General features: G+C 39.3%; 11 protein-coding genes across 16 annotated transcripts; 7 read left to right on the top strand and 4 right to left on the bottom strand.

The window, feature by feature from the left end:
- Positions 1-39,921: 39,921 nt before the first annotated feature.
- On the bottom strand, positions 39,922-43,144 carry RB195_017143 (uncharacterized protein; the record flags this gene model as incomplete). 2 transcript variants are annotated; one of them, XM_064184002.1, is made up of 3 exons in its annotated part: positions 39,922-40,025; positions 41,740-41,830; positions 43,037-43,144. In XM_064184002.1, 3 exons carry the CDS (start codon positions 43,142-43,144, stop codon positions 39,922-39,924), a joined length of 303 nt encoding a protein of 100 aa, XP_064039883.1. The 2 variants fall into 2 exon arrangements, with proteins under 2 accessions (XP_064039883.1, XP_064039884.1); XM_064184003.1 differs by lacking the exon at positions 39,922-40,025 and adding an exon at positions 40,866-40,990.
- A 5,427-nt stretch (positions 43,145-48,571) lies between these two features.
- RB195_017142 (uncharacterized protein) lies at positions 48,572-49,444 on the top strand (the record flags this gene model as incomplete). Its single annotated transcript, XM_064184001.1, has 1 exon — positions 48,572-49,444. The coding sequence occupies one exon, from the start codon at positions 48,572-48,574 to the stop codon at positions 49,442-49,444; it is 873 nt and encodes a 290-aa protein (XP_064039882.1).
- A 69-nt stretch (positions 49,445-49,513) lies between these two features.
- On the top strand, positions 49,514-50,395 carry RB195_017141 (uncharacterized protein; the record flags this gene model as incomplete). The annotated part of the gene is made up of 1 exon (XM_064184000.1): positions 49,514-50,395. The coding sequence occupies one exon, from the start codon at positions 49,514-49,516 to the stop codon at positions 50,393-50,395; it is 882 nt and encodes a 293-aa protein (XP_064039881.1).
- Positions 50,396-51,000: 605 nt separating this feature from the next.
- On the top strand, positions 51,001-51,597 carry RB195_017140 (uncharacterized protein; the record flags this gene model as incomplete). The annotated part of the gene is made up of 1 exon (XM_064183999.1): positions 51,001-51,597. One exon carries the CDS (start codon positions 51,001-51,003, stop codon positions 51,595-51,597), a length of 597 nt encoding a protein of 198 aa, XP_064039880.1.
- A 31,988-nt stretch (positions 51,598-83,585) lies between these two features.
- RB195_017139 (uncharacterized protein) lies at positions 83,586-92,392 on the top strand (the record flags this gene model as incomplete). Of its 3 annotated transcripts, XM_064183997.1 has the most annotated exons (16): positions 83,586-83,659; positions 83,837-83,886; positions 84,699-84,708; positions 84,781-84,931; positions 85,189-85,304; positions 85,442-85,545; positions 85,611-85,711; positions 89,623-89,722; positions 89,783-89,946; positions 90,060-90,176; positions 90,358-90,454; positions 90,992-91,123; positions 91,179-91,237; positions 91,573-91,730; positions 91,790-91,950; positions 92,256-92,392. In XM_064183997.1, 16 exons carry the CDS (start codon positions 83,586-83,588, stop codon positions 92,390-92,392), a joined length of 1,731 nt encoding a protein of 576 aa, XP_064039877.1. The 3 variants fall into 3 exon arrangements, with proteins under 3 accessions (XP_064039877.1, XP_064039879.1, XP_064039878.1); XM_064183998.1 differs by lacking the exon at positions 92,256-92,392 and having other exon boundaries at positions 91,803-91,932; XM_064183996.1 differs by lacking the exons at positions 83,586-83,659; positions 83,837-83,886; positions 84,699-84,708; positions 92,256-92,392 and having other exon boundaries at positions 84,782-84,931; positions 91,790-92,066.
- Positions 92,393-93,463: 1,071 nt separating this feature from the next.
- RB195_017138 (uncharacterized protein) lies at positions 93,464-97,752 on the bottom strand (the record flags this gene model as incomplete). Its single annotated transcript, XM_013437816.2, has 5 exons — positions 93,464-93,529; positions 96,035-96,172; positions 96,564-96,716; positions 96,814-96,948; positions 97,684-97,752. 5 exons carry the CDS (start codon positions 97,750-97,752, stop codon positions 93,464-93,466), a joined length of 561 nt encoding a protein of 186 aa, XP_013293270.2.
- A 6,954-nt stretch (positions 97,753-104,706) lies between these two features.
- RB195_017137 (uncharacterized protein) lies at positions 104,707-110,035 on the top strand (the record flags this gene model as incomplete). Of its 2 annotated transcripts, none has more annotated exons than XM_064183995.1 (6): positions 104,707-104,799; positions 104,872-104,997; positions 105,423-105,518; positions 107,037-107,166; positions 108,734-108,813; positions 109,877-110,035. In XM_064183995.1, the coding sequence occupies 6 exons, from the start codon at positions 104,707-104,709 to the stop codon at positions 110,033-110,035; spliced, it is 684 nt and encodes a 227-aa protein (XP_064039875.1). The 2 variants fall into 2 exon arrangements, with proteins under 2 accessions (XP_064039875.1, XP_064039876.1); XM_064183994.1 differs by lacking the exon at positions 109,877-110,035 and adding an exon at positions 108,906-108,974.
- On the bottom strand, positions 108,992-111,143 carry RB195_017136 (uncharacterized protein; the record flags this gene model as incomplete). Its single annotated transcript, XM_064183993.1, has 3 exons — positions 108,992-109,090; positions 110,929-111,038; positions 111,122-111,143. The coding sequence occupies 3 exons, from the start codon at positions 111,141-111,143 to the stop codon at positions 108,992-108,994; spliced, it is 231 nt and encodes a 76-aa protein (XP_064039874.1).
- Positions 111,144-116,923: 5,780 nt separating this feature from the next.
- Positions 116,924-121,258, top strand: RB195_017135 (uncharacterized protein; the record flags this gene model as incomplete). 2 transcript variants are annotated; one of them, XM_064183992.1, is made up of 8 exons in its annotated part: positions 116,924-117,020; positions 117,273-117,416; positions 117,490-117,552; positions 117,607-117,656; positions 117,723-117,842; positions 118,226-119,457; positions 120,700-121,054; positions 121,112-121,258. In XM_064183992.1, 8 exons carry the CDS (start codon positions 116,924-116,926, stop codon positions 121,256-121,258), a joined length of 2,208 nt encoding a protein of 735 aa, XP_064039872.1. The 2 variants fall into 2 exon arrangements, with proteins under 2 accessions (XP_064039872.1, XP_064039873.1); XM_064183991.1 differs by having other exon boundaries at positions 117,607-117,788.
- A 2,912-nt stretch (positions 121,259-124,170) lies between these two features.
- RB195_017133 (uncharacterized protein) lies at positions 124,171-143,873 on the top strand (the record flags this gene model as incomplete). Its single annotated transcript, XM_064183989.1, has 9 exons — positions 124,171-124,281; positions 136,735-136,812; positions 137,129-137,222; positions 138,744-138,845; positions 139,872-139,921; positions 140,084-140,246; positions 140,332-140,506; positions 140,686-140,800; positions 143,727-143,873. 9 exons carry the CDS (start codon positions 124,171-124,173, stop codon positions 143,871-143,873), a joined length of 1,035 nt encoding a protein of 344 aa, XP_064039870.1.
- Positions 128,572-128,832, bottom strand: RB195_017134 (uncharacterized protein; the record flags this gene model as incomplete). Its single annotated transcript, XM_064183990.1, has 1 exon — positions 128,572-128,832. The coding sequence occupies one exon, from the start codon at positions 128,830-128,832 to the stop codon at positions 128,572-128,574; it is 261 nt and encodes an 86-aa protein (XP_064039871.1).
- Positions 143,874-144,179: the final 306 nt, after the last annotated feature.

Below are 144,179 nucleotides of genomic sequence, written 5' to 3'. Positions count from 1 at the left end.
AAGACACAAGAAGGAAATGGAATGAGGAGGGAAGTCAGGAAGGAACCCATTATTATTCCATCTCTCCTGCCCAACTATTATGACTATAGAAGCAACATATTAGTGTACATAGCTACCGTATCCGAATGAAACCAAATGTGTTGGAACTGTGTGGAAATTGCCGAATTCAATTTCAACACCAGAAAAAAAAGTAGTTTCCGGCTTCGCACATACATGCAGGCACACGCATAGCCGTTTCGTATAACAAATAGAATAATATGAAAATATGAAAATATGAGAAATGAGATGAAAATTCAAGGAGAAGAAAGAACAAAGAAAGATCAGTTATCGAGCTTAGGAGAAAAGAAGGTAGTGTGCAATCACGACCAAAACAACAACTAGCAGTGAATTCTACGTGAATTTACCGTGGAAAAGAATTAATTTACTACTTACTTTAGAACTTTACTTTAGAATTTACTGCGTGTGAATTTTCTGCGTTCTTAAAATTGTGTTTATGTTAGCAATAAATGAATAAATAGCAAAAAGTATGAGAAAATTAAGTTCACGCGAGAAATGTAAAATTTAATCACGGATACAAAATGCACAAATCTGACAGCAATTGCGTTATTTTGCCCGAAAAGGACTAAAATGGAATCGCACAGCCTTTCCAGGGTTAATTTTCTTTTATTCTACTTCTACAGTGATAACGTTTTATTTTTATTTTTATTTTTCCACATCAAAAAAATCTGATATAAAAAGTTTTTTCACTGAAAAAAAAACAGCATCCGAGTCTGTTTTCTGGATCATTTCTCCTCGGAAATTGCTGCAACAAGATATTAATTCAGTTTTTCAAGAGGTTGATCATTTATACTTTTCCAAATGAAATCCTTAATCCTAGCAATCATTGTTCTTCCCGATTATCCAGAAACTTCCACGGTTTTCCTGTGATCTACAGCAAAAGAAAATAATTACCGATAATTTTTCGATGATTGCAGTAACTCTGACATTCGTATTTGGTTACATAAAAGTGTATGCAATAAAATAATGTTAAATAATTTACTAAATAGTATAATAAATAACAAATATCTGGGGCAATATGAAAATAGAGATTCACTTATAGAAGATTCCAGTCATTGAAATCCACCCATTTACAACGAAAATCAGATTAAATTCCAGACAAGAGATCAAAAGAAACGAGTTTTTCGAAGAAACCTTAGCCTCAGCTGCAGAATTATTTTAAAAAAAAAGTTGTATGCAATTAAAATAATGTTAAATAATTTATTAAATATCAAATAATGTTAAAATAGTTTAGGTTATTAATAGGTTGCTAAATAATTTATTAAATACTATATATAAATAATATTTATTAAATTCCAGACTAGAGATATCCAGATTTAATATGTTTAATATAGAAATCAACCTGGAAAACGTCGGGATTGACTATAATTGAAGAGAACACCTTCAGATCTCACATTCTTCCTATTCCGTATCCAAATTCCCTACGTATTTTCCCACAGAGTATTTTTTGTTCTCCATCTGTGGAAATATCTGCAGGAAATTTAGACACGGAGGAGAAAAAATGCGTAAAAAAGATAAAAATGATGAAATGATGATGGATTACTACAATTTTATCTCAAATAATGAATGACTATAGCCGATCACTCTTTGGAGTCACCGGTGTTTGTGTGGTTCCGACCTGAGTAGGTGAAAAACAAATGTGTTTTGAGTGGTGGCTGAAGGGTTTGTTAGACAAAGATGACCAGAAGAATAATGCGGATGCGACTGCGTCCAAGGGCAGCTGCCACTTCGGGGCCTCTAATATTTTAAAACTTTGTAAATAAATTAATAAAACTTTGGAAATGTCTGCATATGAGAAGAAGAACAACTCGAAATTCCCCTTCTTTAGAAATCGCACAAGAAAACCAAAGAGAACAAAATGCGAAGAGTGGGAAAAAAAAGAAATTGAAAACGGAGGTATTGCGAAGGATTGCGAAGAAGTTATCGAATATATGAAATCGGGAAAAAAAAAACATGAAATTGGCAGAATTTTCCACAAACATCTACACTTCCTGGATGCTACTATGTACTATTTTAGAGAAAATTCTCGAATCCATGCATCGAAAACAATCGTTTGTTTCACGTGTAGAGATGATACGTCCTAGGAAAGAAATTCCAGAAACAACTAAGGTCAACTAAGGAATTTTAGAATAGAATTGTTATGGATTCCACCAGAAATGCATCCAATCCACCCAGAAATTTTTAGAAAAACTGAAGAAAAGCTTTTAACGGGAATATCATATTTCTTATATTCAATAAGTATTCGACTGATGAAAATGCTTCTCTGAAAATAACACCGAAAGCATCTTCAATAAATCTGCAAATCTTTCGCAGAAATAAGGATTAGTTGCGGGGAAATCAAGCAAAGAAATGTCTAGCAACTTATAGAAAAATTTGAGGGGGTTAAACGCTTACGTTAACAGTTTTTTTAGTCATGTTTAAATTTAATTCAATTAATTTCAATTTTGGTTTAAATTTTACTCGGAATTTCAGTCTACTTCGAATGAGAATTCAAAGTGAAAACGTGTGAAATGGAACGCGTCACATCATTACAAGTTCCTACCTTATGGATTTCCATGAGCAAAAACTTTGAAACTCAGATTTTTTCCATTAAAGTACAATAAAACAGAACCTATACTGTAGTATAGAACAGTATAGTCAAAAAAATCAACGAAAGAATTATTAAAAAAAAATTCCTCCAGAAAAAATCTCCACTATCAAAACTGTGCGAAATTGGTCGAATTTTATGGAGCTTTTTATATTTTTGTGTCCTCAATTATTTTCTAATACTATTTTTAATTTTTAAAATTCGTATCCAGTACATTCTGACTTTCTCTTTTTCTTTAGATGGAAAAGCGAAAAAAATAGGATGAACCTCTGAGACTAAAATCAATTTCTCATTACAAAATAATCTTTTAATTTGAGATCCATACCGTATAATGTCTTCCTGATTCTTTATTAAATATTTACCGAAGACGACAGAAATGGCAGGTTCATCTTGTTCCTGGAACAGACGCCCTTCAAGTGATTTTAGCAATGTTTTACTATTCTTCATTTCGTTTTATCCAGATTTTTCTTTTATTTTTTATCTTTTTTATCTGTCCTTTTTTTGACATCACCGTGATCATAGGAATATTATAGGAGCATCTACTGGCAGCTTTACAGGTGTCCGAATTATCCCTCCTGGCAAATATGGTACCAATTTATCGACATCAGAGGGATGGAAGGGTTGCTGAGCACTAGGGCGGATTCGAACTTCTGATCGATCGTACAGGCGGTGGAACCTCTAACCAACTGCGCTATACCCGCCCAGCCATATAATAATCAATGAAGATTTTCAAATCCACTCCACCACCATCTAATAATAACTATTTTTCAATGCAGAAAAGAAAAAATGTGACGCAATGCAGTTGCTCGCAGTTTTTCACAAAAAAAATTCCTATAAAACCATTAAAAGTGTGCGAGAATTGGAAATTTTGGTATTTCTTCGGATAATTGCGACTAGGATTCAGACGAAAATCCTAGAAACCGCTGCTACGAAGGTGGAGGAAAGATCAGCAAGGATCCAGCCTCAGCTTTTCTTTTCTTTATCCCATCTTACAGCAATCCTTTGAATTCACTGAAATGACTACTTAAAACCTTTAAAAAAGTCGAAGAAACGCTGAACTACACCCGCGTCTTACGGTATTCTTTCAATAGAATCATCTAATATGATGCTCATGCATTTCGGATACTGTAGCTATGGCATAGGGTCTTTCAGTGAGCTTTTTGTGATGAAATAACGGATGGAATCTAGGAATAGGTGAATCTACCTGGAAAGAAATTAAAAATTTCTTTACCCAAGAAAAGCAATTCGTTTACCCAAGTGTTTAACGACATAGCATCCACAAATTATCGGAATTAAAAGTTGCATGTAGTGAACAGAAAGCAAAGAGCTCCGAAGTCCTTCAAAACGTTTCGCTCCCGGGTGGGCTCGAACCACCAACCTTTCGGTTAACAGCCGAACGCGCTGCCTATTGCGCCACGGAAGCACGAACTGTTCCGCCGAAAAACCCTTGAAAACTTTCTGTAAAAGGGATGACCTTTAACGAAAACCTCAAGAATATTCTGTGTCCCTACCTAACATCATTTATCCTTATGGATAAATGCGCCCTGAAAATTACTTGGAAAAAAATTATTTAAAAAATGAAATTATATAGAAAATTATTACAAATTGTTATCCAATTACAATTTGACCGTAAACGCAACGGAGAAATGCACCATACAGTGAAAACACATATCCGCTCGTTCTAGCACTGAGTATGTTTATCCAAGACACGATCAGGTCCCGTAACGAAACACCATTGCAACGAGTTTGCGTCAGACTCGGAAAATAGGAGCACACGAAGTTGAACAAAGAAGTGGGCAACTGTTTCATTCCTGTCGTCTTTATCCTCTCAGGGAGAAATAAGTTGGACACGGGTTTAGGGCTAGGGTCCATCAAATATTTTTTTTAATTAAAAAAACATCTGCAATGCATATCTAGAAGTGCCCTAGGATATTTTCGACTGTAAAACCCAAAAATATTTGGTTGCCTAGGCTATGTCTAATTATACATTCAGTTCCAGAACCAGTTCGAAAATCGTTGAAGAAAATCCACGTTTCTAAAATCAAACTATTCCTACGGTATTCGCAATCCTATATCGTCTTATACAGGCATATGTGATATGGTTACGGTAAAATCACGCAATGCTGACGACATGCGATCGCATCGCACGAGATTTACGCTGACTCCATAATATTTTCACGTAAATAATATCTGGATGTAACGAGAAAAATAAAATCGCCAGCAAAACATTTTGGGGGGTTTTCGTTATATTTTACTATGCTGCCCACATTTTAATAATTTTTATTTCCAAATATTTTTGATATTCTTGTTCTAAGCCACAGTTTGCATGCAATATATCATTTTTCAATGTTCGTTGCCCTTTAGAAATCGATCGGATGCACTCGAACGAATGAGTGAACTCGACTGAATGAATGACGGAAAACACGAATAAATGAACTAACGAATGAATGAATCAATCAATCAATAAATGAATGAATGATTGAGCGAGCAAATGAGTGAACGTATGATTGAATGAACAAATGAATGCGCGAATTAATGGAATAATGAATGAATGAATGAGTGATTAAATGAATGAATGAATGAATGGCAAAAGAGCTCTTCGCGTTAAGGGGTCTGCCATTTCCACCTGCTTCATAAGAATTTGCGTCCTTCAAAGAAAATTTGGTAGAAACTTAAATTTCCGAAATCCGAAATCCCTGCATTTTTTCCAATCAAAAACCGTTGTCAAACTTGATCCATGCGCAAACTCAAGCAATTTTTCCAGTCGCGAAGCCAAGAAAACACCAGATTGAGAATTGTGACGTTGAAATTCCATAGAGCAATTTGAAGCCAAGAAATCTTGTCGTGGAGAAAGCGGCTATCCAGAAATACATTAGCTATTTGTTTGGAGAGGAAAAGTTTGAGGGAAAGTTCTGTACTCAATGGACACTTAAATGTGCAACCAAGTAGAAAAAAGATTTCTGCAAGAGATTTTCTGTTCTCTTCCCATGTCAGCATTTGGTGCAACGTAGAAAGGTATTGAAAAAAAAATGATGAGATGAGAACAAAACTTTTCCGCAAAAGTTTTTGTGAGCACGACGTTTATTTACGAGGGTTCGGATCGAAAGGAAAACATCAATTAACTTCATAAACAAATGTATTCATGGACCTTTTCCTAGGACTTCATAGTTTTCGCCAAATTTTCTGCCATCTACCTATGCGGCGGTCCACGATCCTATCATCGGAATCTCAGCGTATTTGAATTTTTCACAACGGTGTCGGCACGCCATCTCATAGCTGAACAGGTAAATATCGCCAAAAATCGCAGTTGCGGCCGGGATCTGTGTCATTCGAGCGAGTCGACCAATCAGGACGCGTGCAGAATCCGCGAAATCCAGGAAATCTCTGTTTGATCGTTGGTCCGCGTTGCTCTCAGTTCTTCGAAGCAAATACGGGCCTAATCGTTAATCGACTGGTCCCCATTGTTAAGGAGCGTAAGGTGTTAAAGGTTCTAAGGCTGAAAACAGGCCGCAAAGGGTCGAGAAAAAGCGAAAAAAAAGGAAGAGAAAAGGCAAGAAGACTATCAAAAATCTTTGAAAAAGAAAAGGAATAGAACTCTTAGGAACTTTGAAATTTTGACAAAAAAAAACTCTCTACAATTTCCAAATGGTGAACTTTTTTGGAGCCCGTATGCCAATTAGAAACTATTATTAACCCTTAAGGAAGTCATTATTTAAAGATACTAAAAATACCGTTGTCAGTCTCTTACTGTAATAAATATCTCTGCTATGCAATTCATAACGCTCATTAATATGCTCAAGCTCAAAAGAAACAGTAGACGAAAAAAAACGAGGCGAAAAACGACCTTGATGAAGGAGCGATTAGGATACGTTTACTTTATTTCTCTTTCTCATGTTTTGTCATTTCTGTCAACGCAGACTTGCAAAGTTACGGTAGGCAGATGACAAATAACTAGGTCCTGTAAAAGTGCACTTTGTGACGTACAAAGTGTGCTTATGACTTGACGTGCGATGCTCAACATACATAGAAGTACAAACCGCAAAAAAAATATCGTGTGCCTGGAAGAATATTCACACGAAAAAAAAGTCCAAAAAAATGGCAACGAAAACCATAGAATCTTCTGTTTTTTTTTATTTCGCTTGGTAAAAAAAAAATTAAAAGTTATATCCTATAAAAGATAGAAATAATCTCAGGTCTAACAGTGAGTGAATGGAAAAGAAGGGGCGAAAAGAAGAAATGGTGAAGTTAACGTGTAAATGAACACGTGACGATAAATGAATGAATGAATGAATGAATGAATGAATGAATGAATGAATGAATGAGCGAATGAACGTATGAATGAATGAACTAACAAATGAATGAATGAATGAATGAAGGAGTGGATGAACAAATGAATGACTGAATGACTGACTGAATGAGAAAATGAATAAATGAATGAATGAATGAATGAATGAATGAATGAATGAATGAGGGAATGAATGAATGAATGAGAAGAGAATAGCACAATGAAGACTTACGTAGGAAAAAAGCCATTCCTATTCACTTTCCATCGGACCTACGCTAGGTACTTTTTACTTAGTGACGGGAATTATGTGGTTGATCACAGATGATGAGGAACGGGGAAGTGAGATTAAGAATTAAAATTAATTAATCATAAATTACAAAAACTACAAATCTTTACTGTATGACAGTATGTAGGTTTCATAATTTTTCATCTAGCGATAAAAAATGCATGTGTTAATGAACTTCTGAGAAAAAAAAATCTCTTGTTTTTTTTCTGTCTCGGAACTTCTCGGATAAAACACTATTCAAACTTCACTTCTCAGTTCTTGTAAGTGAGTCGATGAGTGTAAAGCAGAAGCGCAGAAGAGGCAGAAGATGAATTTTCCAAAAAAAAATGCAAAATCCACGCCACTACGACCGTATCCAAGAAAAAATTCTGGAAGAATTACATGTATCTCATTTGCAAAGCCCCTGATGATTTTAAGGATAACGTTAGAAACGTCTCGATCGGAATAAAAACATATATAAACTGATAATAAAGTTGAGAGTGAATTGGTAAGCATTAAAAATTATTTTTCTAAAAAAAAGATTGCTATATGTCGTACAAAGAGCATAAAGATTCCAGAAGTTCCTGGTGCTTCCGGGAGAAAAAAAAAACGAAGAGAAGATTACGACTGCGACTCACTTAAAATGGCTAACAGCGCTTATTTGCAAAGGATGGAGAGTCTTTGGAGGACAATGGATGCGCGTTTTTCCCCTCATCTCGATGAGTTCTTAATCATTTAAAGGATCTAGTGAGTGCTCCACGAAATACAAACGAAGACCACATCCTTAATTTCCGAGAATGCACCAGCAATAACTGGTAGATAGAGATAAGAATTTGTTTCCTGCAAATATTTTTACCGATAAAATTTTCAACCATGAGCTTTTATAAAAAAAATACAGTAAAAGGTTAACTCAAAATAGATTAAAACAACTGAGGTATATACTGGCAAAAAAAAATTGTTCAAATGTTGATAAAATGCAAATATAAGAAATAAATATAAAAATAGGAGAGGCTGAAAACATTGGTTATTTCACAGATTTTTGAGAAGACGAGAAAAATCTCCCAGGTATTCAAGCGAACAAGTCCGGAAAAAATATTTAAAAATTAAATAAAATGGAAATATGAATAACAATCGATAATAAATACGTCAATAACAATACGTGACCAAATATTCAAAGATTTTGAAATTTTAAAAGATATTTTTTAAAAATTTTAAAACTGATCCCTTCTTAAGGATTTTGACGGGCAAATTATACGGTTGACTTAGTGAGGTGATCATTCGAACTAATCGAACGGTTGAAATATTCGATTGGATTTGATTACTTGGATATTCGGACCGAGCGACTCGATTCCCGAAGCGCACACATGTAGCGTGAAGTCCATAAATCGTGGGAATAGCAGTAATGGTTCTGTGAAAGAGGATGACGTCATTCGCATGTTCTCGTTCGGAAGCGTTTATGTCCGGATGTTATGGTCTCCGCCGAATGAAACTACGTGCTACGTTGGATTGTTTCCAGCGGAATCCAATCCAAAAATATACACGACATTCGCACGAGGTGCAGCTGTTTCCGTTCTAATTTTCCTCGGTTCAATTCATCTGAATTTACTCAAGCAAAATCGTAGCAGAATGAGCGACGCTAAGGCGAAAATTCTTCCGGATTTGCAGCAACTTCCGGGATAGACAAGGTGGCAAATTTTGCAGGAAAAATTGGATTGAAAAATTTTTGTCATCGGCGCTCCAGCGGTCACCCAGCCTGATCCTTAGACTGGATCTTTTGAATTTTTTGAACCTTTTTTTGGATTTTTTTTCAAATAGTTCTGGATGAAATAAAAACTTGGTGGAAGGAGTGTTTACTAGGAAACACTTTTGTTTCGAGGGCTCCATTCTTCTTCTATTCCTAGATATTCGTCCGCTAATAGCGACATCATCTGACCTTCACTGCGAAAAACAAAACTCAGGAATCTCTTGCAAATCTTTGAAATCCTTGCTCACGTCGCAAAACTTTCAGCAAAAATTCTTCACTCCTCCACCACTGATGCATCGTACACTTTATCGTGGAAGATGAGGTTTAGAAAAACAAAAAAAAAAAGAATTCCCGCTTTATTTTGGCTTCAACATTTATTTTCTGGAGCACCAGCATTAGAAGCTGACTTGTAAAGAAAAATTCCCGACAAAAAACAATTTTTTCAAAAGAAAGACGAACAAAAGATTCCTTGAACAAGCACGGAAAGACAATTGCAACATCCGGTAGAAATTCCCGGTTATTAGGAAGAGTCTCGAAAAACAACCGCAGATTTTTGCTCACATTCCAGAAATCAGTGTGTTTGTACTTTTTGTTTTTGCCTGTGACATAATCCTATAATTTACAACTTCAGAAAAATTTATGATACATAACCGAGAAGAAATGAATAAAAATTGAGTAGCGTGGGCTGTTCGGTGAAATTATTTACGTGCTTTTCAAATTGGATTAACCGCCAGTACGCTAAGAGATCATCTAAATTCTCGGAAACACTAGGAATGGTTGGAAAAAGATGCGTCAAATTTCGCAGAAAATGGAAAGATTTTCGGGAAATTCAGGGAAAACCGACCGCAGCCAACAGCGATACAGGTGCAGAATGTTGTTGAAATACACGGTTCGGATACAGTGAAGTGGCACTCGACACACAACGCCTCTACCTCATTGAGAATGGCGGAAGAAAAAACGCCGACCAACCGCGCGAACGAAATGTGAAGGAGCGAGAGAGAGAGAGGACAGCGAATTTCCTGCAAGCAAAATTTTGCAGCCATCACTTGCACACAGCTATTATTTGTAGCTTACGGTGCTGCAGAATTTGTGCAATTACACAATTTCACGTTGGATCTGCAGAATAAAAATCATTAAAAATCCACAAATTTCTGGGTGTTCTTCAGTAGGTTAGGCACTACATTGAAATGAAACAAAACTTTTTTCTCCTCTACATTGGCCTTTAAACCAAAAAGCTTAGCTCTGCAGAAAATTAAGAGTATTGATTTTTCGAAAAGCTGAAATGTTAACGATTCATAATCCTCGAAAGGCTCTGGCGCGAAGAAAAAGACGGATTGAATTCATGATGTCGATGTTGAATTAGTTTCTGCATATGCACTAAGCAGATAAATACCGTATCATGCAAATCATTGACATTTTCAGAGAATTTAGAATGGAATAAGATGGGCGGAAAATTGATCCGGAATCAGATTTCTGAGACCACCCTTTCTATGGTGGCATAAGTTTCCGACAACGCACGTTCCTCCCTAGCAACCATTTCAATACGCTTACAAACACACGTGCATACACAATAGTAGAAGACGGGAAAATCAAAAATTAATTTTTAAAGAAAAATTCCGTCGACATTCCCCATATTGATTCTGTTTTTATGTTAATTTTTTTTTAGATCGAACTAAATTCCTCCTCAAAAATTTGAAGATTTCAGAATTCTACGCATAATCAATCGAGAAGAAAAAAAACTATCGATCGAGAAGAAAAAAAAAAAGAAGAAAAACAGGAAAACACCGTTGAACATTTAAAAACTTCAATTCAATTATAGCAATTACTGAATAATTAGATGAAATTAATTACATGCAACACAACTGCTACTAAAAAAATACCACAGATAAAAAAGGTTCACTTCACTACTAGCCACAATTTATATTAATGTATATTATCGTTTTTATTCAATTCTTATTCATTTTTATATTTTAGAACAACTTTTTTTCCCAGCCCAGCAGAAACAAAAAATAATAACCGTTATATTGAGGAGATATGGACTGCGGTACTGAAAATTGAATGCGGAATTTAATTTGGAGAAAATTTTCTTTCTAGTTAGTGCTAATCTTTAGTAGAAGAGTTTCTTTCTGAAGTTTCAAAGCAGATGTCGGCCACCGGCTGGAGGTGGAAACGATCAATTATTGATTTTTTCGGTGCAAAAACTGAGCAGTCGTGTTGAAAGGGGAATAGTCAAAGCAAACGTGCTTTCTGTCTCGATGTTATTCACAAATAATTTATTACTTTTAACTTTTCAGGAAAATCTGTAAAATTAATGTAAACGTAAGTTTCATTTAAATCTTCAGAACTATACAAATATGTTTTGTTTTTTTTTTCTTTTTGTGCCCCATTGGTGTATGTGTATAAATAAAATAAATGAACAATAATTTTCTGCAATTCCACGAAATTCACATCTGAACAATCATGAGAAGGAATCTCGTTATTTTTTTTTAAGTTATTTGGAGTTTTCTTATTATTTTTACTGTATTTGACATTAGGCATATGCTCTTTTTTGTTGAAAATGAAAATCCTTCTATCGCTCAATCATCCATTCACTCATTCATTCATTCACTCATTCATTCATTCACTCACTCATTCATTCATTCATTCATTCATTCATTCATTGACTCATTTGCCCCTCCCCTCACCTATTTCTTTCTCTTTTCTTTCCCTCTCGCTTTCAAGTGAAGTGCACAAAGTTGCGCTATCGTTGTGGTTGGTTGTCTCGTTGAAATACATATCAATATTACTAGAAAACAAAAAACTAAATAAAATAATTAAATTGAATTAAATTAATAAGTAGTTAGGAAGTTTGCTGAGCAGTAAACCTCCATATGTCGGTAAATAACAAATAACTGAACAGGTTGATTTACAGTTGTACGCAAGCTGAGTAACACAAGAACCAATAAAACAGAATTTACGATCTTCAGCAGCATAATTAGAAGCGGGTAGTGAATGTGGTGACAACAATTACGGTAGAAAAAAAAAACCATAAGGTAGAACTGAAATAAACAAGCATTGCTTAACGCACAAGATATTTAAGCATGTAAAAGATGGATTTTCGGAAAAGAATCCCCCCCCCCCGGAAAACCAACAAAGCCGAGCAATACTTCGGCACAAATAAATGGAATCCATAAGAATCTCTCAACGATTTCAAATCTCAAAATCTCAAAAGAAATCTTAGACGAAGAATCTCTGTGCAAAGTGGAAAAATTTCATTGAAATTCAGTATGGAGATCGGGGGGGGGGGGGGGAAAGCGGAACGTCACATGACTGGCGACGCTTCAGCCGAACACATTTCCTTTGATAGTTCTTTCTTTTTCCCGACAGGAAAAAGAGCGCCCCAATCGGAAACTCTGAAGCGCCACGAATTCTCGAGTTTTCTCTTCGATTTTTCGGTGTTTTGATGAGCGAAGAAATAAAGAGTGAAGATGTGGACATCGGAGCAGATGGAGGTATTTTTTTCAGAATAAAATCCTCGATGAGAACTACTGTAGCCAAATTCTTATCGGAAGCGATGTCGGCGATGCATACATAATCCATAACACTCATTTATGTGACTTGATCCACCGGTAGCCTTGCACGGAAGAAAAGGAAGAAAAAAATGAAAAATAGTCCTAATGAGGCCGTAAAGACGAATGGATCAAGGAACTTTTTTTGGATTATTTTTCTTTTCCTAAAACCTGAACACGTGTTTCTAGTATCCGAATTATTTTTTTTACAACTTTTAATTTTTTTAAAATAATCTATCAATTACTTTTCTACAAAGCAAAAATGTGGTAAAAGTTCCACTTGAAAAAATTTTGAGGTACAGTATATTTCAGGAATTCATCCATTACTAATGGAAAATGAGTGCCTAATCAATTAGTGGTGACGATACGCCATTACATTTGGCGCTGGAAGCCTGATGACACCATTAGGGTGGCACCAGGATTTGAGATATGATAGAAATGAGCTCGAAGAGGAGAAACACAGCTGATCGGAAGGCGTTGGAAGCACCCTGGATTTCTGTCATTAATCCACCCATGAATAATAAAAATGAGTGCTTAATCAATTAGTGATGACCTTAATGTTGTTCACTAACACTCTCGTTGAGCTATAAGATTGTCCCACATTCACATTCCTTAACACTATCCAGGCAGCAGCGCGTAGATCTCATTCACTCCCGATGACAATCTGTCAAAGAACGATTCACCCGACCCCCCGCCGGTCAGTTTGTTTCTCTTTTGGGAGCTTTTGTGTGGTAGACTCAGAACCGATATTGAGGCTTAGCAATGAAAGAGGAGGAGTTTGATGGAATATGCGTAGCATTGAAAAAAAAAACCTCGAACTATTTTTAGGCCCACGACTAAAGACGAGGATGTTGAAATGTGCCGAAACAGAAAACAAAGCGCTACCAAATGCTCGTTGACGAAAAGAGAAAACACAAATAGATTATATTTTTGTCAATCTGGTCATGGAAAAATTCGAATTTTTTCTAGAATTATTCCAACATAAACAAACATTTTATTCTTTATTCTTTATTCTTTATTCTTCACTTTGGCCTACCATCGGTGTATGTGAATATAATATGTATATGAATGTATATTATATTTTTTTATTATATTTCGTCTAAGATCGTCGTCGGAAAATTCCAGCGCCGTCTGCTTCGGCGCAGTTCAACGCTTAGTTCACTCGGAACGACTATTTATTACGTAGAAATCGATATTTGGTCCCGTAAATAATATTATTCATAAAAAAAAAATCATTCCTATAGATGCAAAAAAATTCGACGCGAAGAAGAAAGAAAGCATTTCTGAGATTAAGGCCACATTATTCATTTATACACTTATTTATTTATTCACATACACCGATGGTAAGCAAAAAAAAAATGAAAAAAGAAAAAAGAAAAAAAACGCCCGTCTGTGTCGGAATATTTTTGGAAAAAAAAATCAACATTCAGCTTATTATGAAACCTTTTAAGGTTGCAGTATATATACATATTTTATTATTACTGTTACTTTGTATTCTACGATATTATATTATATCACCATACTTTATATATGTAATATTATTGTTATTATATATATGTGAAAAAGAATAAAGAATAAAGAAAAAACGCTTGCCTGTGTCGGAATATTTTTAGAAAAAAAAGTCGGCACTCAGCTTATTTTGAAAACTTTCAGGGTTATAGTATCATATATTTTATTATTGCTATTACTTTGTATTGTACAATAATAATAATATATTATTATATATTTCGTCTAAGGTCGTCGAAAAAGTGAAAAAGCGCCGTCTGCTTCGGCGCAGTTCAACGCTTAGTTCACTCGGAACGACTATTTATTATGAGGAACATCGAATCCATCAAACTGGGGATGAAGGTGAAAGCGATTCTCGAACACTCGAATGAGCGAGCACGAGCACGAGCAGGAAACGCGAAGGTCTTAGAAGGCTATTAACATGCGTACTGCAATTCGCCTCACACAAACAATTTTCTTTTGCCCGTAATTGTTAGTTTCAGTTAGAGAAAATAATAGAGAACGTAGATGAATGTGTTCTACCATCGTCGTCAATCGCAAATGGAAATGGTGACATGGAAACAAAAATCATCATTTCTTTGGTTGTTTTCTCTCAGAAACATGTGATTTTCAGATTCAAGTGAGAAATTTAATTTAATTCCCAGATTTAACTGATTTGTAAAAAAATAACTGAACATCTTAGAAATAATCTTTGAAAAAATTACTGTCTTTCTAGAAGAGTAAATGAATTCGCGTGGAAATGGTGACATGGAGACAAAAATCATCATTTGTTTCGTTTTTGCTCAGAAATATTAGAAATATTAGAGATTCAAGTCAATTTTTAATTTAATTCCCAAATTTACCTGATCTATGAAAAATAACTGAACATATTAGATTAATTCAATTTAAATTTAATTTAATTCCCAGATTTAGCTGATTTATGAAAAATAACTGAACATCTTAGATTAATTCAATTTAAATTTAATTTAATTCCCAGATTTAACTGATTTATGAAAAATAACTGGACATCTTAGAAATAATCTTTGAAAAAACTACTGTCTTTCTAGAAAAGTGACTGAATAACCCTTAAAAAATAAATGTATAACTTTAAGTAGGAAAAAAAAACAGAGCTATTCACAATACTAGCCATAAGGAAAATATGAAGACTAAAAATGTACTGTATTATGTACAGTATTACTTATGCCTGCCCCGCCCCTCACTCGTTCTCTTCCGGAAAAATTCCCATATGTCATTACTAGTACCTAGAATATACATGGAATTAAAGGTGGAATTTGAATGAGTAAGAAATTTCTCTTGGCAAAAATTTTCACCAGGATTTGTCTATTTGTCTTACGTTCCCATTCTCCTTAGCATATTCAGGACGAGTTTTCCCGAGACATGAACTTCGACGCTCAACCTCTATTTTCGCCCTGGAACATAACACAAGGAGGACCCATTTACACAATGACTCTTCTCTGAGTGTACGAGTTTTCCTATCTACTGTACAAACAGGACCGTTTCGAGAGGAATAAAGAAGAATGTTGTTCTGAGAATCGCACATAACGAACAACTAGCAGCAACAAAAAGTTCTTGGTGTTGAGTGGATTACTGTAGGATTACTGTAGTCTCAGAATAGCCAAGAACCAAAATTAGGGCACCCAAAAATAGTAAAATCGCTGCAACATGAAGCTATTGCGTGCAATTTCTATTGACTTACATGTGTATTTTTCTGATTCGTTCATAACACGCGACAAACGCGATTACCATCACCATAAAATCAGAAAAGGAGGGAGGGAGGGTTGGAGGAGGAGAGGGTGCTTTTCTTTCTCGGGTGCTAATCACTATTCACTTGTCTTTTCCCATTTATTTGCCCATAAAAGCGTTTTCGAAAGTGATTTACTTTTAAATGGATTTATTTCAAATGCATACAGCGCACTCCATAGAGGCTAATAAATGTCCCGAATCAAATCTAGAAATTAGTTACAGATGTCGCTCAAATCGAATGATGAATGATATAGCTTTTGGAAAAATTGCCATCCATTTCAGTTGCTCATCGAGAGCATTTTGAGATCACCTAATGAGACGAGACGAGAAAAAAAAGCGCTCGAGAAAATACGTAAAAATTAAATATTTAAAGAAAGCGAGGGGTGGGGAAAAATACTTCAAATGCGACAAAAATTGAAAATTTAAAGAAAGCTGGGGAAAAATATTTAGAGCCTGGGGTTCACGTTTTAGAAAAAGAAGCACTGTCCTATAATTCGTTAATTAGGTCATAATAATTTCGTGTTGCACCGAATAAACTCAATTTTTAAATTCCATTTAATTTTTCTATAATTGACAATACAATACATATAATAATAGTAATATACGTAAAATTTTCCCGCGAATATCACAACATTCCCCTCCAGGATGAACAATGGAAAACAGTGACGAAATCAGGGTGCTAGAAAGTTCGAAGAAAAACCAGGCCAAGTCTCCTTTAATCGCTTTCTCCATTTTTTCCATCGCAGAATCACCGCGGTGAAATTGTAGCCAACAAAAAATAAATAAATAAATATAGAAAGAAAAATCTGGAAGGGAAAGTCTCTAACTCAGAGGTAAGAGAACACAAACGGTAAGTACAAAAGCGACATAGGTTGCTTAAAATTTCTTGACCCCAATCCTAAAGATGGCGTTAAGTTTCAGGAATATTGTTCCCAATAAAGGAGTTTCGCATGCTTTCAAATTTATCAAAAGAAAAAAATCCACTGTTCTTTCATCAACTTCGGAAAAGCTCGACCATTTCTCCCTCCAAGTGTCGATTGACAACCGCTGCTGTGGATGAAACCAAGTCTTTTTATGAGACTGAATAAACTGAGACCCTATGGTTTGCAGCTGCAAAAGTCCATAAAATGGGATTTGGCCTCAAGGCACCACTCGCACCGTATCCAGTTGATCTGACTCCTATCAATTTTTTGTGGTTTTCAAGCTGCAAATTCGGCAAGAAACGCAAAACGGCGCCAGGTGACGATCATCGTCGCAAAACTATGCAGAAGTCATCCTAGACGTCCGATCCATGGTTTCATCCACGGCTGATTCGCGAGTACCGTAAAAACCGAATGAGGCATCAGGTGACCGAATTCAAATAGCTGAACACAAACTCAACTTTAAAAGAAAATAAAATTGATGTGATACTGAAAGGTGAATGGCGCCAATTTCAAATCTCAAAATGTTTTTTTCGAGAATTTCCCGAATATGCATATGGACCGGACTGAAACGGATACGATACGGTTGGGAAAAGTGTCTATAAGTTAAAAAAAAATCAAATTCAAAGCCTATCTGACTTTAAAAGGAATGGAACTGAGAAAAACGTTGTTTTGATGCAAAAATATTGTACTTTTGCGTTTATGTTAAGCTATGTAGTTTTCCACACTTCTCACTGCGTACATATAAAAAATAATAAAATAATAAACATAAAATATAAATACATAGCGAAAACAAAAGCTATTCGTATATGATCCCTTTCACCAGGATCATTTCCATGGACATTATCCTAAAACTAAGTGCCTGTGAGTGAACTTTAAAAAAATTAAATTCATATTATATCTGATTTTAAAAGAAATAAAACTGAGAAAAACTTTGGTCAGATGCAAAAATGCTGCGCTTATGCGCCTATGTTAAGCTAGGAATGTTTCCACACTTCTCACTGCGTACATCTAAAAAATAATAAAATAATAAACATAAAATATAAATACATAGCGAAAAAAAAAGCTATTCGCCCCCTTTCACCAGGATCATTTCCAAAAATCCTTATAGTTAAACTAAGTGCCTACGAGCGATGAACTCACAAAAAGAAATTTAGAATTTAATGAAAAAAAAGTACACTGCATCGGAGTTGTGAATCGCCCTGTCGGGCAGCTGTCTCTCATCCGAAAAACCTAATTGAAATGCTGGGTGTCCGTCCAGTGCGCCTATACGGAGTGAGCCCGTACGTCAACGACGTCAAGACTACCACCATCCGTTCAGAAATTTCACGGAATAGCGGAATAGCGGAAGAACGTGAGAAATATCCTCGTTTTCGATTGTCGCGAATATTGCCTGCGAAATCATTCAAAACAAAGAAAATTCCCCTGGAAATAAATCCGTGCCCAAATTCTATTCAGTTTAATAGACTAAAGATTCTGTGAATGAGGAAAATCTCAGGATGTTTTTTTATTCGCTCGAGAAAAAGATAAAGATGTTATGAAAAAATTGTATCGTCGTGAAAAAAAAGAAAATTGAGGCGAATTCATCCAAATACGGGGCACATGTCAGGACGAGGAATTCAATTCCGGAGAATGACTGACTGACACGTGTGTGTCACATATGTGTGTACGTACCGCCCCAACCCCTACATCGTCACCCCCTCCGCCCCCCCCCCCCCGCGTAAGCAATGAGGATAACGGAATTTTATGACCACTACTCTCTCAATAAACTCCCATTTTTTTATTTTCGGAACACATGTTGATTTGGGGCACACATGGACCGATATTTGGATCTGGATAGGACCAGCACACGAAGGATTCCCCGCCGCCGAAACAGAAAAATGACAGCGAAACTCGCTAGCTTGCATGGAAAATCGCTTTCCGGATTGAATTCTAGGGAAAAAGAAATCCTGGCCGTAAGCACAATAACACGTAATTCCCCGGGAAAATCCACCAAATGATGCTTAGCAAAAATTCTATACGCTGACCATTTCATTGCATTCAATCTAAGTGCCAATGAAAAAAACTCCTAAAAAAGATCTTAAAGGCAGATTTTCTTGAAAAAATTATGGAAAATGCTTGTGAGAGCGGAAATCATTTCTGGATCAGTTGCTTACTTAATTAGAGCATTCTGCTGAAAGACGACGAAAATCACCTTCTTATTGAAGATTTAAAAAAAAAAATTCCAAAGAAAAACCGCGTGAGTCTACTTTTACACACGTATGAATAAAAATAAAAGCGACCTAAACTCAGTGAAGAAAAATGAAACAGTAGTAAAAAAAAATTCCAAAAAATACGAGAAAAAGGCAATTTTTCCGCGCATATAAGGTGTTTTACACATATTCTGCTTGTCCAGAATTTTACATCCTGTGGGTTTAATGGATTCACATTGTAAATAAATAAAATAATCATAAAATAATTATCAATAATCATATAATAATCATAATAATAATACAATAATCAAATATCGTCGATTTTCAGAAGTTTCAAGGTTCTTTTGAAGATCTTACAAGCTAAGGAAATTAAGTGCTGAGGAGAAAATTTTCGAAGGAACTCTTAGATATTACGAGGTTTTTCACCCATATAAAAAAGTCGAAATTATTTATTTACTGTATATTGCTATAGTGTGCCTACGAGGTTTTTAGATGGGACCTTTATTTGCCTGACGTTTCGGCTTCTTCGCCGTCTTCAGAGGCCTAAATAGAGGATGACTGGAACAATGCTATGTTTATCCCGTCAAGTGCCACACCACCCTGGGTCAGTGTTTCGATAATCGTTCAGGGTAGTGAAAACAGAAACCTATCTACATTGAAAATGCCGAGGTTTCAAGACAAAAGAACATTCGAACTATTTACTGTATACTTTAATTCACTTCCTTAGAATTTTTTTTTTTTTTGCTCGTTCATTCATTTCCGAATAACTCGACTCGAATAACTCGGAAATTAGGAAACTGAGGGCGTTTTTCGAGCAATTTGAGAGAAAGCGCGGTTTAAGTTATTCGACTGATTCCCTGAGGATGTTGAAGACGATGGAGGTAGCGGATAGGCGGATGAAAGGTAATAAATCGGGATAGATGAGTGAATAAATGATGAGGAAATGATTTGAGTCGCCTGAAGCAACTAGACAGAGCAGCGTAATGAGATGTTTCTCGTCCACAAATCACATACCAAGTATATGCGTCAATTACTTAGCAATTAATTTCTACTACGTAATTATTAAAGTAATTATTGAACGATTGTAGAGAGGAAATTTTCATTTAAGAAAAAAACATTGCATAGTAATCATCTGGAAATATCTCAGCATATATACACCACCACCTATTTTTTTTCGGATCTTCATTAAAAATTCAACAACTTTCCTGATAGCTTAGGGAATTCTCTATCAGTAGGAAGAAATTTTTTTCCAAAGAAGAAAAAATCGAGTTTTATTTCGTCGAAAAATCCTGATTTTGCAAATCAAAGAAGAAGGAAGCTTTGAAACGGGTGAACATGCACGAAAAGTCAGCAAATAACACTGAAAATCCATTCTTTTTTTAATTTTTATCTTTCTATTATTTTTTCGTAACATTTTTAAGAGAAATCCATTAAAACCCCGGTAATTTCCAAGCATCTTATTCTTAATGCCAAACGGATTTTTTTTTTGCTTAGCAGATCACAAAAACAGAAAAAATCTCCCCGAAGAAGTTTTCGGGTAATTGTTGTTTTTCGAAAAAAAAGGTGATATGACAAATGCTGGTCAGTTGTTACCCAGAAAATATCGGAAAAGAAATACGCCTGGAAAAAGCAAAAAAAAACACGGCACAGATTTGCCCGAATGAAAAACAAATAGGAGTATGTTCATTCAGTAAATCCAATAACGAGAAGGTAATATGTTTTCTTCTTTTTATATTTATTCACTTATTTATTTGTTCGTTCATTGTGTTTCAGCTATGCGAAAAAATAAAACAAATTATGGATTGGAGGCTGTGCAATCTACCTAGTTCTTTCCTTGTTTTTGAGGATAAAAACTGGTAATAAAAATAAGGAAGTCGGTAAATTTAAGTGAGACTTTATAAATAAAACAATCTATCTTATTTTTAGAAAAATTCATTTTTGTGTTGTTTATTTTGTTTATTTTGTTGTTGTTTATCTTGTTGTTCATTTTGGATTATTATTATTAATATTATATTAATATTACTAATTGTTTATTTTGGATTATTTTTACTACTATCATAAATTTTTAAAAAAATCTATTTAGTTTCACTAATCTATTTACTGTAAAAAAATGTTATCACAGAGAAATTTATGAAAAGGAAACGTCCACAAAAAGAAAATTTACAAAGGAAAAACAGCATATTTGCACATTTTATAACCTCCTCTATTTCAAAGGTCCCTAAAGGCGGTGGTCCTTCAATTTTAGAAGTTTTCTACATGTGGATGGATCGCACACGCGTGAAATCCACAATCGCAACTTTTTTCATAATCCAGACGCTGTCACTAATCTCCTATAAATTAAATAAAATCAAGCATCAGGCGTTAAAGTGTACGCATTTACAGAATTCTCGTCCAATTCGATCGCGAACGAATCCGATTACACAGCAAATAACGTGAACTAAAAGTGCAAAGGGAAAGACGGAAAAAAAGGTGCAAAGGTTTGCGAGCAAGAAAAAAATCTTCGTGGTTTTTAGGTCCCAGCGCTATTCGCGTTGATTGGTTGTGAGATTAGCAAGAAGTCGAGCACAGATGTACAAGAAAACATTAAAAACGGCGGACTTTGAGAAAGAAGCATTTCAAAACCACTAAAAAAAACAGGGAGTAAAAAAGTAGTTAAAGTGGTATAAAAAAAGGAATAAGAAGAAAAATATTCGGATTTTCATGAATCATCTGCGAGTATGTGGCGTTTGACACAAAGGAACAGCAACAGTCAATGAATTTTCCAGAAAAAAGAAGTGAATTGGCTCCGCTTCCCAGGATTTAGAAATCCTTCTGCATTTTCCAAGTAAAACTTTCCAAGTAAACAAATGAATAAAAATAAGTCGACGAATACAAAAGAAACTTCCAGAAAACTGAAATTGCTAGAGGAATGTTTTCAGCTTTCAGCTTCCATCAGTAACTAGAGAAGTAATCTCTCTTAATGTGACTGGAAGTTAATGTCCGGTTTCCCGAGCAAAACATTCTTGAAAGGTCCCAATGGTCATGAAAATGCCTTAAATTCACCAACACCTGAATCGAAACGGCAAAAGGATTGTAAGATTCAGAATACAAAAATGTTAATAACGTTAATTTCTATTTCTCAAACTTTCCGCAACAAAATTTGCTCCCTTAAAAAAATTGCTGAACAAAAAAATTCAGAAGCGAATTGATATGAAAATAAGAAAAAAAAAGCCAGAAGCTAAAAAAAAAAACTTGGCTTTTTCATGCGTCTGCTTCGATTTTCAAAAGAAAAAATTCAAAAATCTCTAGATAATGAAGGAATTGAGTCATACTCAAACTATTAAATAGAAAAATCAGCAGAAAAAATCAATAAAAAAAAGAGCCATCAGAAAAATTCCAGGAAACATCTTCAGCTGAAAATCTGATGGTTCCAATGCTAAATATACTAGACTATGTATCCCAATTGTCTATATGAAAACAACAATTTGCTAGATGTTTCCTGAAAGTTCCAGAACATGTTGTGACATTTTCTAAACGAGAACAACGACAAAATCAAAAACCATAAATACACTCTCAAATGGCGAGGTTTCATGAAGAGAGGACTTGGAAATCAAAAACCACTCAATTAGTTTCGAAAAAGATTCTGGTTCAAAAATCATGAAAACACAAGTTTACACTCCTGTGTACAAATAAATTACTGTTGTAGCAGAGCAGCTGCACTGAATAATTATTTTAGTAATGAGTATTAGCGAGCTATTAGCTAAAGCAGGATAATTGGGGCTAGAGTAAAGAAAAGAAAAGAATAGAATAGAATAAAATAGAACAAAAAAATAAAATAAAGTCCGGAGAGAAACAAAAATTTGAAGAAAAAAACAAAAAAAAATAATAAAAAGTAACCATCTACCACAATATTTCACCTATGATACAATAAATAAATAAATAAAACCCACATATGTAGTAAAAGTAGCCAAGGATTTAGAAACAATGTGTTACAGTTACAGATGTGAATCGAGAACAAACAACAATTTCTGGATCCCCGAAGGATTTTCCTAGAAAGAAAAGGCGACTGCTGTGAGCCAAACAAAATGTCTATGAGGATGAGAAGGTGGTGACATACAAAAAAATATTTATACGCAACAATCTTTTCATCAGCATTTAAAAAATTAAAAAAAAAAACGCAGACATTTTGCTAATTTAACCAATATGTTCACAGTGTAGAGATTTTCGGCGGAAACCTTTAAAAAAAGAAAGAAAAAAGAAAAAAAGAAAAATTATTCCCGCAAAGATCGTTTTAGAATTAAATAACATTATTACTGTTAAGGGCTTTAGTTAGCAAATTCTATGTCATCAATTCACTTTAATGAGGAAACGATAGAATCTGTTTATTTTAATTTTTTACTTTTTTTTAAATTTATTTATTATTTTTTGTTATACTTACTATTTTCATTTATTTTTTATTATTTTTTAAAATTACTTTTTAGCAGTTTTTCTCACTATTTCTTATTTTGACTCCAATGATTTTGCCCTCTACGCTGCATGGGACACTTAAATTCCAATAAAAAGATAATGTGGAAAATTCAGGGCTACTTCAGGAGAACAACAGAGTGTTGTCCATAGATTCGCTACGATCATAGATCACACACCCGGACCCAATTCCATAAAATAACGATGGGTCCGAAGCTCGAGCACGAATTCGTGCACGGACCAATAAACATCGTCCACGAACGACGACTAATGTGAATAATTCGGATTCGAAACAACCAGTACAACGCCGTATTTTCGGAGATGGCTGGAGTGAAAATTTTCCCGAAAATACTACGTGTAGGCAGAAAATAATATTTGACGTGTTATCCGCCACGAAAAGGATTGCGCCAGGCTTCACTGGCGACCTATTTGTCGATTTTTTCTTTAATGTTCTAACTTATACAAATGTGTTTTCTTTTTCTTTTTTTTTTTTTGCTTTTTGCTGCACCATTTGTGTAAGTTGACGAATAAATTAAATTAAATTAAGTTGAGGAATGAGATGGATTCCGAAAGCATACGGGAACCGATGACCCAATGCAGAAAATCCTGCAGGAATCGTTAGTGACCAGAATTTAGGGAATTTTAGTCCCTCAATTTCTTGTTCTCTAATCAAACTCTATGGGACAAATTTACATGATCATTTATTTATTTATTTATTTATTCACTTATTTTTTTATTCTAGTGTCCTCCAAGTGTGTAAAAAATGAATGAACGAGGTTTAAGTTCAACCTTTCCGCATTCTTGAAAATTCCTGAAATTCTCTGCCGACTCCCGAGTAGGCGATCAGAGAAATAGAATTCCAGAAAAAAAAATGGGAAGACCCCAGAGTTTAGAATTTCAATAGATTGGGAGGAAACACAATTTAGAGAAAAGGTAGACAAGCAAATCTAATAAAATGAAGAGAAAAAATAGATTAAATAGAATAAATAAAAGAGAATGAGAATTTTCTTTAAAAAACTTTGTTGATTTTTAAGCATTACAGCTGCGTCCACTTTGTGAGATAAAAAGTGTGGGAAATATTTTGAATACCCGAGAAATCCAAGTGTTTTTCTTCTGAAATTTTCCCAAATATGAGCGAAAAAAGAAGATTAGTAGTCTCAGAATTTCTCATTCATACGGCTCCGCCCATTGTTTAGTTTTGGGAAAAAAGGAAAAATACAAACAGAAATGTTCCCAAACTTTGACCTCTTCGTCTTCAAACTACATTCATCCACGAAAACTCCACCACACTCACACACACACAGAGAATATAATTCGATTCGGGCTCGTAAACTTCGAGAGATGTGCTCGTTTGGTGTTAATTACGGGGGATGGAGGGGACAAGGGGTGGTGATGTTTCGGGCGGTTGGGGTACAATGAGGCCGCATCGTTACTCCTCATCCCGAACCGGGGGAGGGGAACAAATTCAGTTGAATACGAGAAGTTTGGGTCAATATATATGTATACGTACATTTCTTTCATGTTTTCGTCATTTTTCATTCGCTCGTTCGTTCGCTCGCCCGGTGATTTTGCACGTTCTTTAACGTGAAGAGAAAAACGTGAGCACTAGAGAACGTGCTGAGGACTGGGAGCGGGAGGAAAAAAAGAATCGAGAGCAAATATTAGCTTAAATATGCGCGAAACGAAAATTTTATGCAATGAACATTTTTCTGGGTTTTTTTTTTCGATGCAAAGTGCACTTTTTCTTTAGAATGTGCCCCGTTTTCACCGGAAAACAAGGACAAGGACGACGCCGAGCTCTAGTCTATGGAAATACGAAGGTGGACAGGGTGGAATCACCCTGAAAGTAACATTTCGAGTCCGAAGATCTGCATCCGTCAGAGTTTAACCAAAGAGCAACAACGGAATGAGAGTTCGTAGCGAAAACAACTTCTACGCGAACACCACCTGCTCGAGCGAAGTCGGCAATAAATCATCGCATCGGTCAACGTGATCGTGTCGCACCTAACCGATCCTCGCCACCACCACCATCATCATCGTCGTCGTCGTGGTCAGCTGTTCTCGGACATCATAGGAAGTGGCGACGCTCATTAAACACGTCGTCGTCAACACCTACCGATAATGGGTTCATCAAAGCGGATTCATTCAGTTTCCGGGTTAATTGTCTCGGATACGTGCGGAACAGTGAAGAGTTTAAACCACGAGAAGGAAAAATAAGGCACTCACTTATATCCAGAATCCAGTGGGGTACCAGAACGTTCTAAATGACCTCCTTACTATGAATGTATCAAATATTTTGCCTAATTTCAGGAAATCGAGGCGTGAATCCTATGAACACTTCTTTCTTTCTACGGAGATCCCTGTCCGAGGGACATCCTGGGTACAGGAAGTGACCGGGTAGCGGAAGTGTGAAAGTAACAAAAAAGGTAAGTAGTAAGAAAAGATTGGAAAATTTTTCTCTCGTTTCCAGGCCACACAGATGTTTAAACTAAATTCTAAAACTATATATAAAAACAGCGACTCATTTGCTTTCGAATGGTATTTTCAAAATCTAACTTCACCACACCCATGGATTCCGACGGCCAACGACGGATTAATCCGGAGACGGACACGGATTTTCGGGCAAATGTTGGCGGCAGTGTTGCATGTTGCAGTGGCGCTTGCTGGGAAAGGTCGGGACCAACAAATCCCTCCGAGTATGGCACCAGGACCACCAGACGCAAGCACATACGCCTTTAGCGGAGCTGCATCGTGGAAATACTGGAGAGATTGCAAGGAAATCCATGTGATTCCGATTTGAAGAGGGAATATGCTCGGATCGACAACACCTATCCAAAAATATCCGAATTCGAAGATTTTTTGCCCTTTTCTAGAAGAATTGACTCCAGATGAGGTGTACCCGGTGCCCTTCGAGAGCTGCCGGTTGCATGGGTGAAGTATGGAGACCGGCGCGGTGATAACTACAGTACCTCTGGTTTTCTCTAGTCTCTAGTTCCCTAACCGCACTACAAAAGGAGAAGAAAAAATCGGTGCCTTAAAATTTGTGGGTGAGGTCAAAAATGCTTTAGTGAAAAATCGTCGATGAACGAGAGAACCGGAACTTCACCTGGATCAGCGGAGCATAAACGCTATTTCCGGGCAGCAGATTTGTTCACGCCAAATAATTCACCAAGGCCACCACCTTTTCGTTGATTTTTGATTGAAGAGGCGAATTTTCCCACTAGAAATTTCTCGTCCTTTTTTTCGATTTCCATGAATCTCCGGGAACTGTTGTTTGGGCTTCATTTTTGCTAATCTCAATTTCTTTAGCAGATCCCTTTTTTTGTTGAATGAGGACGACGTCGAAAAAAGTATCTACCTGTGCAGAACGTTCATCGTTCACCTATCATGCAAAGAACAAACGAAGTGATACGAAAAAAAAAACTCCGCAATAGCATCCATAAATCCATGAAAATGGACTATAATTGGGCAGTTACCAGCCCGGGAGAACTGACATATCATGAACTCGTATACATGGGCCGAATAGGGCACGTAAGCGGTATGAACATGCTTCTAAACCAGCAAAAATATAGCTATGCACTTAATCGGCGAAGCGTCCTCCCGCATTCTCGAACGAACGACGCCGATCGTTATTTCAATCAAATCCGGACGAATAAATTGGATTCAGCTGATTTAGGTGGTGGACTTGAATTCCAGCCTATTCAATAAATACTTCATCGGGAAAAAAATGGAAAAGTACTTGAAGGATGTCCGAAATTGTGTAGCTGAGTAGACCCGCTAGAGTGCTACAGCTTTAGCTTTATGGGATTGCGCTCTAGTTCCAGAAAAAAAAGGTATTTATTTCCAACCAGGATTTTTGTGCTTATAAATACATAATTATTTTTCAACTATCAAATCCTGGAATTTAAATTACCACTTAAAATTAGCACCAATCCAAAAAACCTTACATTTTAAGCACCTCACAAAAAAAGAATTTTCTAGAAATCGGGAAGAACTGAGGAGGTTTTACAGTACATAACCGAGGAAGAACTGAGTCGTTTCCCAGAAGATTTACGCCCGGATGACGTCACATTACAGTATGCCATCACTAATGTCTTGAATTGTGATTTATCATATGCAGAAGCGGTTCACAACGGCTAAAATCGTAGCAATGGATTTGAGCGTGGGATTTTTTCCGGGGCGAAAACGACCAATTCAAGCGTATAAAAGCGACGACGATGTCGGCTAAAACAAGGCACTTGAGCTTATCGCGAAGAGGCTTGTTTATTCCCAACCATTAATAGACAGACTCACGGCAAAACACTTGTTTGTCTCGAGAAGAGAGCGACAAAAACAGTGAACAAATTCAAGGAGCACTAGGAGGAAAATTCTATGGATTTCTAATGGTCCAAAATTGATAAGGGAAAACGTTTTAAAACCGCGACAACAAAAAAACACCCAGCGATCTTTGAATAGGACGACTTCGCAGCACACGACAACGATTAGGAAAAGGTTTAGAAAGAAAATTAAACATCTACGAATTTTCTTAAATGGTCAGGAGGGAAAAATTCGAAGCTCCGAAGAACACACAAGAATATTCAAGAGATGATTAAAGAGAGCGAGAAAGTGAATAGAAAAAATTATTCCAGAAACTTTACTTCAGGAAATCTGAACCATAATAGAATAAAATGCACCCAACATTAGAATAGAAGATCTGAAGCTGAAATTGAGGTGAGATATAGATGGAGCGTGAGAATTGAGGCAAGATATGAAATTTTTGAGAATAAATTTATCTGGACATGCATATACGCTCTATTCTGGGGAATTTTCGCACAACATTCGCATTATCTGCCATCCTACTGTCACTTTCCCAAATTTTTATGCAAAGAAGGAAAAAATACTAACGAATATACAAAAGTACACCGCCCAATGAATTAATTGGATCACAGAGAATAAAAAATAAAGAGTTCTGTGGGATTTAAAAATAAAGTAAATAATAATAATAGATAATATAATAATAATAATAATAATAATAATTAATAAAAATAAAAAATAATAACTTCAAAACAAAATTGACTAATAAATCAGCTTTGCCTCAGAGAATTGAAAATGAAGAAATTTTGTAGAATTTAAAAAATGCGTTGAGTAGAGCTAACCCAAACACACGCACTCATACATCCTGATCTCACACTTCATCTTCGGATGAACAGAAATGAGGGAATTTCTTGAATCCTCTGGATACTGTAGTGTTTATTTCTTTACTATCGATTTCATAATTGCTACAATACATGGGAAAATCATAATATTGCTATAATGTGGATAAAAATATAGATGATACTTATAAGTATGTATATAATATAAATATACAGATGATAGGAAATAAATAGGAGAGGGAGGGGTAGCGCAGTTGAAAATTCTCCTTGGTAGTATAGTGCTAAGAAAATTTCTTGGATCGCTTCGATACTGTAGGTTACAGTATCCAAGCGATCCAAGAAATAATAGATAGACGTGATAGATGTGTATAGATAATAATATGACATGATAATTTAATATAGATGATAAATAATATGATAGACATGAATAGAATATAATATAGTGTTGAACGATCGAAATAATAACATCAGAGCGGATCAGAAAGGGTTACAGACGACGTACATATATCGTAGCCTACGTTACCTTGCTTGCGTTATTTGCGATCGCAGTAAGATTGGAGAGTGAGATAATATTGGAACGACTAGGCAAATATTTAGAATCCAGAAGTGGGTAAATCGAAAAAAAAATAATCGTGATCTACTCCCTTTACCCTTAGAGGACAGCACGGCTTAAAGGGGACCCGCGCACTTTTCAATGGTTATTTTTCATGATTTTCCAATTTCTTTTCGAAACTTTTCTGTACTAAAAAATTCATTATCCTTTAATTATATCCGGATATAATCTACTACTTTATGTATTGAGATATTAATATTAGTCTCACGCGCCAGACACGACGCGAAAAAAAAGCGCACTATCGTCAATGGATTGAAAAATTGGGACTTGGGACCCACTCAGAAAGTTAGAAGCTCCTTCTAGACTTACGTATCAATGAGCTAGTTCGGCTAGTGAACCCGTGGGAATTTTATGACATCACTTATTAGACATGAGCAAGAGAAGCATAATTGGAAACGACTAGGAAGTGAGGAGTACATGGATTCTCGCTTATGGATAGGATATATATGTCGTAGACGTAAAGGACGTAAAGAACACAAGGGTAAAGCATTGATCAGTCCCTACGGGGATGTCCCTCCGCGATCGACTTAAATCCAAGAAATTTTGAGGTTTATAAGCGTGGGTACCGCCTTACAATAACTTCCAGGAACAATCGGTTGTGTCACGTTAGTGTTTTTATCTCCTCAGACGAGGCATGTGCCAGTTTATCGACCTAAAACATGAAAAGCTTGGTTGGCCTAGCACGAACTCGAACCATCGACCGTACAGCTGCAGCTGAACCTCCCATCACTCATCCTACTCGGATAATTTACACATTCTTCCCTATTTTCTCCAACCTACTCCAATCGAAGGCGCATCACGTTAGTGAGTCGTTCGTAACACTGGGAAGAGTCTGTGAGTTTCTGTGAGAGAATCATACGGGGTTCCGTAGCGTTAGGTTAAGGACCTCAAGTAAGGAATTCTCGTGGAGAATAGTTAGAATTTCGAGTCTGAACTCATGGGAGAGGTACAGGCCGAGCGCGGAGAGACTTTTTTGAGTAAGTAGCCGACGAAAGCCAATCTGTAGTCTCATTAAGGAAAGTCCAGCTGGTGATTGTTTCACCGCCGCTTCTTCGTAAACAACCCACCACCAGGAAAAGATGCTTTGTAAACAACTTCTACTGTTGAATGAGACATAGCACATAGATTGCTTAGTGAAGTAGACAATTACGGAAAGAAAAAAAACGACGAGAAAAAAAAGGATTTCGGATCAAAGTGAGCTGATGGTGGGTGAGTGGAAGGCTACGATTTGCTTGCGTGAGAAATTCCTCCAATGTCGTCTTGGGAACGACATCCGGAACGCTGATTCGACGACGTCAATGCGGCCACCGCGGCGCGCGTGGCCGAAGACGTCATCTGTGGGATGGGGGTTGTGGTGGATATACATGTATGTGTTTACGAGAACTGGTCCCATTCGAGTTACGTCTATTCATTTTCACTTGTAAAGGTCCGAAGTTGGTTATACCGATAGGATGCGGGTCGCAAACTGATTACCAAGGCGGCGTACGGCTCTTGCAGTAACAACATATTACCAATCGAATGAAGGAATTTTATGTCTGGAGTAAACATGCCTGCGAATTGTGCCCTAACTTCGTTTTTTCTTTCCCTTCCACATAAAGCAGAAGCCTTCTCTGGAAGAATCCCATTGCACTGCAAATTAACAACACCTACAATTAACTATTTAAAAGCTTAAGAATGTGCTAGAGTCCGAGAGATACAGAGAAATAACACCGGTTCAAAGGGATTTCTAGAAATCACTGGGGTAGGGATCTGCTGAGGACTCATTTCTTCTGGCCAATCTTCACTGCTCACTTCCTGAAAAAACCTATGTCCTTACTAGCCAGGAAACGGGCTGATCGAGTATGTTCAGCCTATTTTTTTCAATTGTGTTCATGCAACCATCATTGAAGTCAGACGCCTTATAAGAGTCCGTCGAGGAAATCCACGTCCGAAAAATGCACAGAAAACAACACCTGTGCAAAAAGTTCCTCCAAAAATTGCTCGGACGCGCAATTGATGAAGACGTGAACGATTAGGCAAACATAGAGTTGCATGGCAAAAAAAAATGAAAAAAAAAACGTTGATTCCAACTGCATATTCTTCTGAGCCTCTCCTGAGTGACACTGTAGTCGGGTACTATTTTGTTTCGGGTAAAAATATAATATTCCTATACCTTTTAATTTCCTATTTCCTTTTTCCTATTCTACCTATACCTTATAAGGTTTTGACCCGGAAAATACTAAAATACTGTAAGAAGTTGAAATTTCTTGCTCGCACGTTTCAGGTTGCTCAACGTTTATTTCGATTTCTGTTCATTTGCACTTTTCTATCCTCAAACCCTAGACCTGGAGAAGAGATTTACAGCGAATTTCTTTCAAAAAAGTTTAATTTTAGCAACGATCTTGTGATCTACTCCCGGTAAATATGTAAATGCAATTATTGCAGACTATCAAACGAATCTATTCCTCTTCCTGTCTTTTGAGTATGAATTTAATGTATTTGTTTTGTATTTGTCCTTGACGCATCTTTTTTGGCACACCATTTAGCGTGACAAATAAATAAATAAATAAATAAATAAATAAATAAATAAATAAATAAACAAATAAATAAATAAATAAATAAATAAATAAATAAATAAATAAACAAATAAATAAATAAATAAATAAATAAATAAATAAATAAATAAATAAATAAATAAATAAATGAATAAATAAATAAATAAATAAATAAATAAATAAATAAATAAATAAATAAATAAATAAATAAATAAATAAATAAATAAATAAATAAATAAATAAATAAATAAATAAATAAATAAATAAATAAATAAATAAATAAATAATAGAATGAGTAGAAAGGTAATCAGATGATATTAGTAAGAATCCTCTTCCTGTGTTTTGAGTATGAATTTAGTGTACTTGTTTTGTACATATTTGTCCTTGCCGTGTCCTTTTTGGCACACCATTGAGCGTAATAAACAAATAAACATATAAATAAGTAAATAAATAAATAAAAATAGAGTGAGTAGAAAGGTAATGAGGTGATATTTGAGAAGAGGATATCTGGGGAAGATCCAACAACTCTTAGCAGTTTTAATGCGAAATATGGAAGCAAGGGAAGCAATGAGGAGATTCGCCGGATGTTATGAGTAAAAACGAATGAAATCCATCAACTGTTTATTGATTACGGCAAAAAAACTGTAAATACCGGGGCTGCATTCTTTTTGAACACAAAGACAACAAAAGTGAATTTAGAAGTCTTTAAACTGAGATACACAACTGCATAGACCAGATTTTTGCAAAGCTACCAAAAATCTCATCCTTCAAAACCCGCCTTCAACGTATCCTCCATTGGCACAGATGCAATGCACGATACGGTAGCAAAGTGAATTTCAGGAACAGATGAAGGCATACGATTAGCAGCGAAAAGCGAAGAAAAATAGAAAAAATATTTAAAGAATTCAGAAATAAAAATCATTTTTGGAAAAAAATTAAATCCACTTACAGCACATTGTACAGTATTAAATAGTAAATAATTCTAAAAATGTAAATTAGCCGTCATTTGAATCTGCTCACGGGTTCAAGTGCAAATTTTGGAGGAAAAGTCTCGAATTAATCTGCTTAGAGCTTGAGGGGGTTGTGACTAAAAATATGCATCAATTTATTTGTTCATTTTGATTCCTCACAACTTCTGGAATTTTCTTTACTCAGATATTGGATCTGGCACTCAGAAAAATCGCGCTTTTCTAATTTTTCAGGACAACACAGAAAAAAACTGGAACAAAAGTGATATTGACATTTTTCCATAAAAAATAACAAAAAATAATGACATGGGTATTCTAAACATATTCCGTTCTTCTTGTACAAACCTACCAAAGAACAGTAAAACAAGTAAAGAAAATAAAAAACTTGTCAAAAGTGCTTGCGGAAAATTTGGAAATAATATTTGTTTGCACTCTACACAATATCAATACATATCAATACAATAATCAATATCAATACAATATCAATACACACAATATTGGTTCAATATCGAGTAAGTACTGAAATTTTACGTCATAAGAGTTTAATTAAAAATACTTTTGACAAAAATACGAACGATTTCTTGCGACTGTCTTTCTAATTACTTTGAAAATTTGAGAAAGAGAGGGGTTTTGACGGAAAGGAGCATTCGGACATATTTAATAACAAATTTTAGCATTCATAGAAATGGAGCTTGTGTCCGAATGCACTCTTTTTCGAATTTGAAATTGTTCTTTTTTTTATAAACATGATGTACAAGCAAACATAAAAACAACATTTTAATTCATACAAACAAATATTAAAAACATTGATTGAGTTAAAAATTTCAAATCATAAAAATATTAAACATAACTATATAGAATAATAAATACATGCATGTAAATAACACGTATATCATGTATAATGCATATGGGTAACAAGTACAATGTGTGTTATTTGTAAGTATAAATTATAACATAAATAAAGAAAATATAAACAACACAAATATAAAAACAACACATAAAATAAGTCGTTGAAAAACAAGGAGAAAAATAATCCAGGAAGCAAAGAAAAACAGGGAAGTTTTCGTTAAAGTTCAGTAATCGCATGAAAAATGCCATAGAATGCTATCCTAAACTTAAAACAGGCATCATTCGTCAACAAAAAAACATTTTTGGTAGGAAGAAAATCCTGAAGAAAAAAGTCCATGTTTTCACAATAAATTATTAAGGAAAAACGCAAACTTTTTTTTTTTTTTAAAGTATTGCTTCGTGTAAGTTCTATTAGTTCTTTCTTTCTTTTCTTATAGAAAATAATGCACATATCAGTAAATGAATGAAAAACAAAATCACACATCCACAGCTACTCAGGAATTCTGTAATTTCTCGTGCTTACGTCGTCATTCCCTCCCGTCGTGTTTACGTACTGTCACCTCGTAAATATTTCATTAACATATTTTTTTCCAAGTTAACCAAGTCAGCAACTGCACAAATTAGTTTCTTCCCCCGTTATCTGGCGTGAAATTGTTTCACTTGAGCGGATTCCTGTGAAAATCGCTATATCTTCGAGTTACGAAGAAAAGAAATAGAAATTTCCAGACGACGAATTAAAGTGAGAGAAGACGTATAGGAAAGTGTAGAAGCATGGACACTTTTTTCCCTGGATAGTCGAAAAAAACGAAGTACATCTTCAACCCTTAGGGAATTCGAAATTTCATTTTCGTGATGTGGAACAACTTGAACAGCATGAAACGAATTGAGAAAATTTTAGGGATTTTCAGAGTAGAAAAAAAAGTAATTTCTAGAACGATTAGACTGAATTTATGAGCACGTAAAAACTGTCATTTAGAGAACTTGAAGTGAAGAAATCATCCTTAGCAGTGTCGAACCAGAAAATACAATGGAGAACTGGTAATTATACGGTTAAACTTAGTCACTGCCATTCGGGTGAGGATAAGAATTTTTGACTTTGATCTCTAGAAATTTGAAAGTAGGATAGATACTAAATTGTTCCACTATCCGAGAGAAAAAAAACGTCTTGCACTTCCTAAAAAAAACTGCATCAGAGAAAATTCATCGAAAATTGAACGAGCCGTCTTTTTAAGAGTTCGCTTGCAAAATTCGCCAGTTCAACACATTCACGAACGCAGAAGATGTAAAATTTACTGTAACCATATGAAAACAGCTGTGTAAACCTCTACAGCAGATGTTATTTTATTATCAAAATAATGTTAGCGATTAAAGATCGTAACTATTCGCTGTGCACATGTTGTTCCATGCATTTGAAGAATAATCTTGCTAAAAAAAATATAAAAATAATTTAGATATGAATATGGTTTCAGTCGTAATAAATCTGAACAAAATAATATTTGTTTGTTTATTTATTTATTCATAAACACCCATAGATGTGCCATAAAAAAAGAAAACAGAAACAAGAAACAGCAGAGCTCACTAGAATTTCAAGAAAAAAATTTATACAGGAACAGAAGTACCACGAAATCGTACACAAAACTAATCCCTGCTCGATTTATTTTTTCTCTTTATTTCTTTTCACTATGTATCTACTGTAAGGGCGGGTGTAGTGCAGTCGGTTAGAGGTTCCGCTTCCTGCACGATGGATCGGAGGTTCGAATCCTCCCTAGTGCTCACCAAGCTTTTCATCTCTCCGGGGTCGATAAATTGGTACCAGACTTGTTTGGGAGGATAAAAACACTGACTGACACATCCGCTAGCCCCTGGAAGTCATTGTATAGGTCAGTTATATGTTCGTGAACTTCAAACGATTCTGAATTGAAGTGAACATGGTAGTGGATCCCAAGGAGACTGATTAACGCCAAAAACGTTATCCTTTATATTTAAGTATTTACTGTATTTGTTTGTATTTGTCCCATTGCCTCACTCGTTTGGTACGCTGTTGGGCGCAGTAAATAAATAAATTGACATAAATTTAGTGAGTAGCATCAGTTCATTTTTCGTGAGCATCTTCAGAGATGTACAGTACCCTATCCATCTACAGTACTCAACACTATGGGTAAGGTTATCGAGAAAAATACCGAAAGAGAAAAGCCATTGAAGTTAATGGAAAATCGAAGTTATTGTAAAATACATAGTAAAATACTTTAGTAATATAAAATACAAAAATAGCTCCCCATGAAGAAAACCACCTAGAAATCCACTACGCTAAGAAAAATCCGAAAATTGATTGAGAATAAAAGACCAGGAGTTCATATGCTAAAAGCGGTCGCTTCGGAAAAGTGAGGCGACCAAGAATCCACATTTTAAAAGTGTTGAATCTGAGAAAATTCCCTTTGTCCCTGGAATTGAACTTTTCTATTCCATAAAAGTCACTTTCAGCAGTACATTTATTGCAGGATGTGTCCCTCGCAACAGCAAATTTTTTCCTTTCTGCAATTGCAGAATACCGAGGGTCTAGAGGACGCGTAAATTTGACTAATTATAGTCAAACGGATTATACATGTATAGATCTCTATCAGGCGAAAAAAAAAGAGAGGGAAGTATAAACAAGAGCGACTGCGTTCGTTGCGCTGATTTGAAACGCGAACGAAGAAACGTTTTTCCATAACAGCAGCAGGAGCAAAAATGTTCCCCGTCGGATAACACGAGCATTCATCAATCCGCGAACAATTATATGGCCGTCAGTTGAGGAACGACTCTGTCAGCAAACAGCTCGCTTTCAGCCCTCATTTTCAGCTAAACCACAGGAGAGCATCACGGTTATGGATTGCATTTTCGTCTTAGGATTTTCCCAATGGGACACACGATATTGGAATGTGCAGATTTCGAGGATAGAAGAGTAGAAAAAGTGGAAAAATCCTTCAAAAAATGCTCCGGAAAGAAAATCAGTTAAAGTTGTTGTGTAAAGTTCAGGTGAAATTCTAATCAGCTCTGTTCCAATGTTTTTTTTTTGTTTTATGGCACACCCGCAGGTGTTTTAAATAAATAAATAAATAAACAAACAAATGAAGGACAACGACACTGAATAATGAACAAAAAATATTTTTTGGAATCTTTCAAAAAATATACACCAGAAAGAAAATCAGTTAAAAGACAATGAGGCTGAGTAATTAATGGAAATTTTTCTCGACACATAGCTATCATCTATCAAATGTGATATATTAATATTGTTCTACTCCGTTTATACGTCGCGAATATTTCTTCCTCAATTATTTCCCACTTTTTTATCGTCTCATTTTTTTCTCTATCCTTGCCATATTTATCGTTTTCGTCCATTTTCTCGCATATTCGCTGTTTTTCCAGTTTACCTTATGGATGCTCCTCAAACTGTGAAGATCTTTCTGCAGAAAGGAACAATCATGGTAAAAATGGGATAATTATAGCGCAGTTATAGTACAATTAGGGTGTACTAACATTTTTTAACAACAAGAAAATATTTTCCTAAAAAAAAAGCCATCAGCTACCAGATGCGATATAAATATACTTAAAGTACGTGCAGAGTTTTTTTTTCGTAAAAATCGTTATAAACCAATTATCGTGTAAATGGGATAATTATGGAGTAATTATAGTGTAATTAAGGTGCATTATACGCAATATTACTATCAATATTAATTTTTGGGAAAACAAAAACCTATTTTTTACAACTTATTTCTACGAAAACCAAAAAATAAATGTAAAAATTCCATAAAGAAACGAAATGAAAACTCGGCCGTTGTGCAAAAAAAAACCAGAATAACATTTACAAGTCTACCGATAATATCACTTCAGCAAGTTATCATGGATTCGGCCGAGATATCATATGAGTTCTACCAAAATAAGGGGACCATATAGGCGATGGAGTGGGGTTCTCGCTAAGTCGACATCAGTTTATAATAATAACACCTCTGTACAGAAATAAACCAAAAAAAGACTAAATGTTTACAAAGTTACAGCACGTGAAATTCACGTGGACCGCTCATGTGCATTAATTGATAAATACAAGTAAAAAAAGCGCAATCGGGAGAACTCGTCCACTTGGAATAAAATGGCTATGCTTGCTCTTCAAAATTTCCCATTTATTCCCCGAATATCTCATTAGTTTGGAGAATTAGCGATTAATCTTTTTCCTAAGTTGGCTTGAAGCATGAGAATCCACAAAATCTAGAAAAAACGATGTCGTCAGCCCCGTATTGCGCTTAAACCAACGAAAGCTCACGGATAGTGCACAAGCTGAAAGTGAACATCTGGCGGAACTCATTTAAAACCCTCATTTATTTTGTGCATTGAAGGATGGTGACGCAAATGCATTGGATAGGAAAAGAAATGTTTGTTCCTCACACACTTCCGTTTTCTGCAAGAAGGGATCTTCGATTTCTTCGGGAAAGAAAGGAAACTACAAAAAAAGAATCCGCGTCGCCCTCCACTGTGTACGGTAACTGATGACGTAACGAATAATCTGCATCCTATTCTAGTGATCCTATAGGATTCGCGAATGGAAGTAGGATTCGATTAGAAGTCGCTGTTCATCTATTTATATTTGTTTGTTTACTTGCTTATTTATTTCTTTATTCACTTCAGGTCAGAGCGTATCAAAAGAAACAAATTGTTTATTTAATTAACTTGATTATTTAAATTTAATAATATTTAATTAATTTAATTTATTACTATCTTTTGGCGGAAAGGGTGGGGAATTTCCAGTCATTCTTCGTGATCTAGACAATGTTCTCGCATTTTTTCACCTCCAAGACAGCTCCCTCTATCGCATTTCCACTGTCGAAGAATCTCCATCGCAACAGCTTGGACTCAATAGGGCATGGATGAGTATTAGTAAATCAGCACATTTACCACACTCAACTGCCACTCGGCTTACAACAAAGTTACCTGTATTTCCTGTCTCATACCTTCTAATAAAGACCCACAAGCTGACCTCTGACAGTGAGCTTGCTTCTGAAGATCCTTCAACGTTCAAGGCAAGACCTACCATAGGGTGAGTAGGTGGCCCCACAGACAAGATCGCTTCGTTTCTAAACCTAGTGTTGGTGCAGCTGCTGAAATTCGTGCCAGCCCACATTGCCAACACCCGTATGTTTTTGGACCACTTAAACAACGCACATTGATAACTCATATGTAATGGAGTCTTTCGATTTTACTGCACTGCACACGAAAGTCTCAAATGACTCTGCTGCGCAGGCGGTTTCTGAGCTTTTAGTTGAACATAAAAGTTCAATATTGCTTTTCCGTGGAGCAGTTAATGGTTGTTCTGAGAGAATGTCTAAAATCCACTGAGTTTAGATGGTCAAGTAGCTGTTTTGCACAAATTAGGGACATGGGACAATGGGACAACTGCTGAAGCCAGCGCTTCGAATTGCTTCCATGGCTAAAATTGAGGCACCGATTTGGGAAATACAACCTTTGCTTTATTGCCGATATATCGGCGATATTTTCCTTGTCTGCTCCTCTCAAGTGGAGATGGACCAAAGTACTAAATGAACCGCCGGAATATAAAGTTCACTCGGGACAAGCCTAAAGGAGAATGGTTACCCTTCCACAACGTCCAAGTGCATATCTCATACAAAAAGCATGGGACTAAATAGTACGGCAAACCTAGTAATAAGAATATCCTAATTAACTACATTTCTGCCCATTCCAAGTTAAAATGTTGGTAGTACGAAATATGTTTTGTACAGCCACCTCCGTTTGCACTAAAAAAGAAAAAAGACAAGAATCTATCGAGTTTGCTGATAAAAAGAGAAAAAGCCTGCGGTCAATGACGGCTGCAGACCAATGCATTCTATGAGTAGAAGTGCACAAATCCGAATCAAACTTGGTATGGGAAAAGTGCATTTTTGTATATCGTTTATCTCCAATGTGGTTAGCGCTGCCATCCAAAGGCTCCGAGGAAAGCTAATCTTGAAGAATCTGTTGCTATCGGGGTTCTCCTCCCTAGCAATCCTAAGCAAAGGCTCATATGCAATTGCCAATATGATCGTATTTGCACTACACCAGAGTGCAAAATATGTCCGAATAACAACTAGGGTGATTGCATGAGTTCATTTGTTGTTCATATGATTTCCAGCATGCAATCCGGTGACGAATACGTAGGATAAACAGTTAGGCCACCATCTATTCGAGTCAAGGAACGCGTGGACAGCAAAAGGAAATCACGTAACTTCACTGCATTAGGTGGTCATAGGGTGCGGCGTAATAAAGGAGAGGATCTTGAAGTTAAGATCACGATGCTAGCAAGCGAACCTAGAATTGCTGCGCGCAAAGCTCTGGAAGCGTTTTAGACCCACTCCAAGGGCCCAAAGATGAATCGCTATGAGGGACGACTCCTCACTGCGCGGGAACTCGCGCCCTATTAAAGGCTGATATTTGATTGCGCTAGTAACCTCACCACGGGTATCCGGTAGTGGCAGGATAGTCATCTGATTCTAAAGTACAATATTCTTTTCTACTTGTAGCTATGAGGCCCAACAGTAAACTTAGGACTTTCCTTATTGGGCGACCATAGCGTTTGATTGGATAAATCACGTGCCAATTTCACGCCTTCAGACTCTGAAGAAGCGATATTACCGAAACTTTGAAGGATAAAGGATAAAGTTTCTGGCGTTAATCAATCCGCTTGGGATGCGCCCCCACGTTTTCTTCAATTCAGAATCGTTCGAGGTTTACGAACGTGTAACTGGCCTATACAATGTCTTGCGGTGGCTAGCCGTTGTGTTAAGTCAGTGTTTTTATCCTCCTAGACTTGTCTGGGAGCATTAAAAAAACTGGGAATTCTGGGAATTTATCGTCCCCGGAGGGATGAAAGGCTTGGTGAGCACTAAGGCGGATTCGAACCTCCAACCGATCGTGCAGGAAGCGGAACCTCTAGCCGCTACACTACAACGCCCTACCGAAACTTTAGCCACGAATAAAGGACAATGAAAATCAGATTAAAATTTAAGAAGTTAATTAATTTAATTTAATTAAAAAAGGAAAATACTAAAAGATCATACAGACAGATTTTTCAAAAAAAAAATGAGTACGAAAATTTGCCCTTGTCCTGAAATCTAGCATTGCAATCCGAGTGTTAGAACATTATTCTAATCCTGACATATTACAATGTCTCTCTTTTTTTTAATAAAAAACAAAATATTTAAAAATGAGCATAAGTCGACAGATGCTGGAATAAGAGAGTAAAGAAAGCGAAGTGAAAAAAAACGAACTAAGACGAAGCAATGAAGCAATGAAGCAATGAAGCAAGTTGAGGGAGGAAGAGGAAAATTTTATAGATAATAGAAAAGAAAGAGGTGATTACAGTAACAGATCCTGAAAAAAAAATCCTTTGGAACGTGATGAATGTTTGGAAAGCGGACCGCTCCTGTTTCCCATCATCGCACTGCTATCTATCATTCAACGCTCATATGACGTCATTCTGGCTGCTGTCATAAAAGCGAAATTTGAAACTTCTCCGATATTTTGCGACGATTCGAACAGGCGAATATAAATAGGCCGATCATATCGCGCTTGAGCACCCTCTGCAAGTTTTTCTTTTCTTTTTTGTCTTCTGCGAATCAGCAGGGTACATACGTCTCGGACTCTTCGGTGATGACAAACATTTGTTCCGATGAAATTGGAAATTAGGGAACAGCTTCCTCGATATGATGCATCCAGAATTTGTCGGATGATGCTTCTCTTTCTGCTTGTTTTTGCTGATTTGTGGGCTGGGTAAAAACTCAACGGTCAGTGCTTGGTAGAGAGAAATATTAATATAAAGGGCTCGAACCCATGAATTTTTGGTGATGCTGTGACTTCTCTCTGAAATTTGTTGCAGTTCTCCGATTCTTGGCGCGTCCACAATTTCAAATCGTCATTTTTTGCACGTTCTTTTATACGATACGACAAAGAACACTCAATTGAAGAACATCCTGGACTTGCATAAAATAGCTGATCTGTTGAGGCGGTGAGAAGAACTTTCTGACAATGTCCACAATTTCGAGCAAAAAAAAACTGGTCTTAGCAAAGTTCCCGAACTGCCATGCTAAGCTTTTCTCATTCCAAGAAATTTTCCGGGAGAAATAGAATCACATGTGTAGAAAGCTCGACCCATCTCGCTTCACGAAGCGAAAAATCAATGAATATTAAGTTGACAGACACTTGAGAAATCGCATGAATTCATTCGTGCTGGCCATTTTTTTTTTTTTTATTTTCAAGGTGCAGCTCTCAAAGCGAATCTCGTTGCTGTCTGCACGTCGGTCGGGGATCATGTGAAATGCTGAGGACTTACCTCGAGATACCATCATCGGCCATGAGTATTTCGGATACGGTGAGCTGACGGTGCTTAGTTTTTTCAGTGTGAGTTTGTCGCTTTCCGGACCCTAAACCAGAAAAAAATCGGAGTAAAGACTATCCTCTCAATCAACTTCCAACTAGAAATTAGAAAAAAATCTCTCTTGAGAAATTATTGGAAGTAGAACACCAATAGTAAAATAAAACAAACATTTAAGAAGTCAATTCCAAAGAAAAAATAAAAACTATGCGCCTATAATTCATAATTCAACGATTCACTACTGATCGGTAATTATTGATCGAACCTCTTAGACGGACCACTTGCAGCGAATATACAAAGCAGAACAAAAACCTGTTTCCTGACTTTCCTGCATTGGTGCCACTGGGCTCGTGCCTCTGATTCATAGTAATAATAATAATACTTCCACATTTCATTCGGAAAACAATCTAATTCACGCTTCAAACACAGTTTTTGATCCGAAAAATATCGTTCCTAATTAAACATCCAAAATAAAAAAAATAAGTAAATTATCAAAATATAAGAAACCAGAAAAACTACACCAGAGAAAAATTTTTCAAATCTCCCGAGCACAAAATATTTGGTATTTTTGCCCCTCAAAAAACATTTTCAACCTCTCCTGCATATGTTAGCTACTGTCGCGCCTGTCGCTCGACGCGGCTGCATCGGTGACACGTGACGCGTGCACTCGGATGAAGTGTTCTGACGTACCTCGTTGGAAACAAAGCGATTCCCACGCCGTTTCTTAAGGATGATTGGAGAAAACTGAAGGGGAGTCATGTTATACCACGAACTCTATGTTTTTCCAAGGGTTTCCAAACCAAATCAGTTTCGTGCTTTTACCGAAGAAAATCGCTTTCGTTCCTCCTCGTCAATATTAGTGTAGCCGCGTTGCGGCACGCTTCGCACAACATTATGTCTGACGAAGTTCGTAATGAATAGCTTTTTCACAAAATCTTCTCCAGCCAACGCTGCTTGGGTGCTGCGGTTGGAGCGAAGACTTCTAGAGCACAGAGCAGAGAAACTGCTTCTGGAGACGGAGATGGCACGAGAAGAAATCGCACGCCGTCGCGAGACGCGATTCAACCGATCAATGGAATCGTTTGGAATTGAGCCGAGAAATGACAAATGAAGAACAAAAAACCTGCTAACAACCCTTTGTACATATGTGAATATTCTACAAAAAAATAAAAAAAGAAGTAAAAAAAAAGAACAAGGAAACACTATAGATGGTATTTAAGACAACCTAATAACGTTATGAACAGAAAACGCTCACCGTAAGGCTCCGTCGTTGATTCATCTCCATGCGTACATGTCGACCTCGGCGTGGTTCGTCATAACTTTTCTCGGCAAGAAAACCTTCCAACAAGCCACCGAAGGCCATCTAACGAGTAGACGATGTGTTTCAACGAAGTCCTTCTGACCTCAACTTCTAAAAAAACATCTTTTTTTTGGGGAAAATATTACCAAATCTACTTAAGAGAACAAAAGCTCTATAGCCGCATCTCTATGCGCCGAGAAGTATGAAGACGTTCATCTAGAAAATTCTAGAAAATAATAAGTGTTGCATGAGAGCGGGAATTTTTAAGGAGATGAAAGCACAGAGAAACAAGTGAGTCTTTTCATCAAACGAGAAGGAATTGCTAGAAAATCTGCAAACTTCGATGTGTTTCTGGAAATTTATTGGAAATAAGTTCGAGGAAGCACGTATATATGTTTCGTTTCTGACATGAGAACTAATCAACAATGTAAGTTTGCTTCCGCTCCTCTACAATATGCACATATTTAATGAAACTCAGAGGAACCTGTAAGAAACGCGCCCACGAAACCTCAAGTTTCAAGACTTGAAGAATGGAAATATTTAGAAATTTATTCTTTTAGGTCAAAATAGCCTATTTAAACAGCATCACAATCAAAATTAGGGATGCCATTGTATCTGAAATTCTTCAAAAGCGGGCATTGGAAATTGTTATTCTAGCAAATATGGGATGTGGAGGTAAGAGAATAGTGAAAAAAAATGATTTAACGAGGACCCTAACAGAATTTTTAACAAATACGTGCAACAGTTAGAGAGACTGTAAGTCATAAAAGCCTGAAATTAATGGCTAAAGATCTCCTGAGGGTTCTATTTTTACAGTTTTCTGCACGTGCCTGCACTTGAAAACAATTTATTAGGATTTGTAGTGGAATAAGTGCTAAATAGAGAATTTGTACCAGAAATCCCTAGAACCGTACTTTTCTTACTTGACATTTTTCACCACTGCTACTCTTACAGTAGTCAAGCACTAAGTGGGAAACTTTCAAATTTGCGTTAAATGAATGTATAACGTCATGCGTCAGCGATAAAGACGAATATTAAAACCTTGACCAAGACCTACCAATACCTCAGGCAATGATACCGTAATCAAAACCTAAAGGCTCAAGGTAAAAACGTGTTTCTTTCTCACGTTACTCTAGTGATTTTTTTCTGTTCAACAAGCGCAAGATGTCAATTTTCGCCGATCACCTGTCAATCATTCGCCACCCGGATACACGCGTGGAGTTGAAAAGAAAAATAAGCAGTTGAATAGATGAGAAGGTATAAAATCAATGAAAAAATGAACATCTATCGCTTTTTCCGATCCATACCTATGCAAACCAATTTCAGCTTTCAGCGATCGTTGCTTTTCTGCCGTGGACCCGTGGTCGCATTGGAAGGACAACATTTTGACACGTATCCCTTTAGGAAAGTGGTTAAATCCGCTTTTCCGAATTCAAAGAAGCAAAACATGAAAAAGCATATCAAATAGCTCTGTACGGTTCTGTCCACCCAACGAGGCAACTAATTACGTCATAGAACGAGGACAACTCCGCCCTCTCTCCAAAATCCACAATGCAACTACAGGTAACGTCAAAATTACTAATACTAATTTTAGCTACGCAAATAGAAAATGAAATAAATGATAAACAATAAATAACTAGTGGAGTGCCCGCGGCAAGATTCACCGAGATTGGGAGGAGCTGGTTATTTTATCCATCGTATTTGATGTGTGGGACGGGTGTGGCGCAGTCGGTTGAAGGCCCGCTGTAGCCGCACGTTCGACGGTTCGAAACCGCCCTCGTGCGAACCAAGCCTTTCATCCCTCCGTGGTCGATAAATTGGTACCAAACTCGTCTGGGAGGGTGAAAACACTGATTTGATCATCGGCTGGCATTACGAGTTGCAGTAAAAAAACGCATTGGTGCATCCCAAGTGGATTGATACGCCAGTGAGTTTCTTTTTTAACTTTTAAGTCCTGTGTTATTCTTTTTAACTGTCACAAGTCATCCGGTTCTTTTTTAGTACTCAGTCTGTCAGCATCTCAGAGTGTTGCAGTTAAAAAACTGCGGAAAAACCCCATCGTAGCATCGATCCGTTGAAGAAATCGCATCAGAATGCTTGGGTAGACTTGGATTTGCCCTGTGTGCATTATAAACCACTTGCTACTATCCTGCTTCAAAACCTCAGCAGCCGAGAAAAAAATTTCGAGTTGGGACCAACAATTTATAGCTTCTATATAAGCGGTAAATGTCATTTTACTCATACCCCACGAATCTGAGGTGGTGCAGATTTCAGGTGGACTATTCTTATAAGGGATAGTAGATTATGGAGAGGAGGGTGATTCCGTCCATTTCTTCCTAATTGCCGTAAAAAACGGCCCGGAAGATGTGGCGCCGCACAATGCTAGCGCGCTCCAGTCGAAATCCTTGCAGAGGAAAGTGTGCCAGAACGCCCGAAGCCGTATCTTCCGGGCCGTTTTTACGGCAATCAGGAAGAAATGAACAGAATCACACCCCTCTCCATAATCTACTATACCGTACACGATTACTCCACTTGAAATCCGTACCACCTCAGATTCGTGGAGTGATGCCTTTAATTTCTCCAGCATTCTTCCATTTTCGACACATGCTTGATATGGTCGATAGGTGACTTTAGCGTGCATCAATAATTTTGACGCATCCTCTAGTATAACTCGAACAGTAGCAGCAAAAGCGATACGATCTATGGAATCACAAACGCGCTGCTGATTCGCGGATCGTTCCATTATCCGTAATATGTTGCATCACTGGAAAGATGGGATCACATCAAGCTATTTCTCATTTCTAGTTTCCCCGCATTCCTATCGCTTTCAGTTTGAGGACAAATCTCAGCATCATCAGTTTTTTGATATGCTGCCCTCAGGCGTTCGAAAAATAGAATTTTCCCTCATAGGTTCTGCAAAAATCCTGCCTTTATTTGCCAAAAAATGCAAATTCAAATATACAAAGCTTTCATAATTCTTAAAGATGAAAACTGATACAAAAAAATGTGAAATAAATCGCAAATAAAAAATTGAGGATAAAAATTTTTCAAGTAAAAATAGACAGTTGTAAGCGTTAGAGAACGACATTCCTACTTCGTTTCAAGGCCCGAGACAAGACTGTTTTTGGATAAAAACGTCATTGAAGGACATCCCTCCAATTTTTTTCAGGTCTTCCCTGATTAATTTAAAATCCATTTCAAAAAAGAGAATTTCCAATGAATGGTTTTTGTGCGAGCAAAGAAGTGACAAGTTCGAGATCATTTTTCGCTACCGTATCCTATGAACGATTGACATTTCAGAACTAAGCCAATTTCCCTTTTCATTCACAGTTAAAATTCATTTAACCGTGCAATCTGGCTCCACTGCTAAAGCAGTAACTGGATTGAGGGAGCACTGAAGGTGAAGAGACGCATAGCGCTGTAATTATGCCGTTCATAAATCCCTGACGTTCCGTCTTTCGATTAGAGCACAGTAGAGGTCATTCTCTTATTAAAGGCATAACCCCACGAATCTGTGGTGGTGCAGATTTCAAGTGGAGTATTCGTATACGGGATGGGAGACTATGGAGAGGGGGGTGATTCCGTCCACTTCTTCCTAATTGCCGTAAAAAAACGGCCCGGAAGATGCGGCGTCGCACAATGCTGGCGCTCTCCAGTCGAACTCCCTGTAGAAAATAGTGCGCCAAAACACCTGAAGCCGTATCTTCCGGGCCGTTTTTTACGGCAATTAAGAAGAAATGGACGGAATTACCCCCCTCTCCATAGTCTCCCATCCCGTATACGAATACTTCGCCTGAAATCCGTACCACCTCAGATTCGTGGAGTGATGCCTTTAAGCGTGGCGTGAAATAAAACATAGTGCTTATGTTCTCTCAGAAAACCGCAATGCGAGTTCGATTAGAGCAGGCCAGACGAGCGCAGGAGTTCGTGTGTAACAACGAGGAGATAGGAGGCGGAGGGAGAGGACTGCGTATAAATGACCTACTCAAAAGGGTTATGCGAAATTTCTGCAGGAAAATTGTCACAAAAATCCGAGCTTCTATATAATTTTGATTCTGGAAATTCTTTGATTTTTTTTTAGTTTCATTTTCTCACCCAGATATTACATGTTTGTTAGTCTGAAAAATTGAATAGACCCAAAAAAATAATAAATGTTGGTGGTGATGCATAAAATCTAGATAAAATATGAGATAAGTAAAATGAGAACGGTTAGAAATTTTTTTCATAAAAATTTCATTCCCATTTTTTCCAGAACAAATTTAAACCTGGAAGAAAAGTTTCTAGAAGTGCAGAAACACATGTGAAGCTAAAGTACTCGGTTCCACCCATTGAACTAAAATATGCAATAATGGGTCACGGTTAATGATTTATGGACGATGGCAGCAATTTTCAACGAGAACTGGAAACAAGAAAAAAACGTAAATTGGACAATGTTGCACTTGCTTCAAGAGTCAGTCTAAACACACTTTCGCCGAGATATTCCGGCACTTATGTGATCCTTCTTGATTCGAGGCATTTACCAGCAAGGAGCGGCTAACATTTAATATGCTTTAGGCGATAGTCTATCCAAACATTAGGAATGTCAATTACGGAAGAAATTCTACGCTAAAAACCGCTAAGAAAAACCTAAACTTAATATGAAATAATATAATACTAGGTGGAAAAAATTTGGAATAACTCTAGGAAGACCTTCAGACCTTAGCATCCCTCTAGAAAAATTGGAAGAAAAAGCACCCTGCAAGTCATCAAGTTAAATTCTCGACAAGGTGATCTCAATGGTCCTCAAACTGCAAGAGTTTGAGTGCTAAATTATCTAGACCAGAAACGTACAGAGAACTGATCTCTGTTGATTCTTTTCCTTCTTGTATTCGTTTTTCTATATTCTTTTTTTCTTTCTTTTTTCCATTTGTATTTACTGTATTTGTTTTTGTATTTGTCCTTGCCATATCCTTTTTGGCACGATTTTGAGCGTAACATATAGATAAAGAAGCTAATAAGTCATAAAATCCGAATTTAGCTCCAAGGAAAGAACCCATGTTACCAGTTCTCCTAATAATTTTACAGAAAAAGGATTTACTTGGAATTTTTCAATGAAAATTTCTGCTTAGAAAAAGTTTTACAATTTCACAAACAATGAAGATTTTCAAATCCTAGACTATGTCGAGCTTTGAATGAATCCAAACCTCTAGATGTTCGAAAATCCAGCAGTTCAAAACGATGAATGATAAAAACCTCCACAACGGTTTACCGCCTCATAGTGGTGTGGAGGTGCCTCTGGGCATCGAACTGCGATTCACAGCGGAGGTTCATCCTCCGGCATGGTCTTCCAAGCCGAGGAGTTCGACACATCCGACATTCCGACTTCTCGGAATCGGAAGCCTAGCTAAGAGTAAACCACTGCTAAGATTCACCAACGTGGCAAAATGTCGCAAGGTGGCTCCCTGATGCATATAGGTTGGGTGACGACTTGTGGTGAAAGCTAAGCTCGCCATGGCAGGGCTGTTAGTTTGGGAAAGTCTTTTTGCCACTCCAGCATATTCACTGCCTCAGTACCCCTGCACGCTGGGCCTTGCCGTCTCAGATGTCGGACGGTATATGACGACCGGTGAGAGGCGATCAAATCTCAGGTTGTTCAGGAAGTCATTGATTCTGGACCAAGGCGATACATGCACGACTCGCCATGGAGACTGTCTCAGAGTGTGTACTTACAACGCGAGAACAGTGTCCACAGACGCTGACCAGCATGCCCTTCTCGGAGCTGCAGAGCGTATCAAATTTCACGTGATTGCTCTGCAGGAGACCAAGTGCAGAGGGAGCGACGTACGACAGATGAATGGTACACTCGTCATTCGTGGAGAGAAAGTTCCGTCGCGAAATGTAGGCAGTGTTGATTTTGTTGTGCACCCATCTCTCGTCCATCTTGTCGATTCTCACGAGATCCTGTCACCTCGTCTGGCCATTCTTCGCCTCCGCCGTCTGCGCCATAAACCCATCAGTATCATCAACCGCAACTCACCAACATCAGCAGCTGACAAATCCGTATTGGACGCGCTTAACGAGGACCTGGAGGAAGTAATACGCAACGAGAAGTACTTCTACAAATTCGTTGTCGCAGACTTCAACGCAAAACTAGGAAAGGCCACAGAAGAGGAATACAGGATTAGAAGATTTGGACTAAGGGACCGGAATGAAAATGGCAATCGTCTCTCCGGGCTGTTGTCCGCCGCTCGCCTCTTTCATGGGAACTCTCTTTTCATGAAAAAAGATCATCGTCGGTGGACATGGGAATCGCCCAATGGCGCGACTCGTGCGGAGATCGACTACATACTCACCAACCGGAGGTGGTGTCTACTTGAGGTCTGAGTGGTACCATCTTGTTGTAGTGGTTCTGATCACCGTCTCCTCCGTGCGAAAATACGGCTTAGCCACACGATGGAAAAAAACATCTGCTATCGGCAACGAAGGAGAAAAGAAGTCTTCTACGACGATTGCGTACTCGAGGACTCCTTGTCCCAAAGTGACTGGCACATCGAGGAGGACCCAAACGAGGACAACAAGATGTTGTTCAGAGAATTACGAGTTTGTGCTGAGCGTACCTCGATGCCGCGCACGACAAACTTGGATCGAATTTCGAAGACTACCAAGGAATTGTTGGAAAAAAGAAGGGCTTTGAGGCTTGATCCGAATGCATCGCACGTTCAGCGGTTAGCAGCAAACACTAGCTGCAGGAAAGCGTTGCAGGAAGTTCTTTTGAAAAAAATGCAGAAGAAGATTCTGGAAGCAGCACAAAGAAGAACGAGTCTAAAGAAGTGCCGCAGGAATCTCCGCGGATATAATATTCCGCTAGCAGCCTTGCTGAGCGAAGATGGGATTCGCACGTCTTCTCGTCGTGAGATGGAAGAGGTGGAGAGTTTCTACTCGAACCATTTCCGTTCATCAACTCCTGTGTCAAGCCCGATCATTAGCACTAGTGAAGCTCCACTACGGATTCTTCCTTCGGAAGTAGTCGCTATCAAGAGCATGAAACCTTGCACAACCCTCGGACCTGATTTTATATCAGCAGACTTTCTTCGGGGTAGTGGCCATCCGCTTCATGTAATCTTATTAGCGCACATGACATTCTACCTTCAGAAAGAAAGGATCTCAGACCAGTGGAAGACCTCGCGAACCGTTCTTATTCATAAGAAAGGTGACCGAGAGGACCTTCGGAACTACCATCCGATATCCTTGCTGAGCGTGTTATACAAGGTATTCACCAAGACCATCCTCACGCACATGTATAGGACGCTGGATGAAGTTCAGCCTCAAGAATAAGCTAGATTCCGTCAGGGGTTCAGCTGCTTGGTCCACATCCAATCCGTGTCGAGGGTCAGAGGTTTGCCGGGAATACCGCCTGCCCCTTGTTCTAACCTTCGTCGACTATAAGAAAGCCTTCGACAGGGAGAAACGAATGCAATACTCTCCGCGCTGGTCGATCAAGGTGTGAACGCTTTGTATGTGAGGACACTAGCCAATTGCTACGACTGATGCACCAGAAAGATTCAGCTTTTCCACCGCTCCCTCACTATACCCATTGGAAAGGGGGTACGATAAGGCGATACTATATCGTCGACGCTGTTCACAGCTGCATGGCAATGGATAATGAAATCACTTTACTGGAAAGAAAGGGGCATACGTGTTGATGGAAGATTTCTCTCGAACCTTCGTTTTGCGGACGACATCGTTCTCTTTTTGAGTAGTACCAATGAAACCAGAAACGATGCTCAATGAATTGAACGAAGCAGAGAAGAGAATAGGACTGCGAATAAACAGAAAGAAGACACAGTTCATGAAGAACGCCTACTGCGAGGACGGAGGAGTATAACTTGACGGCTCCCAAATCGTGGAAACTTCGTCCTGCATATACTTCGGACTGTTCTATGAACTATGACTTATGTTCTATGAACATGGAAAACGACTTGAAGGAAGAACTGAATAGAAGAATGAAAGCAGTATGGGCAGCATTCGCAGCCGTCAGGGAAGCTAAGGACAAACTGACGGACCAAGATCTTCGTGCCCATCTGTTCGACTCGACAGTTCTTTCAGCACTCTGTTACGCAGCGCAGACGTGGGCAGACATCGCTGCCACGTCTAGGAAGCTACTTACTACGAACAGAGCCCTTGAGAGGTGCCTTCTGAAGTTTAACCGGCGCACACAACACCTAGCCGGTCTCCGCAGCTCCAACTTAAGAGGAATGTCCCTTCTTCGCGACCCAGCGGAATGTGTATCGAAAGCAAAACATAGATGGGCCGGTCACATCATGAGAACAATCGACATAGATGGACTAAAAGAACGCCAGAGTGGATCCCGAGCTAAACGCCCTCGAGGGAGACCGCCAACGATATGGGGTGACGTGCTCACTACACGGATACACCAGCTGAGAGCTCAGCTGGATACGGCTCAAGGACCTCGTCAACGTCACTCACGAAACTTGAGAACATCTTGGATGACAATGGCGAGGGAACGAAACGAGTAAAAGAAATGCTGTGGCCTGCACGTCCAGTGAAAACGGGCCATCTAAGCATCTAAGTAGGGGATAAAAAGATAAAGTTTCTGGGGTCAGTGAATCCGCTTGGAATGCACCATCGAGTTCGTGTCAAGTCAGTTTTTAATCCCACAGACAAGTCTAATACCAATTTATTGACCCCGGAGGGATGAAGGGATTGGTGAGCCCTGGAGCGGATTGGAACCTCCGTTCGATCGTGCAGACAACAGAACCTCTTACCGACTGCGCTACACCCACCCTCATTCAAAACGACATCGTATGATTTCTCGACCATTTATGAAAAAAATCCGACTTATGCTTAGTGAAAACTACAACGGTTATTAAAACTGAAGGGGCAACTTTCATTTTATGTGGACTAAGAATGGTCTCTTTCTTTTCCAGAAAAAAAAAAGAACTGCTCAAGCTTGACTTCAGAATCGCAGTGTAAAACTATTGGATATTATTGTGGAAAATTTGGTTTTATTTCCAGCATCAAAAAGGTGCAGTTAAATTGGAGCTATTAGAAGAATAGTGTCCAAAGAAGCAACTATCGTTCCCTCTTAATCGCCCGCCTTCTTTTTCACCTGCTAATTTTCATCGAAAATGTTGTTTTGTTAATTCAAACGAAATGTGAAGAAAATTAATTGCCTTCACAGTCCGCGCAGAAACACTTCCGCAGGAAACCGCGGTCACAGTTTTTCGGAAGCATAAAAAATTGGCAACAACACACATAGTGCACTAATGCGGACCCCGTACGATCGTTCCTTCGTACATTAAAGGCTTAGAAACCTCCTGGAAACTCCTCTGAATATCATGGATGAATCATGTACAGAGGTTATAAGATTACAAGTAAAAACTACGCCAAAAAGAAGATTCTAGGAAGTAAACAGGGAAGACAGATACGACAATTTGGCTACAGTAAACCAACATATGACGTACTATGTTTAAAAACCACTGGTTTCCTTACGGTACCACCACCTCCCTGTTACCCTAGATTTGGCATATGAGCTGACTACTTCCTTATTCCCAAAAAAATCACATGCTACTAAAAGTTATGATTAAGTAATTTAACCGTCATAAAGGAGAATTTTCGTATTAGAATAAATTTCTTGCGTGTGAAAGCGAATCGACCAGGTACTTACAATAGATAAGGACGGAAAAATTTCTTAAAATCCCACGAGCTTAACCATTATCAGTGAGAATTTCTGGATTGTAATAACAGCCGAGGATTATGGCGAAGGATTATTTCTTTAAAAAAATAAGAGAAGAGCACCATGGCAAAAAATACTGTAAATATGAGAATATTCTGATAATTTCCTGAACAAAGTAGGTTTGCAATTTCCTAGAGAATTTTCGTATTTTTTTTCGCTAAAAATCATTGGTTATTAGCGGGATCTTTGTTGACCTGATTTTTACCACATCAGCGCGGAAGAAATCCAGAAGACAACATCGATTTTTCCGGGTTCCAATAGGCCTAACTCAAATACAGTCTCGCTATTTGTTTTTTTAAATTCTAGGAATTGAGGTCCAAAGGGATGCATGGATTCCAAAGCCGCACTCTACCGAAATGAGCACGGGACTTTCCACCGTTTATGATCAGAATTAGATTTCCCATTAATATACTTTAAATGAGACTTTAAATGGATAAGTATGTATTTGAAAGAATCAGCGGAAATAAAAGTTCAGGATGCATCCAATTTTCCTTGTGAATTGATTGATAAGTAGTTAAAAACCGTAGTTAAAAACCGGATTCATATATGTGAGAAACAAAAGAGAAAACGAGAAGTAAGAAGAAAAAGAAAAAAAGGAAATGTGCGAGAACCTTTTTTCCATGAGATATTATACCACACTATGTATTATACCAGTATTATATTATACCAAACTTAGGTAAATAAGACACTCACTACGTAACCCATGCGAAGAACTCTTCTACCTATCAAAAATGTGAAAATTATAGAGTAAAAAATTAACAGCTCCATATTATGGAAATTACGAATTCTTGGTACTACTGTGAATACTAGCATAATTAACGGAATAGAAATATAGAAAGGAAATAGAAATAGAAATAGAAACAGAAATAGAAATAGAAATAGAAAAAATAAACGTAGAAATCAATGAAGATGAGCCCAGGAGAACACTGAAAACATTTCGCGGAAGAAAAAATCTCCTTCGAATATCCATACCACTAAGTGATGAAAAATTCACACAAACTAATTCAGGATTCAAAAACAAAGTCAATGAATGAATAGAATAGTTAGCCAATCAGAGTCACGTACTACGAAATAAAATACGAAATAAAATTCTCACAGCAATAAAACGTTGATTTTCCGCAGAAACACTAAAAGCAACACATTTAAGAGGCCATTTAAATGCTCCTCCTCCAAATTTGGATTGAATTTCAATGAGAAATTTCAGAGAAAATACGATTGCAACGCACACGAAGAGAAACTTTAAGGGATTCTTGCGCAGCGAGGGAAAAAAAAACACCCGCCCACGGAATGATTGTTTTCGGAATGCATAGAGAAGCATAGAACAATGTGACATAAATATTTATGACCATCAACGCGCAAAGGACAGTTGCTACCACCAAGATGAGTTTCGCTGAACACCTCACCGCAACGATACATCGACGAGAATCTTTGAAAAGATTTTTAAATTTCACAAAATACGAAAGGTAAATGCAGGATGAACGAGATAAGCTATAGGAATTATCTAACGGCGAAAAAAAATCAGAGAAATGACGTAGGTATTGTGCGACTCGGTAAAAATTTGATTAATTCCACTTCTTAAAAATAAAAAAAAATTGTTGTTAGCATGCCGAAAATGTGGAAAAACATATAAATTACCGTAAGAAATGCCGAATATTAAATCATAACAAACATCAGGATAATTTATGGATTATTGTAGACAAAAGAAATTCGTTTGCTAATTAAAACAAGGATCGAGAAATACGGAACTTTATCCATGTTATCCAGTAAAACTGAGGTTCCCACTGCAGCCAGCGAGTTGCTAGCAACCCAATATTAATAGCTAATCCCTTCAAGTTAGAAGAGTTCGACAGAAGAGATTAATTGAAGATTCACCGGTTGCCGCAGGATACGCAAGCAATGGATTTTTTCTGGATCACAGCTGCTCCAAATAGTAATGTTGTTTGATGCGCAAGGGTAAGCTTAAAGGCATCACTGCACGAATCTGAGGTGGTACGGATTTCGGGTGGAGTATTCGTATACTGGATCGTAGATTATGGAAAGAAGGGTGATTCCGTCCATTTCTTCCTAATTGCCGTAAAAAAAAACGGCCCGGGAGAGGCGGCACGTGCACAAGGCTGGTGCGCTCCACTCGTACTCTTTGTAGAAAATAGCGCGCTGGAACCCACGAAGCTGTATCTTCTGGGCCGTTTTTTACTGCAATTAGGAATAAATGGACGGGATCACCCCTCTCTCCATAATCTACGATCCAGTATACGAATACTCCACCTGAAATCCGTACCACCTCAGATTCCTGGGGTGATGTCTTTAAGTGCAACCAAAATAGTTTCATAAACATTTGAACGACGATACATGCGATTTCCACGCACTCCATTCCAATTTCACGTGGCTGCATTAGATGAATCTACCGTCAACGTCATCAAACGAGCAAAAAGCCTCTGTGGCCACGATAAATCGTGTGTTGATCGGGCAAAACCTCGAAAACATCTGTCACCATAAATCATAGTTTTCAATAGATTGCACCTGCCCGAATTCAATAAAAATACTTAATTCTTGTCCGAAATTATCCACTACTCATCAGTTTTCCTCTAACAGACTACAGAAAATGATCGACGAAAGATTTCTTTAGCGGCTGGCTGAAGTATCGAGAATAATTCCAAACAAAACCCATGCGGTAACAAAAAACTGAGAGAAAATCCAAAAAAAAAAAAATGAAGTAAGGAATTCACGTTTATTAGTTAACTCAGACAAAAAAAATACATATGTCAAAATTTTAGAATTTTACAAAAAAAAAGGAAAGAAAACGAGAGGAAGAAGAGTGTACTCAAAACTGATAGATAATGAAAAATACAAAACTGAACGGAAACGACGATTTCAGAACGAGAAATGATTTCGGAAAACAGACGTAACGCCCTATGGGGAACATTTCTCGTTAAGGAATTTGTGCGTTTCGTTGCAAAACGGAACCGAACGCGCTGTCGAAGCGTTTTCTAAGCACTTCATAATGGGCGTCAAGACAAAAAAGCGACATTCAATTGGCAATTGTGAGCAGGCGACGAAATAACACTTGATAGACGAAACTAGTGGTCTTGAAACGAACAAAACAACAGAATCCTGGAACAGGCTGCAGTGGTTCTTTATTCCTTTCCTATTAGAAGGAATAATCCGTTTTTCGAAGAAAAACTATGAAGTGACACCAATTGCTGGTAAAGAGCAATTAATTGAGGTTATTTTTTTACGACAAATGCAGAAGGAGAAAAATATTTTCTCACTTTTAAATGCTTTTTCTATTTTGTATGATCTTTTTTTATTGATTTCAGAGCAAAACTTTGCCCTCAAAATCCTCTAATTCTTAAATTAGATTGAACTAAATAATTTATCAATTTAAGTCCTCCTATTTAAATTGGACACAGCCAGAAAAGTGAAAAATATCGCAAACAAAAAAACTGTTTGCCAAAAAAAATACAAGCACTGAGCAACTAAATTATTTATTTGGTTTTCTCGAAAGTTCTTTTCGAAATTCCTCGCTTAGAAAAGCAAAAAGGTGTTTGGAAGGAGTTCTACCAAACACAAAACAACAAAAAAATGCCTCCATTTTCCTGAAATTCTGAAATTTTCAGATTCTTCTCGAGAAACTCATGTAACTTAAAACTTTTTGTAGAGACCCATGTATACACAAGCTTTCAGGTCTCAGCTGCAGCTTTTTCGGCAACATTTTTATTCCCAAACATTCCTGGAGCAATTTCCTAGTGTTTGGCTTAAACGGTAAGAAATAAAAGCGAATTATTTCCGAGTTCTTGTACAAAATTTGCTCTCTTCATGTGAAATTTAATCAATGTTCCATTTTGCAAAGTTTTGCCATAAAATGTTTAGCAGAAAATCTAAACAAGAATTAATTATTCTGGATTACCAGAGAACTGAACCTATGAGTAAAAAGGAAATAAATCTGTTTTGTTATTGTATTCTTTAAAAAAAAATGCAGCGTGCAAAATGCTCCAAAAACATTCAATTTCCACTCAACTTCCACTGCTAATTTTTCACTTTTAATTTTCTAAATAGTTTTTTACTTCTAAACTGGAACTTCAATTGACTATTACAAGATTTTCTGATTTTTCATTCTCCGTTCTCTTTTCATTTTTTCAATTTTGAAAACTAAGTCGACGGAAGTAGGATTAGCACGGCCTCTACGCAAAAAGAAAGACAATACGTCAACTTTCAAATAATACTGAATAAATGCTGCTATTTTTGCTATTTGCTATTTTTCATAATCATAATGTCAGGAGATAAAAATCCAGAAAACCACATCATGCCATTTTATGAAGGTGAAGGCTAAGAATCTTTCGATGACGTTATGCCTTAGGCCTCCTCCTACTCACCTGTTTAGGCGACGAAGATTTACTAAACAATGATATGCACATACCAATGAGCAGAGTGTGACTATACTGAAAGAATGCGAGCTATGAGCTGCTAAAAGCATCACTCCACGAATCTGAGGTGGCACGGATTTCAGGTGGAGTATTCGTATACGGGATCGTAGATTTTGGAGAGGGGGGTAATTCCGTCCATTTCTTCCTAATTGTGGTAAAAAAACGGGCCGGAAGATACGACTTCGGACGTTCCGGCGCGCTATTTTCTACAACGAGTTCGATTTGAGCGCGCCAGCCGTGTGCACGCGCCACATCTTCCGGGCCGATATTTCAGGTGTAGTATTTGTATACGATCCCGTATACAAATACTACACCTGAAATCCGTACCACCTCAGATTCCTGGGATGATGCCTTTAAGAGGAAAAACAGGGGTCAATTCCTGGGATAAACGAGCAGATCACATATTCCAGGAACTGCAAGGTGGAATCCTCCTCTCGACTGCGTAGTGCAAGTTCCTTAACCTCTAAGAACATCAAATTTTATCCGCTGCTTTTCCTTCGACTACGTCAATAGCTCTTTTGGAGAATTCGTGTGGAAATTCTCTTTGATTAGTCGTTGATAGATTAGCGATATCCTGACAAACACATCAGTTGCATTTGTGATTTCAGGGAAAAATCCATGTGAAAATTTTGACTTTTTTAGCTTTAGAATTTTTAACGCTTAATTTGATCCTTACCTGAAATAGTGGGCATCAAATTAAGCATTAAAGGACCCAAACCTCGACTTACGGATCTGAATCCAAAGTTTCGAGGAACAAAAAAAACAAGCTCCACTCATGAAATTCAGAGCAAATAAGAACCAGAACTAAAATTTTCACAGAGTCATAATTTCATGATTTCAAACGTTTTGCTTTCAACCTTTGATCATATGTTTCCTTTTGTGGTTGAGGATATTTTTTGATTTTTCTAGCAAACAAAAAAAAATTAAAAACATTCCCAGCCACGAAAGCTATTGAACCAGCTATAACATCGCTGTCAACGAAAAACTCATGAGAAAAATGACGAACAAATAATGTCATCAGAGGATGGGAAATTTCTCGTTTTTCACCTCAATAAATGGCAAACAACACCAACTTGCAGATGGTGAAATTTGATAACGAATTTAGAAACGGATGATCTACCAGAGAACAAATGACGAATGAAGAATGAAAAATAAACGCGAGAAAATGATAAGAGATCAAAAATACGAGATCAATTGTTCCGAAAGGTGCATGTTGAATTTTGATTTTCGAAACAAAAAAAAATCTAGTTTGAAAAAAAAAGTTGGGAGAAGAATATGGTCACTCCAAGATTTTAAAAAAAGGAGTTTTTAAGGATACAAAATTTATAAATATGTGTTGGCCACCAGCATAACTTGGAAACGAATCAGAAATTTGGTGTTTTCCGATTCGATTCACTTTTTTCATCCAAATAAATCTAATCTTGGCCTCGAATTGCTGCAAAAACCTAAACCAATTTCACCTAAATTCCTCTACAACCGACAAGTGTACTTCATTTCGTAAAGGGTGATTCGCCCTAGCTGTAAATCAAATCACTTATTTTTCTGACTTAACATTCCACCACAAAATTGTTTTTCTTTCTTGGGAAAAGATTCACGTCTAAATTTCCCTACCTAAAATCTTTGAGATTTTCTCTTTTGAATCCAAGTAGATTTAATAAATTCAACATATTTCTTTGTTCTCTAAGGTTATCGCAGCGTTATCGCACATCAATGGATAACCGGAAAAAATTATCTCTGCAATTAATAATATCAATGATAGAAATTTATACAGAAAAATCTTTAGCGTTATTTGACAAAAAACCCCTTCTAGAGTTAAAAATGTAACGTGCACTTTTTGAAAATTGTAAGCTTCATAAAAATACAATTTTTTAAAAACGGATCTAAGTCCCATAGAATTGTATTTTTTTTAGAAAAAAAAAACCGTTTACTTCAGCTCTTTTAAGCATTATCCAAGAATTTTAAAAGAAAAATAAGAGTACAATGCAGTGCAGTGCAGTACAGTAAGCAACAGCTCAAAAGAAAATATTCTCAGAGAAAAAAAGGAAAGAAAAACGATCAGAGTGTGATTAAACTGGTCAATGATCGCAGATTTCCCCAGATTTCTCTGGATAGTCCGCACCATCACGAACTCATCTCCACATATTTTTGCCCCTGAAGGATTTCACGATACAGCACGCTTTACATATGCATGGTTCGGCGGTTCATCAAAGACGAAACGAATATTCGGAGCAATTCGGCTAATTTCACATAGGAATATGTGACGGCAACAACTGGGAAATGCGCCAAACATCGCAAAAACAATTCCACGAAAGACGAGTAGACGTTCGAATGCGGTTCGAATATTAACCTATGGAAAAACAAAAATCGTTTTTTTTTAATTAGCAAAATTTATTGTGAATTAGAATATTATTCGCCAAGCTATTCGCTAAGCTTTTATGAAATGTTTGTGGAATAATCTTCTAGCGTTCATGCGAAAAATTGCAAAAAAAAAAAGGAAGTACAAGCGAGTGTTTTTTCTGGATTTAGAAGAACTATGATGATCGATCATTCCTTCATTCGATTCGAAAAAATTCATTAGCTAAAATAGAGAATGAGACAAGTTTAATGCTTCGTTCGTTCGAGACGAAAGTGTCATTATTCGAAAAATGACGTGATGAGGAGGGGGTCATGGATTTGAAACATGATATCCTCGATACGATCCCTTATTAATCCTTAGCTCATACAGACAATGAAACCACTCTTGGCAGAAAAATCTCGACTTCACAACCGAAAGAAAGGGAATTCAAACCAACTGATGACCTAAGGATATTAAAGGAGAAGAAAGGAAAGATAAAAAGGAAAAAGGACTATGTAATTAATAATATATTCATATTTAATATCGACATTTTATTAATATATTAACATCTTGAACAGCCTTCTGAAATAGTCACGGAAAACCGTCTTCGCTTCTTTGGTCACGTTATGTGGAGGAGGTCGACTGATCCTCCGTCCAAGTTCTCCTGAGGATGCTCCCAAACCCTCAAACTGAAAAAGGCTTCCCAGTCGTAAAAGAAAGTTCTGGACGGAGGTGGTCAAGGAAGATCTGAGGACGTTTGCCGTTAACATGCAGTTTAGTCGAGACGTAAAGTTTCACCATTTATGGAATCGGCCACGAATGGATGGATTCTAGGCGAGTTGCAGCTGAAAATCGAACAGCGCGGTGTCGGATGTGTTTAAGGACGGCACACCTCGGTGAAGATGCGGATATCCGCGTTAGCCTGTAACATCCGCCAGCCGTTTAAGTTAAGTAAGTCACTAGTATTATATATTTTGTTAGCAGTATATTTACAGTACCACGTTACTTTTAAATCGGTAATACATTCATAGAATAACAATACAAATTTGAAGAACAGAGAGAATATTTTATCTGACTCACCATTTAGCCGGAGAAAGAAAAATTAGTTTGTTCTTCAAAAAAAAATCCGTTCCTAAATATGTGAAGGATAAAGGATAAACTGATTCGTGACATGCAATCCGCTCGGGAAGCGCCACCACGTTCGACTTCAGTTTAAAATCGTTTCAAATTTACGATGGCGTCTCTAGCCTATAAAATGACTTGCGGGAGCCACTCGATGCATCAAGTCAGTGTTTTTCATCCTCCAGCCAAGTTTGGTACCAAGATATCGACCACGGAGAGATGAAAAGCTTGGTTCTCACTAGGCCGGTTTCGAACCATCGATCGATCGTGGAGTGAAAGCTGAACCTCTTACCAGCTACCCCACAGCCGCCGTTAAAAATTCGAAAAAAAAAACACTCAATGTTCCAAGAAAAATGACCCGAAGAAGAAAGAAAGAGAAAAAAGCAAAGAAAGAGAAGAAAAAGAAAAGAGAAAAGAAAAAGAAAAAAAGCTAAGAACTACTATCTATGCGGAAACGTTCGAGAATTTTAAAAGCAGGAGAAATCTCGAAATGACTTGAGACGAAATCGCAAATTTTCTGGCTAAACTCATTTTCTGGACAACGAACTGCATATCCTTAGTTCTTCTTCTCCTTTCCACAACTAATTCTTAATGCTTAAAAAAATTAAATTTTAATTTACGTTCAGTGATGTTAGGTATGTAAACTCAGAAATGATTTTTAAGTTTTTTCTATACACTACTGCTTGTTTCCTATTCATCCGATTAAAAAAACATAACCTCTAAGGAACTAGCAGCTATAGCTAAATAATAATAATAATAATAATAATAATAATAATAATAATAATAACAAAAATAATAATAATAACTTACTTGACTTATTTGACTTTAATAATAATAATATTATAGTAATAGTGATAATAATAATAATAATAATAATAATAATAATAATAAGAAGAAGAAGAAGAAGAAGAAGAAGAAGAAGAATAAGAAAAAGAATAAGAATAAGAATAATACTAATAATAATAATAATGGTAATAATAATAATAATAATAATAATAATAACATTACTAATAATAATAACATTACTAATAATAATAACAATTGCTAAGTTTTAAAAAAATGAAGGATTCGAGGGAGAACATCTGTGAAATATCGGTCTTGGAATACAGAAATCTCGGCATATGGGTTCGGTTTATTAAAAACATTTGAATAACTAACGGTACCAGTTTTAAAAAAAGAGCTCACGTCACCAGCGCTGCTCTAACACTGGCCATAAAGAAACGCTGGAACGTGTTTATCCAAGAAGTCACCTGCGCGCTGCCAGAAAAAAAAAAATGTGAAAGGAGCTAAGGACCGAATGAAATAAACAGCAAAAAACAGGAAATTCGATTGAATTTCCCGCTGATTCAATGACTGTCAGATGTCATCACATGTGGTGAAGCAAACGAGATAGCGCTTCAATGGGGTCCGGTGCGAATTCATGTGAGAAATCCAAGGCAAAAAAAAGCATCGTGAAGAGCATTCAGCTTTAAAATGAGAATCTCGAACTCAGGGACAGGATTCCTACGAGTACGAATGTTCCAGGATACGAACAACTAGAGAAATGAAAATCATCATGATCAGGAATGAAAAGAAAATGAAATGGGAATTGGAAATAAGGATCAATACGTATGTTTTCAACGCTGCCCAAGTAGCGACAGTACTTTAGGAGTTTCTAGAGATCTACAAGGGCAGCTGACGACTTTTCAAAACGTTTTTCTTTAGAAATGATGGATAAAACTGCATCTGATTACCACGGAAAAAAAAACACATCCAGAGACATACAATTTAGTAGTAACTGTGGTGAAATTCAAATCATAGAGTTCTAATTTTATGGAATTTAAATATATTATTACAAAATATAAATATACAAACTATAAAACAAAATAAAACAAACATGTAAAACATAAAATAGTATATTTAATTATAAAATTTATGCATTATTATCTAAAACATTTAGGGTAAACCATAATTTCGAACATCATATTAAAATATAAATATAATGATTAGAAAAAGTGGTTTGGTGCACATCTGCAAACTAGTGATATCTAATTCTTGAATGAATGTGAAAAATTATCCTAGCGAACAAATAACTCAACCAATAACGTTAACCGAATGTCGTAAGGCGACCGCGAGTAAGCTGTAAATCACTGCAGCGAGTAGACCGCAATAGATGGGGTCCATACATCGCGCTCACTCACTTACTTCCGAGATAAAATCAGTGACGAGGGACAACAAAAGTGGGAACGCTCATCCCCGTTGTTGCAACCAAAGGAAAAAAAAACTCGATAGAAATAAATATTTTCAACACAAATCGGATTTCACTTAAAGTGGAATGAAGATAAAATCTCTCAAAATCCGTAGATCAGTGACTTAAAGGGATAGCACGGTAATACTGAAGAGTAAACGTACAGCAGAAGATCAAAAATGTTCGAATCTTTTTCTATTCTTTTTTTTTTGCTGCCACTCAACTAAAATCCCTCAAAAGTTATTCCAATTAGAAAACAATTAAGAAAAAACGACTTTTCAAAAAAATACACTGCAAGAATCTTCAATCTAAGTAGAGACACCAATTCTTACATTTGCTTGAGCGACTGCAGCGCGCCCAGAGCAAAAAAAAAAGAGAGAACGAAATATATCTGTTTCCGTTGGAAAAAGTGCACGAGCTGCTGCGGACGCGTTGCGGCTGCACGAGTAAACATAAGTCAGTCATGAACGACTACAAACTGTTGTTGTCTATCCACTAGGCTAAACTTCACCACCAAACCTCAGCATTGCCGCAAAAGCTGAGTTTTTTAGGAGATAATTTGTAAAAAAAAACATTAAGTAATAGTAAAATAATAGAAAGTAGTGAAATTTTCAGCTGTAATTAAATATATGTTATAGATTTATAATCGTAATTAGTAATATCGATACGGTTGTTAGAAAAATATTTGACAACGTCAGATGACAGCAATCACTTGAATCAGGGTCCCGGATGATACATGGAATTCGCAGTTCAACTTGAATATCGGTGATGGGCCCATGGAAAAAAAACGTTTTCTGAGATGCCTTTCATACTGCATCGGAGGCCTGCAGACAAAAAATACATGATGAGGGTAACAATTCACTAACAATTAGTGTACGACAGGAATCGATACACATACCTTGCATACCGTCAAAGTTCTCACTTACAATGAACTTCTTCTCCTTCATCACTCTTAAGCAGCAGGACGCATAACTTGAATTCGTCACGTGGCCACATTTTTTCATAACGAGAAAAAATAGAACAAAATAAACCAAAAAAAAAAGAAAAGTAAAGTAGAGATATCTAAGTAATAAGGTAAAGACATATAACACGTCAACAGGCAACATCCACCACCTTTCTATTTCTAAAATTTTTTCAATATTCATGCTTAGAAACCAAAAATTGCAAAGAAAAAGGCAAAGAAACTCTCATTTTATCGTTCCCAATAGTTTTGACAGGAATAGATGTGGTAAAAAAAAGTGTTTTCAGCAAAGAAAACCCAGAAAATTGTAGTATTATCATTAGTACAATATTTTGTAGTAATAATAATAATACATATAAAATAATACATATCTCAATATATATTCACAAAACACATATTATTTGCCTACAACAAATATGTTCACATAAATATTACATTATACATATTTAATAACATACATATAAGTAATAATAACAAAATATTATTACTATAATAGTACATAAACACATTAAACATATTTGAACATAATAAGTTTCCGTCTTCTGTTGAATACTGTATCTGAATGAGAACAATCTATATTTTTTTGTAGATGATCCATTAGAGAAACGATAACTTCCGACATTAACTGCACTTGGGCAAAATCGCAACTAATTATTTATTTATCAGTTTGTTTACTTGTTTGTTTGCTTTGTTTGTTGCTACAACAATGAGCACCAAGGGTAACAAATAGTGGTCAAATAAATTTATTATATGATCGGAATAATTCAATAATTTAATTCAAGCTATTTCTTTGCAGGGGAATACTGAAAAAAAGCTCGCATAAAATTTGGAGAAAAATCCAAAGAAAAAAAAAACAAATGATCAACAATTCCGGCAGCCTGAATTGAATTCGTTTGCGGCAGCGAATCCTTTTCCCCTTTCGTCATAAACGATTGACCAGAGGAAGATTTATAAGATAGAGCGAAAGGCAGAAAAACAACTCCTGTTGTTGTTTTTCTTGTTTTGTTGTTGGACGGAAATGCACTTTTTTGTCATAAGAAACGCGAAAAAATGCAGGAAAACGTCGGAAACAAATTGTGTTATTGTTTACAACTAAACTTTCTTCAGTAAATAATCGGTATTCAGATACATAATGCAATGCACTTTCCTACGTAACAATGGAGCGGCCAAAATAACAAAATCCAATTGAAAAGAAGAAGAAAGAATAGCGAAACACAACTGAGGAGGAGAGGAAACAAATCGTGAGGAGAAGAAAGATGAGGAAGAGAATAAAGAAGAAGGACCGTACTGAAGGCTGTATGCAGGGGAAAAAAGACTGAAGAAACAAAAAAATATTACAAAGAAGAAGGAATAACGAAGAAGACAAAACGAGAAGAAATAAGACAAGAATTAACAGTGAAAAGAAACAGAAAGAGGGATAGGATAAGGACGATCAGCGAAAGAATTGCGAGCGCAGTTCAAAAATAATGACAATTTTGAACAAGAAAGAGTAAAGAAAAAAGAAGAGATGGGAAAAAGAGAAGAAAGAGTTAAATTAACCAAAGTAAGAACCACAGTGAAGAATATTAACGGGACAATCCACCTGCAGGGTCTGAAAAATGGCGGAAAAGAGAGGTCAAGTGAACTGCTCGTAAGCTGTTTAACCCCGTAGGGGAGGGATATTCGAAAAGTCTCCTCTATAGCACCTAACATCGTCGATACTTAAGCCAATCTAACCGCAAAAACAAGTTATCCGCACAAAAACAAGCAAGTAATTTGAAGAAAACCAATAAATTGGCAAGAAAATCCGCTCGTAGGTTCCTCGGAATGGTGAGAAGGAAGCGTTAATTACATTACAGTCCGGCATCGACCGCAATTTGATCATAGGAGTTTTTAGGAGATTTTTTACGTGAGCCAGCCAGCCCTAACCCCCGCTGATCATTATTCAAACGAAAATAACAAAGAAGGCAACAGCTGCTGGCACATGTAGTCATTCAAGCGAGAGAGAAAAAAAAACTTCCCCGTCTAGAAGCTCAACCTTTTAAGAATCACGAGGAAAAAAAACGAAAATATGCTACAGAAAAAGCAACAGCAACGTGGTGGCTTACCTCTCTTAAGCGATGTCAGCACACAGGAAAAGCGGAGCGAGTTGCTTGAGAGATTGGTGAATCACAGCTTGATTAGGTTTTTTTTCGGTGAGGCCAAAAACATGCTATGTATGGAGCGCATGAGCGTGTTTGCTACTGACTGCATCCATCGCAACTGCGGAGAAAACTTCGAAACAGATTGTTGAAGATGTTTTCTGGAAGAAAAAAAAACGATGTGCAGTAAGCGGATCAGAACCTTGCGCTCAACAGGGGAATAAAAACCTCTCCAAAACCAGAAAACTCCTAGCAATTTCTCCAATCAGCTAAAAAAAAATGAAATAATGCAAGAATAGTTAACCGAGAAGAAATTTAGGAAATAAAATCAAAATTACTGAAATAAAACAAAAATAAATGTCAAATCATTGAAGATATGTCGCAAACTATTTTTTGGAAAGTAAATTCTCCTTTTTATTTTAGTTAATTTCATATAAATGTCCAAGAAGGAGTATTTCATTTCCCTGAAAAGGAAAGATAAATGTGAGTTTAGATTGGAACCGCATGCGAAAGAAGAGAATAAAAATATGTTTAAAAATAGAGAAATCTTTTCGTGTTCAACTATCCACTGAAAAAACTGAAACAATCCAAAAAAGGCTAACTTAGAGAAAGATAATGAAAATTGAAATTACTGAAATAACACAAAAATAAATGTCAAACAGATGGAAAAATGTCGTACACTTTTCAAAAAAAAAAAAAAAAGTACACGTCTAAGTGTCCAGGGGCAGACACTGCCTTCCCTTAACGGAGAACATCAAGCACAATAAGAACGTTTTAACTAAGTGGTCCTAAGAATCCCTCAGATAAAATAGTACATCAAAGAATGCAAAATCTATAGGATCTATACCTATAGGATTGACTACTTGTGACGACACTCATAGCTGTGGGAATCCTAGGAAGTGATTATTCATAGATTCCTTAATGTTGCCCTCTATTAATAGGACCTAATCCTACTTATTAATAGGACCTAATCCTACTTATTAATAGGAGCTAATCCTATTTAATCTCCTATTATTCACCTGCAACTTACAGTAATACAAGTCGATTAGTGTTGACATTTCTATAAATTTCCTTCTTTTTTCAGAGCTACTTCTTCTTAGAACCATATTTTGGGATGGATTAACAATTACGATTTTCTAATAGGATATAGTAGCTAATAATAATAATGATGATGACAATAATAGGAAATAACATATGCAAAGATCAGGACAAACTTTCAGCACGGACCACATAAGGCTCCTCTCTTACTCCAGCAACATAGCGATTCAAAATATGACTCAAAACAACTACGAAATAAAAAATAAATGAAACAGTTATGTCTACAGGGGTCTCTCCCTGAATCACTGTAAACAGACGGCTCCGGAACGCTGTTTCTCACGACATCCTCCAGTGCAACGCAGCGCCCTTTCGCCCCGCCCCCGCATGCGATTCGTCGAATGAAATGAATTGCCCATTGGAGGGTCCAAATAGTTTTTCGACGAGTCGCAGACAAGTCTGGTACTAATTTATTTAACCCAGACAGATGAAAGGCTTGGTTGGCCCCAAGGCGGTTTCGAGCCATCGACTGCGCGGCCACAGCAGATCTCTTACTGACTGCACTACACCCTTAATAATATATTTTAAAAAAAACCAGATATCTAACCAAATTATTTTTCTAGGAATTCTTCACCATGTCCTAACAATAATTTTGAAACCAACATCACATAGAACCAATTATTCTGACAATGAGGTTCAGGACAAAATCAAAATTCAATACAGCTGCTAATTTAAGAAATAGTTAATGAAGGAGAAAATAGATAAAATAGGCAGATAAATAATTGCGATTTGATCGTACCTGCAAGAGTTATATGGATTGATCACTCGAAATAATTGATCAACGACCATTCATGCAGCCCTGTAATCGACACATATAATATGTCCTGCTCTGACCTGACACAACATAGATCGGCTTACATTTGATCTTTCGACACTCGAACGTTTTTTCCTTGCAGTCAGAAAAATAATCGTGAACCTGGACGACGTGAAAGCGAAAATTCTCTACTATACGATCAACGGGCAGATGTCGCAATTACGTAGATATTAGTTATGCTGTAGAGTTTCTTTTTACAATAGAAGTACTAGGAGAAATGGTAGGAATGAGACGGAGGGATCAAGAGAGATATTGTGTGGGTAGATCGAATCATCTATATCGTTGCTTGTGATCCACATAAAGCAATACCCATTCACTGATACAATGAGCAAGTGACAAGTGAGTTCTATCAGCCGCCGCACATTTCGTGTAACCATAAGTAATTAATGTATATGGCTTCCGTTTTCACCTCCTTAAACAATTTATCAAGACACTAACTCAGGATGGTGTGAACTTTACGGAATGAACGCAGGAGTACTCCAAACAACCTCTATTTAGACCTCTGAAAATGGCGAATAAGCTGAAACGTCAGGCGAATACAGGATCTGTCTAAAAAATAAGACTTCGTAAGACACAATTAGAAAGCACAGGCATCCCGTTGTTTCAAGACACGAGGACGTTTAATCAAATGAGACATCCTGGAGAAAACATCAACGTTCATGAGGTGTGATTCAATTTTCACTCCATGTATATTACACAAAACGTGAACCCATACAAAAAAAAGTACGTAGTAAATCCTTTTTCGTCACTAAGAGTTCTGAACTTAACCTCAAATGTATGCATGCTTATTGAATACAAAAGAAACAAGTTATTCAGATTTATTTAATATATGCATTTTATCTATCTAAAAAACTGAACTTAGCTGCTTTGTGGCTTTTTTTCGTATTTATTGAAGCATGTCTAGCATTTTACCATATCATTCCCAGCCTTTTTGGCTTTTTTTACTCTATGTGTTCACTTCATTCCTATATCTACTTCCCAGAATCTATGCCAATCTTCCTGCAACTGCATGTTCCATGCTTATACTTATTTTTCCGATTTCTGGCTATGAATTACTGTGGCTACTGTATCTACATGTACTTGAGCACTGTTCCAGTCCTAAATCCACATCTTTTGAGGTTGGGACGTTTCATCCCCACCTGTAAGTTATGGTAGAAGAAAACCTTGTTCCTTCATTAACTTCACTATACACAAGGCCGACTGACTTATCCTTAATACACAAATATAACTAGAGAGTAAAAATATAAGTGGCAATCACGCGCAACCTCGCCCACTTGGCTGTTCCCTCGAGCGCCTTGTTTGATGCAGCTCTACCGCTCTGAACGGTTCTGCAGCCCTGCGCTGTGTGCGGCTCCCTACTGCTCCAGTCCCTCTGGCATCACACACGCCTTCTCAACCACTTAGGCTTTGGTCCTCGCGCTGAGACCCCAAGGGAGCACCGAGTCCTGTCGACGACCTCTCATTCACTAGTTGCACGGCTACAACCGTCCTCACTTCCGGGAAATACGCTCAGAGACACTGCCGTCTCGATGGCACTGTACTAATGCCCTGGGCCTTGCCCTTAAGTCGAGCGACTCTCCGCTGCAATGTGTCGAGCCGACTGATTGACTGTGACTGTGAACCAGCTCCTCATGTAGAGCGATTTTTCGCCTGATATCACGTGGCAGCTGCTCACTGACTTGAGCGCACATGACTCCCCAGTACAATACAATTCGGATTCAAAGAAATCGAAAGTGCAACATTATGAAACGAGTACCGACAGTAACAGCATGCAACAAATACAAAACATTCTATATACACCGGTACACTGTACCGTACATCCATAGCTGTACATCATAAACATACGTTCGGTTAAGTCTACTCAAACAAAGAGACGGAGTAGCAGAAATGGAGGAACGTGTTGATTCCTAGATAGAAGAAACACCCATTCACTGCTAGTTATGTTTGACTAGGTAACCGCGACGCGCTTGCTGCAATTCACGCACCCTCTTCGTAATCACATCTAACTTGGTCGCTTTATTCAACGTAGATATTGCAAGCAGATGCTGCAGCAACAACAATATGTAGAATTTTTCACATTAATAAATGAATAGAAGTAGATAAAGAATGAAGTGTCTGGCGTTAATCAATCCGCCTAGGATGCGCCAACGCGTTTTACGGCAGTTCGTAATCGTTGGGGTTTTTGGAACGCGTGTTGGCCTATGCAATGACCAGCGATGGCCAGCCGATGGGTCAAGTAAGTCTTTCTATCTTCCCAGACAAGTGTGGTACCGATTCACCGAAATGAATAAGGATAGAAAATAATCAAAATTGATGGTGGCAGGAATGGTCAGAATTTCAGAAGAAAGTGAGCATCTACTATAACTACAAAATATTGCCAGAGGTACATTGAAAACAATGTTCGGATATTTATGTTTACAAGAATTCAGGCGAGTTTCTCAACACCGTAACTCGATATCGATGTTGATTTCAGTAACAAATGACAGCAATTTGCATGCATGTGATTGAAACCTCACAACTAAGATACGATAAGAATTAACGCTGTAGAAAAAGAGATCTCCCTAAAAATAACTGTGATCTCGAAAAGAAAAAGAAGATCTATATGAAATTTTCTCTGCAATCTTCCCTCTTCTCTTTATAGTGAATTTGCATATGGAAAGTTTGCGGTGAACATTAACTGTTAAGAAATATTCGAATAGAAATTTCCATTGCAGAAGACATAGAAAAGAAAAAATTGTACATGAATCCTTTTGTGAGTTGCCGGAATTTACTACAAAAATTCTTTTAGAGGAAAGGTTTTGTCTTATAACAATCCCCAGCATTTGCAGCATTTATTAAACCATTCGTAGATTATTTTACCTCGTGTTTTTTATCATTTCAAATACATCACCACCACTAAGTCACAGAGAACAAAAATAGTCAGAGTTTCCTCACATTCTTTCGTCCTGTACTCGTTTCCAAAATATCCTATCTTGAAAAATAGATAAATGCGATGAAAGTGAAACTATTGACAACTTCTTTTTGCAACCGCGTTGTCCAAGATCATTTGTTTGGTTCCCAGACGCAAGCTCGATGCAAAAGTACTCTGATACAAAAACTGTTCATTGGTTGGACAAACAGTTTCAGTGCTACAACGAGGGGATATGTATCCATGATGGTCGCTGCATGATGGCATTTGTCCGCGTGCAAATTCCTATTGGACAGCACTATATCCAACCCAGACCCATTTATCCAACGAGTTTCGAAAGAGTATAACGAACTTATCCAAAGAGCGTGTTTATCCACTTCGAATAGGTGGTACTGGATTCGGGCACTGGTCTGAAGAAACAATTCCTCAACCAACAGAATAATGTAATTCGAGAGAAGAGAGAAAGAGAGAAAAAAAAAGGGAAAGAAAGAAGAGAAAAGATAATTTTATCTCAAGCATCCTATAATGTTCAGATGGATTAGGACTACGAATCTGAGGTGGTGCGGATTTCAGGTGGAATACTCTTATACGAGGTCATAGATTATGGAAACAGGGGTGGTTCCGCTCATCTCTCCCTGCATCACCGCAAACAGCCGCCTCCAGAATGCTGTTTTGTACGACGCCATGTGTTGCAACGCTCCAATCCCTTGCGCCGCCTCCGCCCGGCGATTCGCCTAAAATCAATTCGGACTGCCCTGATGGGCGGAAAGGGAAGCTACGCGTGCAAGGGTGGCGCGCTGCAATAGAAGGCATCGTACAAAACAGCATTCAGGGGCCGGGTATTTGCAGTGATTCAGGGAGAGCTGAGCTTAACCACCCCGATCTCCATAATCTATGACCCCGTATACGGATACTCCACCTGAAATCCGTACCATCCCTATTCACGGTATGCTGCCTATAAACGAAGTCTGAGTTGAAGTCGAACGCATATGCGCATCCCTATAGGGATTGACCAACGCTATACACTTTATCCTTTATCCCTGAATAGGTTGCTAAAGAGACCTCGACCTCTATCGATTCTCGACCGCTCGCTGGTGGACGCGCCGCGTGCACATGTGTAGCGCGTTCCAACTCATCGTGTAGAGATAAATTCCGCTTTTCTAGGACAGTTACGAGAGAGACAATGGGCGGGGCCGGGCATATGTCCGTGATCTACAACCCAAACTCTTTTCATCAGGTCTCCGTACTACGTCACCTTCGTGACGCGCTCCTATTATGGTGATCCTGAAGCTCTTCGAAATTCCTACCTTACCATAACCAATATACAAAGTTCACAAAAAAAAGCCTACGGACATGTGTAGATGAGGAGTGTCTGTCTACCTTGGGCATCTGTCCAACTCAACTACTTGAACTTTGATGGTCTGACCACAACGAACAATGACAGCTCTAGTAACGAAACTATGCTGTTTATGTGAAATCAGAGGATCCGGAGGCTCTAAGAGAAGCACAATAACGCTGAGGATCTAATTACTGCTTAAAAAGAACGACAGCAGAAGATGCAACCACTTACATATATTAACTAGTTTTTTGACGTCCTTCCATATCCTGTTTTGGTTCGAATGAATCCACAGTAAACTATACGCGCCGCGGGACCTTCGCTTTATACGACAGCCCCTTCACAGTAGTTGATGCCCCTTTTGTTGTCGAAGAACCGCAGCACGCAACGATAGTCCCGCTTCCTGAGCCAAGTGAGTTCAGCATGTTAGTCATATCCATCCGTCTCTTTTTTTTTTCCTTATTCACCTTTATCATCTCGCTGCTTAACAATGGTGTTGAAACATGTCGCCATCTTGGTGTGGTCCATTTAGTACGTTGAAAGTCACATTTGATTCCTGTGGTTTTCTGCTACCACCTCCATTTTCAGATTCTTCGGAATCATCTCAGTTCCACTTCATGACATACTCGTGCATATTGACAGAGTCATCCTCCCAAAGTCTCAACTCCTTAGCGACATACATTTACCAGATGAACCATAGGAATAAGCTAGGTGAGCCCTGTAAATTGGCCTTTGTCCAGATTTGGAAAGATACTCATATTCGTTCCATCATAGGATTTTCCGACTTGTATCTAAACTTACACCCGACTGCAAGAGGCTGCGCTACTTGAACAAATGCTAACGCACCGCGAAATTCAAAATGGTAAAATAAGAAATAGTGATAGTGAGTAACTACTTATTCTGTCGTATCGGAAGATTACACATAGAGAAGGCTAAAAGTTTTACGGTGCTTTGCGAACTCTTACCATCATACAAACGAAGACAGTATCACAATAAACCGTAATCCAAGACCGAAAGGAAGTATGATCTCCGAACTTCAAAGCGAGTAAAGGATGGGACTGGACTTTGTGCTTTTTGATCTTTTTCTTACAGCTGACAGCGATTCCCTCAGGTAACTGCATAACTAACATCTTTTCTTCTTCCTCTCTCGAATATTCTTCTCGATTTTCCATTTGCTCTTGCATTCCTTTCTTTATTTGTTATTGTCAGTTATTTAATTCGTATTTTCATTCCATTTCTCGTATCTTACATGTCTGTTTTGATTCCTTTTTTCATTCTATTTGTTTTCTACATGCGGGTTTTCTACATTCTTTCAGCATAATTGGGTTCACTGCCGTTTTCACTCCAGTCTCACAGGGTCAAGTACTGACATAGTAGCTGGACACTTTTTTAAACTTTTAAAGGCATCACCCCACGAATCTGAGGTGGTGCGGATTTCAGGTGGAGTATCGTATACGGGATCGTAGATTATGGAGAGGTGGATGATTCCGTTCATTTCTTGCTAATTGGCGTAAAAAACGGCCCGGAAGATGCGGCGTGCGCACGCGGCTGGCGCGCTCTAATCGAACACGTTGTGGAAAATAGCGCACCGGAACACTCGAAGCCGTATCTTCCGGGCCGTTTTTTTCGGCATTTGGTAACAAATAGACGGAATCACCCTTTTCTTCATAATCTACGACTACGTATAGGCATAACCCACCTGAAACCCGCATCACCCCAGATTCGTGGGGTGATGCCTTTAACCTTGCTACTGTTTCAGCTTTAGTAACAGAAGAACAAACGACGTTAAGTTCTTCACTTTTCTGTCATTTTTCGCACCATGTAATAAGATCACAAAAGCCAAAGTGCCTCAATAGCTTTGATTTGATTCGATTTTTCTGAGCAGAGGTTTTAGGTTGGGAACTGGTAAAATTTGGAAACACAAATCAGTAGTCATATTTTTACACATGCAAAAGACGGAAATTAAATCAATATTTAGGATTCATTGTTCAGAAAAGTATTATTTGGTGTCTGAAAATTTCGCACATTTAATTCCTATGAAAAGCGCTAGGCTTACAGGCATCGCCCACGAGTCTGGGGTGGTACGGGTTTCAGGTGGGTTATGCCTATACGGGGTCATAGATTGTGGGGAAGAAAGTGATCCCGTCCATTTCTCCCTGCGTCAGTGAAAACGGACGACCCCGGAATGCTGTTCCTGATGACGGCTTCTGTTGCAATGCGCAACGTTTGCACCCGCCCCGTTTGCGATTCGTCGAAAACCCATTCGGACGAATCGCACACGGGGGTCGCAAGGGTGGCGCGCTGCAATAGAAGACGTCGTAAGAAACAGCGTTCCGGGGTCGTCTGTTTACAGTGATCCAGGGAGAGATGAGCGGAACCACCCTTGTATACATAGTCTATTTCGTTTATTTTTTACTTCGTAGTTGTTTTGAGTCATATTTTAAATCACTAAGTTGTTGGAGTAAGAAAGGGGCCTTATATGGTCAGCGCTTAAAGTTTGTCCTGACTTTTGCATATGTAATTTCCTATTATTATTATTATTATTATTATTAGCTATTATCTCCTACTAGAAAATCGTAATTGTTAATCAACCACAAAATATGGTCCTAAGAAGAAGAGACAAAAAGGATAAAATAGGCATAAAAAATAGAAAAGGTACAAAAATGCAACACTGAAAGACAGAGAAACAATACAAAACAATCATGACAAGCAAGACAAGGGAATAAGACAAAGCAATAAGACAGAGAAACAATAAAAGTGGAACGGAGAAACAAAGCTAGTAGAACAGAGAAGTTGCAGAAGATGAAAGAAATAAAAACACATATTAAATAAGGAAGCCACTGCAAGAGCAAATGGAAAAACGAGAAGAATACTCGAGAGAGGAAGAATTTATTATTATGAAGATTTTAGCTATGCAGTTTGCTGAGGGAATCGTTGTCAGCTGCAAGAAAAGGATTAAAAAGCCCAAAGTCAAATTTCATCCCTTACTCAGTTTGAAATTCGGAGATCATACTTCTTTTCATTCTTGGATTATGGTTTACAAGTCTGATCGTCCGGCTTACGCCGGACTCTCAGACTTTGTGTGGTGTTCGCTTCGCTCACTTTCATCAACTAACCAAAATATACTTTTAAATTGAAATTCAAAAATTAGTGGTAGTGATATTTTCTGTAAATAATAAGAGTTCTGTTTTCATGTTGTTTTGTTATTTTCTTCTTTCTTTTTTAATGTATATAAAGACAAAAAATTTCATAGTTTTTTCTAAACGCGTCAGTTCTACATTTTGAGAATATTCAAACTTTAGCTTCAAACACTACTTCGGTTCGAATATAATATATACACAATTTTAAAGCATTACGCGAAGAATGGGTGTTCTCCCTATTTTCCTCAACAGCTATCAAGGAATGATGTTTAACATAAAATAATGTGAAGATCATCGTACTGATAAAGGTAACGTTCTTTGTCAAATTATGTAAGCTGTTGGCTACTATTTAAGCAGCCGGTTTCATTCGTGTTTCCACTTTCTGAGGAGCACAATACCAAGCTGCAAACAGCTACCAAAGAATGAAGTTTTGGCATAAAATGACGTGGAAGACGTCATCTCACTGATAAAGATAAAGTTCCACGTCAAATCGCGCAAACTTTTAGCTCAAAACACTCATTCGTTTTCGTTCCCTACACAGTGTAGACACGATTTGAAAGTGGTATTCGAAGAATGGGTTTTCTTGTTGTTTCTCCCTAACAGTTACGGCAGAATAATGTTTAACATGAAATGACGTGGACAACATCATCGTACTGATAAAGATTGCGTTCCACGTCAGATCACATAAACAGCGTGCTACTATTTAAGCAGCTGTTTGAACGTGTATATCCAGTTTCTGAGGAACAGCGGAGCCGAGTAGGTGGAGCGCAACGCCGAAAATGGTTACAACTATAAAACTTTTACAACGTCCCTAGCTTTACGACGCCGGCACACCAACTCGACGCCATTGGACCCGTCACACCCCCTTCTAAAGGTATCTATCATCGGTGCACCAACTCTACGCCATTGGACCCGTCGTACCCCCTTCTATAGGTATTTGGTGCCGGTGGACCCGTCGCACCTCCTATAGGTATCCGACGTCGTGGGACCCGTCGCACCCCCTTCTATAGGTATCCGACGTCGTGGGACCCGTCGCACCCCCTTCTATAGGTATCCGACGCCGATGGACCCGTCGCACCCCCTTCTAAGGCTATCTGGCGCCGATGGACCCGTCGCACCCCCTTCTATAGGTATCCGACGTCGTGGGACCCGTCGCAGCTCCTATAGGTATCCGACGTCGTGGGACCCGTCGCACCCCCTTCTATAGGTATCCGACGTCGTGGGACCCGTCGCACCCCCTTCTATAGGTATCCGACGCCGATGGACCCGTCGCACCCCCTTCTATAGGTATCCGACGCCGATGGACCCGTCGCACCCCCTTCTATAGGTATCCGACGCCGATGGACCCGTCGCACCCCCTTCTAAGGCTATCTGGCGCCGATGGACCCGTCGCACCCCCTTCTATAGGTATCCGACGTCTTGGACCCGTCGCACCCCTTTTAAGGCTATCTGGCGCCGATGGACCCGTCGCACCCCCTTCTAAGGCTATCTGGCGCCGATGGACCCGTCGCACCCCCTTCTATAGGTATCCGACGTCGTGGGACCCGTCGCACCCCCTTCTAAGGCTATCTGGCGCCGATGGACCCGTCGCACCTCCTTCTAAGGCTATCTGGCGCCGATGGACCCGTCGCACCCCCTTCTATAGGTATCCGACGTCTTGGACCCGTCGCACACCCTTCTAAGGCTATCTGGCGCCGATGGACCCGTCGCACCCCCTTCTAAGGCTATCTGGCGCCGATGGATCCGTCGCACCCCCTTCTATAGGTATCCGACGCCGTGGACCCGTCGCACCCCCTTCTAAGGCTATCTGGCGCCGATGGACCCGTCGCACCCCCTTCTATAGGTATCCGACGTCTTGGACCCGTCGCACCCCCTTCTAAGGCTATCTGGCGCCGATGGACCCGTCGCACCCCCTTCTAAGGCTATCTGGCGCCGATGGACCCGTCGCACCCCCTTCTATAGGTATCCGACGTCGTGGGACCCGTCGCACCGCCTTCTATAGGTATCCGACGCCGGTGGACCCCTTCACACCTCATTTTATAGCTTCCTAGCTTCGAGGCATTAACTCGACGCCGGTGGACCCGTCGCACCCCTCATTTTGAATTTCGTGACTGACACACACACACACACACACACACACACACACAGACACACGTGACAGAATAAGCCCGTTATTATATAGTAGATTGTGATACTGTCTTCGTTTGTATGATGGTAAAAGTTCGTGAAGCACCGTAAAGTACTTTTTTAGCGTTTTCTAAGTCTAATCTTCCGATACAACAGAATACGTACTTAAAGGCATCACCCCACGAATCTGAGGTGGTGCAGATTTCAGGTGGAGTATTCGTATACGGGATGGGAGACTATGGAGAGGGGGGTGATTCCGTCCATTTCTTCCTAATTGCCGTAAAAAAAGGCCCGGAAGATACGGCTTCATTCGTTCTGGCGCACCATTTTGTACAAGAGGTTCGATTGGAGCGCGCCAGTCTTGTGCGGCGCCGCATCTTCCGGGCCGTTTTTTACGGCAATTAGCAAGAAATGGACGGAATCACCTCCCTCTCCGTAGTCTCCCATCCCGTATACGAATACTCCACCTGAAATCTGCACCACCTCAGATTCGTGGATTGATGCCTTTAAGAAAGTAGTAAGTAAGTACTTAAAGGCCTCACCCCACGAATCTGAGGTGGTACGGATTTCAGGTGGAGTATCCGTGTACGGGGTCGTAGATTATGGAGGCGGGGGTAGTTCCGCTCGTCTCTCCCTGCGTCACTGCAAACAGCAGCCTCCAGAATGCTGTATTGTACGACGCCTTCTATTGCAACGCTCCACCCCTTGCGCCGCCTCCTCCCTGCGACTCGTCGGAAATCGCTCGGACTGCCCGGATAGGCAGTAAAGGACGCTACCCGTGCAGGGGTAGCGCGCTGCAATAGAAGGCGTTGTACCAAACAGCATTCAGGGGCCGGCTATTTGCAGTGACACAGGGAGAAATGGACGGAATCACTCTCTTCGCCACAATCTACGACCCGGTATAGGCATAACAAACCTGAAACCCGTACCACCCCAGACTCGTGGGCGATACCTTTAAGCCTTGCGCATTTCATAGGAAGTAAATGTGCGATATTTGCCGACACCAAATAATACTTTTCTGAACAGTGAATCCTAAATATTGATTTAATTTCCGTCTTTTGCATATGCAAAAATATGACTACTGATTTGTGCTTCCAAATTTTACCAGTTCCCAACCTCAAACCTCTGCTTAGAAAAATCTTGAATCAAATCAAAACTATTGAGGCACTTTGGCTTTGGTGATCTTATTACATGGTGCGGAAAATGACAGAAAGGTGAAGAACATAACGTCGAACAACATAACAACAGTGACTGGGGACGTTTAAGATGGATGAGGAATTGTGGAGAACAAGTAGAGTGCAATGAAAAGAAAAAACATTCTGTCAATATGTATTTACACTTTGAGTCATCTCACTCTCTATGAGTTTCTGACGAATGTTTGTTTTGGTTTTAAGTTGAGTGTTCTCTCTTGCGCATATTACTTGCGTTAGTCGTTGTCAAGGATGCGCTACGAAGTTGTCATCCACCTATTATTGCTCCAGAATCGGGTATACAGTTGTAACATATTGATCTGGGACCCAACTGTCGGCCGTAGTTCACGCAATGCCGGTCTAGTTGGATTAAAGATAAGTGGTCGAATGTTCTTGATTTGAAAAAACCTTAGAAACGTTTCAACTACATGTACATTCACTGGGAAACAGCAGATTTGCTGACTCGAGTTGGTAATGTGGTATGCACTTTTATACTCTTTCACTTTTCTAAATCGTGTAAATGTTCTGTGAGATTCTTAAATGAATCCACTTTTTTGGTGCGGTCACCATTACGGGAGAATTAATAGGTTGAGTCACAAATAACATCCGCCCAGATATATGGTAGTTATCGTTGTTGTTTACGCATACAATGAGTTAACCGTACAGAGGTTTATTGTTACCGTTACCCAGGCAGAACTTCTTCAGACGGATAGTTTTTAGACAGCACCATAGTTTTGTGGGATAAAATGTAGTTGGAGGAGTGGGACACCACTGGCGTATTTTTCGAAGTAAATAATGAAATCAATCGGAGCGTCGGGAAATAAGCCCCTCCCACCAAGTACATTTTTCCCGTGCAAACCAGGCCTTTCATTCCTCGATGAAAGATACAATTATAACTTATTTTAGAGTGTGATCGTTATTTGGTGTATTGCAATTTGTAGTGAAAAAGTATTTATTTTACTTGTTACTTTACTTTTTTTTATTTGCCTCGAAAATGGAGAATGAAAAATACACTTACGCCATGTGATCCTTTGGGAATTTAAACAGAGTAATAGTGATTCTGTTCAAAAAATATGCAGTGTGTATGGTGATAGTAGGAGCAATAACCATCTTGGTTTGTCAAACTCCTTTCTGGAGATGTGAGCTTGAAATATGGATGACCCAAGAAGGGATTGTCGGTTAACAGAACCAAGTATTCTACCGATGACGGTAGAATAATTGGTTCTGTTAACTTCTTTAAATAATCTTTGCTCCAGCCATTGATCCAAACATCAAAACTTTTGGTAACAAGTTATCAGCAAGACCCATCCTCTTCAAAATTTTCAATCCCCATGATCGGCTGAAGTTATCGTCGGTTTAATATCATAGTTCTGCAGTGGTTCTTCTGAATTTGTCCACATAATTAAGTGTTGAACGATGCAATGACCTCAGCGTTAATTTGTGGTTCCTGATTATGAAGGACGTGGTTATACTAACTTTGCGCGCGAGGCAGCAGTCGCAATATTCGGGTCAAAACAACATGAATCACGAGTGTAGTTGCGGTGCATTTGCGTACGCTCTCGAAACGGCGCGGTGGGGGCGGCAGTTGGGACCGTCGCAAACTGCAGCGATGGGTGGTGCCCGCAGGGGTTTAACCATGCTCCTAGCCGCTACGCTGCACCGAAGCGCCACGAGAGAAGCCGCGTACGCAATTGCGTCATATTACGTATGATGTACATTTCTTCCTCTGAAGATTCCACTCATATACCCGCTTTAGTGAAGAGATTTTGTTGCTTATCTGCATTGTCAAATGTAGACAAGCAACAATATCTGTGATCGCAGTGATTCGTTCCTGCAATTGTATGTTCTGTTCTTATTTTTATGATAGACTTTTTCTCGATAAGATGATGTAGAAGTCGTTCTTTTTCAGGTTGTAGAAAACATACTCAACGTAAGAATTGCGATAGTACTTTTCTCGTTCGGATCAGTTGCGCGATCTAGGGACATGCCTGGATAACTAAAAAATACTGGGTGCGGGACAAGAGGTACCCGTGAAAACCGGCTGACCGCTCCTGTCCTCCCTTCAGCACCGCGCTCCTCCGCGTAATTACGACCGCTCCACCAGCTATACATTCTCCACGACCGCCTGAGATCACCTACACCCCGCCTACCTATTGCTCTCTGATCAACGCCGCGCGCGACGTTCGCGCTGCGACGAAGCGGTAGATAGTGCGAATTTTGGAGAGGGAGTGAAGAACGAATTGCCGCAGCGAATTCTGATGTACGGATATAGTAAACTAAGCGCATATTATTGGGAATAAAAGAGAAGAAGTAGTTCCTTCTATCCAATGTAACTTTACATAAGTAAAAATTATCTCAAGAAGATGCTCCAGGGAAAAGAATAACATGCATATACTTCCACACATCTCATAATTTAACACATTTCATGCCCTATGTCTTCGATATAAACTAGCAGTGCATAAGTATTTGTTTGTCACGATGCCATTCAGCGAATTCGTGTACAGCTTCAACTGCAGCAGCTATAATAACAGTAAATTTATGCGCTTATTTCTTTGTATACATTCTTTAAACTCCTTTCTACATTTTACCTTTTCAAAATTTTACATAGATATAATGTTTATATACGGCACATGTCAAATATTTCAATACATGCTTGTACGTTTTATACAGTTTTATATAATGGAAATTTGAAATTGTACGGTTCTTCAAACTTCTTTCAACAGCGTTTTATCGCTTCATTTCTATCTATTCTCTGTATAAAATCGATATGACAGGTTAGGTATATTAGTGGCGAATAGAGACCTTTGTATCTTCGAGATATACCTTTAGGTACAGTGTATGTCTGTGAGGCATTATTCGCGCCTCGTTGATCGTTGGACGTCAATTTTACCCAGCTAGATGAGCAAAAAGAAATCCTTAGAAAGCGAAGAAAAAAGCAAAGATGATAGCATAACACCGATCAGTGGGACATTTTTTGAAACATCTCTTGCATTCCCAGAGATGAATGAGTGTTTCCCACCTAACAAGTCGAGACAGGATAATTTCATTTTCACTCGCATTTCTAAATGGCATATCATTATACATTATACAAATCTATTTCATTCTTTCCTTCTTTTATATTAACTTGCAAGCACACTTTATGTAGACCTTCGAACAACATCTAATATCATGTTCTTTCCTTTCCATTCGATTTTAAAAGCGCATCATAAGAGCTGTAGGTGCGGCGACAAAAAATCGTCGTAAGAGCGGTAGACGCGGCGAAATGGGAGGGGAGGGAGGCGTGGGCGGGGCATCTTGAAGACGTAGCACAAGAGGAGCAGTCAGGCTACTGTAGCGATTATGACGGTATCAGGAGACGCGCGGTGCAATTAACGACGCTCATTAGCCTCCTGGATACGCGGCGGCACATCATACGGGTACCTCTTGACCGTTCCCCAAAAATACTTAGTTCTACAAATATTTTTTTAACCTAGGTAAGAATTTGGAAAATATACTTGTTATTGCGACAATTGTATTTTTTTATTATTTTGCTATTACATTACTATTTGTATTATATTGTTAATTATTTCATCGTTCTTGAAAATTTCCGCTGAAGAGAAAAAAGGGAAAACGACGGAAAGAAAAAGTGGGCAAGAAAAATGGGTAGGTAAAATCAAATCGTCTTCATTTAATTCGAACAGAATTAGTCGTACTCGTCCGAACAATCGTCTTTCAGAAATTTTCTTTTTCAAAGTCAAGCATTTCAAAGAAATTTTCCCGTCATATGAAATAAGCAAGCAGACCGATGAGCTTAGAATGACTTATCTTATTAGTATAACAGAGGTGAATTACCACTCAGCAGACTGGTAATTCACCTCTGTTATACGAATGTTAGCTCTACTCTTTGTGTCACTTCTTTGTTACTACGGATATAACACGGATACTACGGATATTAACACATTCTCTTCATTTTCCAATGTGATTCTTAACGTTAAAAAATCAAAGCTTTCTTTCTTCTTTCTACTTTTTCTCCAACATATTACTTCCTTGCTGCTATTTCAGATTTCATTAGTACATTCGCCTCATTTTCTGTGAATCTTTTGAACATAGTCGGTGAGACGGTCATGATGAAAGTTGCAGCTAACAGACGACTCTTTTTTTATCACACATGGCGGCATGAATTCAATGTTGGAAGGTGTAACTTTATAGCGAAATTATCCCACTGATTGGTTAGTGTTTCTAAAGCTTTTTTCATCAACAACGACTTTTAACATTTTCCTGCTATTCCGTACTAAAAAAAAAGATTTCATCTAGGATGTTTTCTGATGAATGATCGATTGGAAGGATCTCTCTTTTTTTGTCTCCAGGAAAGGCGCTGGCTTCATCAAGCCGTGGAATGAACATTTTACTTTGTAGCTTGAAAAAGACATGTCAATTTCGCGCTTTCACTTGTGTATTCCTAAGCAGAGTAGCAGAAGTTTTCTACTAAAACTGACATTCACTTATTTACTGCTTTACCCACAGAGTTGAAAAAAAAGGCAAAACAGCACAATAACCCTGTCGACACCACTACTGCTTAAAAAACAGAACAACAACAGAGTGGGGACTGGGATCCACACATATGATTTTTTCACGTCGTTCAGTATCCCACTGTCATTATCATGAATCCACAGTAAACTCTACGCGTGCGAGACCCTTTGACTCTGCTTCTGACTCTGTTCTCTAATAACTCTCTTTACATTACCATTGGTTTTAATATTGTTCTGCACATCCACAGTACGCAGCGTAGTGGCGCTTATTGCGTCCTGTGTCCACGTTGCTTTAGCACGTTGGTCACAATTTCTATTCCGTCTCTTATCTTTCTCTGCCCTTATTTATAGTCGGGTCAGATACATGAATAACGTGTGTAGTTGCGGTGCATTTGCGTACGCGCGTGAAACGGCGCCTCGTAGGCAGCAGTTGGAAGTTGGGAACGTCCCAAAGTGCACCGATGGATGGTGCCAGCAAGGGTCCCACCACGCTCCTAGCCGCTACGCTCCACCGAAGCGCCTCGAGAGAAGCCACGTACGCAATTGTGCTTCATTTCGTTTTGACCCTTCTATATCATCATCATATTACTGCTCAACGATTGTGTCGAATCATGTGACCATCTTGGAGGGATCCATCTAGCACGGCGGAAATCACATTTAGAATTAAATTCTGTTATTTGCTGTGATTTTCTGCTAACACCTTGATTTTCAGATTTTTTGGAACCATCTCAGTTCCACTTCATGATATTCTTGTGCATACTGGTGGTTATCGTCCCGCTTCAAATTCTTAGCGACATACAATTAGCAAAAACACCTCAGGAATGAGCCAGGTATGTCTTGTAAATTTATCTTTGTTCACGGCTAGGAAGGCGCTCATACTCATTCCACCATAGGATTTTCTGTAGCGTTTCGAAATAAAGGGTTTTCATCAAGACCACAAAAAAAGACTCTACCAATTTGTTGTCTTGGAATATCATAATAATTGTAGAAGGGTCAAAACCACATGAAGCACGGTGCAGTTGCGTAAGCGGCTTCACTCGAAGCGGCGAGGCAGAACGAAGCGGTTAGGACCGATGTGAGAATATCTCAAATTACAATTATGGACATAGATGCGATAGTCGGAGCCGGTGCTCTTACCCCCTTCACTTTTGAACGGCTATCGAAAGGATCCCCTTTACTTGAGCTGCACCCCATGAGCTGAACCCCCTTCACCCGAGGAGGGTCCTGCTTCTTCTTATCGCCCTATGGATAGTGCTAGTGAGAGCCCTCACTCGATCTTAACCTTTGTGCTCCAACGTACCGCTTCGAGCGCAGTCGTTTACGCATCTGCACCCTGCTTCATGTCGCTTTGACCCGACTGTATTTATTTTATAATCAAATACCATCTTTGTTCTCCAATTCAAACACTATTTCAAAACTGTGCAATAGTGTAGTTCATGTGTAGTCTTATCATTTCATGTCATCTTCAATGACTGGCGACGTCTAAGACGGATGAGAAATGGTGGAGAACAAGTAGAGTGCATAGAAAATAAAGAACATCCTGTCACTATATATCTTGATTCGTCTGCCTGAAGAAAAATCTTTGTTTGTTTTCAATGCATTGTTTTGATTTTATGTTAACTGCTCCCACTATTATCTATACTGACAGTCATTAAGGATGCGCAACGAAATCGTAATCTACCTACTATTACTGCAGAATCGGGTATACACTTCTAACATATTAATCTGGAACCCAACCATCGGCTACAGCCACGTCAAGTTCTTGGGAAATATAGCCGATGTGCTTACTCAAGATGGTCATAATGTGGTATGTACTCTTATCTTCTTTTAGTTTTTTGTCTACTGAAATTAGTGTTGTGTGAAATTCTTAAATGAATCCACCTTTTCTGGCCCAGTGTCTAATTCCCTAGTAATGGCGTCTAGGCCAGAAAAAGTGTATTCATTTATGAATTCACCTTTTCGGGGCAGGCACCATTACGAATTAGAAGCTGAATTTGCAACCGATTTGATAGCAAATACAAGTACTGATGAGTGTAAAATAAATGCTTTTGTTAACTTGTTTAGACCATCTTCTCTCCAGTCATGGATCCGCATATCAAAACTTTTGGCAACCAGTTATCAGCAAGAACCGTCCCCTACAAACCAGGCGCTCTCAATACAGATGACTGGCTGAAATTAGAGTCAGTTCAGTGTCATGATTCTATAGTGGTTCTTTTAAACTCGATATCATAATTAAGTGCTGAATGATGCAATCATCTCAGAATTGATTTGGGTTTCCAACCACTGAAAGCGTCGTTATATTAACTCAAAATTCAAGAATGAAAAGCCCGTCGTTATGGGATTCTCCACCTTGTGATAGTATCTGCTTCAATTGGGAAGACTATGAAGTCGCATATGAGCAAAACATCATATATTGTAAAGGCGAGTCATGGTCGTAAATAATTGAGGTTGTTAACAACTACTATGAGAATTTAATTGTCTTACAGAACTGCTCAGAGATCAAGAAATGATATCTACACTGAATGATTCGAAATTCGAGCTAGCTTTTTCCGAAAGCTTCGATTTGTGCGCCCCTGGATTTTTCGAGGTGAATTCAGTTCCATTTCTAATTTTGTTGAACCTTCAGTATGTGCCACTGAAAACTAGGTGACAAGGACTTATCTCTTTAAGGTCATATTTTTATTTTCTGCAAGGAAAGAAAAGGCGTAGCTTGTATTAGACGGTTGACCTCTCTGCTGTAAGGCGCAATGTGGGGCATGGAAACCTTAATTAGGGAAGCGATCTCGGGTGCCAGTCAGTTACTTTCATAAATCACCTTGATCACCTTGAATCTTGCTGTTCTTCGAACTGCTCGAGCGAACGCCAGTAATTCTTACATTTGTCTTGGTCGCGCGTCAGAGTCGTCAAATGGTTTCTCATTCCACGTAAGACACGGAAAACACCAAATTTTTCTACGAAGAAGTTTGTAAAGAAGTCTGACTATAGGGTTGGCGTTCTTTCTGTAGTGCGCTTTATATCTCGTGGAACCCAGTCGTTCATGGTTCTGGTCGAACGGCTTTCGGTGAGAAGCATCACGTATCCTGTCCACCTTATTTTGCCTTCCTTGGCGAACGCGTCGGCGTTTCTAATCTTCGATCTCTGACGTAGGATAGAGCTTTGGATGCCGTCCATCACCTGCTTATAGTGGGATACCCTTAGCATCAATCTTCCGATTGAGCGTTCAATGACGCTCACCGCATTTTCTTCCTGTTTGTAAAGTGCCTTGGTTTCTGAAGCATAGTCGGCGCAGGGAGTGCTGTGGTCTTGAAGAGGTGAGCACGTAGCCGAGTGTACTGGTCTTCTTCACTACACCCTCATTAGCTCCCAAGCCGCCCACATCGTTCTGTCCAGCACGGCAGTCAGGTCGTTCTACATTTTATTTTCCGATCCATAATCATATCTGACCCATTCCAATATGTTCATTTCGTTGAGTGGCTGACGACCATCAATCTTCACTCCTACGTCGTCCCATTCCAGCTTTTGCACTGCGTTTTTGAGAGCTATCGTGAATGTTTTAGGTGAGATTGTGTCACCTTGTCAGTCCCCTCTTCACGTCGATGATGATATCCTCGCAGAATAGCAAAAGTCGAAAGTCGCGAAGTTACTGTGCAACACAGTAACTTCGCGATCGAGGTACCTTTATGTGCTGGGTAGAGATGTCTTGGTTGTCGGAGGCTTCTATGGCCGCATCCGTCTCAACTGAAATGAAGACCTTCTTCGAGTCAATGAAGGTGACACTTAGCAGCATCCTGTACTCTCACGATACCTCGGTGAGTTTCGAAACAGTGTGAATATGTGGTCAGTCGCGCTGTATCCTTTTCGAAACCATGCTCGCTCACATGACTCTCCTTAATCTAACACTTGTTCAATCATTTTAAGAATCACTCTTGCGAAGAGCTTATAAATGACGATAGTAAACAAATTGTGTGTTAGTTGTCGTTGTCATGTGGATGTCCCTTTTTATTCAAAAACACGATCTTCCTGGTCTTTCACCGTTTCGGAACCTTGCATTCTGAAAGGTAACGTTTAAAAACAATTGCCAGGGTGTTGATGAGAGCTGGCAGAAGATTCTTCAGATTTTCAGCTCTTATTCTTTCGAGACCGGATGCGGTCTGCTCCTTACCGACAAAAAAATATGTTGCACTTCAGACAAGTTTTCAGAGGCATACATCCCTTGGTGGTTTTAGAACTCTCATCTTTCTTCGTGCAGTACTGAAGATGTTCTACAAGTCGCTTAAATTTTTCGTCGCCATTGTCTATTGAAATATCTTCCCAAAAGCTGGGGTAGTGAAGAGATGAGATCCCAGTTAATGATAGTTCCAAGACTTTGCTCTCTGAACTTCGCGACTTCCTCTTCTCTCTGACGATGTGAGAGAAAATCATCTTGAGAGGAGACGAAGACCCAGTCCCGTAAAGGGTTTTGGCACAACAGCGATATCCGTCAGACAAAATCTTTTACTGTCTATGACGATGATGGCCAATTTCATTACGGTACCCTCAACCAGTGACTCCTACGTCCAGCCTTAAAGAGCAGCATTCCTGGAATTACGAGTTCCCATGGGTGGTCTTAGTGGTCATGATAAACTCGAAAAGATTCTCCTCCTATTCATTCCACTGTAGGCCGTGTGTCCCGATGTGAAGTTCCTATGAGGCCTATTTTAGCATTGAAACCACCAACAGTGACCTTGCAGGAACTGTGGTCTTCTCTGTAGACCTCTCTGGATCCATTTAGAAAGTCACTTCTTCATAACTTGATGTTGGAGCGTAAGCGATGAAGGTAGTAAACAGCTCTTTTCCAGTTTCATATACGGCGTTCACAGGTGGCGTCGTCTCGTCCTGGCCGGTCTGATGAGTCAATGATTGTCAATGGTAGCTTCCCATGCAAGCGTACGTTGCATACATTGTAAATGTACACTTCTTCCTTCTTCTCCTAATTCTTTTCCGTTTCGGTAGCCCTAAGCAATATGATTCCTGCAAAACAGTATTTCGCGACGCTACCGTACCAGGCTTTCCTCCGGAATCAGGAGACTCTTTTCTATTACTGTGACATGCGTAAAATTTTAAAACCCATGGGCAGGTTGCAACCCTCTACTCCCATGAGTTATTGGAAGAACGTTGCGTTCTCCAAAAGTGGACCACTGGAGCTTTTTTGTTAAATGCGACTCCAAACAACCTCACTTGCACTTCCCAGTCACTTGATCGCAGACTTTCGGACTGTCCCACTTGAGGGATACAAGGAGTTCTGGTACAGCAGAAACAGGGAATCTGTACTCCGAATCCACCTTCTCAGGACAGGCACAAAGTCGCTTTTGGTCAACGGTTAGCCTGTATCCGCCTCCTGAGGTGCGCCACATACCATCGCGATTAACCGGCTGTGATCCTCCTAGTAGGGGAGATACGTGAATTCTGAGATGTATTGGCCTAATTTTCTAAACGTATAACGTTGCTAACTAAGTTTTTGCCATCACCAATTTTGCGGATTTTGTTTTGCAGAGTTTTTCTGCTAACAAATTCCTTTTCTCCTCTGTATTGATTATTCTGTCTGTTGCATCGTTCTTCGCGAATCTATAACAGTTTGCTTGAAAGCGTAGCGGACTGTCCTACTTTGTCGCATCCCCAACCACGCCTTCAGAAGGAACGATTCCATCGTCAAAAGGCATGTATTTTGAAGGAATCTTTGAACGAAACTAAACTTACTCTGAGCTTAAGCAGTCAGAACTGTACACATGACTAAAATTTTCCTTTGATTGTTTTGAACAGAAAGATATACGCACAGTGCATATATGTACATGCACAAGTACCATTATTTAAACTGAACCGAGCAATCTCTGTGCCGTCACATTGCAGTCGCGGTTGCTCAATGTTGTTCAAATGCCGAAACGTTTTGATCTCTGACAATTATTTCTTCTACTTCACAAAGTTCTCGAACTTTCTGTGAGCGGATCATCAGTATTCATAAACAAGAGCTAGCCACAGGTGTGAGTTACATAAATCTAGGAAGCTACAGCTTACGCTAAACACCGGGATCTTTCTGATGCGATCAAGTGAAAAAGCACGCAAAGTGGCGCACTCGAGTTAGCGGCTGCTATCTGGTGAGATCCTTATTCATCTCTGCAGTTCGAGTGCAATAAGAGAGGCCCTATCTCGATCACAAACTCAACCGTCTCACTTCAAGCGCATCTGCTGACGCAGTTGCACCGGAGTTCAGGTCGTTTTGACCGTTTTGAGCCGACTGTAACTTCAAAGCTTCACCAGAGCAACAACTAAATGTGATTTTTCGAAAGTTGTCGGCTTACCAAACGACACGTATCTACCCAGGCATTTTCTTGACAAATGCCGCATATGTTCTAAAAATCACTTGATCAGGTAGGTCTGAAAATTTTTCGCTTCTTCTTTAGGCTCCAACAAAGTAGACTTTGAAAGCAGCCTGAAAAATGTGAGATAACTCTGCAGTTACAGGTGCTCGGAATTGAGAATGCGGTGATGGTCTCCGCGTTCGGTATGTTACCGCGCCTGTACGAGATAGCGGGAATGTCCGAACTGCCGAGTTTTGTTCCCGGTGACGTTACACTTATTACTTAGCGAACAATAAAATGAGTTTCAATTGTTGATATTTTAGATCCTCTTACTCCATACTCTGACGACATGACTTTCATGGAGAGATTAACGAATCTGAAGGTACATATCCAAATAAAGTCCGAAATGCGACGTTGGGAGCAAATGTTTTGGGAGGTGTTCAATGCAAAATACCCAGGATTCCCAACAATCGCAGAAATCTATAACGTAAGTTACAACTCTGTAAATTTCTATTCTTCGCTAACTCCGATTTTCTTATGTGCCATTTGGTCGACTTTTCATTCTGATTTTATGCATTCGTAGCTCTTGCATTTGTTAAGAGGAAAACAGCGTTGATAATGACGAACGTAAATGAGTTCGCGGAAAGTGCACGTCCGACGACGAATATGATACGATATGGCGGTTCAACCTTGTACCCCACAAAACCACTAACAAAGGTGTGGTTATAATTTAAGATGCATATTTGTTTCTCTGAAGATTCCAAGTATTGTGATTCTAGTGAAGAGCTTTTATTAGTCTATTTACATAGTTAATTGTAGTAGTTGTTTGATGTAATTGTACCTTGTTCTCGACATTTAAGACATTTTTTCAATTTAAAAAAAAACCATTTTTCTTTAGGATTTAGAAAACATACTCAACGAAAGGAATGCGACAGTATTTTTCTCGTTGGGATCACTAGCACAATCAAAGGACATGCCGACATGGCTTAAGAATGGTTGGTTATTTCTACAAATATTTTTTTAAAAATATATTGTAAAAATGAAAATAAAAGTAAAATAAATAAATAAACAAACAAAAATATATAAAATACATTGTCGAATATATCGTTGTTCTTGGAAATTTCCGCGATAAGAGGTAAAAGTGTAACGCTGTGGAAAGAAAGAGTCCCACGAAAAAACGGTATTTAGTCGTCTTCATAAAATTCCGACAAAATTCATCGCGCACATCATAGTCGTGCTTCACGACTTTTTTTCTTGTACACAAACATTTCAGAAGAAGCCCCATTATGTGAAAAAAAGCAAATTTCGTTCTAGTGAGTTTTGAATGATAAATTACAGTATCACCACTCAGCAAGCTGGTAAGACACCGCTGTTATATAAATGTTACCTTTCTTCTACGTATCATTTCTTTGTTACTGAGAATATTCTTAGCACATTTTCCTCGTTTTTAATACGATTCCTGTACTTAAAAATGCTTTTTTTCTTTTTCGCATTTTACTCTTCAATCTCTTACTTTTCTGCTGCTATTTCAGATATCATTAGTACATTCGCTTCATTTCCTGATGTAACATTCATCTGGAAATACGAAGATGACGACATTGCTTCGTTCGAAACCCATCCAAACATTCACTACTTGAAATGGGTCCCACAGTTTGACTTGCTGGGTAACTATAAGTTTTCTGAACATAGTTGGTAAGACGGCGATGTTGAAAATTGCAGCTGACAGACGACTCTCGTTGTTTATCACACATGGCGGCATGAATTCAATGTTGGAGGCTGTAAGTTTTCAAGGAAATAATCCCCTTAATTGATTTCAATGCTTCTAAAGTCTTTTTCATAAGCAATGACGTTTAACATTTTTTGCGATTTCGTAGAAAAAGAATTTCATCCTGGATGTATTTTGATGCAATTGAAGGGATATCATAATATTTTGGTCTTAAAGAACGTCGCTGACTTCATTATGTTTCTGGAATGAACATTTCATATCGTAGCTTGAGGAAGATATGTTCATTTCTCGTTCTCACTCGTGTCTTCCTAAGTAGAGCAGCTAAATATCTACTTATTCTACTGAAATGTTGACCATACCAGTCTTGTAATATCCACTTTCTTTCAGATGTTTTGTGCAAAAAGTATGATAGTTATCCCACTATTTGCCGACCAGCAGTTTAATTCTAAAACCATTCAACGAAGAGGACTCGGAACAATCATTGAAAGGAACCACCTTAATAAGAAAACATTAACGGAAGCAATCCAAACAACATTAGGGAACAAGTGAGTGGAATGCGGGATTTTCATCAGTCTCCGGATAACCGCAAAACATGAAATTGCAGAAAAATTGCTCAGGAATCTGAATTTGTCGCAGCACAGCTCGTCGGACGACCGCAACAATATCGCGATGATATCGCCAGATGGGCGAGAGCTATTATTGAACACGGCAAAATGGATCATTTGTTACTCCACTCCAGAAATCTGAATTTCATGCAGTACTACTGTTTAGATGTTATAATATTTGTCGCTAGCTTTGCATCTAGCATTGTATTTTTGACGTTATGGTCTCTGAAAAAAGTGTTTTCTAGTCTAGAAATTGTCAAGTTAAAATCTAATTAAAGTTTTTGTCATGTGATCATATTAGTAGTGCTGCCAGAAGTAGATTACGATAGATAGATGTTTTTTTGCATAAATCTGAGGAATGCCTGTTGCAAACTTGAGGGTAAAATATAAAGAGTCTGGCGTTAATCAATTCACTTGGGACCGACTGCGCTGCACGGCAATGTTGCAAAATTTAAGCATTCATAGGTGAACAATGGCCTCTGCACAGATTTCCTCCGAAGAGAAGCGAGCTGCGTTCAGCCAAGAGAGTACGTGCAAAGCAGAGAAAACTGCCACCATCACGACTGTGCGAACAAGCATATAGTGGGTTCAAAACGACATGAAGCACGGTGCATTTGCGCAAACGATTGCGCTCGAAGCGACAGGTGGGGTGTAGCAGTTAGAGTCGAGTTAGAGTCGGTGGAACTTACCAGTACCATCCTTCGCTCGTCCACTATACGTTTCCGCGCATTTTCGACTATACGACAATATCCTGGCTATGATTCGGTAGTTTAGAAATCATCTACAGACGTCGTCACCACAGCCTACAGATCAACTAGCGCTAGATTCATCACTGTTTCACCCACGGGCAGACCATATCTTAATATTGCGCAGCAATTTACTGTTTAGTGACAAGTGTCTCTTTCAATACTACTTATGAACAGAGAAAAAATTCCCAACAACTATCTTTATTCAAACGCAACAGCAGCGCATAACGTTCACAAGCGAAGTTAACGTGCATAAGAAAAGATAATTGGACAACACTCCAAAGAAACGCATCGTCAAAATGACAAGTAATGCTTGACGCAGTTTTCGGACGAGCTAACTTCCTCACAAACACAACATCCGACCATAACACCAGCATATCGCAAGCGGCGCAGCGTGGAATGCGGCCAGTCTGGGATCCCCATACCGCTATCCCCGACCTATTACACTCAAGTAGCAAGACCAATGCGTCCAACAGAGCGTAACTTCGGACGCCAATTCTTGCTGAAAAAAGGACACGCACAAACGATTTGCTTGGCCGCTTTCCACAAAGGACCTATCACCGCTTCATGTGGAAGAGTACATTACAACAAAATAAGAACCGTCTCGTAAGACATTACAGACGCGCACTACTACTACGCTCAAAAAAATCGTCCGAGTCATTTCCGAAACTGGAAACAAATTTATTTCTTATCCTTACATACAAAGATTCAAGATCGATAAATCACATTTCAACGGCGACAGGATATTTCATAGCACAATTGAAACCCTAATTAATGAAAATAAATCAGGGGAGAAGGCAAAAGCGGTAATAGAAATCCTTTTATAATTTATTCAAACAAGTAACTTCGAAACAAAGAAACGGGAAACGGTTTAGCGGGAACAAGCCACCCAAGAGACAATCACCCGCTTGATTCGATCAGTCTGCCTTAATCCTTGGTGGAGATTTTGAATCCAAGAATTGCCTCCTCTCCACAAGCAGATACAACCGACACCTGAAAATACACGATAGTATTTCGTATATAAATAAAAAGAACTACCGAAACGTATATTTAATATCGTCCGAAGTCCTGATATGTTTATGAAAGAAAGGCAAGGATAGACAAAACCTGTGATTAACCCAAGAACTGGTAGCTATTTCCTTAAGGAGACTAGTGAGAAGAATTCTTGTGTATTTTCTGATGAATCAAAAATACGACTCGAAACTATCTGATGAACATCACATCTACATGCCCACAACTGTATAATCGTAACCATAAACCACTGCACTCAGTACCTTCTAAAACTCAACGTGATGCAACTAGCTTACGAATGGCGAGGTTTCCTACATTTGATCTTGGAAAAGATTATTTTTTTAATGAGAAGCAGAACCCTACACAACACGGACAGGACAGGATTTATACTTGTCGGAATTACGCTGTATACTAGAACAATTGAGAGAGTCAGTCAACAACCAGTGACTTTGATTCGAAGCACTACGATGATGAAGGTAGACCTAGGAATTCAAAAAAAGTTGAAATATAACGCAACAGTATTAAAATCAGGTTCCTTTCATCAAATCATTTCTACTTTGATTTCGAACGTCCACATAAAATATTAATGTAACCTAAATTCATGCAAAGCAAACGTCTCGCCCACTCGTTTGAATCCTCCTCTTTTACTCTAATTAGGAATTTCGAAAACAAAAACAAATAAAGGAATATGGTGGTTCGAACTTGATTTAGTAGAGATATCCAAACCCAAAAAATAGAAAATAATTGGTTCGGTATACGTAGGCTTGTGAATGATGAATTTGAATTTGTCTGTTAAAAATGGCATTATCCTCTGATAAAGAAAAAAGTGTCACATAGCCAAAACTAAATACCGCCACCGTTTTACTTGTTAGCATATGCCTTCGAATTTATTTCTCCGCTTATTTCGTACTTCCAAAGACGTTACTCCATGTTTACAGCTAAGATCTTGAGTTTGAATCCTTATAACTTCCTATTAAAAGAGTCTAAAAATATCACTTCACAAAAATTTCCAATATTAATGCCTACAATCTACTATTAGTGTTTGGTTCTTAGGATACAACACCAGAAGTAAAATCAAGGTAATTGGTAGTAAGTAATATTATACTAATATTGAAGCTGGGATGTTCTGAGCATTTCTAGATCTTAAAATGCAATACTGAACAAGGTACAAAAAGAAGTTGTAACCTAACAAATGCATCATGTTATCGAATGGGTCTTGAATGATATGGTCGAGGCGTGCACTCTAACACTTGTTTTTGACGTCCTTGCCCTCTGGATAAAGGGTGAAAACAGCTGTGTTTTAACCTGAGAATAATTTAAGCCGCTACGATTATAACATTATAGTTGAAGGTATCATCTCACGAATCTGGGGTGGTGCGTGTTTCAGTTGGGTTATGCCTATACGGAGTCGTAGATTATGGAGAGAAGGGTGATTCAGTTTATTTCTTCCTAATTACCGTAAAAAACCGCCCAGAAGATACGACTTCGAACGTTCCAGCGCGCTATTTTCTACAACGAGTTCGATTGCAGCGCGTCAGCCTTGTGCATACATTTTGCACCTTCCGGGCCACTTTTTACGGCAATTAGGAAGAAATAGACGGAATCACCCCCCTCCCATATAGAAACTCTCCACATGAAATCCGCACCACTCCAAATTCGTGGGGTGATGCCTTTAAGTCAGTGCACACAGTTGTTTTTGGATGGTCCTTTTCAGTCTTCGGAAGGAAGAAACGATACAATACTTAAAACAATAGTTCTACAACGAAGCGCAAATTCACATAATTTTCTTTGATTCTAATGATATAGATGAAAATACCTAAATCATAATCACCACATAAATCACCACACATATTATGCACTGACAAGTAATCTTGGCAAAGAAGGAAATAGCGAGAGTGACTTTCTTTTTCTTTGGATACACCCAGTGGGTGTTTCACTACCACAGATAAGTCTGATTTCGAAAACGATCGCTTGTAATTTTCTGAAATTTACAGTGGAAGAAATGTTTAATCATCGAAACCTAAAGACGATCTTGTGCGGACTTGTATGCTTAGCTTCCAATAACCTCCGTCAATCACCATCAGCTTCTTAAAACAAATCTATTATTCGGAATCCTCGTGCTTCCCCCACACATGCGAAAGTCGTGAAGAAGGTCTGGCTCCTCCCTATCGCACCTATGCTTGCCCCTGTCCCGTACAGTTGACGGATTCATACAATGTTAGTTACCTCCTCGAGCAGATTAAAAAGACTGGACTTATTGGATACTCAGTCTTTGAGGGTACTTCTACACAAGGTTGATCCGAATCTTAACAAATGCAAAAGACAATTTTCCCGTCTGAAGAAATGTGTGGACTAAATCTCTCCCGTCAACGAATTTCGTATCATCACAGCGCTCAGTTCAGTTTCTAATCACTTGGATCAGACGTAACTTATCCAACCATCATTGCGCTATGAGATCTTCTAAATAATATTGCAAATATCACTCACAAGGACCGATCCTTCATCCTTATCAAGAGCTTCTTTGATCTGGTTTCCAAGATCACCTTCTGGCATTTTCAGGTCATCCTTGAGATCACAAGTTTCAGGATCCATCAGGCTGCAGAATCCATCTTCAATTGACATGAGCTGAAATCTCGTGTTAGCAAAACAGCGATCAGTTATAGTTCCTTTGCAAATAATATTAGTCTAGAATATATGCGGTACGTATAAATTGATCAAAGAAGTATATATGCGATATGTATGAAATGATATAGTAAGTACCTAATTAACATTATGTATTAACGAGAGTTTTCAAAGGGAAGAAAAACTACTCATTTAAAAAAAAGCGTGAGGGAGTCAGTAATCGTAAGATACATTCTGTGCTCAGCTTAGTTCCTAATCACAAAGATCAGACGTAACTTATCCAACCATCACTGCACAGAAGTCCTTACGTCCATCAAGCTCACCCAAAACGAAGAAGCGAAAAAGAAGATAAAATAGAGCAAATATCAAACAACTCCTTTCAAGGTTCACTCACAATGAATTCACGACGCTTTACGACTGGGACGTCCATGTTATGGGTAGAAGGGCAGATATCTTCAAGCTTCTTGTTGGTAAAGATGTCCAGAGCAACAAGATGTACTTTGGCGTGGCCGTGCTTACCAGTTTTTGAGGTACTCATTTCGACGATCTTGAAGTAGAATGTCTTGGATAACGAAAAGGTGATAATCGAGGTAAATGAAAGCAAACAAGAAAAAACAACAAGAGGACAACAGATTAGACCTTACTTTGCAGGGGCGGCCCTTAATCATGACGTGCTCATTCTTACGAAGAGCAGAGCACTGCTTTGGAAAAGTAGCGGCGGCTCCAGACTCGGCCGACGCAAAGTGCTCATCATCGTGATGCTCGTCAGCCATTTTCCCCTGCAAACGAGTGTAACATCTCAATCAGAACAGCTAGAAACGCTGAGATTAAATAAGAAACGATCTTGCAGCTCACGAATAAACACAAACATGACAAGTGGGCGGAAACGAACTCGTACGATCTGACACAAGGGAATGGAGCGATCGATAATTTTTGTGTTGAGCGACGATTGCGATTGAAGGTACTTCAGAAAAAAAGCACTAACACGGAAGGTTACTGCATCGATGTATTTCGAAAGAATTAATGCAAGTAGATGAAAAAGTGAACGACCTTCCCGAACAGATGACAAACCTTCCCACTCGTTCCGCAATAGATGTAAGTGGACGGACCGCCACTTGGGATCACATACTAAGTGATGTTATATTTAAATGAGCTCTAAAGTGCATCCAAATCCTGCACAAGCAATTACGGCCGAAAGCAACCGCGCCAACAAGAGGGAGGACTTCGAAAAGAATCCAGACCACGCGCGCGAAGACACTTAAAGGTGGCGCAGTTGCGCGACACACAGAACTGCGTATCACCTCATGCAGCGAGTCGACGCGCACAAAACCTACGATGCGAGCGTGTCGGTGCGACGGGTGCTGGGCACCTGGGTCCTTTAAGAGTTTATGAGGTTGACCATGCGGCGGCGAGGTGAGAGCAGGTGTTAGGTTTAGTCGTCGGGTTCATCTACGGGGTCAGCCATGTGTCTGATAGCTCTCTCGTACCAATTATCCATCATTTTGTGGACTGACTTTAAATGTGGTTATTGACGTCTCGATATTGGCTCCTGGAGCTTCGTTGGCTGCCACTCTTCGTCGCATTATTTGATACTAGGATTACTTTCTAACTAATAAGTGTTCGTACATAAACACATGGGTCAACATGGTTGGCAATTGCGGTGGTCACGTGAGCGATGCTGGTAAACAGATGTTATCACCGTAAGCATTCTGTCGCATTGCCGCTTCTATTTTATTCTTATCACTACCAAAAACAATTCGGTGATGCGAAAGAACGGTAGCTGTTCGGAAGCGACAACGTGAATGCAAATGAAGCTTCAGGATGCGGTGGTGAGGTGTTCATTAAGTAAAGAGCGGAGTAGGAACGTGAGACCCAAGAGCACTTGAGTCCTCGAGTCGCTGTGCACCCAAGTCTTTCAGGAGGTTTGTTTCATTTGCATTCCTCAAGTAATTAGAAAATTTTCAACCAAAATCGCTAATAAGAAGTTAGAAGTGATGTGTATTTCAAAACATGTGATCTCAACCTAGATACTAAATTTGGAAAAGAAGCTTCTAGAAGAGTTCTAACCTTAGTGGAATTGAATGTGAACAGGTACTGATATAACCAACAGGTTGAGAAATAGTTTACAGGCAATAAAGAATGCGCATAAAAGTACGTAGGAGCAGAAACTGACTAATGCTCCTAGTATCACATGAGAATGCGGAATAAGAGCGAACTATACCAAATATGGGTGCGTATCGTGAGAAACCTACACCTTCTGTGACAACTTATACCCTTAGGGGAAGTAGCTGACAATGATGATTAGTAATTGCGTTACCTCGTCCCTCACCCATCTGACGATCCTCCTTAGATCAGCGAAGAAGTTGAAATTTGGAGTTGCGATTAATTATCACTTTTTAAATTCATAAGAATGAAGAACAGCAGCATTGAACTGTGGGTAGGTTTCGAGGTATAGCACTGCGGTTGAGGTTTGAAATACTTGGATATTTTTGTTCGTTCTCTATTCTCTATCTATTCATTTTTATTCAGTTTATTCTTATTTTTCTATTTCAATTCTTATTCTACTTTTTAGTATATTAAGAGTAATAAAACAATAAGTTCATAGGTGTGATAGGGAGGAGACGGACCCTCCTCAGGTGAAGGGGGTCTGGCTCGTGGGGTGCAGTTCAAATGAATGAGGGTCTTTTCGCCGACCGTCCAAAAGTGAAGGGGGTCGGAATACCGGCTCGGACTATCACATCTATAAGTTACTGTTTGTTCCCGTTCAATTGATTCTTTCCGCTACTGATCGTCTAATAACATATGAAAAATGCCTCCGAGGAGCACGGTATATCCGCAGGCATATCTTACGGACACAAGTCCGATGGATAGTTATTACTATACCCACTCTATGGATGTATTTTAGAGTATCGATTTGTTATGAATATGAACATATATCAAGCTATTTTTCGCAAAATGGTGAGTAGAAGATAATGGAAAGAATAAGACCTTAAGAGAATTGAAGGTTAAATGATAGCTACTTCTGTACTTCTGTGGAGCAAGCTGTAAAATGTGCTAAATTGTTAGAGTTTAAAAACTTACATATACTTCTTATACGATCTGCAACTTTCTACAAGATGCAGAAGCCGTAGAGAGAGACTCTCACCTTGGATGGTGATTGACACTTTTTATGAGGTGAAAAAGTAGCGTCGTACTTTTTGTTCTCTTGAGCAACCAGTCGATCTTTGGTGTACTTCTAGAAATGCTGCGGTAACTCTGTTTGATTTTTCACAAACCCCACTTTTCAAAATTTATAGTCGGGTCGAAACGATTCGAAGAACAGTGTAGCTGCTCAAGCGGTGGCGCTGGAGCAACGCGGACTTTGACCGCTCGCAGATGCTCTGCGAGCGGTTTGCTTGGGAACTTGCCAAGATGTGCGAGGTGACGTCATTCGGATCGACATTGGCCTCAATTTTTCTTCCTTTTCTTTCTGATTTTTTCGTCTTTTATGCTTCTCTTTTCGTATTTTTGTTATGTGTGCAGTATTTTCCCTTGTTATAGAAATCTAGACTATATCTGTATTGTTCTTAAGTTATTGTATTGTTTTTGTAGGGAGGGAGGGTAGGCAAAGAAACAAAAAAACATTAGTATACGAATTAATACAATTTTGAACCAAATTTCAAAAGCAAAACATTAATAAAAACAATAAAATAACTTAAGGACAATACAGATAGAAGATAGATCTGTGTAAGTCAATACAGCAAACATAACGAAAATACGAAAAAAAAGACAGGTAGGACGGAAAAATTAGAAGGAAACGAAAATAGTGAAAACAAAGAAAAATAGCGGTCAATATCGATCCGGAGCGGAGGTGTAGCGCAGTCGGTAAAAGTTTCCGCCGTCTGCATGATCGATCGGAGGTTCGAATTCGCCTCAGCGTTCACCAAGCCTCTCATCCCTCCGGGTTCGAAAAATTGGTACCAGACCTGTCTGGGAGGATAAAAACACTGACTTGATGCATCGGCTAGCCACAGCAAGTCACTGTAGAGCCCAGTTACACGTTCGTAAACCTCAAACGATTCTGAATTGAAGCGAACGTGGTGGCGCATCCCAAGCGAATTTATCAACGCCAGACACTTTATCCACTTTTTATCCTTCATCGATCCGAAGGACGTCACCTGGCAAAATTTGGCGAATTGCCAAACAAACCGCTCGTAGGCCGTGGAGGCTTGATTGGAATACCTTGACATGTGAAATATTTGGGATCGTTGAACAGGACTATCTCTTTTTCGACAATTCCGTGCAGCGTTCTAGTACTTTTAATTATTATTGATTATGGTGTGTGCCGGAATCAATATCTTGCGTGCACTGAAATTAATTTGTTAGCCCCAAATACAGAAGTGGGGTGCTTTTTGCTTAGAAGGTCACTTCGGCAAGAATTTCAGTAGGAGATATGCTGCAACACTATGCATTAAAATAAAACAAATGCATACGAATGCAATTCGGATTGGAAACCGAGCAAACTGCTCTTCTTCTGGTTAGTGCAGCATTCGAGAAAACTCCCGGTGTTGGATGGCAGGTGGTGTCCATGACGTAGTTAGCAAGTATCACAACTAAAAAGTGAAACACCGTTTACAAAGAAGTTAAAGACATCAATAGAATAGAGGCACGATTTCACCCAACGAAGCAACTCTTTACACCTATAGAATCCCCGAGACCAAGCGGCGTAAAATGAATCTCATTACTCATGCAGGTTTGAAGAGTTGCTTTTATTGTTTAGTTTTATCATCAAATATATCATAACAAGAAATTGGGGTGTTGAGACCTTTCCACGGCTCGGTAGGGTTTTGTCGAACGGAATCGCCCTACCAGGAACCTAATAACGCGGCGTTTCTGTGAATGCGACCACATGCCACGTGTCTGCCGTTGAGGGGAGGACCTCGCTCACACTTGTGAATTATTTTCTATCCATTCGTGGAGAGATCCCAAATACCGTCGATTTCCTGGTGTGCTGCCTTTAATCCATTTTAGCAGGTTTTATTCCATCAATCTCGTCCTTGTAAGAAGTCGTTTCGTCGGATAAATCGGTCAGTCGGCTACTTCTGATCCGTCTTCCTCTATATTCGGTGAGAGTGTTCGACGTTTCCGTTATAACATCTGTAAACTACGAACGCTGCGTTCAAGTGGATACCCTTTTCTTTTTTATGTACATGGCTGCGGTTAGAATGAAACGATTCTTCATTAATTTTACCATTTTCTTGAGACATATGTATTACTAAATTACCTTGTCTATTCGATGTACCTTTGGAGGACTTAAGAATCTCAGAGATCCCAGTATGCAAAAAAAAATCCGAGAGAAATTGGGATGTAAGACTTCATTATCTAACATACGGGGCATTGTACAAAGGTGAAAATGATGTGAAAATGCCCTGTTCTTTCGCCTAAGATGAACTAACTTTGTAACTCTTGGATTTCCCCGTGGATTTCAGTGTTTCTCATCATTTTTCTGAAAATATGTGCAACAAAGAAGTATTAGACCAGGAAGTTCCTCAATGTATTTCAATGCTTTCAATTATGGTAATTTTATTTGCTTCCTCTTTAATTTAAAAAAAAAACTTGAACTAACAATTGATAATGATACATATTTTGAAAATATGAGTGATAAAAATGTAAAATCAATAATACTCTGAGTATGCGTGGAGGCGAACATCTTCTTTGGAAAAAAAAGGGAGAAAATTGTGCATAAAATTAAATCTAAAACAAGGGGAACTGAGAAAACGCGAACGGAGAGAATAATCGCGAAAAAAAAAGATAATTATTCCGCACTTCATATAAAACTCAATAAATATAAAAAAATCATAAATTGCAAAAGAGCAGTCCAGGAAGAAAAAAAACTGGCTTTCTGAACATCTACGCTTCCAGATAATTCCGGAATTCTTTCCACTAAAGAATAAACGGCGAAATGACTTGCGTTCATCAACCCGTTCGCAATGCGTCAACGCATTCAACTAAGCACTCTTGGCCCTACTTGTCACAGTTCCTTCTTTCTTTCTAATAATTATTGTTCACAGATTTTCGCTTATTATTACCACGTAATAATACCATATATTTTAATTTGGATTGTTCTCCCTTCCCTACTGAAGAGCCTCAGAGGAAGCTGATTAGAAAATGGATCGTTAAGGAAGAGGTATCGTACGAAGAGGAAGGATGAAGGATAAAGTGTCTGGCAGTAATCAATCAGCTTGGGATCCGCCACCGCGTTTACTTTAACTTAAAAACCTTTGAGGTTTACGAACGCGTAGCTAGCCTGTACGATGACTTGTGGGGCAATCCGATGTATCAAGTCAGTGTTTTTATCCTCCCAGACAAGTCCAATACCAATTTCAATCGAATCCAGAGGATTGGAAGGTTTGGTTGGCGCTAGTGCGGAACTGAACCACCGATTGATCACGCTGCAGCCACAGCGGAAACTCTTACCGACTGCGCTACACCGCTCTGGAAGAGGCGAAATGATCTTTTTTGAATCTTTAGCGTCTATCTCTGCTTTCATGATATTTTACTTAGCAAATATTAGTGATGCACAACTAATTATATGTACTCTTTAGAACCGAGAAGGTACTACAGTTGGTAAGAGATTCTGTTGTGACTGTATGGTCAATTGTATGAAAGCGCCCGAGGAGAGCTAGACTTTTCCTTTCACCTGAATCGATTAATTGGTGCCAGACTTGATTTGGAAGATGGAAACATTGGCCTCATTTATTGGTTAGCCTCCGCAAGTCATCCGACGCTTTCACAAACCTCAAACGATTCTACCTTCCCTAATCGTATGGAATTTTGACTGATCCTAAAAATATCTATCTCAATCATTCTCACAACAATACAATAATGCAGTACAGGCATCTCAACGACACGCTTTGTAAAAGAGAATCATCGAAATTTCTCGAAACAGGATATTGAGTGAGCAGCGGAAATTGTCCTCAAATAAATCGCATGTGGATTGTCATGCCAACGAGGTAAAAGATAACGACACAATTATTTGATGAATGTAGCAGCGTTAATAGTCCGCCTTTAGAAAAAACAACGTATCAACTTCCGTTATTTTTATTAACCCAACCATGCGAATACTCGAGTGGTGGTGTATTATTCGAGAGGGTCTGCTTATTCGAATGTGTGTAAGGACTCGAATATTTGACTGGTGACAGAAGAGTCAACTATGTCTGAATATCCGAACTCAATAATACGCTCCGAATGCAGTTATTTATGGCCAAATAAGTGCACTAAAAAATTGATCCATTCGTTTAGTTGGTCTATCGAATACTCGAATACTACAACATTCAAATCTTTATTTTCGAACACTTTCAGAACCTGAGGACAGAATATTACCCAGTTGGTCCAGTTCTCTTGAAAACCATGAGTATTCGATGTCAGAAAGTAAAACTATAAAGGATAAAAATAAAAATCATAATTAATAATAATAAACAATAATAGTAAATAGGATAAAAGGATTTGTGGCGTAATTGAATCCGCTTGGGATCCACCACGTTCACTTCAATTCAGAATCGTTTGAGGTTTACGAAAGTGTAACTGACCTATAAAATGACTTGCGCGGGTTGGCCGACATGTCAAGCCAGTGTTTCTTTTATCCCAGACGAGTCTGGTACCAATTCGTTGACTCCGGAGGGATGAAAGGCTTGGTGAGCGCTAGTGCGGATTCGAACCTCCGATCGATCGTGCAGGAAGCAGGACCTCTAACCGCTACACCACACCCGCCCGTTAGAAAATAGACCTCATTTATTGGACATTTCACCTTTAACCGATGTCTTTTTTTTGTAGAGATTTGAATTTTTCAATCGTGGGAGCAGATCTCGTTCACCACAAACTTTCCGTGTTCTGGTGAGAAAGAGTAAGACAGAAATGTTAGTCAAAAAACTGATAACACCCACTCATCCACTACAGCACTCTTTCAGAACAGCGAGAGAAGAGCGGTTATTGTTCTTTTACCTCTTTTATAGACTTAAAAACTTCACTTATTAACGTAGATAAAGACGATTTTTAATCGTGAATAATTCTTCCCACAATCCCTTTCTGGATTCGATTTTATGTTCCCTTCTTTTTTCTTGTGCGGGTGTGATGGAGTCGGTGTGGTGTGAAGAGGTTGCGACCGCACGGTCGATGGTTCGAAATCGCCTTAGGATCAGCTAACCTTCCTCGAATTATCCAGGTCAATAAATTGGTATCCGGTTTGTTTGGGAAGAAAAAAATACTGATTTGACACATCGGCTTTTCATCGGAATTGTAGGCTAGACACGCGTGTTCGTAAACAAACGATTCTGGATTGAAGTAAACGCTTTTGGCGCATCCCTAGCGGAATGATTAACGCCAGCCACTTTATTTTTCATTTATTTCTCTACTTTTTCCGGTTCAACCGAGAAAATGATTTTGCGATTGCTTCAGTCGAATATCAAAACCGGTTATCTTCAAGCTATCATGAAACTCAGCAACTTCTCAGCCTCCTATGGCTTCCCATTTACATCCTCGTTAGAATCATTACTGGTGAAATGTTACCAGGTCCATGCTCGTCGTGTTCAATTAGCGAACGTTTCGAGATCAAGAAACGAGTTAGGAAAGCGCAAAGAGATGCGATGGTGGACGTAAGTAGTCATTACTAATTAGCAATTAACAAATGAAATATATCCGGTTTCTTTCTCTTTCTTTATGTTCAGCTCGTCAATTCCACCATCGATACGTTCCTGTCAAAACCATGCGATGAACCGCAAGTGCTTACTATCCGTGTACCGGATATCAATGTTACCGTAGCTGAGCTCACGGTTAATGAAGCGTCATTCATTGTGAGTAGAATTCGAAGTTCGCGAGAATTTCATGCAATTTTGAGTTCGAGCACATTCAGCTTAAAGGCATCACTCCACCAATCTGAGGTGGTACGGATTTCAGGTGGAGTATTCGTATACGGGATGGGAGACTATGGAGAAAGAGGTGATTCCGTCCATTTCTTCCTAATTGCCGTAAAAAAACGCCCCGAAAGCTCTTCAGGCGTTCTGGCGCACTATTTTCTACAAGGAGTTCGACTGAAGCGCGCCAGCCTCCTGCGGCCCCGAATCTTCCGGACCTTTACCGCAATTGGAAATAAAGTGGACGGAAATACACCCTCCCCCCCTTTCCGTAGTCTCCCATCCCGTATACGAATACTCCACCTGAAATCTGCACCACCTCAGATTCATGGGGTAATGCCTTTAACTAAAGATGGCCATTACAGGTTAATAATCCTCATTATGACAAAATGTTGGAACAAGCCGAAAACAAGAAGAGAGTACACGCAGCATGTGCCGCTGCAAGGCAATTTCTCGTTGAGGTGATTTTTTTCCCTGTAGGAACGGAGAAAAAGAATGAAATTAAAGGTATCACTCCATGAATCTGAGGTGGTACGAATTTCAGGTGGAGTATTCGTATACGGGATGGGAGACTATGGAGATGGGGGTGATTCCGTCCATTTCTTCCTAATTGCCGTAAAAAACGGCCCGGAAGATGCGGCGCCGCACAAGCCTGGCGCGTTCCAGTCGAATTCCCTGTAGAAAATAGTGCGCCAGAACGACTGAAGCCGTATCTTCCGGGTCGTTTTTTACAGCAATTAGGAAGAAATGGACGGAATCACCCCCCTCTCCGTAGTCTCTCATCCCGTATACGAATACTCCACCTGAAATCTGCACCACCTCAGATTCGTGGGGTGATGCCTTTAAAGGAAGAGGAAGAAAAATCTATAGTTATCTCACAACGTTTCAACTCAAGTAATGGATGAAGTATTGATCGGTGTAGATAATTTGTACCTGAGAATTTTGCTTTCCTACTTCGTAACGTTCACTGAAACAGCGTTTTTATAAAAGAGAACAGATCATTGCTTGGTTCTCAGAAGAATTCACAGATACGACGACGTTTCATGAGCGCACCATTAGCAGTTGGTGATTATCGATCGAAAGTCATGACATGGCTGTGCTCGATCGATAATCACGAATAGCTGGTGACGCATGCACTGTTTTGCCATCGCTTCTGTGAGTTTTGCTGTGAGCATTTCTTGATATGGCATGACTTGACTTTCTTCACGTAAAGGCATCACCCCACGAATCTGGAGTGGTGCGGGTTTTAGGTGGGTTATGCCTATACGGAGATTATGGAGAGAAGGGTGATTACGTCTGTTTCTTTCTAATTACCGTAAAAAACGGCCCGGAAGATACGGCTTCGAGCGTCCCGCTACAACAAATTCGATTGTAGCGCGCCAGCCTTGTGCACGCGCCGTATCTTCCGGATCCTTTTTTACGGCAATCAGAAAGAAACGAGCGGAATCACGCTCCTCTCCCTAATCTACGATCCCGTATAGGAACTCTCCACCTGAAATCCGCACCACCTCAGATTCGTGGGGTGATGCCTTTAATCGGGGGCCGATGTCATCGCCTGACGCGATTACCCGCATTTTCGCCGAGGTGTGCCGTCCTTGAACACAGCTCTGCCCAACTTTCTCGATCTTCTGCGAGAGCTTGCACAGAATCAATCCATTCGTCGCTATTCCATATTCCGCGAAACCTTACGTCTCTCCTGAACTGCCTATCCACGCCGAGTGTCCTCAGGTCCTCTTTCACCGCCTCAGCCCAGGACATCCTTTTTCGGCCAGGCGGCCTCTTCCAGCTCGACCCCGACAAACTCCTCAGAACTCGTTGAACAAGACGATACGCCGGTCTCCTTAATATATGACCAAAGAAGCGAAGACGATTTTCTGTAGCCACTTTCTATGGCGGTGCAAGATGTTCTGATATTTTCCAAGTGTTGATACGACATACGTCAGCTTATGTATTCTTGACAATAAAAAAGCTCATTTCAGCACTCTATCACAAAGAACCCGTTCCCTCCTGACTTACAAAAAACTCGGAAGATTCCGGGACCGTTACCGGGACCAGATCGTGTGGACATTCCTATCCTTGGTGGAAATGGGCCGACCCACCGGGAACGAGGTATGTGCTTTTAACATCGATAAATAACTCTGAAAAGTTATGTCTAAGCAGCTTATTCCTTTGAAAAAAAAACTGGAAGCTTTTCTCTTTAACGCAAGAATTTTCCTAAAGAATCAGTCAATGTTAATGAAAACTTTTCATATCTATTTTGGATTGCTACTTTTCCTTCAGATCTAATTCTCTGTTATTTGTAATTAATTCATGATTCTCAGTTTGTCTGTCAGTAATATACGCCACTGTTAGAACTGCTCCCCAGCTTTGCATACCTCCATGTTACCACCACCAATCATCATGTCAACACCATCAATTATGTGTTTTCTATGAAATGAACTAGTCGTTTATAGAAAAACTAAACGCTGCTAAATGTGTCGCAAAGGAAATAACAAGGACAATTATAACAATAACGAAATTTTTTTGTATTAATTTGACTTCATTTACTCGTTTAATTTTTCCATTCACACATCTACGTTATAATTCCACACATTTCATTTCTCAATAAACATTGATGATCATCACTCATGGTGAATACATTGATCATCCGTCGTTGTATTCACCATGAGTGTCTATCACAGTGCCCCATCTTTCATGGAGGTTTACCAATCCGTGGGGTGCTGAGAGCCAAAGAACATCTCAACAACGGATTTGAGGTCAGTGAGAGAATTGAACCGCTTTTCCTTCTGAGAATGCTTAAGGGCCCGGAACAAGAGATAGTCTGATGGGGCGATGTCTGGAAATTGGACGTAGGGAGCCCGCTTACTAAGCCGGGGCCTCAGTTTCGCATGCGCCCGGCGTTGTTGTGGAGGAAGCGAGCGGAGGTGCGTCTCAGTCGCTTTTGTCGGATTTCAGAGGTCAACTGGCAGAGTTGCTAGGAAACTTTCTCGTCGACCGTCTTGTTTTCTGACAGCGGCATCCACAGCAGCATTAAGCGCGAGACCTAGAAGAAACAATGAAGCACTTTCCGTTGTAGTTTTTTCAGTTGTCACCGCTGCGGCGGCTGAACGCTTCGGAAGGAGCCGCTCACCGACTACCGTTATCTAAGATAATTCAGCTCTTGTCTCCTCTGGCGATCTCGTGCAGAGACTGCGATCGGTGCGGGCGAAGCACCAATGACTGGCAGACACTCGCCCAGCATCAACGGTTGGTCTCGATCACTCCGTGGGACCCCCACCTCGGTAAAACGTTGTAGAGCGTGTAGGTAAACCTCGATGGTGCTATTAGCACGACGAGTTGTGCAGCCATCATCGTGACTTTCGGGAACAGCTTCGAAAGGGCAAAAATCGTCATTTGTGTTCGCGAGAATGTTCCGAGTGTGACAAGTGGTTGAAACAAAAGTTGCTCTCAATGAAGAGGTGGAACTAGTTTTTTGAGAAAAAGAAAAATGATGCCTTAGCTTTAAAACGTCTTTTTCGAAAGAAAAAACAAGTAGTCAATCTAATATTTTAATACTATTTGTTCAGCAACACAGAAATTACAGTATTTTCAATTTTCCTATGTTTGATTATTAATTATTAGATGAGATCCATATTATTAGCTTTGATAAAACCAATTGACTATAATATTCTTTAAGCCGGATTCGTTCTTCATCCGAGCGGTATCGGTTCATCTTACACAACAGACGGAACTACCGTAGCATCCTCAGCTGTTAGTGTCAGTAAAAATTTCTGTTCACTTCGTCATTTATTTTTTGCCACTTATCAATTGTTACTTAATTATTGGTGAGATGAAAATGACTAGTTTAGTCTCTACCCCATGATCGATCATCGACAAACAATCCATCTTATCCAGGTTCATCGGATCAAAGAGGATAAAAAATGAAGAGTGACTATCATCTAAACGAGTAGTAAATAGATTTTTGACAATCTTTTAGAAACATAAGAAGCAACAGTGTAAATGTATAATTTTCTTGTATGATAAACTCTGAAACCTAAAAAAACCGTATTGATTGTCTGATGCTGGGAAAATAACCGTTGGGTTTTATCAGGTTATTACTTCTGTTTAATTTTGAATAGGTGTTAGTATTTGTGTTTGCGCGGATCCCCATGGGGTGGAACAGAGCGCAGAGAAAGAGAGTGTGGGTGAAGCGATGCGACCGCGCGGGTAGCGCAGGCGCGCTGCGACTATCCACCTAAACATGAATGACGGCGACTGTAGGGCCCTTATTTCGGAAGAAACTCGTTTATTTCTTCCAGAACGGTATTTTTCAATTGGAAATAGTCAGCTCATATTCATATAAGATTATAATAGAGAAAAAGAATGATTAATTCACATGGATATTATTGATTGTTTCAAATATTCTATAAATGCAGACTTGAGTTGAACATTTGTCTAAGATCTTCATTTTTTTTCTCTGAAGGATGACGTCGAATGGTTAGAAGCATCTAATGTCATTACGATTCACAAAAAAAAAACAATTAAAGCTTTATCAACTATGAATTACACCCGTACGCAAAGAAAAGAAAGCTAAATATCAAATCAATCAAATTGGAATCAATAATAATTACTTGAAAATCTTTCACAAAGATGAATAAAAATCTTACAGTAATCAATTAGAATCCGAAAGTCAGATTTAAGGTGGAAAATAGACTTTTCGGCCAACTCCAAGAAGATAATGATTAGCTTCGAGAAACTATGGGTGAAAAAAATTCAATAGAATCGAAAAGGCGTCGAATCCTGGGACGGCTTCTCGTCGGGAGGTTTTCGTTATCTTCAGGTATTGGTACTGGTACTCCTTGATTATCAACGTACACATTTTGTTGACGTGTTCGAATGGGACGACCAGCAAATGTTCCAACTTCATGCAACTGTAAAAGCGGACGCATCAGAAATCCAGAAACATCATTTTCAACGACTTTTTCTGGTTGTATGCTAACTTTATGTGCACATATAGGAGTTATACGTATTGATTAGTAGGTTGATGCACTTCAGGCCGATGAATAAAACCAATAAATTGTACTCAGAACACTTGGACGATATTTTTCATAATGACTCAGACCACTAGTGCTTTAATCAGAAACAGCTGTTAGAGCCTCATCTCTACTTCGGCTACTATTTGCTTTTGTGCTATGTTGTTGTTTTGATGTTTTCATTTTCTAAATAATTTTCATAGAATCGTTCCAAGCGAATTTTTCATGTTATTGTGGTGGGAAAAGAGAAACCTCATGAATACCTTAAATTACTACTAGAAATTGTAAATTACTCCAGAAATTTTTCACACTGAAAAGGCTTTGGACGCTGTAATTTTAGTGATAAAAAGTAGCTTTCGGCTATTCATCATCATATCACATCATCTATCCTATCCATCTATTATCTATCATATTCATCCATTATCTATCATATTCAACTTCATTTATCATGCTCCCGATTTTCATAGCACATCAATTTATTGATACCGAGAGTTTCACATTTTCTAGGAATTTTCTACGATTATTCTCGCCACTACAAGAAAAAAAAATTGATGAGAAAAGTTTTAGTTCCGCCTTTGTTCTCATTCTTGAAAAAGTCCATCGGTAATTTATTTTGAACTTGTTTCATATCTTTCCTTCATTTTTTTCCTTCAAATAAAAAAACTACCCGAAAATATTTTTCTTTCCCATTTATTGTTATTTGTTCGGTTCTGGATTTCTAAGGGGTTTCTAAGGTTTTCTATGGTCTACAGTTTTTCTGAAGTAAAAGGTTTCTATGTTTTTCAAACAAATACTCGGAATTCACCTATGGTAGCCAGTCTAAAATCTACCGTTGCTTCGGCAATATTGATTAACTAACCGATCGTGGACCTGCTATAGCGTCCGATCTTTCAGGGTAATCCTGTAGAAGTTTTAGTCTTGGATTCTCTCGTAGCTGATTCAATCGTTCTTGAAGAGTTTCGGAGAGCGCTGAAGAAGAGGATTCACCAAGTTGTACGGGAGAATTTCGCCGAAAATGACCGATCAAAGAGAAAAAAGTAGCGCGAACGAACCTTGTGAGAATAGTATCGTCATAAGAAGAAAGTGAACCGACGACGGAAAGTGTGACATTCTCTATCTATGACGCTGCCATAGCTAGCATCCACTTCTTTTTGTAACTACGCGTAAGGGCGTGGTGAAATGTCCTTTCGTAGCTATGCGGGGGCGGGAGGGGGCGGAAGAGCCGGGGGAATCGGTTACTTACTAGTAAAAAAAAGTCGAGAAAAGCAGTAGTATAATAATAGTGCAGAAATCACTCGAGGATTTAATGAATGCCCCTTGGGGGCTTTAATACACACTATAACTGATGATTTTCACACAGCATAATCGATAATTTTCACTTCCTGATCTAAAGATCAGTGAATGCCGGCATCGACATCAATTTAAGCACGATGCCGATTCACGAACCTTTCAATCAAACACACCTGACCGCACGATACGACTCTCCGTCCCGTTTGTTTAAATCGACCTCGATAGTTATTCGAAAAATCTTCGAATGATTGTGAAATGTGAAATGTTGATGTAAAATGATGACTAGAATAATATCAGAAGGCGGAGAGAAAAACGTTAGGAAAGAAAATGAGAAAATCGTGAGAATACCTTTACGATTAGATGACTAAGTGCCGAAAAACTGTTCATGAAGAGTTAAAGAATGAAGGTGGGCGGTACATTTCGGTTTTCCTACGAGATTGCTATAAATGGCTTCGTTCAGACGAGTGCAGCCCAGCCTTCCATTCACAATGAGATAGAATTGTTACGGATTACTTAGCAGTCTCTGGACAAATGTGATATAAACGCATCGATCGATTATTCTTCCAATGCATTCTTCCCTCGAAAACAACGAAGTTGTTAGTGTTGGGATCTCTCCATGAGAAGATAATAGATAAATCACGCGTTGATCATCAGTATCAAAGTGATCACGCTCGATTCTCCGTATTTGTTTTGAAAAACAGCGTGGGAAACGGGAAACGGCCTTGACGACCGAATTTTCCTACGACGAAGCGCCTGATGTGTCCCGTCTGCGGGTGGCACGGGCCACGTCATCAATCCAATAATTGTCCGCTCGTTCGCGTCACGTGCGCCTATGCCTGCCATGGCGCACGTGACGCGTAGTCAGGCGTCTTGCAGGAAAATTCGATCGTCAAGGCCTATTCCCACGACGTTTTTCAAACAAACAAGGGGGATTGAGCGCGATTGCGCTGATACTCGTGAGCCGCAAGTGAGCTAATCCTTATCTTTTCGAGAAGAGATCCCAGCATCGTCAGTTTTGTGATATGGTGGATTTAAAGGCGGTGTGTCACTGTTATGAAATTGACGACGATGGGATCTCTTCACAGATAGGTAGGCACAGTTCACGAATATGTGCGTGATCAATCAGTTGCTCTTAAAAATTCGGAAAAAGGGGTGGGAAAAACCCTTGTGTGATCCCGTCTTCCCAACGATACAACTTACTACATACAATGGAACAGGGATAATGTACAGGGGCCATATGACTCGACAGATGGATCATTTGAATTATTTTAGTTGGATCGCGGTCAAACTGTCAAAGAGTGGCTCACGTTCTATCGCGTACCAAGTTATGTCGTAGGCGAGACTAGACCAAAAAAGATAATTTCACACGCTTTTTTTTCTGGATTATAAGAGAGAATTGAGTGTAATCGTGCTCGTAGTCGCGAACTACACCTCTACTCAATAGCACCTAGCAATAACGTGCAATTTATATACAGATAATTTTACAACTATCATTAAAAGAAGAAAATAGAAAGGTAGTTTAAAATAGAAAGATAGAAAATACCTAAAATATAAGCGATACCACCCATGTCCGCTTCCAGTTATCTTCACTAACCGATTTCTCATTAGTTTTCTTGTGGAGAAAGCAATTAGAATTGTACTTACCAGTATTACACGAGGAAACCAGTCTTCTGACATGATAATCGGCCCCATTGCAATTTTCGACGACTTAACGACCTGTAGAAGCATCCATGAAGAAGCATTTAACTGTGCAATTCAATTCGTTCCTTCTACACTTAGAGTCGTACATTTCCCCCCTTACTTAACTCTTCCCAACCATATCCGATTTCGATTTTTCTCGAATACTTGGTGTGTTTCTGATCAGCCGTGCAATATGTATCATGTGACAATGAGAACCTATTCAAAAACCTGTGAAACTAGCTGAATTTATGGAGGACCCACGGAGGTTCGGGTGACGTCATCAGCCGTAGATGTTTTCTTAAGCGAAAATAGTGAAGGCCGGATTGGATAGCGCCTGTTGCCAGAGGTCATGACGTCATCAATTTTCATAGATAATGATTTCTGTTTTTTTTTCCCAACTTCCTCTTCAATAAAATGAATAGATGGAAACTCTTGGATTTACATTTATCTTTGGATTTTTCTTCTGAAAACAAAAAAAAAAATTATAAAATCCAATCTTTGAAAACAAAATTCCTTTTTCCGATTGATCATCGCTCACAGCTACTGCCAATCAACAAAAAAATCATTAGTCATTGCTAGAATTGACCTCGAGTGATTTTTTAAAAGTAAGTTTTAGTTTTCCATAACATTAGCGGTTAGTATTTGAATATTTGAAAATTTTATTAGAGATTTCAAGCGATGAAAATGCATCATTTTTGCTACGTGTCCGCGTGATTTTCTCATCGATTAATGCGCATGTAGTCATAAAAAAATTTCTTAAGGATAAACACAGGTAACTTCATGATTTTTCAATATACACATAATTTTTATGGTTGCGCTATGGTTGTTCTTCTCTCTCGTCTAAATTTTTGAAATTCGAAGAAAAGGTGATTTTTTGTTAGAAAATATTCTAGTTGTGAAGATTGAAGTACTTAAATATCGGAAAAAATTTAAACGGTGTTTAATTCAAAGTAAGAATCAAAATATATAAATACAAGATAAACAAATATAATATAAAATATAAATACAATTTAAATACAAGATTTCTAGGAGCATTAATATTTTTGTGTCTTGGAAAGTTTGAATTATTCGAACATTGCCACATAGGATTTCAGTACTTGAGGAGGGAAAATCTCAGATGTAGTCAAATGCAAAATTTCGAATGTGTAAGCTGTAAAAGAAAATATCTTTTTGTTCACTACAGTATACTACACGGTATATACTACGGAACCACTACAATTGTATAAAATATAGGTTTTGTTTGGTTTTCACGTTGAAATCCGTCCAAGAACGAGGCGAGTAGATCCTATTAGTGTCGTAATTTCGCGAAATTACTGTTGTTGTTGTTGTGTTAGGTGTCGATTACAGTTATGAGGTCGGTCGATACGTAGGATCCGTATTACTGCGTATAGATCCATGCATTTAACAGGTATCGGGAAGAGATGCGTGACCAGTTTAGTAAGTGACCCGCGCGTTCAGTTCTTCATATATCGTTGACGATTTGTTCCGATATAGTGAACACAATTCACGCTTCTTCTCATCTTCCTCTCTGCCAATCCTTCCAAATCGTGGAAAATTTTATTCTCCTTGTAATCCGTTTTCTATGGAAATTTCCTTTCCTCGGAAATTCACGAATGTTTTGAATTGGAAATCAATTTCTTCTGTTATTTTCCCGTGGATTATGTTTGTATTTTAGTAATTAACTACAATTTTCCTCACTTGACTTACTTATAACCTGGGCAACTCTCGCAGATCTTACGAACTAACGAGGTTATCTGCATCTTCGTCGCCGATAGATGTCCGGTCGTCCGGTTGATCATATATCTGAGCACTGGGATCCAATTCGCCGTCATCGATACTGGAGCTTGCGTAGAATCCATGTCCACACATCGTCGCTCCATATTCTGGAAAATGCTACGTCTCGCCTGTTAATGAACTTTAGATGAACGCTAAATGCTCTCAGCAAAGTCGTCCACGGACAAAATTCTGCTAACAATGAGGAAATAACACAAAGAATTCGTTTTTTTTTTTTTTTTTTTGAGCTTTTGCTTGTTTCGCCTGGCGATCGTCCCCTTCTTATTTACCCATTTGCTTGAGTATTTTCTTTTTCACTCAGTTTTGGTACTTTCTTCTTTTTTTTGTTTATTCCTAGTGTTTTTTCTAGTTTCAAACCTAGCCACAAAACATAAAATCCGTGCCAACGATTGTTCTAGAGCCTATTTTCTCCGGAACTAATTTTACTCAGCACATTACTAAAAAACTTGGTCTTTTCACAGTGCTGACTTTTTTTTAAATAATAATTTAAAAACTCAAAAAGGTGTTAAATCCTGCAAGAAATTATTTTCCCATTAGCATTAATGCTTCTTTCTTACGCCACTCCACTACATCTCTTGTGGTATCCCACTATTCACATATTTTTACAGGTATCAGGGCGGGTGTAGCGCAGTCGCTTAGAGGTTCCGCTTACTGCACAATCGATCGGAGGTTCGAATCCGCCCCAGTGTTCACCAAGCCTTTCATCCCTCCGGGGTCGATAAATTGGTACCAGACTTGTCTGGGAAGATAAAAACACTGACTTGACACATCGGCCAGCCCCCGCAAGTCATTGTAAGGCCAGTACCACACGTTCGTGAACCTCAAACGATTCTGAATTCAAGTGAACGTGGTGGCGAGGGTCCCAAGCGATTGATTAACGCCAGTAACTTTAGATCCAACTTTATCAGCGGAAATAGGCTTTTTTTCCGGTTAAATCTCCCTACCCGCACACCTAGTTAACATCCTTTGGCCAGATGTTTTTGTAGATGGTTATCTGTACCATCGTCGTAACTAACCACTATCGGCACGCGTTCCGAACTCTCCCTACTTTCTTCCGTGTTATCCTTAGTAAGGATCACGGAAACATTCGTGTGGAATCCATATGCAAGGCGAGAATGACCCATAAAGTTTCTTGTTCATTCGTACGTATACATAGTTATTCCTGAAACGAATGAACGTTAATGTTGCACAGCCACCCTGACTTCTGATCGATCTGTCCTTCTAAACTTCAACATTTTCCGGGTTTATCGACCACTTGTCCAGAGAAAATAATATTGGACGAGTTAACGGACAATTTTGGTAAATTTCAACTGTAGAATCACCGAATAGTTCGATATTACCGGACGAGTTACTCTGCACTTCTGGAGAATATGTATCCTTTTCATGTATTTGCCTCGGAAAAGTTTCTGAATTCAAATCTTTTAGTAAATTTATTAGTGAGAGGATCATCATAACTTTTCAAATTCCTTTCGTTTTCAAATTTTGTCCTCAATGAGTTCTCCATCGTTCTTCCCCTTACATACATCGTCTTTTTTTTCTTTTTTTTCTCATTCTCTACTTTTTCAGTTCTAATGAATAGAGTTCTTCAGCATTTTCTTTGGAATTCATGTTTTCCTCGATGTCTTGCAAATTTCCTGGACCATATAGCTACAGTAGTATCACTAAACTGGTAGAGGAAATGAGGAATGCACCTATAGCATAATTTCTTAAAATTACGTTACAAATTTTTCTAAATAGCATGAAACGTAGGAAATGAGGCAAGAAAGAGAAGTTTCTGGATATCACTTGCTGTCTTCTCACCTATTTTTGACGTATTTAACAGAAAAGTCGTAACAAAATGAAGTGAACTGCAGGACCTGTTCTTATCGTCCTATTCAAGAGAAGGTTCTATCCTGAAAGTCCTAAAGTTAATTCCAATAAGATATTAATTAATTTCTTATTATTTAACTAATTTCTTGTTAATCAAGCAATTAATACTAATTGATTAATAAATTATTTTAGTGACTGATCTATAGCTTTTCGCCAATTCCGTAATTTCTTATCGTCTTTCTATTTGTGACTTTTCGATTCTACTTGATATATTATTCAGGATGCGGCTGCTGCTGATATCCTCGATTTTGTGGGTAACGAGCCGTACGATGAAAAAGCCAGATTTATATGTGTGGCTTGAGCAAAATAGTTATATCTGTGAGTTTTTACCGCCGTTAGAAAAATTGGTTTTCGCTTATTTTGTCCTTTAATCTCAATGATCCTCGGTTGAACCTCGGTGAGAAATGCGTACAGTTATAACAAAAAAGCACTTTCTCACTTACAAAAAGGAGAACTGAAAACAACATTATTTTGTTTACAATATAACCAGTCACGCTATTCTAGTTTAATTTTAATTTTTTAAGATTAAAAATTTCCGCGGGTACACATCCTTGCAATCCGCATATTCAGGTGATCTCTCACTCTTCGGGAATTCTTTGCCGCACTTTTTGTCGCCAGACGAATCGAAACAATTTGCCTGCGACTGCGGTGATCCACTCATCAGTCGTGCTGCATGCGCTCGGCGATCGAATGAAATGCCGAACTGTCATGAAAGTAAGCGATTCATTGCGCTGCGCAAAGTATAAACCCTTTCTTCCCATTATTTATTTTCCATTTGTGTTTTTAGTTCCGGATCTTTGTATGCGAGAATATGCGATTCTTTTCACGGAAACTGGCGACCGATTGGCACGTATGTCACCATTTCAGTTGCTGTTCCGATTACTTTTATTCTTCCCAATTTCAGAGCCATTTACCACCAGAGCAACTACGACAACCACAGAACCATCGACAACAGTTACGGAGTTTATTATAACCAACCCACCAATAGTGCAACGACGGTCGCTTTTCCGTCAATTCCAGAGGCAGCCGATACCGCCGAGGAGGCCATCAGCCAGGAGAGAATTTGTGTTCAGAAACAGAGTTCCGGTAAGAACAGTGACAAGGCGGCCACCATTCCGGCAAAGAACGTTTACATTACAGGTGCGGACTTCTTTTTTTAAAATAAAATAAATTTGTAGAAAATAAGTAAAAAAAATTCCCTATTGCCTTAAAGGCATTACCCCACGAATCTGAGCTGGTACGGCCGAAAAAACGGCCCGGAAGACTAATCCGGAAGACGCACTATTTTCTACAACGAATTCGATTGGAGCGCGTCAGCCGTGTGCACACGCCACAGGCCTTTTTTTACGTCGATTAGGAAGAACTGGGCGGAATAATTTACTATCCCGTATAAGAATACTCCACCTGAAATCCGTACCACCTCAGATTCCTGGGGTGATACCTTTAATCCTTACGTTCAGTAGAGGTCCGTGGATAAATCAAGTGTGATTAGTAATAGTGAAAGACTATTACGCTCCTTTCAGAATCGCTTCCCATTGACTCGTCAACCCCCACGTCAACGGACGCGTCCTCTTCCGCGACTCCTGCCGTCGTCCCGCTTCCGAACGCGGCAGCGCGTTCAGCAGCAACCACAGCAGCTGAACAGAAGAATTTCGGTGAACTTCTTCGCCGCCGGCAGACAGTCTTTCAACAGAGGTAGAAGGCCAATAATTCCAAGAAGACCAACCACCACTACTACCACGTCTACCACTACGACCACCACATCTACAACGACGACCACCACACCCACAACCACACCCACTACGACCACAACCACTAAAGCGACAACAACTACACAAACAACGACACCAAGTACAACAACACCCACAACGACAACGACGGAGAAAACCACAACAACCACTAAACCCACCACCACCACCACAAAAGCAACTACGACCACAACACCGAAACCGACGACTACTACGAGAACTACGACAAGACCTACTACTACGACCAGAAAATCTACTACTACGAGCACAACACCTAAACGGACAACCACCACTACGGCCACCACACCAAGAACGACGACTAATATTGCGGAAGTGATTAAAATCAGCAAGACAGAGTTGTTGATCGCAGAGTTGACGAATAGGCTACGTGCAATCGGAAATAAGGAACCAGAACATCCATTTATGGGGCTGGAGGAGCTTTTCTTGAGTAGAAGGAAGTCAACCACTACCACTGCCACCACCACCGCCACCACCACCACCACTGCCAGCACAACGCAAGCAACAACGACGACTCCGAAGACAACGAAGATGCACGAGGTGGTCGACGATGAGGTCAGAAAAGAGTCCAAGATCACCTCAGCTGAAATAAATACAAGAGAGCAGCTGGCTAGGATTGAAGCAACAATACAATCAGGTCCTGTGAAGATGCCAGAGCTTACGTTAACGTCGAACGTAGCCGCAGCTACAGGAGCAGAGACCAAGGAGAAGGATGAAAAGAAAAATGAGGATACAGGAGAAAATCAAATGGAAATGACTCCATCCGGTGACAGAAACAGAAAAGAGACAACGGTTCTGGATGATCCTGTTCAAACAAGGGGGTCACCTACCGTAGAGGGGAAATCCACTGCAAAGGACGAGACGGGAGCCGTACCGGGACAAAAAATGACTAAAACTGAGATCACCAAGATTTCTTCGATGAATCAAGAGGAAGCTATAGAGTTCATCAGGAAAAAACTTGAACAACTCGAAGTTCGCTTCATGGAAACGTGAGTTTTTTTTTCTGGATTTCATGTAATTATCCGAAATGGGCGCCTCAAAATTAGACGATTCGAACATGAAATATGATGATGGTTAGAATTGTGATATTCTGAGAAATGATAAAGTAACGAGAACTGGTCCCCGTCTTCCCACTGTTCTAATTTTCATATGTTTAATGCAAACTTGTAAAGGAAAGAATTGTTTCAAATGCATACATGACAATCAGGCGATCCAAAATCCGAAAAAAAGATCGGAGGAGCTCTCTTGTTAATTAATAGAAAAAAAACCTAGGTCAACAATTGAATTATATCCCACATTTTTTGAATTCGCTAAGGATTAGAAAATACAGTGGAAACAAGTAAAAATTGAGCATTTTAGGCAAAATAACATCTTTTAGAAAGTCATTACGTATATATTAATATTAAAACCAGCTTTTCAACCTTTTATCACTAACGCCGTCTTATCGATTGATCAGCGATTAGAAGCATCTTATCACGAAACGGTTGAGATATCTCCACGAGTAGAGAAGGATCTGGGTGGCGTGGAATTACGCGATCAAATCTCCCATAATCCAACAAAAGACGTGTGAAACAGCTTTGTTTGGTCCCGTATCCCCAACGATGCAACTTATTACGCAGTAAAACACGGGCACTTACATCGTCATCATCCATCGTTCGCAACTGGCAACCAACCAACCAACTAAGGTCTTAGACGCTTTGTAGATTGTCATCCTTCTATCATTTGTAATAAGTTGCATCGTTGGGAAGACGGGGTCACAAAAGACTGTTTCACAGTGCCTTTTCTGGTTAGAGGTGTCTTGCGTTAATCAATCCGCTTGGGATGCGCCATCGTGTTCACTTCAATTTAGAATCGTTTGAGATTTACGAACGCATAATTAGCCTGCACAATGACTCGGGGGGTCCGAGGCGGTATCAAGTCAGTATTCTTATCCTCGCAGACAAGTCTGGTACCAATTTATCTACCCCGGAGGGATGAGAGGCTCGGTTGGCACTAGGGCGAAATTGAACCTCCGATCGATCACGCTGCAGCCACAGTGGAATCACTTACCGACTGCGCTACACCACCCATCTCTTCTTTTTTTCTCTCTCTCTTCCTTCTTCTACTTAACTAGAAGAAATTGATTGTGATTTTTTTGATTGTGACGCCCATATTTGTGGGCTACACTCATAAATCCTTCCAACTCAATTTCTACCACCTATATTTTATAATTTATGTATTTATGTGTTTAGTTTTGAAAGAGGTGCTGCACCTACCGTCAAAGAATCTCGAAAACCTGATGATCTCGTCGCTAGCGACGACGAGGTGGTTAACATTCGACGACAATCACGTCTGGACTCTCGACGTCGCAACGCTGATCCCGAGATCACCAGTGCTGGAACATTTCTAGAAAGTCTCGACAAGGTTGAGACAATTCTAAAAGCTGTAGATTCTAAACCGGAGGAAGGGCATAAGACAAACGAAAAGAAGACGAAAGTTGTAGAAGGTTCTGGAAACGAGACACCTAATCCGGAAACGGTAACTGTCACCTACACAGTTACCGAATCGGAACCGTACACCTCAGTGGAGATGTTGACAAATGAACCAGTGAGATAATTTTTATCCATATAATAGTCCTAAATTTATCTAGCTAATTTTTTTTAGGAAACTTCAACGCTTAGAAGCAAAGGTTGTACGGATACCCATGAACTGTGTCCAACGTGGAAAACAGCAAAATTGTGCTCAACGAGCCCGACGTTCATGTATAAATTCTGCCAGGAAGCTTGTGGATTTTGTAGTCAACGAGAATAGTTTACGGTTTATCTTCATTAACTATTTAGTGCCAGTGCTATGAGCTCATACTGTTCTTAGTCATTTTATGTGAAAATTATAACTTAATAAATGTGTTTGCTAACGGGATTGTTCGCAACCACATCTTTAAGCAGTGTTTTCCGGAAATGCGACAAAATCTTGGAGAAAGTAGAGGTCAATGATGCAGTTCCTTAACCTGATGATAGGAAAAAAGAAGGGTTATTACCCTGATATGAACGAAAAATTTTACCAGAAAGATGTAATGCTGGAAATTTCTCAAGAAATCTTCGTGATCTTTTATTAGTTTGTTAACTCCTTGTGCTACTATGATGCAACACGTAAAGGCATCACCCCACGAATCGGAGGTGGTACGGATTTCAGGTGGAGAGTTCCTATGCGGGGTTCTAGATTACGTAGAGGGGGGTGATTCCGTCCATTTCTTCTTAATTGCCGTAAAAAAAAACGGCTCGAAAGATGCGGCACGTGCACACGACTGGTGCGCTCCAATCGAACTCCTTGTGGAAAATACCGCGCCGGAACGCTCGAAGCCGTATCTTCAGGGCCGTTTTTTACGGCAATTAGGAAGAAATGGACGGAATCACCCTTCTCTCCATAATCTACGTCTCCTACGACGAGGCATAACCCACCTGAAACCCACACCACCCGAGATTCGTGGAGTGATACCTTTAAGAAGTCGAAACGAACGCAGGTTGTATTTTCCAAGATTTGAGGTAAGACTGCTTTCGTTCCTCGCGATGTAAACATCTGGAATGCTCAGAACTTTCCCAACACTTTCCGAAAAACTCCTGGGAAATGCACTCAAAAAAAAAACTAACATTTTGAAGGAAAATTCCCCATTTTTACTAGTTATTTTATGCAACAACGATCATATTTTTGTAGCTATTGTGAGAATGTTTCATTGAATTTGAAACTTGGTCAGAAATTCCGGAAAAAAAAATTCCATTTAGCAACTAGAACAAGAAACTATTCTAGAAACCATCCTTTACTTTTTTTTGAAGAAATCATTTTTTTCTCGCTTGATAAGAAGCTTTTTAGGGCTTATTTTCCTTCTAGAAGAAGTTTTGATCACGATTTCAGAATCACTGTGGGGTTAAACTATCCAGAGAAGAATCCAAAAACACAGGCATTACATCAACAGCTGAATATTTTCTGTGTCCTTCTTTCATTGTGCAGCACCTTTCGAATGCGTATAAATAAACAAACACGTCATTAAATACCTAAACAAAAATGGTAGCGGATAAAACTTGCATTGATTCGAATTGCTAGTTATTTTTTTCCCTATTATATTATGGCAATATTTTGTAATATTTTTTATTTCTTTCTTTTCTCTCTTATAGCACTTTAATTCGAATGAAACTTCTAAGGAACATTAGTCAGAGCTGCTGAAATATGTTCTTTGTGCTTTTCATCTGCATTTTCTTCTTTAAAGTTGTGTAACTCAATTTTAAAGTGCTAATTTTTACCGGGCGCCGATATGAGAACAGTTTCAAGATTAAAATTAGAAAAAAAAATCCAGGAGCGATTCACGAGGAAAAGAATTGATCAAGAAAACCTGAATATAAAAAAATTGCTACGGAACTCGCAAAAAATCTCATCATACTTTTTTTCTGAAAAGAAATTCATGTACTTCTAGAAGATAATTTGTACATTTCTTGGGACAAAATTAGAATTTTCCTATTATTTATTCTTTGAATCTTCCCATTATTTATTGATATTACACTGAGGTCTCGTGATCGTTTCAACACAATTTTTAATGCTCACTGACATATGTGTAGCTAAAAACGTGATCAAGCTATAGATCATAAATCAATGTCACCAATCAATACGCTGATCATCAGGGAATCACTGGCCAACTTATATAGTTGTCATTCTCCTTATTTCATCCATCTACTCTCACAAGTAAGAAGAAATTTTTCGCTGAAATCTAAAGAATGATCAGCCTTGATTCTCTATTTATATAATTTCTGGATCTCCAGCAGCCCAACAAATTCCTATGGTTCAAATGATTTTCAGGCAGCTAAACGAACCGGAGTGGGGGTATTCCCAGAGCTGAAATGAATATGTATTGGACAATCTTATATCTCGTTTTATAATTTTCTATCCCGCTAGAAATCTGTTCTTACTTCAATCCTTTTCTGATCCTCTGGATTTTTACGACGAACATGGACATGAGTTTCAAAGCAGACTAAAAATACCAACATCGCTGCACATTTTGTCCGGTAAATTTCGTCCAGGATAAAACCGTGAGCGATTTGCGTCAGCTCCGGCTCGGCTCCCACACAGCCACTTAACTAATTTATTCCATCTGTTCACTGCCGCTTCGATCTAAACGTAATGCGAAAGTCTCTGGTGTTTGTACGCTCTTTGAGTGAGAATCGAGGCGGAGTTGTGGTCCTGTGTGTATGTGTGTGTGCGTTTGACTCCCCGGCCATTACACACTATTCCTGACGAGGGCCGACCCGACCGCCCTCACGCCGCTCAGCTCTCAGCCGCCGCGCCAGCGAGGGCGGGGTTCAACTGCGAGCAACAACGGAGGAGCAAGGCTTGTGTGGTGCCGACGACTGCGATTCCAATCCACGTTACACATCCCCACATTCATTCGTTGATTTCTTCATCAATAAAGAATCATCCGAATACGCAAACACATCACGCATCAACGTCGCGTGTCGCATCACGTACGTCTATCCGTCGCATACGTCTGATCTATTCCAGACGTCTGGAATCATTATGTTAATAGTATTATTACAACTCTACCTCTACCAGTATTGCTAACCATTCGAAAGAAAAAAAAATAGACGTAGTTCGTGCGTGAGTGTGTGTGTGTGTGCTCTGGGACCGCCACGCCCCTGATCACACAACCATCATCCGGGATTCGTGATCCCTGATGTGGAATGAAACGTCAGAATGTTCGTACGCTATCACTGATCGTGTGCACATTTACTTATCTGCTTGTTGGTGCAGCCGTTTTCGACGCACTCGAATCAGACAACGAACTACAACAGGTGAGTGCATCGATGTTCAAAATTTGGTGGTCCCGGAAGGTCTTTCGGATTGTCTTTGCTGTGTTTTTTTAACCATTTTTTAAAATCTTTTTCCTCATTTTTTTCAACTTTAATCATATTTATACACAATTTTGAGCAGTTGTTTTTCGAAGCCTTCGTCATTCAGATCACCCAAGTTTAAAAGTTTGAAAAATAGGAAGAGCTTGAATCGATTTTTCTTTTCTTAATATTGACTCGAAGAGCTCGTTCCAATTGTTTTGCATCGAATTATCCTCGACGCACCTCTTTATCTATCCGCCTACCGTGTCAAAGCATTAAACTCCTTTTTTATCCACCATTTTCCTCACTGACTATTGTGTGTTGTAAAACATCACTGAAATGTTCCACCTCCATTATTTCTCTTTTTATTGGTATCGATTGAGTATCCCGAACACCGAGGAGAACCTAATGTAACACGGATTCCATCGTTATCTTCGTCTCGTATCCGACAAAGTATGACTCGCTGACAGAAGAAAAAAAAAACACCGAACATGTTGTTTGCATCGCCATCGCCTCTGCTGTCGCTGAGAAAGTCTACTTATCCGGAGATGTTCCAGAGTTTTCGCAGATTTCTTCATTTCTCTCTCTTCCACTTTTCTCAGTAATATTTTGTAGGACTGTTCAGGATATGTGTGTGTGTGTGTGAACTGACACTAAAAACTTTCGGAAATCACTCATTTTAGTTTTCCCGGCTTTCAACAAAAATCGTGAAGATCCATGAAATGATGATGAATGGTTAGCTGTTGAAAAGCGTTGCACTGAACAGTCACATAGTAATTTTTAGTGACCAGTTCGTGGAAAATTCCTTGAATGCCAGTGTGATATTCACTGTTTTTCCTTAAAACACCTGTTTCATGTTAGCTTTTCCTGCCCTTTTCACTAAGTGAGATGTGTAATGCAAAAATCGAGTATTCATCCCGAGATTTCAAATTTTTTCTCTCAAGAATCAATTACTACCTCCATTGGACATCTTTATACTTTCTTCATACAATTCCATGTATCCAGGTTCATGGAAAGAAACGATGAGATCTTTTTCTTTTTTAAGTATAACCGAGAATCAATTAATTTATTGCTCTGTTTTCATCTTCATGCTTCAATAACTTCTCTTTGACCTGTATAGGACGTTAACAAATACGTGAATACGTTGACTTCGTCATTTATCGGACCATCACATATGTATTCTCTTTTCTTCATCTGCGTGATTTTTCCTTTATGTGTGTGATTTTTCTATAAGTGGCTTGAGAACAGTCCAGAAAATTTCCTCTGGCGTAATTATATGATCAAAAATTACTGTAAAAAATTCCAGGCGCATTTTAATTTCGTCAAAAAGTTGGCATTACGAAATTTTTTCACAATTGTTCACAGTAATAAACTCAAATCAGGACTAGTATTATAGAAATTCTAGTTATTTTCGTTACCAAAACTTTTCTTCTCCCAAAAATGACTGAGAAATTGAGGTCGAATAAAGACTTACTCACATATTCTATTCTATATTAGTTCGAATTAACGAACCAATCGTATGTTATTGTTACTTGAATAGATCAACTAACTATAGTGTAAAGTGCGTAAAAGAAATTAAATGAACCGAAAGTAAGTAATAAAAAAAAACTCACAATTTCTAATTTCTTTCGAATAATTCGAATTTCTTCAAAATAAAAGCGAAGACTTCGGTCAAAAATTGAATTTGTGATCAAAGTGATTCCTTGTGGAAGAAAAAATTGAGAAATTCACTAGGATCAAATAAATCTTGTATATCAACACCTAGGGACGATTTTCGTCAATTGTACATCTTTCTGATGGAACTCGAGCTAGTTTAACAAGGTACACCGTTACCAATTTTTCTTCTTAAGTAATTTCCTCATTCTATAGTGTATTCAATAAATAAAAGGGTAAATAATACAGTGCATAGCGTTGGTCAATCTCTAGGGGGTTGCGCTTTCGGGGTCGACTTCTAATTTACTACATGGTTCGCCATAAATATGGTCGCTCGATAAACGGTGAATTATTTATTCGAAATTGATCATGAAAACGGCAAAACTATGAAAATAATTTAATAATAATCTAATTAACAAGAAAAATTGATTTTTATTCATTAAGACCTCCCTGTTCACGTGAAACATCCCTCAGATGCCCTCAGGGTAGGACTCTGTCTCGGTTCGCGGGGTTGTTCGTTGTTTGGAACGGTGTTCGTGAAATGAATGTTGTTGCGTGCAAATTACGCATCTTCTATATGTTTCGATGTAAAAGTTGATAAATATTTGATATTCTGTGAGAAAAACTTCTTTGTCAACTTTTCGTGTACAGCTACGATCTAAAATCGATTTTCTCGGATAGCTTCTACCTGAGAAATATTACCTTGAACATGAAAATGGCAACAAAACTTGTGAGATCCAGAGATAATTTGATCTACCGAATCAAATGGTGAAATGAACAAATGACCGAAAGATTTGCTTGAAGAGCTAGTGAAAAATGAACGAAATAAAACTGATTAAATTTATGGTGCACCCTGTGGAAACGTTTAAAGTTTATACGGCTTACACAATAAGTTTTGGCGGGGCTGGACGATGTATCACGTCAGTGTTTTTACCCTCGCAGGCAAATCTGATACCAATTTGTCGAGCCGGTTGGGCGAGAAAGTTCATTGGCTTCGGTACTGTTTCGAACCATCGACCGTACAGTCACATTGAACCTCTTTACCGACTGCGCTACACTCGCACCACTTTGACTCGTCGAAATTTTGTAAACTTATATATCGTGTTTATATTAAATTAAGCATTAATTAATATTAATTACGTAACCTTTAAGTATTATATATATATATATATATCATAGATACTTCCAACATGCATTAAGGTTGCCGGAATACTTAGAAGTGACGTCAACTGTCCGAAGTGGTTGTGTGTGTATGTATGTGTAAAGTCCAGCACTCAAGCACTCCCGTAACGTTGATCGCCAATGATTTATGGATTCCAGTTAAATCCACCGCCGCCAAGATCTACGGCTGTTTGTGGCTTTTTTCTTTGAATGAGTGTGGAAGGGGTTGCAAACGTAGACGAAAATAAATTAATGGAATATTCAGCTCATGGTTCTCGACGCTTTATCCTGCAGTTGCCGACATTTCGCCTTTTTTTCAAAACAAAAAGCTGTGAATTTCGGTTCTGAGGCAAATCAATAAATTTTCAATTAGGTTCATATCAAATTCCCGGCAACCATAGTTTAAAAATTGATTAGTGTTACTTATTAATCGCTGACAAATGTTCTTACTTGGCTCTGAGAGGATCTTTTTCGAATACCTTCCGATTCCTTCCAAAAGTCCTTGTGGTTCAGACTAATCCATACTATGATTTTATGTTGAGTAGCTTTATGTGGTTAGTAAGGACCTTCTGATCAGAGAGGGTTTAAATGGCTTAATGAATGGCCTTGGATTTCCCCCCTCCCCTCCCCTCATAAGGAAAAAAGGAAAAAAAATTCTATCGGAATTTTTTGCGCAGTGATTGCAGTGCACGACCTCTCCCGCCAATTTTTTTAGGGACCTTATCTTACCATTTATTTTCAGTATTTTATCCTTTTTAATACTATGTTTAGGCTTTTATCTTCGCAGGGACCTTATCCACGATTTTCATATGATTCTTTTAATTCCTTATTTATTATTCATCTACTCTAGTCTTTCAAAATCAACAAAATGGGGAAAATCTATTGTGATGCCAAAGAAGATTTTTGGAAAATTTATTTTTTTCCTATGAAGAATATACTTTGAAATGGATATGATTATGATTTATATTTAGAGGAGATGTCCCGTCAACGTCTGTCCCAGTAAAAGTTACTTCGCTGTGGATTTTTTTCTGCCCTTAAGATGATTGATTAGTGCCAATTCTATCCGACATCCGCATAATAATAGATCATAGGCGCATACGACAGCAGCAGCAGCAGCAGCAGTGAAAGCGCTCTTGACAAGTGAATATCGTTACCACGGGAAAGAACTGCACATTGTTTCACTGTGAAACTCTCAACATAACAGGATCCAAGTTTAGAGGGACTTAAAAGTAACTTCGTAATGCTCACTAAGAAATTTTGAGAAATTGTGCACAGGAAATACAAATTTCTGGTAGTGGTAGAACAACGGTATCGAAGAATCGCATTGTAGAATATTCTCTGTCAGGGCAGTCGTTGAGAAGTTTGGTGAAGGAAGCTCTGGACACAAATTTGGCAGTGATCGAATCTGGACCTAGCGCTTCTCCTTGTTTTGTTGTTTTACCTTCTTTTCCGCTTTCTTCTGCTAGGATTGGCGGCACCTCGTCGAGTTGAGTTACAATTAGTTTGCGATGGTACTGGTGCAGGTAGTCTTGTTGAGGAGAATAATTGGCTATAGAATCCTTCGACCACTTTCGCGACGTTAGCAGGAGATCCCGCGATTGAACCACCTTCTTTCCCCAGTTGTGTCAATGTTCTTGTGAATGATTCGCTCTGTCTGCTGTGCTCTTTGAAGGCTAGCACTTCTAGAGATTGCATCATCACGTGATCTCAACAGAGCTTTGTGTGCTCGACGTCTGTTTTCAAAGAGTCGAAGTGCTTTAATGATGGTTGAAAATTCCAGTATTTCTGGCAGACTATTAAAATATTTAAAATTCAATGTTGGATTACATGCACGCATACATACAGACATTTCATACATGCATTCTTGTTAAATCGGGAATACGAAACTCTCTGGGTGTTCCTTTGGATATGGCACTAGCGGCTTTCGTCAATATTGTTTTCAATCGATCATAATTTCCTGGATCGACAGCAGTTGCGAGTTGTTTCAAGGTAGAACGGAAAAGCGATTTATTCAGAATTCTCTTACACTTGTGGTTCTCTGGAAAGTAGAGAAATTGAGATGAAAGACAAACATTTGTCACGACAGACACATGATCGCTATCAAATCTGAGTCAACCGATGTCTTCGTCCGAGAAAAATAGTAGGGATTCGTTGATGGAGCAAAATCAATGGCATTCTTTGTGTTCATATTTAAAGATATCCATTTCCATTTTCTGGAGATGGGGAATTTTCCTTTGGGTTCTTATCCATGAGATAGATATCGTTCTCTGAGCAAAAGCAGGCGACCGTGCTTCTTCATTGATCCTGAGTTCCTAGACCATAAGTTCCTGCAAGTTGTTCTCCTAGTTCTCCTTATCTTTCCATATTCTCCTTAGTGTACTAGACAACACCACCTTTTGGGAATGTCTGGGTGATTTCCGCTGTCTGATTACATTTAGCAGAAGCAGAGCCACAACAAATATAGCCGGGTCAAAACGACATGAAACTCGGTGCAGTTGCGTAGGCGGTTGCACTCGAAGCGGTGCGGTAGAGCGCAGCGGTTAAGACCGAGCGAGGACCCCTGCTACCACAGTTCCTTGCTGTGGTTCGCGATGGTCCCACCTTGATTCCAACCGCTGCGCTCCACCGCAGCGCTTTAAGCGCAGCGCACCCCGCATGCGAAACTGCGCCATGCTTCATGTCGATTTGACTCTACTATATGTAATAATCGCTCGTATACACTGCACCAAATGGATACATTCTGGTAATTATTGCGGATATTACATAGAATATCACGCTGAATCTATTTTGGAATCCCTGATGAGTAATTAACACTTACGTCAGCTGGAATTTGTTTTCTGCACGTTCTGTTGCATCCTATGGTTCCGCACTGGAAATGTACTCGTGGTCGAGTTTTCCAAGGTCGATCCCAAGAACGAGAAGAACTAAGACACAGCACTCCTAAAGTATAAAAGTTCCTAAAATTCTATTTTCCATTGAAATAAATGAGTATTTAAACAAATGAGGGAATGAAATTAGAAACATTTAGAGTCGGAATTAAGTAGACGCATTCCCCATAGCGCTGGAAGTCACCTCCGCCTAGTGCTCAGAATTTCTGGATGAACTCTGCTATGTTTGTGCAATAATATTATATGAGCGTCTATGTAAGTATCGCTGTTTGAAAAACTTGACGATTTTCTCATACATAATTACTTTTTCTTTGTGGCATTCAGTTGAAGAAATCTTTCTGGAAAAACTGCTGAAATTTTCGCATGTGCGCCACACTTCTTCTTATACGTTAACGTTCGTGTGCAACATTTCATCTCCAAGTTCCTCTTTAAACAATCCTCCATCCTTGAAATATTTCTCAACTTGACCAGTTATAGTTTTTCCATGAAAAAAGACTTCTACCAAATAACTGGGTTCCGTTGGTATCCGGAAATTTCTTCGTTACGTTTTTTTTTTACTCTGTTTACTACTATTTTGAAAAATTGAACGCCGAAATTTTTTGCCTTGTTTCTATTTATAATTAATTCATTTAATTTCTGCTGCAAAGCACCCGCTTTTTTGCATCGCTGCCATTTCCTCTCTGCTCTGCCTCGACCACGTCAACGCGCATCGCAGTCCTTCGTGCAAACATAAGTACTAGAGTGCGTACGTTCAGTTTATGGTGTATTTACAACATCTTACAAAGCACATGTGGACATTGCAACGTGAAAAATGTATTTTTCCAGTAGATCAGTTCTGGAACAAAGAAATAGACAACAGTTTGGCTTCTTTGACGTATCCGAGTTTTTCGACTCTTTCATCGGCGGTTCCTTGAAGGAACTCGTAAATGCTGATATTTAGAGCTTGTAATGATCATCAAGGGCGGAAAGTAGAAACTATCAAATAGGAAGTGGTTTTGAATGGATGTACTGACCCATTGTTAGTGCACTCCCTTTCTATTTCCTTTTACTGATTCTCCACTCTCTTTTTCTATTTTCTTTATTTTCAATGTTATTTCCTGGAAAATGTCTGTATTAGGTCAAATTATTTGATGTGTTGAGAATAGAAGCAGCCATGGGTACCAGTACGGAATCACGTACGCAATCTTATCCAAAAAAAAGAGAAAAAAGAATTTAGAAAAAAAAAGGCCAGCAAAAAAATTCTGCTATTGGGGACAGCGGGAGCCAAATGCGATCGCATAGGACAGATACGAAAAATAACGCCCTGCTCTCACGTCACACGAAGTTTGAAAAACAAAACGTATGAAGTTCATCAAGTGCCTGTGTCATTTAATGGTAGAATTACTTGCTATAAACAGTATTTTGGCTTTGGTTTAATGCCCTCTAGCATCTTAAAAAAAAGAATTTCGCGAGAAAATGATAGATTTTTGGATTGCGGAAATTTTACATGGATAATTAGTAATTATCTGGAGGGAGAGTGAAAAGAACCAAAATTTCAGTGTTTTTTTCAAAATTAAAGTAGTGGGATTTTTTCTGTTTTTGGAACAAAAAGTGTGTATGAAGCGGCCTGCGTTAATTCCCCAGCACTTTTGATCATTGTTGGGAATTCATCATTGTCGTGGGTCGCGTTATTCGGAAGTTCTAGAATAATCCATTGAGTTTGCTCAAAGCTCTCATTTTTAAAAGATATCCCTGATCCTGAGAGATGCGCGCGTTGCAACGCCTCACGTCTTGCAATTAACGCCCGTCGATGGTGACGTCCGCGGCGGCGGCTGGCTTTCACTGACAGTTGTTGACGTCTCACTACCTCCCCCACCGATGCACTCCGAGTTTTCTTACTTAAACAAATGTGATAATCGCTCTTTGTCAACAACAATAAGAACAAGATGAGAATCCAACAGAAAAATCTCATCTGAGTCAGAAACAGTCCTCGGGATTTCCAGTGGAACTGGGATGTTGCAATGTTCGTTAAGGATCATATGAATAATGTTCGGAGTCTGTTTGCTGTGAGTGTCAATCGGTAGGATATGTCACTGCCCACGATATCATGATCATTCATGATTGACGGTATGAACACAAACAAATACTCTAAAGAAACAAGTACAAAATAAAGATAAGTATAGAACAAATATATGCATGAGGAAATTACTAGAAACCCAAAATATGTTTGAATGGATGAGTATTTCGATCAATCGCCGCTCGGGAAACTCGATGGATCCCTCTCCGTTCCAAACCGTGTCAGAGATGTGGCTGTATGGTTGGGTCGACGCGACATGAGGCTCACTCATCGACCCCGAGGATAGACAAGGGGCGTTGTATAAAGTACCGTTCGCTGTAATGGTTATTTTCGTGGTATAACCGCTTGTACCGTCCAAGAGTACACATTACTTCGATCACATTGCTTGCAACTGTTCTGTCTACCTATATTCACACAATAAATACATTCCACTGAACCACCGTCTCGGTCAGTGCAATTAGGGTGATAAAATCCCTAAGTCTCTAGTCACCCACTTTAGGCTCTTTGCAGTCGCGTAAACGGCTCGGCAGAGCCAACACCTCAGATGGAGGTTGAGTCATCCATCGCGAACGGCAGCGCTGAGTGATCCCAGGGAGAGTTCCCCTTCTATCCTAACCGCAACGCTCCACCGCACCGCTGCAAGCGCAGCGCTTACGCAAGTGTACGGAGCTTCATGTCATTTTGACTCGACTATAGTTGCAGACAACAGTGTAGTGGTCCAGCCAGTGAATATACTAACACTAATATACTGTAAGCTCAACAATGTTCTAGCGAAATTATAGAGATATAAAAAAGGATAAAGGATAAAGTGTCCGGCGTTAATCGAACTGCTTGGGATGCGCCACCACGTTCATTTCAATTTAGAATCGTTTAAGGTTTGCGAACGTGTAACTGGCCTATACAATGACTTGCGGTGGCTAGCCGATGTGGCAAGTCAGAGTTTTTGTCCTCTCAGACAAGTCTTGCACCAATTTGTCGAACCCAGGGAGATGAAAGGTTTGGTGAGCTCTAGGGCGGATTCGAACCTCCGATCGATCGTGTAGATAGCGAAACTTCTAACTGATCGCGCTACATCCGCCTCTATACAGATATAGTGGGGTCAAAACGACATGAAGCACGGACATTTGCGTAAGCGGCTGCACTCGAAACGGCGTGGTGGAGTGTAGAATCGTGCAAGGATCCTCGCTACCGCCAGTCATCTCTGCAGTCCGTCACGATCCGACCGCGATTCCAACTGCTGTCTCTACTGCATCGCTTCAAGCGCAGCCGCTTACGCAACTGTCCGTACAATTAACACCGTTGGGATCTCTCAACCAATAAGAAATGTTTGGTTGGGTGTAGTTCACGAATATTAGCTAGATTAGCCTCAATTCTCTTTTTAGCTCAAAGAAAGGTGTGTATAGCAGTCGTCTACCAAACGATGCAACATGTTACACGATAAAACACAGGCAACTCTGTCGTCACCCGCTTCCTCAGCTCAACTAACATAACTCACATAAGAGGCGGAAGCTGTCCCTTTCCGCGACGTGCACTGTGGATTGCCCTCGTTCTATTAGCCGTAATGTGGTACATCGTTGGGGAGACAGGATTACACAAGGTTGTTTTACACGCCATTTTCTGGATTACTAGCGGGAATTCAGCGCGATTCACAGTCCTACTCATGTACTGTATTCTTATCTATTCGCGCAAATTCCCAAAGTCGTTAATTCCGTGATATGCGCCCCCGAATGGACTTCTAAAACCTGTGGGCTTGTTAAATCAAAAAAAAATCAAGTGGCAGTGATCAAACAAATAAGTGGTGGGAAATCCCCAGCACTCGCAAAAGTGCATCGCAAGAAGAACACATTGTTTAAAAGAGTTAGGAGCCCAAATGCAACCATTTATTATGGTCAACGGCAAGAATTTATGACGTGAACGCGTGCAGTTTTTCAAAATAGCTCAACTACTCTTTTGTCTTGTCTCTACGGCTCCATCTGATTCTGTGAAATGAGTCGGAAACATCTGGATGCTTTTCGGGGTATTGCTACGCTGACGTCATTTCCAGCAATATGCGCATTTTATAGCGATTGCGAAGGTGGAAGTGTATCGGAATGAACAACTCAATGTAAAAATCTTAGCTTAAACTCGACAAAATGTTTTCAAACTGAATCATGTACTACTTTTGAGCTGAACCAAGATTATGATCGATCTATTTGTTTTCAAACTGTTTCAAAGGTGTATCTCCCAAACTTAAAGACATCACCCCACGAACCTGGGGAACGCCTCCCCCCCACACCCAACGATTCGTCCAAATGGGTTTTTGACGAATCGCGGGCGGGGCGCAAACGTTGCGTATAGCAATGAAAGCCGCCATAAGAAACAACATTCCGGCGTCGTCCGTTCCCACTGATACAGGGAGAGATGAATGGAATCATCCTCTTCCCCACAATCTACTACCCCGTTTTGGCATACCCCACCTGAATCCCGTACCACCCCAGATTCGTGGGGGATGTCTTTAAACTAGCATTAGTAGTTGTCGCCAATGTGAGATATTGCTTTTTGAAACAAAACTCTCTTCAATAAGGTATATTAGGATCAAACAAACAACAACAAAACCGTGCAGTTGCGTAATCGGCTGCGCTTGAAGCGGCAGAGCGTAGCAGTCAGGATCGAATGGGGACGCTGGTCAACACCGTTCATTGCTGCAGTTCGCAGTGGTTCCAGCCCAATTCCAATCTCTGTCTCCACCTATCCAGGGGTCTATCTCCACCCTTCGAGCGGAACCACTTACGCAACTGCACCGCATTTCATGTCGTTTTAACCCGACTATATTTTGACAACAAAATGACTGAAAACTGCTGAGATTGAGATTTCTGATATGGGATCAAAGAACTGTTATTGACTGACTACTGTGTTTCCCGTGTTTCGCCAAACTTTCTGTGCCGCTACGAACACAACGTGTGCGTTAGCAACACGATTCAGTTACCGCCTGCTCTAGCACGTCGTTTCGCGCCATTGTAGTCACATGGTAGTCCCAAACGAACAAAATCAAAGAATTGTACGCACCACCTTGAATGTCCTAAGAAATTCATAAAAATCAGCGAGTGTGTTTGTTCTAACGACAGTGATGCATCTTAGATTGCGACAGAACAGAAGGCGGACCAAATGTCTCTTTAGAAGGAAGGAGTGGATTGCTGCGGGTGCGCTGCGATCGCGCTGCGGTCGCATTGCATTCGGGGATGTAATCGGCTCGAAACGACCTGGAGCTTAATGTAGTTGCGTCAGCTTGCATTCGAAGTTGCACGCAAGAGCTCCCGGCTGTGATTGAGATGGGACCTGGACCCTCGCTTGTGGCGATCAAACAAACTGCAGAGGAGAGTAAGGTCCCGTCTCGATAGCAGCCAAATATGCAATTGCACTATGCTCCAGGGCCTGTAACCAAGATGTCTACCGTTGGGAGAATAAGTACGATAAAACAATCAGCAACTTCTTTTCTCAATCGTTCTATCCAATTTTATTTGGTTACATTAGTGACGCAAACGCGTTGCAGCGGGACTTCGCTCGGGACTGCGGGACCTGCTGTACTGTTGCGGAAACACGTCCGACACTAAAACGAGTGGACATCTATTTTCGCCTTTGTAAAATTTTTATTGGATAGCAATATATCCAACAAAGGCGCATTCTTTTCGCTATAGCGCTTTCATTCAACTGGAAGAATTTTATTGGAAACTAGCTCAGGCTGTTTTGATCCGACTGTACCGGCGACTACGTGCAGAACTCAGATATTTTGATTCGGGACGTTATTCTCTGTAAATTTGTTTAGATTCGTCATGATTTCACTGCTTTTCTGACTATTATTACACAACTAGACATCGGTTTGAATGGCTGAGAAGACAATGTTTTTTATGCGTGGCTTGACGAAATCTGGTCGGGTCAATAGCACCCACGCCCGACGTTCGTTTGAGTAAAGCTCGCGCGTTCTTAGATTTCACGCGAGCGGAGGGGAACGGATCAGTGTTGACGGGAAAACCGCTGTTGACCGGCTGAAGACGTAGAAATATAGACAGTTGAGGGGGGAAATGGAGTCAAGTATCGATTTCTTCCTAAACCCTTTCTGCGGGTTTGGGAAGAAATCGATACTTGAACCTTTTTGCGTTGTTCAAGAAAAAGATTGGGAATCGGACAGAATGAATTACTTCTCTCTTCTTCAAAACCTTCATGTAACCTTGTTTGCTCTCTTAAAATATCATTCATCACAGATTGTAGGGAAGTTCCTCGTTTTTATGAGCTCATCTGTTGAGCGGATGATCTGTTAGTTGCTAAAGAAAGCTATGGTAGAGTCAAAACTACATGAAAGACGGTGCAATTGCGTAAGTGTTTGCGCTCAAAGCGATGCGGTGGAGCGTAGCGGTTAGGATTGTGCGAGGACCACTGCTACCACTATTCATTGCTGCAGTTCGTGATGGTCCCACTCCGATTCAACCGCTTTCTTCACCGCACCGCTTCGAGTGCAACCGTTTACGCAACTGCACCGTGCTTGATGTCGTTTTGATCCGACTATATAAATGTGTATATAAATATTAAACGTTGTAGTTATAATATTATTACGTTATCAGTCAAGTTAACTAGACGTTATCTACGTTATTAACAGCGATCTGACTTATATTGCATTTTCAGCGTGCTCTTGTAAAACGAGTGAAGCAAAAACTAATGGCTAAATATAATATGACAGATGCCGACTACGATGTACTAGAGGTAGTAATTTGCTCCTTCTCATAGGACTTCTTCAATTTTTTTTCTTATTGAATTTTCTTATTGTCTTGTTACTACTTTGGCGTAAATATAGTAGATTCAAAACTACCTGAAGCTCGGTGCAGTTGCGCTCGAAGCAGCGCGCTATAGCTACCGGTTGAAATCGGGGTGGGACCATCGCTACATTCAGCGATGAATGGTGTCAGGAGGGGCTCCGTTTGATCCCAGTCGCACGCACCACCGCGCTAATTCGAGCGCACCCAGCTTCAAGTCGTTTTAACTCGACTATACCCGTGGTCAATGGTTGAGTTTATTGCAGGCAACTATCGTTAAAAGCGTTCCACATAAAGCGGGTTATCAATGGAAATTTAGCGGTGCTTTCTATTTTGCTACTACTGTCATTACTACTATAGGTGAGTTACGTGTAATCGTATAATGTAATATAATCTCTTGCTATTTAACACTTACCTTGTGGATGCCTATGCCTGAAAACCTCTATAGACAGCGTATCACGAAAATGAAGATGTTGGGATCTCTCCATGAGTAGATATAGAAGTTTAGTTTACGAATGTGAGCCTGTCACGCTCAATCCCCCCTAGTAATTCAGAAAAGTGCTTCCGATCCGCCTCCTCTACGATGCGAATTATTACGGGTAATAAAGCGAGGCCAATCTGCAGAACTTATACGATTGTACAGTTGGGGCAAGTTCTGCTGCTTGTATCGTATTAGTTACAGCACACGACCAGCTGTTCGCGTAATAGTTTCACCGCGTAATAGTGTGCATCGTTGGAAAGACGGGATCACAGTGAACTGTTTCACACGCTTTTTTCTGGATTTCAAAAGGATTGAGCGTGGTCGTACTCATACTCACAAACTACAGCCCTGCTTCTATCTATTCGTGAAGAGATTCCAACATCGTGATTCCTTTTTCGAGATAAGATGCCTATAAAGTCAAAACTGGCTTATATGCTTGAGATTATTCACCATTCACTTTACACAAATTACTTAACTATACAGTGTTCTTAATTTTATGTTTAGATTGCAGGGGGTTAGGTTTAAATCTGCATAGCAACCGATGTAATCTTTTGAATCTTGAACGACGTTCTGTATGTCATTTGTCAGCTGTTCACTAACAGCAAGCCACAACATATGCTGTACATGTCTGCTACAGATGAGTTGACATATCACTTGTCACCTCATCTCTCAGTCCAAAACTCAGAGCGAAGGCAGATAAATCATTCAGATTCAATATTTGAACAATCACCTTCAACAACTATGCGCTAAATGCGAACGATTCTATGATATCAGATTTTAATTGCTGAGGCAAAAAGATCGGCGCCTTGTATCTCAGCGAACTTAAAAACTGTGTATTGAAAAAACAAAAAAAAAACTTCGAAGATGAAAATTATGAAATGAAAGAGGGACTAAGATTATGATGAAGTTCTTCTATTGTCACCACTCGAATCTAGGAACATGTGTCGGCTGCTGTGATTTGTGGGGAAGTCACTATTTGCAAATCTTCCTCGAAAAAAAAGGGGAAAGGAAAGGGGTCGGAAAGAGAGAAAAAAAGAAATGAAATTGCATAGCTAACTATTTTGATTCCATCACTTAATAGGATTGTTTGGCGCAAAAGTGCAAGTGGAAAGCTTGTGAGTGATCCTAAAGTTTTTGAATATTCTGTTTTCATCTCAGGGCGAGGAACGTTTCATCTCGCGGCGAATTCGAGGACGCATTATAGTCCTTTGTAACCCAGCTACCGACCGATGTTTATGGCTGAATCCTTAGTTCCGATCTCAACTAGTATTCGCTTTGAACTTTCCTTCTAAACTAAAAGCTGGGGACGAATTATGCTTAATTTTTTCGCCAGTCGTGTCTATCCGGCGCATGGCGACGTATTTCATTAGCCATCGCCACCATTCGACATTTTTTTCCAGGTTACGGACATAGCACACCTTTAACAACCGGCGGAAAATTATTTTGTATGTTTTATGCACTCGCCGGCATCCCACTAGGACTTGTCATGTTTCAAAGTATTGGTGAGTACTTTTTTTAGATTTAACAACAATTTACGTAGCGTTTTCCTCCCTTTCCCTCATTTTTCTGTCAGTCTCCTTCAACAACACTGTGTAAAGTCGGGTCAATACGACATGAAACACGAGTGTAGTTGATGTGCATTTGCGTACGCGCTCGAAACGGCGCTGTGGAGGCAGCAGTTGGAACCGAGGTGGGCCCGTCGCCAACTGCAACGATGGGTGGTGCCAGCAAGGATTTCACCACGCTCCTAGCCACTACGTTCCACCGAAGCGCCTCGAAAGAAGCCGCGTACGCAATTGCGTACGTGTTTCATGTCATTTTGACCCTACTATATATAGCCGCTGTTGCAATCGCTACTCTTCTTGCCACAAGCCTGCTACCGTCGCTCACATCTCTATCAAAATTTTTATGTTCTCAATGTTCGCGATGTGATCCATCACGCTACATGAGTTTATCGACCAATAACTTTAAGCGGCCTCTTGTTTGTTTGCTTTTTATCTTGTTATTAGACATATGTCATCAATCTTAATTGATTAAAGGCAACATGTCACGAAACTGACTGCCGCAGTGCGGAAACCTCAAAGAAAACGAAGGGTTTGGGTTGTAGATTACGGAAACGAGCGTGGCCCTGCTCTATTTCCTCTAGTCAACCTATGAAAGTGGGGTGGGATTCGCTTTAATTCCTACGAGGTGCTACGGCGACCTACATTAGACAGCGCAACCTTATGCATTCTTCTATCCCCTCAGTAGCCTATTCATTGATTTTACTTAAATAGGCTGGTGAGAGACCTCATTAATCCTCGACCGCTCGCTCGTGGACGCAGCGCGCCCACAAGAGTTGCAACTCATTCCGTATTAACCAACGTCGTCTTCTACGCCGTTTTTTTCGACGGGAAGTTGAGCAAAGCCACGCTGGGTTCCGTAATCTAAGACCCGAAATTAATCTGAGATTTCCGTAACACGTCAATTTCGTGATATGCTACCTTTAACACAAAATTATAGAAGTTCCGTTCACAAAATTACTTTAGGTGAACGCATGAACACGTTTGCTGGACAATTGCTACGAGCTGTCAGGAAGGTGTGTTCATAGTTATTGAAACTTCGAAAATTTCCAAATATGTTAGTTCGTATTACATCAAGAGGGATTATGCTGTTAATTGATCAGCGCCTTGTCCATACCTTTACATGTTCATGATTCGGTCTTCTGTTTATGTTTCTGTGTGCGAATTCGTCTTTGCAGGCTGCGGGCAGGGCTCCAACAGTCACGCACATTGACTTGATATTTGTTGCTTCTGGTCTCGGCATATTTTTAATGGTGTTTGGTGCGCTGGCATTTTCACGGTACGAGAATTGGACGTACTTTGACTCACTGTACTACTGTTTCACTACGCTCACAACAATAGGTTAGTGACTATAGCGTTGCTGTTTCCCTCAATAGTTATAGCTCGTACTAAGAGAAGCTCCGTTACAACAGGATTTCTTTTGCAGGTTTCGGTGACTATGTAGCGCTTCAGAAAGATGGCGCATTGCAGGATCGTCCACATTACGTCGTATTTTCATTGGTTTTCATTTTGTTTGGATTGACGGTTATTTCAGCTGCTATGAATCTACTTGTACTTCGGTTCCTTATGATGAACACTGAGGATGAGAGAAGAGACGAGCGGTACCTATTCTTTTAGCCCTACAATTTGTTAACGATGAAAAAGAAACCCTTCTTAAACGGAGGAAAATTTTTTGATTTTTGATTTCATCGAGAAAAAACTCAGACTCTCCGCTTCCTTACATATTCGAGAGCTCATTTAGGGCCTACGGAAATGTTGAGTAGAATTGATCATATTTCAGAGAAGCCAGATTAGCAGCACGTGGTCTAGTTCGAGTTCGAGGGCGACCATCTGAATCCGATGATGAGTACGATGAAACCTCTGCTGCCGGCCTACCTGTCAGTGATAATGTATCCGTAAGTTTTCGTTTGTCTAGAACTTTTTTCTCGTTCTGTTTTTACGGTCTTCAATTCCTATTTATCTTGCACACTCACGACCTCCGTGAGCCACCCAGTGACTCCCAACGTTCATGCAAGTGGTTATCGTTCCGTTAATGCTGATCATTGCATGCTTCACGCCAAACCTGCAGATCGATAAAGTGAAACGCTATCGACTGTCGACTATCCCAAACAATCACCTTGATCACTTTGACCCCCGCTTTTTTTCGAACTGATCAACCAGGCACCAGTGATCCTTCCATTTTTTCCGATCCATAGTCACCCAACGATTTCTCCTTTCGCGTAGGACACGAAGTAATTGAAGTATTCTTCCAAATGTTTTGTGAAGAAGTCTGGCTATCGGGTCCGCGTTCTTTCTGTAGTGCGCTTTCTATGTCGTGGAACCCAGTCATTCACGGTTCTGGTCGAACGGTTGTCGTTGACAAATATCACGTGTCCTGTCCGCCTTATTTTGCTTTCCTTGGCGAACGCGTCGGCGTTTCTAATCTTCCATCTTTGACGTAAAATAGAGCTTCGGATCTCGTCCATCACCTGCGTAAAGTGAGATACTCCTAGCATTCCGATTGAGCGTTCAATGACGCTCACCGCATTTTCTTCCGGTTTGTGAAGTGCCCTGGTTTCTGAAGCATAGTCGGTGCAGAGAGTGCTGTGATATTGAAGAGGTGAACACGTAGTCGAAAGTTCTGGTCTTCTTAACTACACCCTCATTAGCTCCCAAGTCGCCCACATCGTTCTGTCCAGCCGGGCAGTCAGGTCGTTCTTCATTTTCCAATCCAGATAGCCATATCTGGGCATTCGGATATGTTCGTTTCGCTGAGCGTAAGTGGAGCATCCGAGAACTCTCCATTGTCTTTTGCAGATTCAGCTAAGGGCCGATGCATCAACTTGTTTCTTCGAATACGACCAAAATTCGTTCCGCTTGGGTGATGCCTGATGCTATCAGAACGATGCCATCAGCAAAGCATAGGTGGTGTAGGTGACGACCATCAATCTTCACTCATACGTATGTCCTATTCCAGCTTTCGCATTGCGTTCTCGAGAGTGGCCGTGAATATTTAAGGTGTGATTGTGTCAACTTGTGGGTCCCCTCTCTTCACATCGATGCTGATATACCCGCAGAATAGCAAAAATCTGAGAGTGAAGTTACTGTACAACTCTCGAAGCACCTTGATGCACTGAGTAGCGATGTCTTGCTTTTCCGATGCTTCTATGACCGCTACGTCTCAATTCAGTTAAAGACCTTCTTCAAGTCCATGAGGGTGGTAACTAGCAGCATCCTCTACTTTTACGATACCTCGCTGAGTTTTGAAGCAGTGTGAATGTGGTCAATCGTACTGTATCCTTTTCGAAACCTTGCTTGCTCGCATGGGTGCCCTTCATCTTACACTTTTCAATCTTTTTAAAGATCACTCTTGTGAAGAGCTTGTAGATGACGGATTGTAAGCAGATTGGGCTATAGTTACCGGTGTCATGTAGATCTCCCTTCTTATACAATAACACAGTCTCGCTGGTCTTCCACTGTCTAGGAAGCTTGCATTCCGACAGATAACGTATAATGAGTCTTACCAGAGTGTTGATGAAAACCGGCGGAAGATTCTTCAAATGTTCAGATCTTATTCTGCAGGAACTGGAAGCCGTACGATTTCTTACCTACATAATATCAAGTCGTACTTCGCACAGGAGAACCTCTTAAATGAACTTTCCCTTAGAGTGGACATGGCTGTCGAAGAGATCAGAGTAGAAGTTGTGGATGATTTTCTCCATACCCCTTTTCGACGCTATGGTTGTTCCAATTGGGTTCGGTAGATCACTCATCCTCTTCTTTCGATTAGCGAATTCTCGACTTTCTCGCCTCTGCAAATTCAGCCAACAGTTCTGTTCTTCTCTCTTCTCTCTTTGAGGTGTGGTGACGAATCAGCTATAGAGTTTCCGGAAGCAGGCGACTCTTGTTCGTTTTAGAATTCTGAGCTTTTCTCGTGCAGTCATCAAGATGTTTAATTAGTTGCTCGTATTCCTCATCGATCCTTTCCACTGTGGAATCTTCCCAAGAGCCAGCTAGCGTAGCGAAAAGATCCCAGCTAATGATAGTCCTAGGACTGCGCTGTCTCAATTTAACGCCTTTTGCTTCTCTTTGGGTAGGCAAAAATCTTCCCCGGAGGAGGTCTGATCCCGTATAAAACTCTGGCACAACAACGACATCCTTCAGGCAAAACAATTTTCTGACGACGATGTGATCAATTTCAGCATGTTACCCTCGACAGGCTGACTCACGCGTCCAGCGTAGAGGCGGAGGGCTTCTGGAATTGCGAGTTCCCATAGGTGGTCTTAGTCGTCATGATAAACTCGGAAACCCTCTCTCCCTGTTCGTTCCATTGAATCCGACGTGAAGTTCTTCAGGCTTTCTTTTGGTGCCAATCTTGTTGGGGTCAAAATCACCAACAATTACCATGTAGAAAGTATGGTCTTCTCTGTAGGACAGCTGTTGGTCCATATAGAAAGCTTCGACTTCTTCTTCATAGCTTGATGTTGGAGCATAGGCAACCAAGATAGTCAAAGCTGGCGTTGGACCACATCTTCTCATCCACAAACGTCCGATTCGGTTCAGAGGTTGTTGGAAAGAATCGATGTTCTTTGCCAAACTCGTGTGGACGAGAACACCAACTCCACTAACTCCTCTACTGTTGCATGCTCCTAAGATCAGCGCGCCACGTAGCCTCGTGACTAACCGGCACTGATCCATCTGAAGGAGATCCGTTGATCCCACGCAATACTGCAACTAGTCAATGAATGAGGATAAAGAAAAAACGCGTTAGTGTTAGAACGAAATCATGGTTTTTGCATGAATGTTGGAACTTCTCCCGCTCGATGACTATAATTTGCTCAGGTATGCTCTTGTTCGTGTTACCAACTTCCTTACGGTGCTGCGGATGTCCGCCAGAGGCAAAATCGGCCGTCGACTTCTGCGCTTAGCGCAAGTGGAATGGCTCGTCAGCAACGAGGACTAAGTATCTATGCGACAACAGGCATGTAAACTACTAAATGATTGTTTGAATTCAACTTCTGAGAGGGTGCTATATTGCTCTGGTGTTCAAGCGTTCTTCATTCCATAATGTCGTACATATTGTTTTTATTCTGTGTTTATATAGTATTCTGACGTTTTAGTGTTTTTGCTAGTACTCTTATCATTCATTGCTCAACTCAAGGGAAATATATATGTTAAAATGATGAAATAATATTGTTATGTTTTGTAATTCTTTTTTTTTTTTTTACTTCTTAGTAGCCACGTATCGCTACTTCACCTATAGCTTTCTAAAGATTATTTCTCTTCTTTTCCATG

Source organism: Necator americanus, chromosome II (genome assembly GCF_031761385.1).
Source record: "Necator americanus strain Aroian chromosome II, whole genome shotgun sequence".
NCBI lineage: Eukaryota > Metazoa > Nematoda > Chromadorea > Rhabditida > Ancylostomatidae > Necator > Necator americanus.
This window is presented reverse-complemented; position numbering and strand designations above follow the sequence as displayed.